General features: G+C 42.1%; 1 protein-coding gene and 1 long non-coding RNA gene across 3 annotated transcripts; both read right to left on the bottom strand.

The window, feature by feature from the left end:
* Positions 1 to 29,218: 29,218 nt before the first annotated feature.
* RAB28 (RAB28, member RAS oncogene family) lies at positions 29,219 to 131,142 on the bottom strand. Of its 2 annotated transcripts, XM_053255044.1 has the most exons (8): positions 130,680 to 131,142; positions 111,025 to 111,121; positions 101,204 to 101,292; positions 98,306 to 98,435; positions 39,007 to 39,110; positions 38,024 to 38,101; positions 32,088 to 32,188; positions 29,219 to 29,698 (listed from the first exon to the last, which is right to left on the bottom strand). In XM_053255044.1, the coding sequence occupies exons 1-7, from the start codon at positions 130,755 to 130,757 to the stop codon at positions 32,093 to 32,095; spliced, it is 672 nt and encodes a 223-aa protein (XP_053111019.1). In that variant the 5' UTR covers positions 130,758 to 131,142; the 3' UTR covers positions 29,219 to 29,698; positions 32,088 to 32,092. The 2 variants fall into 2 exon arrangements, with proteins under 2 accessions (XP_053111019.1, XP_053111020.1); XM_053255045.1 differs by lacking the exon at positions 32,088 to 32,188 and having other exon boundaries at positions 130,680 to 131,135.
* On the bottom strand, positions 45,455 to 91,595 carry LOC128327004 (uncharacterized). Its single transcript, XR_008308399.1, has 2 exons — positions 91,554 to 91,595; positions 45,455 to 47,159 (listed from the first exon to the last, which is right to left on the bottom strand). It is a non-coding gene; the product is annotated as an uncharacterized LOC128327004 (long non-coding RNA).
* Positions 131,143 to 144,179: the final 13,037 nt, after the last annotated feature.

The raw sequence follows: 144,179 nt of genomic DNA, 5'->3' as shown, positions 1-144,179 counted from the left end.
CTTCAGGGAAACAATTCTCTGTTTCTGAAACTTTACACCATTGAATGATGGCGTTTGAGTATGGGCCCTAGGCCAGGGATTCATCCAGCTGCAATACAAATACAAAAGCAACTTTGATCTGGAGCCCATTCTAATAATGGAAAAGCCTCAGGACAAAATTATCCTCTTACTTGTTCAAATTGGATTGGGATATAGTCTAGTTCCACTGCTCAGGCAGATGCTCACATTGTTAACTTCAGTGTTTCTGCACATCAGTGGAACTTAGCTGGGTCTAACTATGTGCAAACCTGAAGCCCGAGGGTAGAATATGTCAGTGGAATGTCTATGCAGGTGTAAGGTGAGATAGTTTGTGTCTGCCTGATGACCTCAACAGCCAACTCAAAACATGTTGCTGAAGGAGGGTTGCACTCTCCAGTAGCTGAGAGGATGGTGGTTTTGGACCTGCGGGATGCAGGCTTGATTGGTCATGATTAAGGTAGCTGAATGATAAGTCTGAAGAGGAGCTCCATATCGGTTTTTGGTAGAGATGGACTTTAAATAGATCACAGCAAGATCCAAAGGCTTGCTCTTGTATCTCCTCAACACAGAAACCAGATGAGAAGCCACAATCCAGTAATACCTTCACTCAGACCAACCAATGACACAAAGTGGTGAGCAGCAAACTTTCTCCAGAACTCTTCATCAGACTGGCATGTAAAGCAAAGGGAAAGAACTGAGGTGAAAGGGATACTGGGCATGTTACAGGCGCCAAGAGCCTGTAGTTTAGCCACCTGAAGAGAGTATACCAGAGGTGTTATGCAGACTTCCTTAGATCAGCTTCACAAGGTGCTGGACATTGATTTCAGGATGCCGTGTGGGCGTCTGGGACAAAACAATATAGGCTATTCCCCCATGTTTCAAAAACACAAAACCTAGCAGCAGTGCCAGCTTAAGTGTTGGCACCACTGTTGGCCATGCCCCTTACACTGGCCGCACCTTTCTCACACTGCGTGTAGCTTTTCAGCACACTGGAATGGATGGGGTTTGAAGTCCATCCATCCTGGCGACGCTACAGTGGCGGGAGAAGGCAGCATGTGAGGCTCCGTCTCCCAAGACAGATGAGTTTTAACCCTATCCATCCCAGAACACTGAGAAGCTACAGCAGCATGAGCAGCAAAGTTACGGCAGGTGAGGCACCCCCTCTCCCTTCCTATGCTGCTGTAGCTTTTCAGTGCGCTAGGATGGACAGAGTTAAAACTCTTTCTTGGGTGCACTGAGAACTGCAATGGTGTGAGTAAGGAAAAGTGGTGGACAGCATGGGAAGTGGCAGGCAGGTGAGGCAACACTCATCAGCAGTGGGGATTGGACTGGATGCTGCATTTGCTGCTCCGAAACACAGGCACTGTCTGATGCCATCGCCATACCCTCCCCATTAGTGAGCTGCTTCCTGAGGTTGTTCTCACAAGCAGCCAAGCCCGGGCTTGGCAACCCATGAGAACTGCCAGGATCCACACAGATCCCGGCAGTGCTGCAGTGCCAAACCCAGCAATGAAGCATGGCTCTTTGCTGAGGTTAAGGGCGCAAACATGCCCCTAACCCAGCTGCCAGGATCGTGTGTCAGCACGAGCTGCTGACACAGGGACAGGTGCTGTAACCATCAAGCAGTAACAGCCTTTCCTGTAAAGAGTTAACCGGAAGTGTACCCTGTCCTGACTGACAGGATAGGGATCAGCCACTCAACACACAGTGGGTGGGACCTAGAGGGCCATGAGGCAGGAAGAGAGGCATGTCTTTGTTCAGGAGGAGCTTGGCGGAGGTGAGGGAAGCACGGGCAAAAAGGCTTAGTGAGGAGCAATAGAATTTTGTTCCCTCATGGTCAAAAGCTAGCCTGGAGATTTTTCTGAAGAAGAAGGATCTGGCTGGAGGGCAGGAGATGTGGCCATGAGGTCTGGCTGCAGGGAAATCTGGGAAAGTAGGAGGGAAGGAAACTTGAATCATCTACCATGGTTTTGGTGAGTTCAAGACAAAGGAAGCCAGGGCTTCGGGCTTCAGGGAGAGTTTAGACTAGGGAACAGTTTGTTAGTCAGATGTGGTGTTAGAAACTTATCTTTCTTTCGTGTGCATTGTGCATCCCTGCTATTGTTCTAAGTTTGTCTATCTGTTACGCAACTAAGCTAAGAAAAAATGGGCTGGCACAATTCCAGCAGAGCATTGCAAATGTCTCTGTAAACTCTTAAAAGGGGCCTTTTGTATTTCCTTACATCTATGCTCTTTGCAACTGGGTAACCACAATTTTTAAAGTGTGTCACCCCAATACCATCTGAGGGTGCTTTTTGAAGTATTCGTGTAGTTACTGAGTGTTCCTTTTACCTTTAACTAAAAGCTGAGAGAGCCTCAGACTGAAGCAGTCTGAGTATTTTGAATAAAGTATACTTTGAATTAAGTATTTTGAATAAAGTTTATTTTTCTTTCTTTTTGTTCTTTGCAAATCTTAACCATCCTTTTTGAGTGGATTTTTAACTCAGGAAAGGAGGGCTGGGAGAAAGGCTTGCTCTGGTGCAACACACGTCTCAAGTTTGATTGCTCTGCAACTCTACCAAGTTTTCTCACCATGTGTATGCTGCCCGTAGAAGGGTTTTTTTTTTACTTTTCCATTGGTAAAGAGGAGGAGAGTTCCCTGGAATTTCACCCACGCCAGGGGGGGATTAAACTCTGTTAAAAAGTGGGTGTGGTAGCAGCGATTAAGCTACTGAGGAAACAGTTTAAATTTAAAGGAACAGCCTTTGTGAGTGAAAGCAAGAGAGAGGATGATTCAGCATTTTTCTTATTCTCACGTAAGTTTGCTTTGAGACAAAGGCTGGATTAAATCCACTACACGTGCCTAGAGCACCCATCCCCTGGGTGAATCTCCCAGTGCACTGTGCTTGGTGCGCAGCGCACTGTGAGATACCTGGAGGTCTGGATAACAAGTCCCGACCTCAGAGCAATCTGCCCTCCTCTGTGCTGCACGGAGTAGCACATATTGTGTGGGAGCATGGAGGACGATCCCATCAAGGACTGGATAATCATTTGGGGGGAAGGCAAGGTTTGCAAAACCTTTCCCTCTTCCCACCCCCAGCCCACCTGTCTGCCTGCCCACCTGGTAGGTCATGTGAATGCTCCCCCTGTCTAGCAGTTACTTGGTTCAGTCTCCAGTACTAATTAAAGCACATGGTTACCCTTGCAAGGCAGAGAAGAGAAATAAAATAAACATCTCAGTCTTTTCCCCCCTATACTTTTTATTTTTAATTTGAGAAATATCCCAGGCTTTATATTAGCAAAACTGGGCATTAATTTTAGGTGGTTCACTAGGTACAGAATCCATAGAAGTGGGTTCTGAGTGGCTGGAGGGAATTCAACCCCTGCCCCAAAGGAAGCTCCATCTTCAGGTGGTAGAAAATCATTTTTTCCATTCAAACTTTCTTATGTATGGCTAAATGCTGTATTTTCCAAAGCACACAAAAATGGTAGCTAGCCATGTTGGCCCATTAGAAACAACCCAGAAGCCACAGTCTGGTAATACTGTGCAGTAAGTTTTCAAGTTTTCCAAAACTCTTCATCAAACCAGACGTTGAGGAAAGCAAAGCGGGGCGGGGGGACCTTTTGGTTATGTTTGGAAAGGATTGGGAATGGAATAACAATTTAACTCTATTTTACAGGGTTGCACCACTGTTACCCATGTGGGGTCTTTGGAATGAAATGGCATAACCATCCCAACAAATAAAGCCTTCACTTCCCTCTTTAGAGAAAGGCAGATATATAATTTCAAGAGCAGACAGGGCTGGTTCTTCATATGCAGGTTGACCTCATCACATGCCAGAAACATGCTAGACAAATGTACACAGCAGCAGATCTCACACTGGTCAGCCACCAGTCCCCTTTCCCTTGGTTTCTGATTCATTAGCCAGCTCTTATGGGAACACAGTCCACTGGGAAGATCTCCTGCACAACCTTCACCATACAGCTTCCATTCATTTCACTAGGTTTCTTGTTACATTGAACAGGGAAGTGCCTAACTCAGTTGATCAGAACTCTAAAACAGTTGGGGAGCATTTATCATGTTTATTGGGTGAGGGAGTAGGGAGTCTAACCTGCCTTTAGTCTAACCTGCCTCATCATAGGGTTATTTATGGGCATAAACTGAGATAGCCTAACCTGGAGTGTTTGAAGGAAGAATGAGATACAAATGTAATAGGTAACATATAATTAACCTTTTAGTGTAAAGGCAGATCCCAGCCCCCCTTCCTCTGATGGATTGTATTCTGATAGATACTACCCAAATATAGTAAATGATCCCGAGTTTGCTGAATAGGGGAATCTGAGGTCTGCCACATTACATGATTTGAGTAATGGGTGCCATTAGGGATAACAGACTTGGACAGAAAGTGGGAAAGTCTGTGCTGTGATCACATAAAGAGAAAAAAGACTAGATTTACATATAGACTGACCATGCAGTAAACACTGAAAGCTGCCGTTGGCTGTGATTGGCTGCGGATATCACCTGATATTGCTCTAACTCTTGACAACTCTGTGGTGAAAACCCTATATAAGTTGTATTAGAGGTTAGAGTGCGGGGGAAAGCTGTAGAAGTGCTGGAAGTGCCAGCAAGAACTGATTGCTCTAGTGTCTTTACGAACGTGAGAATAGCCCAGCTGGATCAGGCCCAAGGCCTATCTAGTCCAGCATCCTGTTTCACATAGTGGCCCACCAGATGCCTTTGGGAAGCCCACAGCCCACAGGTTTTCTATCTCTGTGGTTAAGATAATGTAAATTGAGAGATCATGCCTGCATAATCCAATTATAAGACATTAGAATTGGCAGCCATTGGAGAATTGCAACACTTCCATCCCAGCAAAAACACCAGCAAGGGAAAGTCAGCCTGGCCGAAACCATGGGTGGTTTAAATGCCGGTTAACAACTTGACTCTTCTGGCATTGTCAGACTCCTTCCTCTGTCTTTCCCCCTTACCTTCAGTTTCTTCTTCCCTCCCTCCTGTGCCTAGCTTTTGAGACTGCAAGTCTGAGGGCAGGGCCTGCATTTGATTTATTTCCAGTTCTCAGCAGCTGTAGGCACTCCAGAATAATAACAAATAGCAGCAACTCTGGTCAAACCCTCCAGAATCTCAGAAGTATACAGAAAACCAGAAACTTACCAAAACAATTATTGCTGCATGTTAGCTAGGATAAATAAGTCCTGCAGAATATTATGTGGAAGCTAAGCAACAAACACCCTCCTTATCACAAATTATACACTAACCCTTTCACTGAAATGTGTCTAAAGTTATGTTTCTAATTGTTATGTCAGGACACTTATTAATGACTCATCTGGTTAGTATTCCTCTTCTTGGACAACTTTAATCAGGGCAATTATCTGTTTGACAGCTAAACAGGTAGTTAGACAAGGAAAGACCCTTCAACAAGATGTAACTCCTATGAACTAATTAATCTTTCTGTAAATTTGTGTATTCTAACAGATGGAACAAACTCAAAGAAAGCATTTGACCAAAGGCATAAATCAGGTTGTGACATTGTTTTCTTTCAAGCAGTAGCCAGAGACATTAATACCCTTTTTACAAGTCAGCCAAAAGAATTATAAACTCAGAGTTGTGATTGCACTAAGTGACCCATGGATTTCAGAAATTACCCATGCACAACTCTTATCCATGGTATTAAAAAAAAGGGAGCGGGGGTGCAGGAGCCTCTTTGGTTTTAGGAGAATAGGATTTCATATGTGTAACATTTTCTTCTCCTCAAAACTGATGTGATACTCACGTACCACTGTATGTTCTGAGAGCTTTCTAATGGGACAGGAGTTAAACTATAGACAACCATTTCCCAGTTGTAACTGATCACTGTGTGCACTCAGTAGCTGATTGGCTGAGCTGATATGATGTTACAGAATGTCCACATTTTAATTACAGGAAGCAAAGTCCTCTGCTTGCCCCACACACCTCTTTGCTTCCTGCAATTAAAATGTGAACATTCTGTAACATCATATCAGCTCGGCCAATCACTTCCCAGAAGATAGGGATTCCAGGGAACCCAAAGCCATGAATTCTCCTCTCTTAATCCCAGTTGATATTTTGTTCTCATGGGCCTCAAGAGTGGTGGCAAGAGGGGCCTGGAGCCCTCCCAAAGATTGACCAGGAGGGGCTGAAGCATACCCCGACAATGCAGATTGTTCAGGCAAAAAACACTTCTGCACTAGGCAAGGTTGATTGACAAAGATCTGGCCTAGAACCCAACAGATGACTATATGCTTGCTGTGCCTTCAGAGCAGAGTGTAGCTGTGGATGGAGAAACTGAGCAGAGCAGAGTTAATGTGTGAGTGGAGGAGAGGGAGAGAGAGTAGGGGAAGTGTGAGGCGCGCACTGAGGTTGACAGGCTAAGTCCTGAACAATGAGGTTCTGATTCTTCTACCATTCTACCATAATATTAATGAGCAGTATGTTTTCAATAGGGATTGCTAGAATTTAATTATCTTTAATATTTACTTAACATTTTATATTTAAAACAATATTTTATATTTTACTTAAATATTAGACCTATTGACAACTTGCTCTCACATTTTTAAATGCAGCAAACTGATAATCAAACTGGTGCCCAACACATGGTGCCCAACAACATGGCCTCATTCACACGTAACGCGGAACCTGTGGTTCCGCTCCCCACCCCCTTCCCCTGCTCTCCCATCTGAATTTGGACATCTCAGAGAGCTTCCTCTCTGCAGTCAGCAAAACTGTAGAGAGGAGGAGAAACTGTCTGCCAGGGCCTCCTTCTTGACTGAAGGACAGCCCCAGCAGCCAATAGCAGCTGGAGCAAGGGAGGAGCTTCCTCCCTTAGTTCCAATTGCAGAACAGGATGTCTGCGGTGCCACATTCAGATAAGGCCAATACGACGAATATTTATATACCACATTTCAACAAAAGTTCCTAAAGCAGTTTACATAGATATAAATAGATAAATAAAAGGGCTCCCTGTCCCTAAAGGACTCACAATCTAAAAAAGAAACATAGGACAGTCACCAGCACCAGCCACTGGAGAGATGCTCTGCTGGGGATGGATAGGGCCAGTTGTTTTCCCCCTGCTCAATAAAGAGAATCACCAGTATAAAAGATGCCTCTTTTAGGGATGTGCTCGAACCTGTTCAGAGGCTCTTTTACCAGCCTCCGAACAGTTTCATATACAGGGCCAGTTTGAAGTTTGAAGGCCCCGGGGGTTGGTGCTTTAAGGGTGGGAGAGGGTGCACTCACCCCTCCCACCACTTTTCCCCTGCCGATGTCGTTTGTTCCTAAAAACCTTCAGGGTGGCAGAGTACCTCCCTGCCACCCCGTTGCCCTCATAGGCCAGAAGTGGCCAGAATTACTGGGCGCACATGCGCACGGACTAAGATGAAATGCCAGCACCACTAAACTGGAGGTCCAGGCGGCGAACCTTACTACAAATCAAAGGTAAAAATCAAAGTCTGGGAAGGGAAAACGCAGGTCCATTTTCTTTCGTAACTGCAGTTGCCCGCAAGATGTACACAAATTGAAACTGGAGGCCCCTTCACCTCCAATTTGGTGTTACATGTGAATGTGGCCCATGCATGTTTACTCAGAAGTCTGTCCCACTGAGCTCAGTAAGGCTTTATCCCAATCCCAGGTAAATTTGCATCAACACACTAAGTAAACAGTTGTGTTGGCCTCAGCCAGTGCATGGCAAACTTTTGCTACAGATCACAAGAAAGCAAGGTAAGTCCCAATGTGTGCATGTACCTGTACATGTGTACACACGTTACCAACCCCTCCTGAATGGAATTTTCAACCCTACCTGAATGGGTGCAGCTTATGCAAGTGGTGGGGGGGGGGAGAAGCATGTGTTTTCTCACCCTGTCTTGTGATGGGGACTTAGTCCACTACCTTTTTTCATACCTCTGCTATGTGCTGTAATCAGCCAGTGAGAAGAGGCACCTCTCTCAGCCTTTTCAGTAACTTGCCAGAGCTGTGCTCTCTGGTGAATTTGCATGAGGTCTTGGCTTGGAGACGCAAGGAAGTTCAGTAAGTGCAAAAGTTCCAATCTAATAAAGTTTGAGTTTGATTCCATCTTTAAGAGGACACTAGCAAAGTCAAGGCCCCGCAGTATCCACTTTCAAAATAGTGACTACAACTGTAATAGGCCTTTGGAGATCCAGCACATTCTGAAATCATCCAACCTTTTTATGGGCTGCAAGCTCAAGGTTGTGGTGTTCTTGTTTATTATTAATGTATTTTATGGTAACATTTGTTCAAACCTGTCTTAGATTTTTGCTGGAGGGATGAGGAAGTTTTGGATTGGGGGCAAACTTTTTTTTAATGCAATTGAAGGGCCAGGCCAGTTCATTGAGTTTTGATAAGTTGGCATGCACATCATGGCATATGGTGGGATGTCATGCTCCCAACTGTTCTGCAGTAGTTTTGCGATCACCTCCCTCCAGACATTTTGCTGATCGACTAGGGAGAAAATGATTTGAGCAAGGTTAATGAAAAAACATTGAGCTTGGGAACATCAAGACTTCAGTAGCATGGAATCCTCACTGGATGGGCAAAAAACTTGCACTGGAGGTCTGTGAGTCACTCCCTCCAGCTACCCTAGGCAGCTAGCCCTCTGGGGGGGGGGGCCTCAGGTGATGGCATCACAGCTGCAGAGGGGATGTTATTCCACCTTTCCCCCCTTCTCCCAGTTGCCATTCACCTGGCCCGCTCCAGCTCCCAGGGCACTCCTCACCAGTCGACATCTTCAGAGTTCTGGCCCTCATCATTGGCCAGAACTTATATAGTTCTGCAGCCCCTTATATAGGTGCTACAGCCTACACAACTCTCATGAGAGCTAGGATCACACTGGCCTCCTGTTCCTGGGTCTCACAAGAGTGGTGAGACCTGCTGCACTTACTCCTCTCCCCCTGCAAGAGCACCAGAGGCCTCTGTGGGCAGCCAGGCGGCCACAGTGTCACACCTGCCCTAATCCCCATCTCTGGGAAAGGAGATGGCATGCAAGTGTGTGTCGTCTTTGGTGGGCCAGATGGCCGATTGGGGCATGTGGTGACACATCTTTCTCCTCCAGCCCACTTGTGTCCCAGTAAGGTCTCAGGGATCTCCGGTGTTTCAATAGGCCAGCAGGAAAATTAACAAGGCAATGGGGTGCTGATCTGAGGCTTCATTGAACCCCGCCCCCTCCAAGAACTGTATACCTCATCCAACTTTATAAGGGTGATCATATCTACCTGTTAGGCAGGGGATATGACGTATTCTTGAAGGATCTGCAACAGAGTCTTGAGGATTTTTTCCAAGACTGGTGGGAGGAATGGAACAAATCACCAGCTAGTCCATCCTGTAGAGGCTTGATGTGAGTGCAGGATTTATGGAATCAAAGGAAATGGTAGGCACCCTCAGGCACTGTTTGACATATGGGTTTTCCCAGAGGCCCTTAGACTTGGGGTGGCGGGGGGAGAGTCCCTTGAGGAAGGGCCAACTTTCTTAAGGGAATTCCTCAGTCACTCAAGCCGCCTTAGGAGGTGTGCCTAGAAAGTGTCTATTTCAGGGCAGATACTGACTACAGGCATGGCGGTGGCCTTGGGCTAGAAATGGCAAGAAAAATTTCTACCACCCCAAAGCAGGGAATTTCCTTGCTTTGGGTAGATTAAGTAGCTTAGTTCATTGTTGCATATCATTTGTTTGAGAATTGTGGCCTTAAATCCAATATCTCATTTTCACCACTTTATTGTTGAATCGGGAAACACACAGAGAAACAGTGGGGGGAATGCCTCTTTCGGAAGCCAAACAAGAGATTTGTATCTAACAGCAGGGGTGGGGAGAGAAGGCAAAACCCATACAGTCTGCTCTCTCCCTCCCTGGCTGCCTGCTCAAAAAAATAAAATAAAGCTCACTTCTAGAGCCACTAATTTTTTTTATATATATATACCCTCTAAATGATTGAAAATTAGGGTAGGTTAAGTGGTGGCTCAAAGTTATGTTTCCTTTAAAGATTAAACTGATAAAACCTTCAAACATTCCAAAATAATGAATAAACCACTATTTCAGAGACTTAATAATCCTCTATATAGCTATCCAAAGTAAAACCTACTACTTAATACAGGAATGGGTTTTTAAAAAAATAAAAAATAAAATGGGAATCCTGCCCCAAATTATTTGGCTGCTTTTTGCACTAGCAAAATCATTTACTTCTCAGTTAGTAATTTCTAAGTGACTTTTACATAGGAAGAGACTTTCAAAATATATATATATATTTGGCAGAATTTTTTTTTATCCAAGCCAGCTGAATAAATGTTCTCCAAAGCTCTTGGGATTTAATATGCTTAGTTGAAATAAACCAAAAACTGGTTATTTTGTTGTCAACATAACACTAAAGGAAAAAGTTAAAATTTCTGATGGGAGGAAAAGAGAGAAATTGAACACACATCTTCCTCACTGCCATTTCTTTCAAGCTCTATATGGCTTAGTCTGCCTAGGTTTCCTCAAGGATGCAAGATAACAGAGGATGTATTATTACCTGACTACATATGGAAGAACTTTGTGGGAAAGTGGTATATAAATAGTCATAATAGTAACACAAGAATTCACCAACTATGTGCTCACCCATTTCTGAATAGCAATGGCGGCTTCCTCAGGTAAACCTCACAGCAAGTGCCTGAAAGTGAGAGCAGGAGCCCTTAGGAAACAAGGCCAAGGGGATGCAACACCCAGCAGCCAAAGTGCAAGTTACAGCCAAACAACTCTAATTCCCCCAATTTTTTTTGGGGGGGGATCACAATTTGCTTTGTCTGTAAGTGCGACGGATGCTCTTTCCTGAATGTACTTCCACTGTGGGCACTTGCTTTCATGGCTGCTGTGTGGCATGAACGCTGCAAAACAGAAAGAGACGTTCTAGGATTCGGCTAAATATGCATAATCTGCATCTACCTCCTCTTCCCAGGGTCTATTGTTCTCTATAGTGTTCTATATATTGTACTTAGCGAATGAGTCAAAGCTGCTCAGATTGTGCAGAGGCTGGTACACATGTGGTTCCTGTGATGCAGGACTGAAGCCATTATGTCAAACAAGGAGCACCATAGACCAGTGGTGATGTATGTACCCCCATAAAACAATTAACAATTAAAACATTCAACACAGTTTAAAAACCCTGGAAAACCAGGTTGCACAAGTTGTTATTACCAGGTGGTTATTGCACTAGGAACTTTTGTTTTTGATGTCATTGGGGGTATTGGCAGTTGCCTGAGGTCTCAGGTCAGGAGGCATCCGGTATCTAAAATAACATCTAAGCAGCACTCCACATGGAGGCCCAATTGAACAGAGTCTCTGTTTGTACAATTCTTCGCTCCTTTCTTGAGGGGCAGATCACAAAAATCCCACCTAGATGCATGTGCTACACATGTCACCTTAGGCTCATGAAAGGTGGGGACAGCTACCCCTCACTTCCGTACAAAAGGTTGCTGGCCAGATAAGTGTGTGGCCATCTCTTTGTGCTATAGATGAGAGCCAGCGTGGTGTAGTGGTTAGAGTGCTGGACTAGGACCGGGGAGACCCGAGTTCAAATCCCCATTCAGCCATGAGACTAGCTGGGTGACTCTGGGCCAGTCACTTCTCTCTCAGCCTAACCTACTTCACAGGGTTGTTGTGAGGAGAAACTCAAGTATGTAGTACACCACTCTGGGCTCCTTGGAGGAAGAGCGGGATATAAATGTAGAAATAATAATAAATAATAATAGGGAGATAAAAGTGAAAACCCCTTGAAAGTGAAAAGAGTACGATTTCAACAACTGAAGCGCATGCCTTCATTTGTTGTTCTTCTTGTTCAGGCAGTGGAATTCCACCACAGAAATAAATAAGGTGAATTTAAGTTGCAGTGGAGTGGATAAGGTGCATTTATTTCATGGTTAATGAAAGTTCTCTTTCTCTGGAAACGTTATCAGATGAAATGGTGAGTACAAACCAACTTAAAATGACTTTAAGTCATTCATTTTACTTGTAATTCATCTGAATATTAATTACAGATGAAGTGAAGATTCTCCCATTTTGAACTGTGATTAAAAACTAGACTTTTTGGTGATTCTTCACCACATTAAGAGGCAAATATTCATTTTAAAAAAAATATGGTGTTTGGCTGCTTTCCCTGACTGCTTCTTTCCACTCTTTCTAGATTTGCCACAAGGGTGATCCAGCCCAACCAGGTTCATGGAGTGAGTAGAATGAGTCACAATGCCACATAGCTGATTAGAGTTTGGCTATATGATAATGACATTCAGGATGTGATCAGAATGAATGAATGAATCAATCAATCAATCAATCAATCACCAAAAAGGTGTTTTTCGGGTATTGCTGAAAATGCTCACAAAAACCTGAGTCGCGTTGGCTCACCTCTGTCAATATCAGCAAAGGGAATCAACTCCAGACAAAACATTTCCCACATAACCACTATTATATTTCCCAAGCCCAGTTTCTTTTTGTTTCATCTTTGTAAATAGAGGCTGGAAATATGAAGCATATCACTTGTCTGGCCAGAATTCAAAATCCGGCCTAGTAGTATTCAAACTCAGAATAGTTAATCACAGCTTCTCATTGACAAGGGGGAAAGAGACTGAACCCCCTCCTATAAAACTGCCAAACATAGCTCTAGGCATGAACACTAACAAAACATTTCACTGTCCCTCTTTAGTCTTCCTCACTGCACTTGATTTCACCTCCTCTCCCCAAAAGGCTCCCCAAATGTGTCCAAGAGGCCCCTGCAGAATAGGGTCAAACTATACATTACTGTAAGTATGTGCTGCTTAAGGCTAACGGACTTGTTTTTGGACTTTAAAATTTTCAGTGGCTGACATGACAAGGAAAATTACTCAAAGTGGTCCCATTGAAATGAAAAGGTCAAATTAGGCCTTCTAACTCGTCCTTTCCATTTCATTTCAATGGGACTACTTTGAATAATTTTCCTCGTCATGTCAGCCACTGACATGTTTAAAGACCAAAAACAAGCCTGTTTGCCTTAAGCACCTACTTACAGTAGTATGTATTTGGCCCAATGTAGGAACCTCTGGGACACCTGCCTCCAGGTTTGGGGCAAACCAACCAACCGAAGAAGCCACCTCTAGGCCACATTTCCATACAAATCTCCACTGTATCCCAGACTTCTTGCTAGCTGGAAAGCATGGCAGAAACACCTTCACTTGGAGTTAAGGAAGAAATGACATGATGAGCAGCAGACTCGAGTCTCAGGACTCAGATCTCTGCCAACCCTCTGCAAAGCAGTCAGGTGAGAGGATAATTTGCAGCAAAGAAGCAACTGGGCATTTGGGGCTCAAACAAGTCAATTATGTTTCCAAAGTTGAGTTTTAAAAGGGCACAGTTCTATTTTCTCCCTGCATTTTATTAGCTTTCAGGGAAAGCTGACTCACAAGGCCCAAGAAGGAAAAAATACAAAGTAATAGCAGGAGTCATTTCAGCATAATAACCTTTGTGCCACTTCCATGCTCAGTGGACTGGATTTGGTTTCTGGAACCCAGGAGGGTAATTTTTCTGTGACTGAGGTTGTTGGCAAGCTCCTGCTGCCCTCCCCCAAGAAACCAGATCTGGCCTTCAGTGACTAAGCCTTCCCACATGATACACTGGCAGGTTTGCTTGCAGTAGCTTGGGAGGAATTGTGAAGTGTTGACCTTGCATCATCAAACGCCACGTTGGCGAAATGATACTTGGCAAATCTTTGGCCCAGATCTGCTGTTCATATGGGAACAAGAATCACAGAAGAAGAAGAAGAAGATCTCTGGAGTCAGTGTGTGCCATCATTATGGAGTCAATGTTTCTGCGTGCCATCACTGGGCTGGCATTTGTCAAGGCCCAAATAATATCTACAGAGCTCACCGCTGATCCCCACTGCCACCCTCCCTACGGCTGCACATATGTGTGCTGCGATCATCATGAGAGACATCTTACTTCTCTTTTACATCTGATTCAGGTGAGGTGGTGGAAGTGCTAAGTCGGCCTCTGGGATAAGTAATGCACTGGATGTGGGATAATAATAAGTTAAATAATAACCCTAACAAAATGGAGGTACTGTTGGTGGGTGGTTTGCTTGTTCAAGATGTTCAACCTGCTCTGGTTGGGGCTGCCAGGATTGGCTACCTGAGGCAAAGGAAAAGAAGGCCCCATATTCCATATACAGAGGGATTTTTGTCATAAAGGGCAGAAAACCTACACCGTCAAAGCAAGGTCAGCAGAAGAGAAATGATGGAGGAGGCCTAAGCCTTGGAGTAGATATGTGGGTAGAGAGCAGTGGGTTGGAGAATCTAAAAAAGGAAAGGAATCTAAAAAGGAAAGGAATCTAAAAGGAAAGCACACACAAAAGGGTGGAGAGGAATGAACAATGCAGCTGCAGTCTTGACAAAGGGACAATCCCTTCTTTGGGGCCACTCTCAGGCATGCACAAATTACCTACTAACGAGGGAACAAGCAATGGGAGAGTAGGCCTGTGTCTTCTTGCAGATTTTCATCTAATTCAGGAAGTTCTAAACATCTAAAATTCCAAATAACAAATATTTCTGATCTGCATATGAAACAGCATTTTCCCCTTTGTGGTGAATAATCAGAACAATGCTTCCCATGCCTTATTGGCTGTAGAGATACAAACTGCTTCCTTGAGGTCCATGGTCTGGGCATGTTCTGTGGATATGGTTGCAAAGCCCTCTAGCCTTTCCTGCATCCTTGTCGAGGTCAGTCCTGCGTCCTTGTAGACAGACCTATTTTCATGAGCTTCCAAAATGGCACTCTCCACTGTCAACTGTTGCAGGGGACATTAGAAGTATGTGCAGATCAGGAAAGACTCCTGGAAAGAAGATGGTCATCTCATTGGTGCAGATATCCCCCAGCATATCCTTTGGAGCTGAATCTGCAGACACGTATCTGGAGAGCTCTTTCCGTTCATCATATCAATCAGCTGTATCACTGTCATGCAATTCACTATGTGCCCAGACTTTGAGGCTGTTCTCACATGCGGCCAAGATCGGCCCTGGCTGCGTGGGAGAACCCGTGGGAGCTGACCAGCTGCTAGCAGTGCCGCAGCTGCAAACCCACCCATGGAGCCCGCTGCTTAAATGGGGTTAAGGGAGCAAGCACTCTACCCATTTCCCTGACCTTGTGCCACGCCAGCTGCTTTTAGCCAGTGCTGTAGCAGTGATGAGCACCCACACGTCGCAGCAGGAATCCCCTCAATGCACTGCGCACTCACGTGGTGCATTGTGGGATTTCTGTGGGGGCTGGGACAATGCGTCCCAGCCCACAAACCTCCGTGCTGCCAGAGGCAGCTGGTGACCATCTGGGTATGCGAACCCGTTCCCGGTCGTCTGCAGGGAAGGTAAGTTTAAGCATCCTTCGCCGCCGCCCACCCGGTAGCCCTCTCATGTAATCATGAGAAAGGACTCTTTGTCTAATTCCCCATACTGCTGGTATGGGGCTTCTCGTGTAGTTTCCTTGCATTTTGCAATAAGAACATAAGAACAGCCCTGCTGGATCAGGCCCAAGGCCTATCTTGTCCAGCATCCTATTTCGCACAGTGGCCCACAAGGGGCCACTGGAAGCCACAGGCAGGAGTTGAGGGCATGCCCTCTCTCCTGCTGTTACTCTCCTGCATCCTGCCTTTGAGGCTGGAGGTGGCCCACATCCCTCCGACTAGTAACCGTTGCTAGACCTCTCCTACATGAAGTTATCCAAACCCTTCTTAAAGCCATCCAGGTTCTGTCACCACATCTCATGGCAGAGAATTCCACAAGTGGATTATGTGTTGTATGAAAAAGTACTTCCGTTTGTTGGTCCTAGATTTCCCGGCAATCAATTTCATGGGATGACCCCTGGTTCTAGTGTTATGTGAGAGGGAGAAGAATTTCTCTCTATCCACTTTCTCCACACCATGCATGATTTTATATTGTAGGACACTCCAACTATTGCTGCATTAATTGAACTAGCTGAACACTCTTCAGATTACCAAATTACACTGCCTAGAATGAGGTTAAAGAACAAATCAACTTGGAACTGTTATTTGGGTGTGATCATCACATGCTTCATAATCAAACTGTGGTGTTATGTGGCAAGACCTAACTTATTGTTCTTAATGCTTTTATAATTTTGCTTTTATTGTTTTATTACTTTTTTTGCTTCTTGTAATTTTTAACCTGGTTTTTTTTTCCAGTTTTATTATTTTATGCCCTCCTTTTGTTTATTTCCTCTGTTATAATGTTATAATAGAAATAGTATTTTTAGCTCTTTTACTTCTTTTAGTATTCATATTGATATCATTTTATCCATTTTAATTTGTCTCTTTTATACACAATTATTCTTAATTTTAGATGCTTTACAACTCGTATTTACTATCAGTCCCTTTAGTGCTAGTATGTATATGATATTTTATGCTGGTCTCTGACCATAATAAAGGTTGATTGATTGATTGAACTTCTTTCGCAAGTGGGAAAGCAGCATCAGTGTCAAGTCCTCTTCTAACTTTCATGCACTTTTCAGAATGTTTTCAAGGTCTGATCTGACTATCAGAGGAATGATTTTGCTTTCTCAAGTTGTTGTCCGTCCCTTGGAGACTTTTGCTTGTGACATTTATTGCAAGAAATTCAAGTCACACCACCAAACCACACAGAAATTTTAAGTGGTGTATATTTCTGATGGACCCCTTGTGTTCTCTCTTGGTTTTGCCACAAGCAGCCATTCTCAAAGCACCACCCTCCATAACTGCAGTAATGGCATCACCCACTTTTCCAACTTTTTAGACAGACTTTACCACCTCCACATCTTTCCCACTGTGTGGCACTCAGTACAATGGAATGTTCCCAGATGCTGTGTTAGAACTTGTCATCAGTGAGTGGATGCCGAGAAAAACACACCAATACTTTGAATGACATTAAAGAACTCAGAAGTTTCAATACAAGCAGAGGCTGCATCATTGACCACTAAGTTCAATGAATGGGACAAAAAAAATTTTTTTTAAGGTCAGGGATTTAACTCCTGTAGCCATGTCCATATACCATTGTCTTTCCCTTCATATTGGCTTCATTAGTATAGCCCAGCCTGCCTTCACAATGTCAGCCCCTATTTCACCCCACATTTGTCATCTCAACTCCTGTAATATCTATGCCAATATAACAAGGTAATGATCCCTAGCATTCATTATAGCAGGTACTCTTGTACTAGATTTTGTTACTCTTACAAAATGCATCATTAAAGTCATTTGCTCAATATGGCTGAAGTCAGGTGTACAGTCCAGAATGGCAGAGTAATGTTTTACAGACTTCAGGAGTGCCAAAGTCTTCTGCTTGATTTGTGTTGCCAGTAATCGGATGATCTCATTTTGAATTATTTTTCCCAGGTAATGAGTGGGGATTTCTTGGGTGGTTAGTCTTAGATGCTCCTTAAGCACTGAACTAACCTTTCCCATCACCTCCACAAATTTAACCAAGTTACCATTGTTTGGAAGAAACAGCTGATCTGAAGACCCAACAGCTCTAGGTTTGGAGAAGCAAGTACTTTAACAATTGTGTGGTTTTTAAAAAAACTTTTCAGAATATTTGGAAAGTGCTGTGTCTCAGTTGATATTTATCATCTATCGTTGCTTTTAACCATAGTCTCATCTCCAGATTTTTTCCAGCTGGATGGTGATATGGTGCTGCCTTCTGACTCGCTGAATATCTAGTTTTTTCAGTCCTTTGTTCCACTAGAAAATAATGCAAACACAGTGTTGTCAGGCTGGAAGAATTTACAGCAAAAACAGTATGAAACATTCTGGCTCTTTCAGTGCATGAGTCATGGTCTCTCCACTTTCTCCCCATTGAGTAGTTCACGCCAATAATCCATGCAATGGAAATTTCTTCTGTCTACAGGGTCTTTTGGAAACCTGAACACTTTCACTTGCTGTGGACCATGTAGTACAAGGAAGTGTCTCAGGTTACTGCTCACATTCATCCAGTTCTTGGATCTTTTAGAAACGAAGGACTGATCTCATAGGCAATTGTGGCGAGCTGTTCCTCCATGCTCACATCTGTTGTGCTTTCTTCTTCAGGAACATGCATAGCTACATCCATTTGGGATGCTGATGTGGATGCAGTTCCTGTCAGCTCACCTGAAATCTGACTACCCTGAAGAACAGTTGTCCCTCATAGCCACAACTTGCAAGCTTCTGTGCTCCTCAGAAGATTCACTCTGAGTATCTCCCAATTCTGGTGTAACACATTTCCGAAAAGCTCCTTTCTGGTTAAACAGAGCCTCCTTGGTTTCCCCTTCTATCAGACACAGCTGCTGCAGACTATATTGGTGGATCTGAAAGAAGGCATTGAAGATTTGGCAGTAATTTGATTGTGTGTCTGGTGGCGGGGATTATAAAACCAGACTGCTAAAGACATTTCACAACACATCAATCTGCTCACAAGAAAGTGCAAATAAATTCAAAGCACACCTTCCTCCTTTAACTACACCCCAATGTTATCTTGCAAAAAAGTCATCCAAAAAGGGACACAACTGCAAGCTATTTGATTTCATGCCAGAGGTTGTGCAATTAGGCAAAGCTCCGCAACTTTGTATTCATAAACTGTATATCTATCACCACCAAGCTTATTTTAAGCCGGACACAATATGGCAATAAAGGTAAAGGTAAAGTGTGCTCTTGAGTCGATGTCGACTCCTGCAACCCACAGAGCCCTGTGGTTTTCTTTTGGTAGAATACAGGAGAGGTTTACCATTGCCTCCTCCCACACAGTGTGAGATTATGCCTTTCAGCATCTTCCTATATTGCTGCTGCCCAATATAGGTGTTTCACCAGCGGGGATTCAAACTGGCAACCTCTGGCTTGCTAGTCAAGTCGTTTCCCCGCTACGCCATTGTGTCAATGCACATGCCCAATTCCTCTGCTGGCGGTGGCTATGATGGATCATCCAGGAGGACAAGTCACAGCAGCCACCAGCAGAGGCATTGGGGCATGTGGCATGGCCTCGCTCATGAGCAGCTGCCTGCCACCTCCTATGGCACCATTGTGACTGGCCGTGGACTGTCACCAGGCATGCTTGGGAAGGCAGATGAAGATTGCTCACAGAAAACAAGCACAGGACTCCATTTGGATATTCTACCGCCTCCATTGGGTACTCAATGTGCATGCCACTTGCAGTGCCCCCAGCAAACATTCACACAGGGTTTGCTGCTGACAGTGTGTCTGTGTTGGAGGAGGCTGGGCAGCACACATAGGAAGGTTGGAGGCCATATAATCCCACTTTAGCCACTCTGAATGCCAAGCCAACAGACTGGGCAGTGCAACCGGCAGACCAGGGCTGTCAGGTGGTGGCAGGGCAGCAGCAGGGAGCCCCAAACCTGAAGTCACCCTCAGAAGAACTGCCACCTGAGGCAACTGCCTCACCTCATTAAGAGGTTGGCCCTGAGGGCTGCTCTCCCCTCATAGGGCCAAGCTTACCTTGCTCTTAGATCCAGCTTTGTCATTGGAAATCCAAGTTCACCAGCTATGCCCCCTCTGGGGAAGATAGGCCACTTTCGAGCATAGTGTGAAACCACAGATTGGTGAACCAGAGCTTAATGCTTGAACCTGGGAATCGAACTGCAGACATTCACCCAACTGTGATTTGGCAACCTCCCTCTTCCTGATCTACCAAGGCTGGATCCCAGCAAGCTGTGGGCCTCTCGCATTGCCAGGCTGCAGACAAGGCATCAGCACACCAGTAGGGCTGCAGCCACAGGCCACCATTTTCAAGGGGGACGTTCTGAGCGTGACCGTGCCTTTTCAGCATCAATCAGATGCCCTCGGGAGGGAAAGGGCATTTCAAGCCCTTCATCAGTCCTTGCATAGGCCCAGAAGTCGCAATGTCTCCCCACAAGCAGAACCACTGGTATCAAGGGCCAGTCGCCAGGACAGGGGAAAGTGTTGTTGGGGTACCCTTTCCTAGGGCTTACAGGGAGCTAGCGGCTGGGCTGGGCGGCAACAGCCCTCTAACCAACATGTGTGCCTCCATGGCCTTTCACTCTCATGATAGAGCAGTTGGCTCCAGAGCACCATTCATCCTCATTACACAGGAAGGATCTCTCCTGGAATTGGATTGAATAATGCTCCAGATGGATGGTTCTTCTCATGAGTTATGCCAGAGACGGCATGCTTGCACCCAAGGAGAAGGGGCTGGTCCCCCTTTCCCAGGCAAACTTGTACAAAAAATAGAGCAGCACCACTCAAGAATTCCAAGGGCCATCTTTATACCCTTTTCAGCAGGCATCGCTCCCGTGGCATGTGTTATCTTTGTTGGGGAACAACTGAGCTGCCTGGTTCCTGGTGTCACCGCAACTCCATGTGCTTATACAAATAGTTCTGCAGCCCTTGCTTTGTGAAGACTCACACACACACACACACCCTGCTGTGCCCGTCTTGTCATCCCACCCCTTTTTTGTGCAGATTGGAAAAGAAGGGACCATAAGAACACAGTGGGAATTGCCGCGGCATGTGGGTCTCTCCCTTTACATGCATTGAAGCTTGAGATGCAGCAATGCCGCATCGCTGTTGCCGGGCAACGACAGGAGGAGTGTCAGGACGCCAGATGACAGGGCAACTGATCTGAGAGGTGGCCAGCGAGGAGCATGGCAGGTATAGAGCTGATGCATTTCTGGGCTTGTCTGAGCTGCTCTCTATGGTTTCGGAAGCAGCCACATCACAAAACCCACGTTACAGCAGCAGCGGCAAAATTAGGATTACACAATGCCACCTTCAGCCCTGAGGTTTGGGCAGTGAAACTCACTACAAGCCCAAGGATCAGATTTCCGTTTGGGATTGCAAACCTCAGGTCACTTTTGGATGAAACCATGGTTTCACCCATTCCGACAAACACCAAATCAAACCTCCAGCTGGTTCACCTCTGGTTTGGCATTATGTGCAAAGGCGGCCATAGTCTGGTCACAGTTATCCTGACAGTACTCCATAAACTTTCAGTGTTCAGTTTGAGCACTACAGTCAGTTGACTTTTTGTTTTTAATGCTGGCAAAGGATAGCATTAGGAGTCATGAAAGATTCTGGGTGGTGCTGGGAAGTTTATTTTGTTATTTTCCAACTCTTTGCCAAGATCATATCTTTGGGAATTATCTAAATAGGCATGTTTTTCATAAGGACACAAGTTTCCCCAAAGGTAAATTAACATTGAGACAGAGCTAATTGTCCAAGCTGGAATAATCTCAACATGGAAGTAAAACAACGATTTGCTTGATTTCAGTTAATGATTGAAGTTTTGGTAACCCTTTAGTTTTACTGGGGCTTTGCTCCAGCTCTGAAAATGGAGTCTATACCACTGTAAAGTCTCAGACCATAGATACAAAACACATAACCTACAAAATGCAGATTCAGCATATACATTATAACATCCAATAAATCCCTTTTTACTGTTTGATTTATTTGTGATTGAGTTCCCTGCTGAGTCAAACTTAGATGGCATGCAGCTGCAGCTTCTTTAAAACCAGCATCAATATTGTTCAGAAGAGATTTGTGTACTCTTAGAGGTCATACACACAATCAAAAACTGTGTTCTACCCAGGTTTGGGAGCTGTTTGTAGTCCCAATTTTTGGTTGCATGGAAGCAAGGTAGGAGGAAAACCTGGGTAGAAGTGATAGTGTGGAAGCAAGGTAGGAGGAAAAGCTACCCAGGCTTTCATCTTACCTTGCTCCCACACCATAAAAAATTGGGAGCACACACAGCTCCCAAACCTGGGTAGAACACAGTTTTTGATTGTGTGAATGACCTCTTAGTCTTAACTGTGACTAGGAACATGCACCCCAATCCAGATATGCCATTCCATTCATGCACCTCTTGCTGCAGGAGCTCTGTGCATAAATGGATGCTGCCCTCACAATTCCCATCATTAAAAAGCTTCATCCAATAGCTGTGTTGCATGTGACACCATTGTCTATCCTTTGCAGGACAGGAGGGGTATCAGGGCTCTGGCTCCAGCTCCCTGTTGCTGCCTGCAAACCAGATTCACAATCTGAAAAGCAATTGTTAAATTCTGAATTTAATAGGCACTCCTCTCTTTATTGTTCCCTGGGGAACAGCTATCAGTGATGTCATTACCCACTAGGTGATTCCCGCCCCCTTTTTCAACTTCATGTACAGTGCAAGCAGTGCCTCAATTCCTGGATCCTGGCCACATATTAAGCTGCCTAATAGTGAATCGGAACACTGGTCTATCCAGACTAGTTTTGTCTACTCCAACTGGCAGTGACACTCTCAAGTGTCATCCAAGCCTTTGTCAGCCCTGCTACTCAAGATCCCTTTATTTGGATATCCTGATGACTGAGCTTAGGCTCCCTTGCATGTAAACATATATGCTCTACTACTGAGATATGTGCCTTCCCCTTAAGAGTTTGAAAACAAAATGTGTAGGCATTTTAACAGATCTGGAAAATGTATCCATTAAAGTTGTAGTGTATAATGGACCTGAAGCTAACTTCTGGGTGTGAAACATGGAACAAGCAAACTAAGTCTAGACAGGAGTCTTCCATTTCCTTCCTTATATCAGTAAGTGGCTCTTTGTGGGGTTATGCTTAGCTCTCTTCAGTTTATTCTGTGCTGAAGGACTTTCACAGCAAGAAATGAGTCATCTGTCTCATTGTTACCAATTACGTGGAAAGCACTGCTAAGTGGCACAGGCAACCCATTTCTGCCAATGTTGGTTTACACTTTGCTCTTTTTCTCAAGACTATGGAGAGATAAAAACACACACACAAAGCAAACGGATTGAGTAAAGGGATGTCAAAATGGCTCTAGAATGTTTCCATTAAGCAGCTTAAAACATTGCCTCATCTTCTTTGACAAACGCAAGAATATATCCAGAAATCGCTTCATTTTTTCCTAGATGGAGATCAAATACCTCCCGAAATCCCACCGAGATGACCAAGCTCATGTTTTTACTCCATGTCAGGGCTCTGATCCAGACAATACAAATGAAGGCTTCATATGTTTTACTTTGCTGTCTGGTATTCTACTCTCAGCACACTTGGCCTACACCCATTGGCTTCACTTAACTCATCTCTCCTTCTTTGCTTCTCTAAGGGTCACCTTATTGTTAGTTCCAAGAGCAGTGACTCATCCAATGATCAAATTTATATATATTTAAAAACCTTTACAACAATACACATGAATTCTGCTTCTCTTCAGCAATTGGGATGCTAACATAAAGCTCTCTTAATCCATTCCTATTGAGGGCAATAATATTGGGATGTATGTCAAAACTGGAGTTGAAGCCAAGTAAGAATCTTAAATGTGGTAATCCTGTATTCATATTAGTGGTATTTTAACCAGCTTAGGGGATTCTGTGAAATATCTAAAGCTAAAACCCTGAATTGGCACCTTAACAGCATGATCCTATCCATGTCTACTCAGAAGGACATCCTATTAAGTTCAGTGGGACTTACGCCCAAGCCAGCAGGCATAAAACTGCAGCCTATGTTTGGGTTCTGGGGGACCTTTGAAATGAAATAGCTTTTGAGTTAGCTGGTTATTTCAGACCGGTCACTTTCCACCCTTTATATGCACCTTTATACACATAGAGCCAATTGGTTAGCTGGAAACATTCCTGTTTGAAAACCCAATCAGTGTCAGAGTGAATGATGAAATGGGGTAGGGAATACAAATTAGCTGCAAAGGCTGCTCTCTCTAGGAAGCTTAAAAAAAAAAAAGAAGACCATGAAAATATAACTGTTGCTATCTTCTATATGAAGAAAACCTCAGTTAAATATATAAAGGGAAGCAGGTTAGAAGAAATGCTTTATATACTCCAAATATTTTGAGAGGACAAAAGGTCTACTGACATCTTATTTATTTATTATTTCTCTGTGTAAACTGCCCTAAGTTGTTTTTGGAAGGGCGGTATAGAAATCGAATTAATAATAAATATTATTTATTTATTTATTTATTTATTTATTTATTCTCTGTGTAAACTGCCCTGAGCCATTTTTGGAAGTGCGGTATAGAAATCGAATTAATAATAAATAAAATAATAATAATAATAACAACAACAACCCCCAGTGAGGCACTACCTTGGCGTGGTTGTGGGGCTTGTGTGCTCTGAGGAAGGTGAGAGCTATGCCAGACGTCAAACCATACTGGACAGGTCTCACCAGAGGAGCCAGACAAAGAGTGCCTCTCCCATCAACAATATGGTGAGTAATAACTTTAATAAATCTATACCGGATCGGTCGTCGCCCGGGTCAACAAGGACCGCGCCAGGTGCTATAGTCCCTGGACATCTGCTGACAAGTGGGCAACAGGACTCAGGATCTTCAGTTGAGCAACCAGGGCTGGAGACTGCAAGGTTACTGGAAGAAACGTCGCTTAACCGGAAAAAAATACAAAAAATGCCAACAAGGAAATAATGATCTGCTATTACAAGTCTAGTCCAACTAGAAGAGGTTATTTAAAAAGAATGTACCAAATTTGGAAAGAGAAGCATCCAGATACAGAAATAACAGAACAAAGGCTAGCAGACCAGAGATGATTCATAATAAGAAATAAAATATTCACAGGAGTTGAGCTGGAAGAGCAACACAGGCTCAAGATATGGAAGAAGAATTACCACCAATTGAAGAAGTTGCTCAGGCACAGGTGAAGGAGGTGTTGGAAATCGAGGATGCCACTGTTGCTGAACTGTTTCAAAATCAAAACCAGACAACCGCCCCTTTGCCTTCACCTCAAAAACCCAAATGCCGTTTAACAGAAAAGTAACAAGAACTAAAGCAAAAAATAACTGAGCACATGAACCAAACCACCACCAGGGTTCGACTTCCAGCTCTAAAAACAGTTGCCAAAAAACAACTTGCTCAGGCATCAAAAGGTGTCAATGCTGCACTTGCAGAAATAACAACCAATAATTTGCAAGAAACAAACCAACTAATGTACAGTGCAGCAACAATAACAACACAAGAGATCGGATATAAAATCAGTGGACCTGTCAAAAAAGAAAGCAGTACATCACCTAAATGGAAGATTAGATTAGAAAATAAAATCGCCAGGCTTAGGTCAGATGCTAGTAAATTGAAAGATATGAAAGACAAGAAGCTGAAGAATGAAAACACCAAACACTATCTGATCCAAAAATACCACCTAGATTCAAGGAAAATTAGAGAAGTCCTGGAAATAATAAAGCAGCAAATAACAGCAGTGTCAAAGAAGATTAGCAGATATGAAGCCAGAATCACACAACACAGGCAGAATCTCCAATTCCAGTCAAATCAGAGACGTTTCTACCAAAGCATAGAAGGAGAAACTGCAAGAAACGTAGAAACACCAAATAAAGAAGAAAGTGCAATTCTGGGGGAAATTATGGGACAATCCAATAGATTATAATAAAAAAGAAGTCTGGATGAAAGAGGTCAAAAAATGTAACCAACAAATGCAAGATCTAATAATAACACCAGAATTAATAAGTGAAAGAGCAAAGAAAATTAAAAATTGGACTGTGCCAGGCGACGATGAACTGCATGGCTTTTGGCTTAAACACCTAACAAGCCTTCATAAACAACTATCAAAACAGTTCAATCACATTTTGCAAGGCGGTGATATTGAACAATGGCTAACAACTGGGAAAACTCATCTCATCATGAAAGACCCAGCAAAAGGTGCAGTTCCAAGTAATTATAGACTGATAACCTGCCTGCCAACCATGTTCAAATTATTAACTGGAATAATAGCAGATGAAGTGATGCAACACTTATTAACTAACAAACAGCTTCCAGTTGAACAGAAAGGAAATTGCCCGAACACCAGAGGCACAAAAGACCAGCTGCTGATTGACAAAATGATTTTAGAAAACTGCAAGACAAGAAAAACCAATCTAAGTGTTGCATGGACTGACTACAAGAAAGCCTTTGATTCATTGCCTCACACATGGATACTAAAATGTTTAGAAACAACTGGTGTTGGCAAAAACATTCAGATATTTATTTAAAAAGCAATGAGCATGTGGAGTACACAGTTAACAATCAATGGCGAGACACTTGGACAGGTTAGCATTAGAAGAGGCATTTTCCAAGGGGACTCACTATCCCCTCTGTTGTTTGTAATCGCCATGACCCCACTTTCACAAATACTAAACAAAACAGGCCTCGGATACCAAACATCTAAAACATCAAGTAAAATCAACCATCTGCTGTACATGGACAATCTGAAGTTGTATGGAAAGTCCCAGTCAGAAATCGAATCACTGCTAAACACTGTCCGTATATTCATTAGCGATATAGCAATGGAGTTTGGACTAGACAAGTGTGCTGCATTAATAATGAACAGAGGGAAAATAAGAAAAACAGAAGGAATAGAACTGCCCAATGAAAGCAAGATCAAGAACCTGGAAGAGAAAGAACATTACAAATACTTGGGCATTCTCCAGGCTGATAGCATCGCACACACTGAAGTTAAAAGAAAAATTGGAAGTCAGGAGAGTTAGAAAAATCCTAAAGTCCAAACTCAATGGCAGGAACACCATACAAGCCATAAACACCTGGGCTATACCTGTTATCAGATACACTGCAGGAATAATAGACTGGACCCAGGCAGAGCTAGAGACGCTGGATCGTAAGACCAGGAAAATCATGACCATCAATCATGCTCTGCACCCCCGCAGTGATGTCGATAGGCTATACCTCCCTTGCAGCTCAGGTGGAAGAAGAATGCTGCAAGTCCATCAAACAGCAGAGGAGGAGAAAAGAGGTCTTGAAGAATATATCAAGGATAATGAAGAAGATCCACTTCAAATGGTCAATAATGCGAAATTATTCAACACCAATGAAACAAAGCAGGCCTACAAGAAAGAACAAGTCAAGAACCGAGCAGAAAAATGGAAAAATAAGCCACTGCATGGTCAATATTTGCACAATATAAGTGGAAAATCAGACATCACCAAGACCTGGCAATGGCTTAAGAATGGTTACTTGAAGAAAGAAACAGAGGGTTTAATACTGGCTGCACAAGAACAGGCACTAAGAACAAATGCAATCAGAGCAAAAGTCGAAAAATCCACAACAAACAGCAAGTGCCGCCTTTGTAAAGAAGCAGATGAAACAGTGGACCACCTAATCAACTGTTGTAAAAGGATCGCACAGACTGACTACAAACAAAGGCATGGCAAAGTAGCAGGGATGATCCACTGGAACATCAGCAAAAAATACAAGCTACCTGTAGCCAAGAATTGGTGGGACCATAAAATTGAAAAAGTTGAAGAAAATGAAGATATAAAAATATTATGAGACATCCAACTACAAACAGACAAACATCTGTCACACAATACACCAGATATAACTGTAGTCGAGAAGAAAGAAAAACAAGTTAAAATAATCGACATAGCAATACCAGGGGATAGCAGAATAGAAGAAAAAGAAATAGAAAAAATCACCAAATACAAAGATCTACAAATTGAAAGGCTGTGGCAGAAAAAGACCCAAATAATCCCAGTGGTAATTGGCGCCCTGGGTGCAGTTCCAAAAGACCTTGAAGAGCACCTCAACACCATAGGGGTCACAGAAATCACCATCAGCCAATTACAAAAAGCAGCTTTCCTGGGAACAGCCTATATTCTGCGACGATATCTATAACAATTGACAATAAAATTCAGCCATCCCAGGTCCTTGGGAAGGACTCGATGTCTGGATAAAACAAACCAGTCAATAACACCTGTCTGACTGTGTAAACAAGAAATCATCATCATCATCATCATCATCATCCACTGGTATGTTATGCTGGATTCCAAACACCAGCTTTGTTTCATAAAGGAATGGTTTGTTCTTCATAGTGTTAACAGTTGTTGAAGTGCAACCACTGATTTGGCCCGTAGCAATATTTTGTTTCTTTCAACCATCTGTTGTACTATAGGGTAAAGTGTGCCATCAAGTTGGTGTCGGCTCCTGGCGACCACAGAGCCCTGTAGTTGTCTTTTGTAGAATACAGGAGGGGCTTACCTTTGCCATCTCCCGCGCAGCATGAGATTATGCCTTTCAGCATCTTCCTATATAAGTACAGGTAACAAAAACCTCATCTGGCCTAGGGAAACACTGCTATGGTGTTTCTGGTCCTTCCTAACTGGGTGGCTTTAGAACATAATGCTGCAGGACATCTTGGCCTTTGACATCTCAGAGGGTTCTATTTTGTCTCCATGCTGTCTAACATGTACTTGAAACTACTAGAAGTGCCCTGAGGCAGAGAATACGGGCAACCTGGGGGCATTGCCTCAACTTGCCGCTCCCTGCCACCCTGTTTGTTCCCCTAATGCTGCCCAGCTCACATTTCCCAGCTAGTGGACTAGCTGCCTGGATAGTTTCCTCCCTTGGTCTCTTGGAGTTGGGGAGAGAGAGAGAGAGAGAGAAAGGAACCATCCAGGTGGCTAGAGAGCCACCTACAAACTGGGTGATGCTGATGGGCAGTGTGTGCCCAGCTGTCAGCCCATCTCTTGTGGCTCTCTTACTGCAATAGCTACACTGGCTTTCCATTAGTCCTAGGCAGTTTGGGAACAGGATACCAAAGGACTGCTATCGCATATATATGCCAATTTATTAAGATATCCCAAAGAGCTTCCTTCTTTACATTCCACCAAGTAGGGTTGTTTTTTCAGTGACTGAGCCCAGCTATGGAATTCCGTGCCTTGGAAGGCCCACCTCAACTCTCCCACCCTGCTGGCTTCCTGTCATCAAATGAAGAAATTCCATTTTAGATAGGCTTTTAGTTTGTAGAACTTTTAATTTCTTGGCTTTTAATTGATTTACTATCTTTTTTAAAAAAAAAATGATTTACTGTCAGGTGCTTCTATCTGCTCTCCCAATTTCTGTTTTGTAATTTATTTTATTTATTTATACTTTTATATTCCGCTCTTCCTCCAAGGAGCCCAGAGTGATGTGCATGGTTATGTTTATCCTCACAACAAGCCTGTGAGGTAGGTTAGGATGAGAGATACATGACTGGCCCAGAGTCACACAGTGAGCTTCATGTCTGAAGGGTTTGAACTTGGGACTTCCCGGTCTTAGTCCAACACTTTAACCACTACGCCATGTTAGCTGCCTTGAACATTTTAGTGGAAAAATTGAATATAAATCTCTTTAATAAATAAATTAAAACTGAGAATCTCCTCTATTGGATTTAACAAGAAAAAAGACAAATGGGAAAACAAGCATGAAAGCAAACACATTTTCACTGCTTTATTTCAAGCAAGTTTCATTCAGTATATTTTATACATTTTGCATTTTTTTTCTCAAATATTCGGACAATCTCTGTAAAAGGACATCTGTATACATAGTTACACTGCTTTATTGAAATATAATTCACAAGAATATAGATATATATCATAATTTTTCAAAGTGTGTGGTCCCAACATTTGAATCTTGGCTAGCCAAAGGAACTGCCTGCTGCTTTTCAACACACAAATGGGTAGTAAGCTTTTGAAACTTCTAAATGCACTACAGAAATGTTCACTGTTAAAATAACATTCCTGGCAACCCCTGTGCCTGTGCAAAGGTAATATGGCTGCCAAAGGAGATCAATACAAAAAAGGAAAAAAAGTTCACTGAATTGTACACATTGAACTTCTAGGAGAGTTAACTGTTCTTGTCACGGGCTCCTGACTGTAGTTTACAATATCTGCCTTCACCACCCTCTGTCATAAAAGAAAAAGAAACACAGAAGTGGTTATAGCAAGAGAATCTGAAGGAAACACTGTCCAAAGTGCTAGTAAAATATTTCACAAGTTAATAATCTGATTTGGAAGACAGAGGCTAGATTATGTAATATGGAGAATTAAAAAGAAGGAACCAGATTTGTCAGAACAAATACATGTTTCAGTCATCTTTTCCCAGAAATCATGGCACAGAGCCTAGTCCAGATTAGGCACATTTATAAACAATGAATGTTTATCATGGTGGTACATACCAATTCTAATTCTAAATTTTGGTTCAAAAAGAAGGGGAAATGGGTTCTAATTTGCAAGATGTTCTGTCAGTTTATCTAGGCTGAGATATACTTACACTGAGTTGTCAAAATTTGGGGGAAGTGGGCTTTGAAGCAGTGCAGAATGCCCCTCATAAAACTTCTGCCTTAATGATCTTTTGTGGTTCTCTCCCCCTCCACCCCTCACATTTAAAGCCCTTAAATGCTGCTGTTCTGAAGCAGTTTCTTTCTTTATAACTGGATTAAGGCAATCAGGTATCATTTAGTGAACATCAATACATAATGGTTTCATGCAGCCAAAGCTGGCTATGTGATGACATTATTGGGGGGCACCAAAGCCTTCTGATTCTGGAATGCAGGGGGAGAAGAGAAAACACACACCCCACATTGCCCAGGGAACCAGCTGATGCTTCCTGTCTTGCCATGTGCTGCTCACAATTTCATTGCCTGTCAGTGCTATATGGCAAGACCTTCACTCTGATCTCGCTCTAATTCAGGCGTACACAACTTCAGCCCTCCAGCTGTTTCTGGACTACAATTTCCATAATCCCCAGACACAGCAGCCAATCGTCAGGAATTATGGGAACTGTAGGAGCAGGAGGGCCCAAATTGTGCAGCCTGCTCTAAATAAATGTACTTATGCACAGCTCACTGGGGCAGAACATAGATGGGGATGTGCTTCCAGACACACATCCCCATCTACATTCTGCCCCAACTAATCAGATATGCAGGACTGGATTGGGAGTGAGAGTTGGTCAATTTTCCTTAGCAATAGGGACATGTCTTCTTTTCTCCCCAAAATTTGGCCCCTTGCAACTGTTTTGTACCATTTTGCCAAGAAATGTGAAAAATCACCAACGCGGGGGGTGTGTGTGTGTGTGTGTTAGGTTTTGTAGGAGCCAGTAATATTCATGAAATGTACACATTAACACACGTGGCTTTTGAAAACACAGAATAAATTCTTCAATATGAGAGTTTTCATTTGTATTAAAGGTCAATCAATGCTAGAGAACAAAGTATTCATATCTAGGAATACTTGAAGTACACAAGTTTTGAAGGACAGTCTAAAGAAGGCAAGAAGCACCTGGATTCAAGTTGATTTTGAAAATTATCTCCAAAAGTACTGAAACAGGAATTGTAAAGTCTGGAAACTCCTCAGAGAATCACTTAAGTGTTCTTTTATATCTCAGTGAGACAGCACTTTAAAAACCCTATATAAGCAACCACTCATTTACAGGAATAAAAACACTAACTGTCCAATCCTATCCTCTACTTCAGTGGCTATGGCAAAAGCACAGACCTGCAGCTCAACACCTCACTGGAGCATCCCATTTGAGGTGATCTGGGCAGAACAGTGCCATCTCCCTTGCCACTAAAGGTAAGGGAGAAATCCTTGTGATACAGCCCCTTACTGGTGCAGGGTTGTGCCAGCGTTAGAAGAACTTAAGAAAGAAAGAAAGATGTGAACTTGCCTCATTGCCTCTCAAGGCCCAAGAGCAAAAATCCCTTGTGCACAACCTAAGGGCTCCTTCCCTTTGCCTCCTTTGCTAAGCAGCTATGACAATGGGCTACTACTCAATGAAAATGTTATCACCTTGCTTTGGAGGCTTCAGCTAAGGACTCAGTTCAAAAGGCCAAGGCAACAACCTCCCCATATGCCGTAGGGCTCCGTAGGTTCTTCCTTCTAAAATTGGTCCCTCACGCCCTCTGAGAAGCCATACCTCAGATGTCAGCCATACCTGACATTCAGGGGAGCTTCAACAGCAGCTTCTAATCTAGCACAGGAAGAATGAATGTGTGTGCCTGTGCACGTGCACGCGAATAGCTAACAGGATACTCTGGTTTGTGAACTATTTGTAATTGCTGTCCGAGTGTTAATCACATCTATGACCCACTGGAATTAATTGGGCCAGCTAGTTATGGATTTCAATGGAACATTTGTGCCTACCTTTCTCTAGCCTGGGGTCAGAATATTTGATTGTTTTATCGCTGCAAACATACAAATCAGAATGACACACAATATCATCACAGTTACTATTTCATTTGGAAGCAATAGTAACATTTATGCTTCAAAGCGCTAAGGCTTTGGACTATACTACCTGAACTATTGCACTGAACAGACTTTACTCTGACAGCTGGCAGTGCTGTGCTGTTGGTTATCTTCTTCAGGATACTTCACTAGTTCTGCCCTGACAACATGCTGAAGCCATGTGTCAAAACAAAAGACAGAAAGCAAGGAGGGGAGTGAAAAGGCAGAGGGGGAAAAGACAGATCAGTGTTAGAAAAAGGAGACATATTGACACAAACAAGTAGGAGCAACAAACAAAAGCCACTGCGTTCCAGACACCATGCGGGATAGGCAGTATGTCCACCTGGCACAAAGCCAGGTGGACTTTGTGCAATTATTGTTTTAGAGTGCGGATTAACTGCTTTAGAACATGGGGACATTCTTTTAAAGAAGTGACTCTTTCCCCCCACTTTCACAGTAGAAGCTGGTTAGGCAGACTTCCCCACTGACACCAATCATGGCCAAATCCCCTTCTCCAGTGTAGAGTGCTAGGGGTATATGGGGATCACCACAGCAGCAGCGTGTGTGCATGTAGGGGCATGCATTTAAGCCACAGTGTTCTAGAATCTATTAGATGCATTTCAGACTCTTCATGCAGATGCATTTAAAGGAAATCTTAACTCACAATGGCCAAGCCAGTCAAAGCAACCAATGAACATTAAGTAATTCAACCAAAGCAAGAAAATATTCTGAAACTGAAAAAATGAGAAAATTAAAAGGAGGGGAAATGTGAGAATGGTACTTAACTGGTCTTCCCAGTTTAAAGTCATGACTATCTCTGAACATAAGTTCACAACCAGATGTGTTAAATATGTATGTGTATGTGTGTGTATATATATGTATATGCATATATCTCACACACACACACACACACACACACACACACACACACACACATGCAGCAGCAGCAGCAACACAATCCAGCCACACAATATCCACTGTATGGTTGGATTTCAAGCAGTCTAACTTTGTGAAGAGGAATAAGGACAATTCCACACTATAATGCTTTGTAAATTCTTTGCCACAGATGCCATAGTTAAATTGTAGTTTGTTTTTTTAAAAGATCTTGTACAAGTCTAGAACAAAAACACATCCAATAGGGAAATAGTGTTCTGTTACAGAAGAGTCTATTTGGAAAGTGTTTGGAACCACATAATTTTCTTTCAATATGGTAGTCACAACGTTAGTTAGTATTTCTTTCCTGGGGTGAAAATTTCCTTGAAATTTTTCTCTTTTTGCTTTCTTCACTTTTGCACAAGCTGACTTTTTTGGAAATATGCTATGGTCTTGATCTAGCTAAAGTTGACCTCTTGGAAATCTAGCTGGTTTCAGTTGGAGATCATTTGAATTATTTTAAGTTTCTCCCACTTTCACTCACATGTGTCCAACTTGGCCAAATCAGAAATTCAATTTCCTGGCTGCAGATATTTTATTTTATTTTAGTAGAGCTTTCTAGTATACACCAGCCTCCATACAGAATATAGGAAGTTGCAATCTCTGCCATAGACATTTTGCAGGCAGCCAACCATAGAGGTGCTCGAGTGGTGACAGCTAAGTAATGGAGATGAAGGTAGGCGGAAAGTCAGATAGCTATTGGAGGTGCAGCAAAATGAGGCTACATTGGTTCATGAAAGATTTTGCTAGAATGTGTACATCATTATGGGGCCATAGCCATTGGGAGAGGACATTTTGCTCTCGGGGATATTTCAGGTCCCTAAGAGTTCAGCTTCTTTCTTGTTCATTTTCTTTCTTTTTTAAAGAAAAAGTTAAGCCCATGGGAATACACTGACAAAAAAGGATACATAATAAATCTAGGACAACTACAAAAAAGCTCCAAAGGTAAGTAAAATATTTTGAGTTCATTCAAGAGAGTAAATATTTCATTTTCAAAATCAAATGCAAGAAATACAATATCAAAATACAAATATACCAAAAAAGACTAAAGAATTAATCCATCTCAAAAATAGCTCTTCTGTTATCACAATAAATATAATTCCAGCTGATTCAGATTATAATGGGTCATTCAGAAAGATATAAAGAGCCCAAACTACATTAAAAGGTATTTTTAAACTACAGTGTTCCCTCTACTTACGAAATTAATCCGTTCCGAATGCACATTTGTAAGTCGAAAAATTCGTAAGTCGAAAAGCGGTTTCCCATAGGAATGCATTGGGAACGGATTAATGCGTTCCGGAGCCTAGAAAAAAGACCCAGACCCCCAGTAAGACTTGCAAACTGCACAGGAACATTTCTTTTCAAGAATAAACAGGCAGTAAACAGGCAGGCAAGTCAAGGAAACCGCATGTAAAATTTGTAAGTTGAGGAAACCCCATCTAAAAATTTGTAAGTCGAGGAAACCCCATCTAAAAATTTGTAAGTCGAAAAAACCGCATCTAAAACCGGCTCTAAAACTGCCGTTTGTAAATCGAAAAATACTTATGTCGAGTAGTTTGTAAGTCGAGGGACCACTGTATTCCCACAGTCTGGCATACGTTGTTTTTTCTAACTTTGCTACATACCATATATTTCACAACCATTGTGTAATGAAGGGCACAATGGAAGTCAACCATACAGAAGCAACTTTATTTACTTACATAACAGATCTATATCTTCCCTTTCCTGAATAAAGTCACCTCAAAGTGGCACTGATTAAAATTTGTGCTGCCAATATACAGGTTTTCAAGGTGCTTTGGACATATGGCCAACATTTAAACACATTTTAATTCAATTCATGCACAAATTTCACCTGTCATCCAGTTCAAAATGTATTCATCCCAGAATAAAACACATACATATACAAAACACAACTAAATGGAGTCATCCAGCTAAAATGCTTTAGGGGTGCAATTCTATGCATGTACCTCAGAAGTCAATCACTATGTTCAATGGATCCAGATAAACATGCATTGGATTACATCTTAAGGCCTACCGGTCAACATCCAAAAGAACATTGACACAACAGTTTTTTCCGTTGTGTGTGGTGGGGAGGGGCGGGGAGCAATTTTTGGCAACCCCCCTTTGCCTCTGCGGTCCTATGTACATCTCAGAAATATGTCCCTGAGCATTCATTGCGTGACCCCAGGATCATATTTCCAGGAGGCAGAGGCAGCTGAAGAGTAAAGGGGAGAAGCCAACAAAAATCCCTTCTTCCTCACAGGATGAGAAATGCTGTTGCATTGGCACAGCAGTAGTCTGGATGTCAGCTAATGATTTTAAATACCTCTGAAAAAGTGCTCAACTTTTGCTGGATCATGTCTTAGATATTTTTAAAAGAAAAACATCACTACAGATTGCCTGATTACACAAATATTTCTTGTGGAAGATAACCTCTTTATATTCTAAACAAGAAATGATAAGGGACGTCTGAATTTATGACCTTCTGATGTTCTGTGCTTGAGTTTTGACTGATCAGCATCGTATTATCTTATCTGGTAGCCAAGAGTTAGGGTTCACTGGCCTCCAGGCCTCATGGTATCACAAAAAAGAAGAGCACAATTCCATGAAGATGTTAGCAAAAGAACAACATTAAACAGTGTTATCTGACCTCACCGGACCTAATTTCTGGGCAGCACACTCACCGCTATAGCTCAGAGAGAATTCTTAGTCTTGCTGAGCAATTAATTTTTCCTTAAAATGCTAGTTTAAATCCTGCCTTGTATACAGGAGCCAGGTGAGTCACCCATGTTTAAGCCACTGGATGACAGAAGACTGATTTTGACTTCTTAGCTTGACTAACAGAAGAGAGAGAACACTAGCATGCTGTTATACTCATCTCTATGCAAAGATATCCCTGATCAGATTCTGGAGCTGGTTGATTTGACTGAGCAGTTTATTTTATTTATGTTGCCTATTAATGGTTTGGAAGTCTGATTAAGGTGTTCAACATAGTACTATCAAACTGTTTTGTGAGGTGGCATCGGGGGTGGAAAGGGCCTGCTGCTCAAAGGGGAAACGTCAAAAATTCCACTGGGCACTCCTATGGTAGCTCTTTGGATCCTAGCCTATGTTTACGTTACAGTGAATGTCTGAAATTTGGTGACTGAAAACATCAATTTGTAACAATCCCAGGCAAGTGTTGTGAATGGTCAAAACTTCAAAGATGCACTGGCAAATTTTGGACATTCACTAAAGCAGCGTTAAAAAAACCCCACATAGAGGAGAATTCAATAGTGTGATCCTTTACTTGCAAACCAAAATTGTGCAATCCACTCTACCACCTGTCATTTCAGCTGCTTGTTTTGATCCGACCTGTGTCATACGTACAAATGAGATGCCTTCCAAATAATGGAAATGTGCATTGCAGTCTTGCTGCTCACTTTAATTTGCTCTTTTTTCATGTCTTGCAGCAGCCTCTCATTTCTCTTTTGCTCTTTCTTCTTAGTACACCCACACGTTTTCCTAATAAATTTCCTAGCAGTAAAGGATGTTAGGATAATACATGTGAAAAGGAAGAGGGGAACAATCTTCATCTTCCAATTGTTGCTGGACTACAACTCCCATCCAGTGTTCCCTCTAACAGGGATTCCCAGATGTTGTTGACCACAACTCCCCAAATCCCCAGCTTCAATGGCTTTTGCATGGGGAATCTGGGAGTTGTAGTCAGCAACATCAGGGAATCCCTGTTAGAGAGAACACTGCTCCCATCATCCCTAGCTACACATCTTCACCTTCTAGTTGTCGTTGGACTACAACTCCCACCATCCCAAGCCAGCATAAGGGATGATGGGAGTTATAGTTCAACAATAGCTGGAGGGCTGAAATTGTGCAGCCCTGGTCTATTCCATTTTGCTGATGGGACTCTGGAACGTGCTTCCTAATGAGATTAGAGTTTCCCCTTCTCTGAATATTTTAAAGAAGGACCTAAAAACGTACATGTTTAGTCAGGGTTTATAGTTTTAAAGCTTTGGGTTTTAGAGTTTGTATTGTATTTTAAATTGTTTTAATTACGATAATGTTTTAATGGTTTTATATTGTGAACCACCCAGGGACGGTTTGTATGAGGCGGTATATAAATGTACTAAATAAATAAATAAAGGCACTGGCTGGCATCCCTTACGGAGCATGCCCATAAACAACAGTTTTGGGCACGCAACAGGGCCACCCTGAGGGTCTGTGTGTTTCCTGAAGCGCATGTTTCTGCGCAATTTAATGAGCAGGCACTCTGCCCAGAACTCTCTCCTGCACTCCCAAAGCCCTCTGTCACAGTGGAAATACATTGCTGCCCTCAGACTTTCAAACATGGAACAGAACAGAGATAGAAACAACACTTTCCTGGCTTCCGTGATTTGGCCAAGTCAGGCACATACGAGAGAGAAATGCAAGAAGACAAAAGCGATATTGAGGAGTGGGGGAAGCATTGTACTCATCAAAGATGGGGGCAAAATCCTCTCCCAACCTTGACCATTCCACTCTCTGCGATGAAGATGGAGTTGCAATGCTATCTCTTATGCTGCACAGATCTCAGTGGTTTAATGTCACACCATTGACTTACCTGCTTACAATTTTTAAAAGGAGGCCAAAATGATGTGATCTGAAGAATGTAAGAGTTCAGCACTCTTCTGTAATAGTCAGACTGCTGCTGTCCAGGATAAAGGGGAATGCCAGGGAAATTTCAATTACAGCTTGAGGGTTGGCTTGAGGGTCTGTTGTCTCAAGGACGAAAAAGTCCTGCAAGGCTACACACAAGGCCTCGAAAATAACTCTCGATTATGACCAAGAGGTTGGAGAGCTGGGGGCATTTGTGGATATGCAGTGCTTTGGGAAGAAAATGAATTCTAAAGCTTTAACAACAATCCAGAGTAGGATTTTATAATAATTTAATGACCACAAGAATGTAAAAAGGTTTGCCTATGTATGCAAAGAACACATAACACAGTTGCCACACCTTGGAGTTAAAATATATTATTAATTCACACTTTAAAAAGTAAATACATCAGCTAGTAAAAGCAATATACTCAGGAATATCACCTGTGATTGCTCTATTTCCGCTCTGTTTAATTTGACGTCAAGGAGGTCAGCAGCGATTCTTTGAAAACACAGGAAGACCTATATAAAAAGAAAAGGTTTACGTGATTAGAAACAGACATCCTCAAGTTACTTCAAATACAGCAAACATTTCCTGAAATATAAACAGTGAGATATGAGGAGGAGGAGTAGAAGAAGAAAAAGAAGAAGAAAAAGAAATACAACCTGTGCTAATGATCTCTAAAATATTCCTTTGGTAAATTTCATGCCAGTAACCATAGCAATATTTTCTTATACAGTAATTCCATTATTTTAGAACGGACACTATGCTGGTTTCTTAAGACATCTCTTTTAGTTAGGGTTCCAGAAGATTCAGTCAAAAATCAATTATCTTATGAAACTCCTCTTCTAAAAAGATACCTAGCACAATATTATAAATTCATTAGAGTAGTTTTCTTTTCAATGCTTTTACAGATCATCAAGGAATTTAGTCTGCAAAATTCAGCTTTATAACTCTGGCAGACCAATTTATAGAGCACATATGCCAGACTACTTGCATTTAATACTATTAATTCCTACTTGCAACTGAAACTGCATGCCATATTGCTCAAATGATCATAGTAAGAAAATAGTTTGTGTCTAAGAAAAAAAAATCTGATAAAGACCTGCAGCTAAAACAATCCAGTATTCCTTCAAAGGAAACATACATTGAATAAGCTTTGTTAGTTTCAGAAACCAACACATCTTTGGCAGAAAGAAAATGAGAATATCAGAACCAAAAATCAAACACTGTACATCTTCAAAAAGAAAAAATAAATTTTAACACCCCCTACAAAAAATGTTTTAAGCCCCTTTGATAAACAAGTCCATTGACAGAAGTGGTATAAATTAATGAAGTACTCTGTGTTCAGCTTTAGAAATAGGTAAGAACATATACATTGGTAACACAAATGTAATAAGTGCTTAATCTTATCCATATTACTCACAGAATCACCCGTCTTGGCAGATACAAAATGGCCACTAGAACGATTTTCCTGGCAAAATCGAAGATGTTTATCAACTTTTACTGCCCGCAGATGCTCCAAATCAACTGTTAACAGTTTCAAAGAAAAGAAAAGAAAAGAAAAGAATTGTGATGAAGATGCTTGCTTAGGTACATTCTAAAACTATACAGAGACCTGGTTTGCATGATTACTGTGCTCATCACGCAATTAGGGCAGATATGAATATACCTTTCTACCTATCTGTATTCCAAGGTGGCTGGTACTCTATTCAGTTTTATTATACAGATTCCAATAGATTGCCTGTCCTTTGTGAAGAGATTATACCTGGCATTTCTCTTGAATTTCTACAGAAAAATAACCATCTATCAAATTTAGATGAACTGTTTCATAAAGACCTTTGTGTGGCTAAACCTTTAGACAAATTAAGGTCTGTTAAATTAAGGCCCAGCTCATACGTAATGCCAAACCGGAGTTAAACGTGGCAGAGATTGGAATTCCAGCACGTTCAAACACATAAAATTGCAGTTTTGTGGCAAAAGCAACCCCCAGTTTGTCTCAACAAACTCCAGTTTCTACCTTCGTTTTGCACAAAGGTTTGTGGTCAAGACTTCCAGTTTGGCTGCCAAAGCGTTGCATCCAACACCGGATGCCACCATAACCGTGGTTTTGCACCAATTTTCAAACCACAATCATAGAAGTGGCAGCACAGACCCGCCCAGGGATGTGGCAGCTCTATGCAAGCAACGCGTCTTGCTGGCCGCCTCTTGGAGAAACAGCTCCACCCATCCTGTCACCTATGCAGCTATGGAGTTGCCCAGCAACAGGGATGCCACCACGTCCCATTACAGGATCGTCATCCTCTCAAAGGGCATTCCCTCTTCCCATTATGTCCCTTGTGTCTGTCCCCCACCCCCCCACACACACACCCAGCTTGGCAAGCAGTAGGAAAAGGGGACAGAATGACAAGACGAGCATGGAGTGCTTTGCTCCCTGTGAAGGAAGTAATGCTGTATGTCCACACTAACATAAGCAGGGCACCCCATCACAGTGCTAGGAGGAGAACGATTAGAAGGGGTGGGTGTCCAGGCTTGGGTCCAAAAGGCAATTCCAAGCAGAGTCACGGAGCAACCAAGTTCTATTTTTTTTTTCACGGAAAGGTTGGGGAAGTGGGGCTGAGCCCCTTCCTCTTTTTGGTTAATGGTCCCTAGGCTTGCTCATGAAAAGAACCACCTGTGAGGAATAGGGACGGACACCTCAGTGAGTGTTGTCCCAGTCCTGGCAACTGCTGCCGAGTAGCTATCGGAGAGTGCCCCCTTCCAGCCCGCTTGCCCACCCAGGTGGACATGTTCACCCTTGCCTTTGCCCCCAGAAGGAAACCCCGCTGTCCTGGGGTAGTGAGGAACCGGGGCTCCTCTTTTCTGCAGATCTCCGCACCGGCAGATGAGCAAATGGAACTGGATCAGACCCAGGAGTTTTGAAAGGGTTTAAAGGTCCATCACAGAACACAGTGTGTTCTCCACCAGCACAAATGCTTGGCAGGGGGGAGGGGGTTCTCCTGGCTGGGTGAAAAGGGCAGCCCTGAGCAGGGATTCTTGAGCAGCAAAGTTCTAGTTTTTCAATTAAAGGCTGGGGAAGGGGGACCAGCTCCTTCCCCTTTTGGGGGTTTGCACTCCCTAGGCTTTCTCATGAGGTTAAAAATGTACAGGGTGGTACTCAAGTGCTCACCATCCATTAATCCACGGACTGCACTCTAATGCGAGAGTGCCAGGCAACCATGGGCTAGAGATCGAGCAAGGATGCGCCAGGTACCCCAGAGCCTGCTTTCCTCGTCTTGACGATCGTCACCAAGTAGCTGTCAGAGCATGCCCCCTGCCAGCCCATCTGCCCATGTGGAAATGTGCACCCTTGCCAGTGCCCCTGGAGGACAACCCCACTGTCCAGGGACAATGGGGAACCAGGGCTCCCCTCTCCCGCAAATTGAAACACCGATAGATCTGCATATGGCACAAAACCAGGCTGGACATGGGAATTTTGAATATGTTTAAAGGTCTCTCACAGAACCTAGTGTATTCCCCCATCAGCACAAATACTTTGTGTGGGGGTAGGGGCAGGGGCAGCTCTTGGGAGGGTATAAAGTGCAGCCCCAAGCAGGAAACCTGGAGCAGCCAAGTTCTATTTTTCTTACTGAAAGGTTGAGGAAGTAGGAGTCTGCACTCCTAGGCTTTCTCATGAGCAAGGCCAGATGCCAGGGTCAGTGGTGCTCAAGTATTTCAGAAGTGCACTACTGCTGAAAATATAAGATTCACCCTACCCAGGGTGCACTGCTTACTTAATATGAGAGGGAAAAGCGATGGGGACACCCCTTACAACTCATGAGAAGCACCATCAGAGGGGAGGAGAGAGAATTGCTGAGCAAATTCAGTCATGATGCCCGACAGCAAAACATCCCCTTCTCCCACCAATAGCTCCCTCATGAGAGCAACAGGCCATTGGAGCTCTATACTGAGCAAAGATGTTGTGTGGAGAAAATATGTGGGGAAGTGTACCCCGGAGACTGCTTTCCTTGTCTTGGTGACTGCCTCCGAGTAGCTGCTGGAGCATACCCCCTCTCAAAGAACTGAAAGATCAAAACCAAAATCCACATGGCCAGCTCCTCTGCCCATGTGGATATATGCACCCTTGCCAGTGCCTCAAAACAGTGACCCCGTTATCCTGGGGTCACTTGAAAATGGGGGCTCCCCTCTCCCACAATTCCACACACTGGCAGATCTGCATACGCCATGACATCAGATTGGGCCCTTGAATTCTGAATGGGTTTAAAGGTCTGCCCCTGTGTCCCCTCCTCTCCACCCATACACATGGCCAGGCTATGGCACATGGAGCATCTAGCTCTCCTTTGGGTGCATGCAAGTCTTCACAGGGAATGGCGGTAAGGAGACTGCAGAGAATCTGTTCTATTTTTTACAATGGAGAGTTGGGGGCCCCACACAAGCAGGATTTCCTTTGGGTTTGCATGGACTGCCTTTCCAGGATTACCTCTCGCAACAGTGTCCCAGGTTACGGTGGGTCAGACCCACCCACCCCAGCATCCTTTGCCCTCCCCCATCTACATATTTCCTCCTAAGTAGTATCAATGCCCCCCTCCCCAAGGGACAGGGAAATATCACACCCCCCATACAACATTATCAGATTGCAGGGATCTTTGGGAGCCGCTGGTGCCAGAACAAGCATTGCCATGGTATGGCAGAGCAGGGCATGGCATTTAAAGGGATTTAAATGCCTTTTCACTGCTGAGAGTGAGTGGTGCACTCTGAAAATGCACGATCACACCTGGCATACCATGTGTGTATCCCTTCTTCAAGAGATGCAACTAACCTTGAGAGCTGAAGTGTATTGGCTCAAAGTGTAAGATGGAAAGTTCTTGGATCAAGTCCCACCGCAGATACTATTCTCTCAACCTCAGCTCCAGCTTCTGCAATCCTGAGTGTAGACCAGCAATAGCACTGGTCTACATCCAAGAGCTGTTGTACAATAATAGATCAATGAAGTTGTAGATTGAGAAAATGTGTGCACAGTGCTTAAACACATGAAATGTACTCCAGGGTATTCATATTTTAATAATGTAACAGTAAATAGGTTATTATTTTAATCAGAGCAGTAGGTTCCAAGCGGGGGGCCTCCAGATGTTGCAGAACTACAACTCCCATCAAGCCCAGCTACAATTTATGTGGCTGGGGGTGATGGGAGTTGTAGTTCTGCAACATCTGGAGGCCCCCAGGTTGGGAACCACTGCAGCAGAGCATCTATCTGGCAACCTTTAGAAATGACTCCAATGCCTACCTCTTCAGGAGAGCATTTGGTAGCAGATTTTCTTGGAACTTGTATAGGGAATTAGCTGCTGCTAATCTGTAAAGTTTTTACTGTTTGTTTTTATGTAGTGTTTGAAGTTTGCTGTTTTAAGTACTGTTGCAAGCGACAAATGTATTGTATTTAATTTAAAAAAAATCCTATTTTGTGTTATTTATGCAATGGCCTTTGGCCAAAGCAAGTCATCTTTCTTGTATTTGACAATTACTAGGACAAGCATAAAAATATCATGCCTACAAATGCATATTTCAGAATCTGATATTATACTATCGAAATGCACTCCCAGTATTTTCATTTTGCATTATTATATGCCCACTGAGGGTAGAAAAAAAGGTTTTCAGAAACAACCACATTTCACTGGAAACTCCAAGTCCTTAGTGCACAACATGGAACTCAAACCTTGTATGGGTTTTATTGTGCACATTCCAGTCCCTTCAAATCTAATCCTAAAGTAACTGGAAGCTATATTGAACAGCTTCTGTTTTTATTGCATTACAGTCCCTATAAGGGTGTTGATTCAATGCTGTCAAATTATAAGGCAGATACATTCACAAGGATTTAAGGACAACCAAGCTCTTTATGTCAACACAAGGAGAAAAAACTTCAAGTGATTTCCTGAGGAAGGGACCCAGCTGACTTGTGAAAACTTGTAAATTTGCAAATCTAGTAAGTCTGCATAATAGTGTCATTTGATTATCAACTGAAAAAATGCCACATAAAATGCTTTATTTAAAAATGATACTGGAGGTCTTTAATTTGCAGGCTCTGGAGAGTTGGTCGGAGAGCGTTTTGGTCTAACAGGATTCCAACAGCATTTATATGGCATACCTTGGATAGTGTGGGGCGTTCAGCCATTTTTGCTTTAAAAACAAAGGTACTTATATACTAAGCTAGTAACACTAATACTTAACAGTACAGAAATATCAGCATAGTGATGCCAGGATTACTTTAAAAGAAAGATGAAGAATCAAATACAACAGCTAATAGGAGTCCTTCCAATAGATGCTCTCTCTGGTGCCCAGGATGCAGTGGAAGTAGTTTTCAGAAAGTCTTCAACCTCTCCGCTTATAGATGGCATCCCGACCTTCAATGTGGTAATAAGCCATCATCAGAAGCAACTTTGTAAATGCAAGTCCTGTGTCACTGAAGGGGTCCCTTGTGTGAGCAGAACTCTCTCTCTCAAATTAAAAAATAATATCTTTTGAATAAGGTATTATTCAAGAGGAAAATGGATCTCAAATGAATATATATCCTACCACATGATAGGATATATAGACTGTAGCACAGGCTAATTAAAAAATGAGGGCTATAGTGAAGTCTTCATCAGACGAGGCTTTCTGCTGAGGATAAGTCCCAATCTTGCAAGAGACAAAAGCCATGTTTTCTAAGGTGTGTGCACATACACACACTCACGTCTGCTCAGTAGGGATGTGCACGGAAATGCAGCAGGGGAGTTCGAAGGTGGTGGGAGTCTCCCTTTAAGAGTGGGAGGAAGGTGCACTTACCCCTCCCGCCGGCATCAGGTTTTAAAAAAAAAAAAGCCCATCGGGGCGGCAGCATACCTCCCTGCCATCCCATTGCCCTCGTCTTCAGGATATGACTGGAAGTCATGGGAGCACACATGTCATGCACGTATGCGTGCCCGTGCTGGCGCATGCAGGCACATTGGTGACTTCTGGTCATATCCGGAAGACAAGGGCAATGGGGTGGCACGGAGGTATGCTGCTGCCCCAATGGGCTTTTAAAAAAAACTGATGCCAGCATGGGGAAAGCAGCAGGAGGAATAAGTGTACCCTCTCCCCGCTCTTAAAGGGAGACCCCTGCCGCCTTTGAACCGGGAGAACTGCCAGTTCTTCAAACCCGTTTGATGGCCCATAAAGGGCCTCTGAACCGGTTCTGTGCACATCCCTACCACTCAGTTAATTTTAGATTCCACTCAAGTTCAGTCAGGAAGGTCCTACTCTGAATGCACATGCACACACTGCCTTGATACTGCTGCCCAGAACAAAACTCATTCCGCACAGAGATGAAAAAAATTAGAGGGACCGTTGGTCACAAGCCCCAACCTCTGTACTGCAAAGAGCAAGTAGTGAAAGGAGGAAAGGAATTCCAAAGTCAAGCCATGCCTAAGCAAAACCTTACAGCAATTGCTTCCTCCCTTCCAGAGAACAACAGATGGCCTCTTGAGAAAGGAATTTCTCCAGGTAACCTAAATTTTGGATAGCCCAAATGTAAGAACCTGTATGCAGAAGTAAATATCCCCAGTTTAAGAGGATTTGCTTACTGATTAGTATTTGTATGATGGCAGATGAATTAGAACGTTGCTACTCTTAGCAAAAGCTGTACTTCTAATGAGAGGTTTTCATCACAGGCAATGTATACAGCCATTTATATCGCCCTGAGCCAATTTTGGAAGGGCGGTATAAAAACTGAATGAATGAATGAATGAATGAATACCATACTCTTAAAGAAGCACCCCATATATTTATAGCTGAGACACTAAATAATTTTGCACCAAGCAAGAAAAAGCAAAAATAAATGATGAAAACCCAGCAAAAATAAATGAAGAGCAACATATGAACATTTACTCAGATTTAGAACATAAGAAAAATTACTGCTGATCAGCTGCAAGAATCACTAAGCAAATGAACTAGCCATAGCAACAACACTCTCACTAAAATAGCACTTCATCATCTGTCTTTGGAAATCATCCAAAAGCTACTTCCTTGAGTACTGAACAAATGAAGTTGCAATGGCACTCGCATGTTTTCTGAGCCGTAGAATGCATGGATATAATGTTTTTGGCACAGCTTGCTCTATCAGCTCTCCCACTTAAGTGTTATGCCACCCAAGAATCCTGAACAAAACAATGCATGCTAGTGCCAAACTATTTCCAGCATTGTTCTAGCTGCTTGTCTTGGATACGAGGCAAGTAAAAGATCACCATAGTCTGGGACTTTGCTATCACTGAGGTTTAACGTACTCCGTGGATATTTTGCAGGTCCATTTATAGCCACAGAGGAAAGTTTCCTTTGATCCAAAGAGCACAAGAAACAATTACTGCCTGACCTTAATAAACATAAAAATGTGTTTTATAAAAAGGTAAAAACTATTTTTTTTAAAAAATAGTTAATCCCTCCTCATTTTTTTAAAAAAGTTTAAGTTTCATTTGCAGATTTTGGCCTGAATATATTCTGAATGGGTGGGTTATTCTCCACAATTTTTAACATTCTCTCTCTATATATATTGTTCAGCATATGGTCTGAAGACATGAGGCAGCAACCATTTGGAAGCATGGTCTTTGTCTGATCAGTGCCCAGATGGGAACACCATGTATGCCATTGGAACCCCACGTATGCTGCCTTGAATTCCATGAAAGAAAAATTTATTTACACTTCTATAACCAGTAAAACATTCCTCAACATTAATGTTTTCATGGTGATTAGTTTCAGCATCACTACACAAGCAGTGTTTGATAGCTACCTTGAATATTTGGAAAGGCAGTCTATATGTTTTGAAAATAAATAAGTCATTAGGATCAATTACATTTTCAGAAATACAACACAGTCCCAGGAAAGCATGGAAAACCAGTGTCACCTTTCTAATCCATATACAGCTGCCAAGTGCTATGACAAGGTTGATCACCCATATGTGGAAGTTACATGACTATTCTTAGAACAAAAAAAATACACAGGTGTAGCCATTCTCATGTTACAAAAGTATACAGATTGCCATAGAGGGCTGTCAATTTATATGCATAGAGGTGCAAGATGGGAACTGGGCTTCTTGCCAACTAGCTTTGCTCTCCAACATTCAATTTGCAACCATGGAACACTTTCCAGTTCTGTTCCCATTTCTCCAAACAGCTAAGAATGCTAAATGAAGGGCAAATTCACAATTATGGTCTTATAGAGCTGTTAAGTGCTATGAAACATCACATGGACTCATCCCGAGAAGAAACAATTTGATTGCAAAACTGTGTTGCAAAGGCAAATCTACACCTGATGACTGTTTATGGACAGCGGCCCCAAACAACATAAAGCCATATAATTTGTAAGTCTCTCAAATCTTCGTGGGAACATCCAAGCCTATCAAAACATGATGTTGGAGATGAGAAATAGTTTTGAAACGATATCTATATTGCTTCTTCACTCCCTGGATTCAGAGGTATGTGGTTTCCCCAGCCACTCTGCATGGTCCACCTGCATTTGAGATTCTGTCACTGATGAGAATTGATGAGCGAGTGAAAGCCTTGTGTGCTGGTGCTGCTGAATTCGGCAAGGGAATAAAGTCAAGAGGTGGCACAGAAATAGATGGGGGAAATGAAGGAAGGAAGGAAAAGGAGGAGATTTTATTAATTGACTAAATGGTACCCTCATTAATTGGGCAGCAGATTTTTAAAAAATATATTATGATAAAACTTACAAAGAGGAGCAGAGCCAGGATGGCGGCGGCGGCCCGTGTGTGGCCACGTCAGACGTGGGGGCGTTGTCACCCTTCCAAACGGGGCCACACAGCCCCATTTGGAGCCAAAATCAGTCCACACTGCGTTGGCAGCGCGGCCGGAGTGACACTCCCTGCCTTAAAGGCAGGGAGAGCCGTTCTGGCCATGCTGCCAATACAGTGCAGGCCGACCTCTCTCCTAAATGGGACCGCGCAACCCCATTTCTGAGGGAAATCTATCGGCCCTGCTGCATTGGCAGTGGGACTAGGAGCAACTCTCCCTGCCTTTAAGGCAGGGAGAATTGCTCCAGCCTTGCTGCCAATGCAGCGCGGGCTGATTTCAGCTCCAAATGGGGCCGCGCGGCCCTGTTTGGGACTGAAATAATACCACCGCATCAGACATCAGGAGCGGGGGGAGTGCGGGGGGCGTGCGGGGGGCGTGTCTGGGACTGCACTCACGACCCCTGATTGGCAGGCCCCGATTCTTTGAACCCGTTTGCCCAATAGTGGCTCCGCCCCTGCTTACAAAAGCTGAAGGAAGCAAGTTAGAGGAAGCATTCTCTACTCTCTCAATCAAGGGGGGGGGAGATACCTCTTTTAAGATGATGCCTGCTACAACAGCAGGACTACAGCAAGATAATACATGTGAAGAACCTTTAAACACTTGGAAGTGCTACACAAATGTGCAGTATTATAAGAGTTTCATATTCATATGCCTTCATGGGCAGTCTTTATTTTATTAGTACATATTCAACTATAAATAAAAGTATATGCTTTTCTAAAACGTGTTGTGCAAAACTATAAATAATCTCTCAGCAAAGCATTTGCAGCTGTTCATACAAGTTATAAAATTACATAATGCTTAAATAATGAGCTATTACGATTAGCCCACACCGATCTGACAAGTAAAATACTCTCAACATTTATTAAATTGGTTTACATGTGCTTAAAATTATATACATATTAGTCTTCTAAAAATACGCTTGGGTCACAATTAAAAAAAACAGAACACAATGTTTCTTTCAACTTGTTGGTTTACTATGGTGTCAAAGGAGATTTTATGTCAACCAATTTGCCAAACGTAGGGCTGCACAGCTTGCAATCCACCTAGCCATGCATGACACCCACTAGGTGTATGTACGACCCAGCTAGTCATGTATGACCACCCACCAGGTGTTCAATACATCTCTTGTTTTTGCTGCCAGCCTGAGATGCAAAAAAAGGGTAGGAAAAGGATTGAGCACTTGGCAGGTCACAAGACACACCTGGTGAACTGCATTCAAGCTTGGTGGTTGTGCCTAATACAAACATCCAGAATCCACAAACACACAAGCATGGTTTTTATGGAAAATCAAAACTGCTGGACAAATACAGCATCTTTAAATTTAATATTATAGCTAATATTACAGTTTAATGTAAAGATGTGCAAATCGATTAGAGTCGAATCAATTTTAGTTTGAATCAGGCTATTTTGAGTTATTAAAACTCGAATCAAGTTGTCCTTAGAGTAAAGGACCTGATTTGAGTTTGAATTGAATCGTCCCTGATTCAAGCTCAAATTCATTTGAGTGATTTGAGTGCCATTTTATCTCCGCATTCTTCCCTTGCTGGTTGGTTTTCTGGCACTGGCTTCCGACTGGCTTGAGATTTCCTTGCTTCTTGGTTGGATCATCATCATACAAATAAAGTGTTGTGATGGGCAACTGTGTCCCCATTGGCTGGGGGGAGGCAGGGGGTAGCAAAAGGAGGGATTTTCAAAATATATTTAAAGGTGACTGATTAAAGGCAGAGAGAAAGAGAGCCATTTTGTGCCTCAGGATAGGAAAAGGGTCAAATAGACTGAAGCAGCTCAGCACTGGTGGTAGCCTGTGGCTTATCTGTTTTCAATTTTTCTTTCCTTGCAAACCCAACTGCTTTTTCTTTTTTTATTGTGCCAGCAGCCCCCGTGCCTTTAACTGGGTGCTGCTGCTTCGCATTTTCTTTTTCTTCTTGCTTTTAGCCAGCCCCCAGTGGATTTAACAACGGGGGTGCTGTGCTGATTTTTTCTTTTTCTTTTTCTTTTACAGAGATAGCCTGGCAGGCTGGGCAGTTTTGTCTTGTGCCCAGCCTGCCAGGCTCTCTCTGTTTCCCTCCCCTCCCACCATTTTTGTTTTGCTTTTGCTTTGCTTTTGCGGATGGGTGAGTGCCTGACTGGTGCTCACCAATCCAAAGATGCCAGAAGCCCCCAGCAAAAGATGCCAAAAGGTGAGCCCCCACCCACCCCAATCAGCTTATAGGACCTAGAGACCTTTAAATAAGGCCTAGTTTGGCAGAGGGAGGGATTAAGTACTAGGAGGATTGTAGAACAAGAGGGTTAAAGCCTTCTTTATTGGGGGGGATTTAATTTTCAAGCTTCTGTGTGTGTACTACAGTGTTATAGATAGCACTGTGTGTGGCACACCCAGCATAAATAGACTACCCCCAACCCCACACACCCCTTTTAAAAATACCTGCATTAAAGGCGCTTCTTCTCCCCAATCCTATCAGAGTTAGGGCTTGAATTTTAAAAACCCTAAGATATCTGGAGGGGTGCAAGGCAGATCCAGGAGCAGAGGGAGGGGTGGTCATTGTTGGTGACGGCAAAAGCGGCCTAGTCCCCAAGTCATCCCTGCCGATGTGGACATGCTCACAGGCAGTTTAGAAGTTAGCCCACTTGAGCCTCAAGCAGTCATGCATCCGCCATCTTGAATCAGGGTGGCTAACATCATTACAAATTACACCATTGAGGTGTCTCTATGTGTCACTCACTACAACTGTACCAAATTTGGCTCAAATTGGTTAGACAGTCAACAAGTTCACCCACTTGTGCCTCAGACATTTACACATCTACCAGCTTGAACTGGGGTGGATAGCATCATCACAAACCATGCTATTTAGGCATCCCTATGTGTCTCTAAGTTGTAGCAAATTTGGTTCAAATTGGTTAGGCCGTTGACAAATTAGCCCAATTGCACCTCAAACGTTCATGGATCTGCCATCTTGAATTGGGGTGGATGACATCATCAGAAACTACGCTGTTGAAGTGTCCCCGATTTAGTACATACTGGTCCATGCATTGCAAAGTTGAGGGGGCGGGGGGACACACATGAAATGCTGGGTGATCTCATAAGCCTGCTAGAAAGTAGGCTAAAAACAACTACACTTAAAAAAGAATTCCTTCCCCTATTCAAATCTGGAGTCATATCTTGCTGCAAAACTGTGTGACATTATTAAGAAAATAGCTTATTTCTGAGCAACTATGTTCAAGATCAAGTTTATTTCCAATTTCACACTCTGTAAAAACCAGCTGTGAACATGACATTCCTCTATGCAGAGGTTTCATATACAGTATACAAAAGCAATGGGTGTGTTCATCTGGGGATTTAGGCTGGCATTGTCATCAATATGCTGATGATAATCCGCTCTCTCACTCTCTCTCATTTTCATCTACTCCCAGGAAAGAAGAGGTGGTTCTGAACTGTTGCCAGGAGCATTGATGGACTAGATGTGGGTGAAAAAACAGGAATTCCATCCAGACAAGAGGGAGGCACTATCAGTCAAGGGTCCTGCTGATTTGGATTTAGGTGTTCTACCTGCTTTGGATGTGGTTGCACTTCAGAATCATGTACACAAAGGGGAAGACTTTTGGATCCAATACTGCTTCTGGATGGCCAGGTGGTGGCTGTGGCCAGGAGCCCTTTTCAACAGTTTCAGCTGGTGCACTAATTGGATGTGTTCATAGAATAACTGGACGTGGTCATCCTTAATTCATGCCCTAGTTACACCCAGATTAGATTATGAAAACTCACTGTACAGGGGGTTGCCTCTGAAAAACATTTGTAAATTTCAGCTGGTCCGGAATGCAGCGGCCAGACTGCTGTCTGGTGTGAGAGGTTAAGACTGTGTAATTCCAGTGTTATTTCAGCTTCACTGTTTACTAGTTTGTTTCTGGGCCCAACTCAAAAGGCCTTCACCTTTAAGGCCCTAAACAGTCTACAACTAGGATACCTCAAAGACCGCCTCCTTTCATAGAGACCTGTTCCAGCACTCAGTTCAATGTGTGAAATCCTGCTGACTGACCTGCCCCTGCCTCCAAAGCAGAACAGGTGGAGTACAAGCCATGAACCTGTTTGGCTGTGACACCTGGGTTGCAGAATGCCCTCCCCAGGGACCCCTGCCTGTCCATCTCATGTTCACCTTTCTATAAGCAGCACACACAAAAAAGCAGCTTTTTAAAAATGTGTTTACAGTGAAAATGACTTGTTTTTACTGAAATTGGCTGTTACAAGTTTGGGCCGATTGCTGACAGTTGTGTTATTGTTTAAATTGTTTTTACTATGATTGTTGTCATAATCGATGTTAGTTATCCTGAGAATCGTTCACTGGAAAAGCCGGATATAAACGTTTAATTTAATTCCTGGGCTCTTAAAACATTGTGTGGGATGAAAGGAGAAAAAGATAACCTTGAAATAATTTGCACTTTGGCTAATTAGCGTGCACTTATTCCCAAGTAATCATTTTCATTTAGTAGAAAGCATAAACAACAACACTTCTGGTTGCTTGATGTGTAACAGATCCTCACAAGACCTAGACAACTAGAGACTACAAACAGAACATTTAGGGAGTTGGAAGGATCTCAGCAAGAGTAATAGTATGAGCCAAAATGATATACTGTTGCTCTGGAGAACGTTCTTTCAACTTAACTATTTCACACTTGGTTTCATTTGCAACACAGAAATATAAGATTGGCAGGAGTCAAGCTCACAACCAATTCTGAATCTAGTACCTGAATGCTTTCAGGTAGACACTGAGCTTGTGCAACACCTATCTGATTCTAGCCAAAGGGCGGTACTACAGGGAAACCAGCAAGAGCAGTAAGAAACGCTCAAGAGAAATTGATCAGAATAACCCATGTGGCATTCTTTGGTTTCCATACAGAGACAGCCCAAGGTATTTGAGCACCTGAGACTAGGCACAGAACACCCACCCACCCCTCAAAGCATTTAAAAGAAGGTATAGTTGAAGAAATGAGTCCACTTGCTAGCTTGAAAGAGGGCAAGGAGAAGAAAGCAAGAAGCCTCCTGGATAACTTTCTACTGCTAGAGTTTCCCAGCTCTCAGTCAACAGGCAGTGAGTAGGATACACCAAGGAGAGAGAAAAGGACAATGGTGGAGGCTGGTGCACTGTAAGGAAACACGTTTTGGGCAGCAGTGGGGAGTCCAAACATGGCAAGCAGTAGGTTTTGGGAGGCAGCCAATCCACAACCTGCACCAATCTACCACTGTGGGTAACCACCTCACTTTACCTAATTAGAAGGGTGCCCCTGCTGAGGTCAACAGCAGTTTTCATGTCAGGGTTACTCAACGGGGATTCTACTATGGCTCATACCTGTTACAGACATAGGAAGCTGCCATATACCGAGTCAGACCATTGGTCTATGTAGCTCAGTACTTTCTACTCTACACCGACTAGCAGTGGCGTCTCCGAGGTTGCAGGAAGGAATCTCTCTCAGCCCTATCTTGGAGAAGCCAAGGAGGGAACTTGAAACCTTCTGCTCTTCCCAGAGTGGCTCCATCCCCTGAGGGGAATATGTTACAGTGCTCACATGTGCTCTCCCATTCAAATGCAACCAGGGTGGGCCATGCTTAGCTAATGGATCATGTCATGCTTGCTACCACAAGACCAACATCACCCCTGCTTCATGTCAATCTTAAACTTGCATGCATGCGTACACACACACAGTTCGCACTTTGGCAGTGCTGGTACAGACAAAGATATAGAGTTGCCTTCACAAGCACTCAGCAAATTACAATAATTACAGAATATTTTCTCTTGCAATAACAAAAAATGTAAAGAATTAACTTCAAAAGTGCAGCCTTTTGTATTGCAATCTCTATTAATCCCTGCAAACCTCCCTCCACATTGACACACTTTCAGACAAGTCCTAACACACACAACAGTGTAAGGAAATGAAAAATCAGAAACAAGTACAGTTCCAGGACAGATTTATGCTATAATTTTAGGTTATCAGGAAAGCATCTACAGTGATGATCTGGTTATACTCATGTCAGCTAAACTATGTGTCACATTAACAACCTCCAGGAAGTTATTTCAAATACAAAATAAATTGCTTGTGCCTCTGCTCAGATAGATAGCATGACAGTTATTAGGTGAAGACAGACAAAACTAATCTGATTGCAAGCTATTTTCTGTCATACAGTAATGTTCATGCTACCTCAATGCAAGCATGCGAAAATAATTTGAAATGGTGGGGGGCGGGATCTAGCTTTTTATACAATTTTTAAAAAATGCATAAGGAATAACAGGCTATAAAAATCAGTACCCAGCAAAAACCATGCCCAAAGAGTTGTGGAAAAGTAGGACCAGGCAAATGGTCATATCAGATCCTGCTTTGGGCCTGAAGCCCAATGTAGACAAATACAAGGCAAATGTGTTGTGCTTGAAATAGTCAAAGCAATTGAGTAAATGCAATTCAAAGTATCTGACTACTTTCTACTGATTCCACTGTCTAGAACTGCCTTTCAGTAGATCCATCAAGACTTGGAGTATGTTCTGACCTATGAAGATTTCTTCCACTGCTCTCAATTATACACTTCCAAAAATGTCAAACACAACTCCTTTCAATGAACATTCCACAGCTCATTTGATCACCAGCCGAGGTAATTAAGATTTTGAGAGCTTAGCCATTTTCCCCCCCTCCGCTACATCTCTCTGGGGACCTTTTGGGTAGCAAAGGCCACCAAACTATTCTCACAAGAGGCAGAATAATATATTAAAACGTTCAGGTCAAAATAGTATTATTGCCATAACAAACTGTTACCATTAAGTCATTTTAAATAACAGAAAAATCTTGGATGACTAATCGTTATTAAGAGACATGAAAATAAGGAGAGCCCTGCTCAATTATAAAGGTCCATCAAATCTACCTTTCTCTTCCAACAAGATGCCAACTAGGTCATGAAACAAGGCATAAAGGCAGCAGCCCAGTACTTGATATACAGGCATTTCTGGTACACCATGAGGTCTAAGCTTCTGAATATAGGGAACAATCATGGAAAATAGGCTGAGTATATAGAACAGATGATGATTGATATTGATGATGATGATGATGATGATGATGATGATGATGATGATGGCAAGAGTTTTAAAATCCTGGAAGTGTTTTAATGTTTTATACCTTTTATTTATTAAGAGATCTATTTTTAATAAATAAAAAAATCCATATTGGCTTAAAATATTAAACAAAACATTTTTTTAAAAGTAGAAAATAAAACTAAGGGACAGACATTACACAAGCCTGCCCAAACTGTTCTGCTCTTTGGATGTTTTTAAATAAGTCAAGATATAAAACTATACCTGGTCCAAAACATAAGACTGTGCTGTACTTAGAAGTATAAATGGTTTTTCTGTCTGTAAGCAACAGAAAATTTGTACAGATGTTCTATTATAAATAACACATTATTTTGCAAAGGTTTCATATACAAAACAGGGCCCAGAGAGAGATAAAGTTTAAGGGATGGGGGATCTGAACTTAAATGTTTTTTTTAAAAAAACACTGCCCTAGGGCATCTAGTCACATGACCATTTTCACCTCATTTTTAACAAAGTTCGGAGACAGGTTGAAACATGGGCTCATTAAATGCTGATTCAGCTTGGACAGATGTTCACACCTCAAAAACTGTATGTCTGTTAGCAGATTACTGACTGCTAACAGAGCATGTAGATAGGCACAAAGCCTCCACAAGCTGCTCCTGTTAAAAGGGGGAACTTGGAGGTACTGGGAGCGACAACAAGGCATGCCAAAAAATATTAGTTTGAGGGAAAGTCCCACAGAACCAAAACTACCCTCAAAGCCCTCCAGAACCAAAAAACACACGCAAAAGGATCAGAAAGTAGATATGCTTTGCAGCCACAGAATGTTTGAATGAATCATTGAATGAATGAAAGAAGGTTCTCCTCGTCCTGTCAATCAACAAGGCACACAAGGGGAAAAGGGGGGGGGGATGCCAAACACAAGAAGAGGACATCCTAAAAACAAACATTAACAAATAGAAAAGAATAAAAATCACAACAGCAGAATATATTATACCAAACAGAAAAGAAAATCATTCTAACTAGACTCTCATAACAACAGCGCTACTGGATCAGCCACAAGGAGCATCTAAACCGGCATCCTGTTTCACATACTGGCCCACCAGATGCCACTCGGGAGCCCACAGGCAAGAGTTATGTGCATGCCCTCTCTCCTGCTGTTGCTCCCTTGCAACTGGTATTGAGAGGCATCATGCCTCTGAGGCTGGAAGTGGCACACACCCACTGATAGACCTGTCCACCATGAATTTATCTAAGCTCCTTTTAAAGACATCCAAACTGGTGGCCACCACCATGGCAAAGAATTCCATAGATTAATTATGCACTATGTGAAAAAGTACTTCATCTTGTCAGTCCTAGATTTCCCAACCTTCAGTTTCATGGGGTGACCCCTGGTTCTAGTGTTGTGCGTGTGAGAGAGAGAAAGTTCTCTCTGTCCACCCTCTCTACTCCACGCATAATTTTATACACCTCGATCATGTCTCCCTTTAGTCGTCTCTTTTCCAAGGTAAAGAGCCCCAGATGCTGTAGCGTAGCCTCAAAAGGAAGGTGCTCCAGGCCCCTGATCATTTTGGTTGCCCTCTTCTGCCTCTTTTTCAGTTCTACAATATCCTTCTTAAGATTCGGTGACCAAAGCTGTACACAGTATTCCAGATGTGGCCGCACCATAGATTTGTATAAGGGTATTATAATATTAGCATTTTTATTTTCAATCCCCTTCCTAATGATTCCTAGCATGGAATTAGCCTTTTTCACAGCTGCCGAAATTTTCAATGAGCTGTCCACCATGACCCCAAAATCCCTCTTCTGGTCAGTCACCGACAGCTCAGATCCTATCAGCATATATATGAAGTAGTTCCTTTTTGCCCCAATGTGCATCACTTTACACTTGCTTACATTGAACCGCATTTGCCATTTTGTCGCCCACTCACCCAGTTTGGAGAGATCTTTTTGGAGCTCCTCACAATCTGTTGTGGATTTCACTACCCTAAATAGTTTAATGTCATCTGCAAATTTGGCCACTTCGCTGCTTACCCCAACTTCTAGATCATATATGAACACGTTAAAGCGCACTGGTCCCAGTACTAACCCTGGGGGACCCCACTTCTTTCTTTACTACATTTAGAGAACTATCCATTTATTCCTACCCTGTTTCCTGTCCTTCAACCAGTTACTAATCCACACATGAACCTGTCCCCTTATCCCATGACTGCTAAGTTTACTCAAGAGCCACTGGTGGGGGACTTTCTCAAAAGTCCAAGTGTACTATGTCAGCTGGATCACCTTTATCCACATTCCTGTTGACACTCTCAAAGAACTCCAAAAAGGTTAGTAAGGCAAGACTCCCTACATTAAATCCCCTTCTGGCTGCCCTGCCAGCTCTTTGACCTTGGAAAGCAATGCTAACCACCCACAGAGGCTCGTCTTGCTCCTTTGTAACACCTGGTCAGTCCAGAATAAACCTGAAATCATTCATGATTTGATTCTGGATGAAGGGACCGATCTGATATGTGTTACGGAGACTTGGTTGGGGGAGGCTGGTGGCCCAGTCTGGTCCCAGCTTCTTCCTCCAGGGTACTCTGTTGAGGAGCAGGGGAGGGGGAGTGGATGAGGAGAGGAGAGGCTGTGGTCTACAAGAACAATATCTCCCTTACCCTGTTGAAGTGTCTGACCATATTGAATGTGTGTACCTAAGCTTGGGGACCAGGGATAGACTGGGACTTCTGTTGGTGTACCGATCGCCCTGCTGCCCGACAAAGTCCCTAACTGAGCTGAAAGACTTGGGCTTGGTGTTGAAGTTTCCCAGGCTTGTGGTGCTGGGAGACTTCAATGTTCACTTTGGGACCAATTAGTCTGGGGCAGCTCAGGAGTTCATAGCAGCCATGATTACTATGGGCCTATCCCAGGTGGTCTCGGGACTGGTCACATGCTTGATCTGGTCTTTCACTCTGAACAGGGTGGGGTCTCCTGTGATTTCCCCTTTGTCAAGGACGGATCACCATCTTGTTAAGGTTGGACTCACGACCACATTCAACCTCCACAGGGGCAGGGGGCCCATTAGGATGGTCCGCCTGAGAAGGTTACAGGATCCAATAGGATTCCAAGAAGCCTTGGAGGAATTTAGTGTTGTCTCCGCTGGTGACCCTGTCGACACTCTGGTGGAGAACTGAAATTATCAACTCATCAGGGCAGTGAACACGATTGCTCCTAAGCGTCTTCTCCAACCCGCTTTGAAACTGGCCCCTTGGTATACGGAAGAACTACGAGGGCTGAAGCAGCTAGGTAGACGACTAGAGCACAAGTGGAGGAAGACTTGGCTCGAATCCAACAGATTATTACATAGAGAGCATTTGAAGATCTATGCTCAGGCGATACGTGTGGCAAAGAAGCAATTATTTTCCTCCCGTATCGCCTCAGCAAGTTTACATCCAGCGGAGTTGTTCAGGGTCGTGAAGGGGTTAATTCAATTCAATTCAGTTTATTACAATCGAAGATCAGGAGCTAATGTGCACCCCTTCCCCCTTGAATCAGTACTTAGAACCAACAATTACTCACTGTGACATTTTAAATGAGTTCTTTGTGGACAAAATCTCTCATATTTGGGCTGACTTGGATTCAAACTCCACAATTGTTACAGAGTCTGATGTTGAGGTGTCCAGCAGCTCCTCTTGTGTGATGACCCTGGATCAGTTTCAGTCTGTGACTCCTGCGGATGTGGACAAGTTGCTTGGAATGGTGCGGCCTACAACCTGCCCTCTTGATTCTTGCCCGACGTGGTTTATACTATCTGGCAGGGAGGCTGTTGTAGCAGGCCTGGTAGAGATGATAAATGCTTCTCTGAGGGAGGGCAGAATGCCTCGTTTTAAGGAGACAATCATTAGACCTCTTCTGAAGAAGCCTGCCTTGGATCCCTCAGAGTTAATTACAGGCCTGTCTCCAACCTTCCATGGTTGGGCAAGGTGATTGAGAAGGTGGTTGCCTCCCAGCTCCAGGGAGATGATTATCTAGACCCATTTCAAACTGGCTTTCAGGTGGGCCTGATGGATGATCTCCAATTGGGAATTGACAGAGAGAGTGTGACTCTGTTGGATCTCGGCGGCTTTTGATGTTATTGACCACAGTATCCTTCTGGAACGTCTGAGGAAATTGGGGGTAGAGGCACTGCTTTGCAGTGGTTCCACTTGAACCTCACGGGCAGATTCCAGATTGTGTCTCTTGGAGACTGTTCTTCAAAATCTGAACTTTTGTGTGGTGTCCCTCAGGGCTCCGTATTGTCTCCAATGTTTAATATCTACATGAAACCACTGGGATAGATCATCAGGGGATTTGGTGCAGGGTGTTATCAATATGCTGATGACACCCAAATCTATTTATCCATGTCTACATCATCAGGAGAGGACATAACCTCCTTAAACACCTGCCTGAAGGCAGTAATGGGCTGGATGAGAGATAAGAAACAGGTTGAATCCATACAAGATGGTGGTAGTTATTGTGCAGGGTCGAGACGATTTTGATCTGCCAGTTCTGGATGGGGTCACGTTCCCCCAGAAGGAACAGGTGTGCAGTCTGGGGGTGCGTCTGGATCTGAACCTCTCCCTGGTGTCCCAGGTTGAGGCGGTGGCCAGAGGTGATTTTTATCAGCTCTGACTGATATGCCAGCTGCATTCGTTTCTTGAGACGAACAACCTCAAAACAGTGGTACATCTGCTGGTAACCTCTAGGCTGGATTACTGCAATGTGCTCTATGTGGGGCTGCCTTTGTACGTAGTCCGGAAACTGCAGTTGGTTCAGAATGCGGCAGCCAGGTTGGTCTCTGGGTCATCTAGGAGAGACCATATTACTTCTGTATTGAAGGAGTTACACTGGCTGCTGATACGTTTCCGGGCAAAATACAAGGTGTTGGTTATAACCTATAAAGCCCTAAACAGCTTGGGCCCTGGGTATTTAAGAGAACGTCTTCTTCGTTAGGAACCCGACCTCCCATTGAGATCATTAGGAGCGGTCCGTCAGCATTTGCCACCGGCTTGTCTGGTGGCTACTCAGGGACAAGCATTCTCCGTTGCTGCCCCGAGGCTTTGGAATGCACTCCCTAGTGAAATAAGAGCCTCCACATCTCTGACAATTTTTTAAAAGCCTTTAAAGACGCATCTGTTCACCCAGGCTTTTAACTGATACTGTTTTGATTGTTTTAATGTTGTTTTAGAATATTGTTTTAACATTTTTAAATTGTTGTGTTTTAAATTTCTTGTTTTTGTTTCTAACTAATGTTTTAATATTTTTTTAATCTTGTTGTAAACCGCCCAGAGACATAAGTTTTGGGCAGTATAAAGATATGTTAAATAAAATAAAATAAATAAATATTACTACTGTGTTGAAGGATTTGAACTGGCTACCGATAAGTTTCCAGACAAAATACAAGGTGCTGGTTATTACCTTTGAAACCCTGAATAGCAATAGCAATAGCACTTACATTTATATACCGCTCTATAGCCGGAGCTCTCTAAGCGGTTTACAATGATTTAGCATATTGCCCCCAACATTTCTGGGTACTCATTTTACCGACCTCGGAAGGATGGAAGGCTGAGTCAACCTTGAGCCCCTGGTCAGGATCGAACTTGTAACCTTCTGGTTACAGGGCGGCAGTTTTACCACTGCGCCACCAGGAGCTCCTTAGGCTCCTTCAAATAGCTTAGGCCATGGGTATTTAAGAGAACATCTTCTTCACCATGAGCCCCACCACCTGCTAAGATCATCTGGAGAGGTTTGCCTGTGGCTGCCGCCAACTCATTTGGCAGCTACTTGGGAACGGGCCTTCTCCATTGCAGCCACTGGACTTTGAAATGCTCTCCCTCTTGAAATAAGAGCCTCCCCTTCTCTGGCAACTTTTTAAAAGGCATTGAAGATCCACTTATTCACCCAGGCTTTTAATTAGATTTATAGTTTTAAATCATTTTAATACTGGGTTTTAAATGTTTTTAATCTTTTAAATGATTTTGTTAATTGATTTAATGTTTTAAATGATTTTAATTGTAAACCATCCAGAGATGCAAGTTTTGGGCAGTATAGAAATATAATTAATTAATTAATCCCTACATTAAAAGATTAGTGAGGCAAGACTCCCTACATTACACCTTCCTGCTGTCCGGGAATTTTTTTCTATAATTCACACAATTTTTTTCTATAGTAAATAAATAAGAAGCTTTTAAGGGCCAGCACTTCCACCGCTCTTTTCCAAATGCTAATACATCCGCAGTCAAGGAACACAAAAGTTGAAACCAAGCAAGTGTAGAAAAATGCCTTGGCAACAGTCAGAATAATGGCAATACTCCTTGAAGTGTAAGCCAAAATACAAAATACAGGCTTAATAAAACTTTGTTTTACAGATTAAAGTACTCCAAAGGTCTTGACCAGATGACAAGTTCTGGGGCAAGGGTGGGGGGAATCCATTGGTATCTTTAAGATAGCAAGTATATTAAGGAAAGTGAGGTTAAGTACTATTAGCTCAGAAAAGAGCAAGATAGCCTAGTAAAACTACATAGCAATAATCTGGAACATATCCAAAATCCTCATCTTTCTCTGAAACATCAATCGTACATACTTCTATTTTCCCACTTGAATGGGTCAGCAACGCTTGACTCAATTAAGGCTGCAGCCTTCTTACGAGGAAGTAATTAAACAGGCTTCCTGAGTACACATGCTTGGGACCAAGTTGCAAGAAAGTGCAATTATAATATATAGGTTTTAGTAACACAAGTCAACAGGATATAGATTGCACCCTAAATATAGGCAGTAGAACACATGATGCATAAGGAAATATGGGCACTCTCACATGCCTGGAAGCCAGCTCCAGCAGTGCTGTGGAAGAGTATAGTTGTTCAGCTACTTAAAACAACACACTCAATCTTGCACAGCACTACATACATTGGAAATGGTGGCACTGCCTTGCTCATCATTTGGGTCAGCATGCATAGAATTACATATTCAGCACATCTGCATCTGGAAACCTAGATCTACTGCTTTCCCCAAAAATTCCCTCAGTCTCTTTTTCTACAGTGCAGCAAACACATCTGGAACACATCAGGGGGCAGGGAGGACATGAGGGCTGCAGGGGGAAAGCAGCAAGCAGACAAAGGGTCAAGCACCCCTCCTACCCACTTGTTTCTCTACTTTGAAACCACGTCCTTTCACTTAATACTTGGCAGCTGCTCAGTGGACACCCAGATTCCCACAACCAAGTCTCCTTCTAATCCCATTCTGTGGCTTTTGGTCTCTTTTACCTTCTTGGCATGCTCTTATACCCAGCAAATGACCTGCACAAATTTAAGATTAAATACTTGCAGAAAGCAACAAGTGAAGAAAATGTAAATCCAAAAAGAAATGAAAACTGACTTATATAAGCCTAGTGCATTTTGGAAATCTTGAAAATACCTTGGAAATATTACAGACATCTCCTTCAAGTATTGGCAAAATGAACATCTGAATGCTTATTTATTTCATACTTCTTCCAAGGAACCCATGGCATACATGGTCCCCCGTCCCATTTTATCCTCACAATAACCTTCTAAGATAGGTTATGCTCAGAGAGCACAACTCGCCCAAAGATACCCAGTGAGTTTCATGGCCAAGTGGGGATATGAACCTGGGTCTCCCAAGTCTTAGTCTGACACTATACCACACTGGATCTCAGTAAATTATAGATGGTTCCTTTAAGAGTACATAATGCCAGTTTCAAAGAAGAGGTCTACCTTGGTCCCGCACATTTAAAAAATAAGATTTTCTTCCAAAAGTTCTGATACTATATGAATGCTTGTTTCTTTTTCTTTTAAAGAAAAAGAGAAAAGAAAAGTTTCATGAACTCGGTATTCCTTCACCCCCTTCGCACCCCCCACCCCTGTTCCTCTGGAGTGCTACTCTCCTTGTTTTACTCTCAGAAAAGTAAGTAGCAGAGCAAAAGGTCCCGACGTTCCTACTATATGAATGCTTGTTTGTTTTTCCTTCTCCAAAAAGAAAGAAAAGGAAAAACAAAAAGTTAAATCAGCTGCCCAAAGCCAAAGAGCTTTGAATAGGTGAGTGTAGGTGGAAATTTTACTTTTAAAAACTCCTTCCTTTTTTACAAGTAATTTTTTGCTTGTGGCTCTGAAACAGCTGTTCACTTACCTCTGGGCTAGATGTGAAGTTTTATTTTCCCAACGCTAAGCTAGAAGCTTTAAAAAGCATTTGATTTAAGGTTTTCTTAATTAAAAGTAGAGGTTAAAAGGGGAATGGCAACGGGTGATGCAGCTGTACCAATGCCAGTAGAGAGAAGTCCAGAGAAAAAAGTGAGGTAAAAACACATAAAACAGTTCCACAAAAATTAAGTGGGTGCCTTAAACAGCTGTTTTGTTTTAATTAATGGAAAGTTAACGTTGTGTAAATATTCGTAACTATTTCAAAAGCAATGTTCACTTCAGATTTTCCTAAATCCTGGCATGTACCTTCACTGACTGACCAATATCAGCTCAAGTATAAACGGTTCTCAGGATGGCAACAGAAATAAAGGATACACCATGCTAACCTTATATGTGTTCTCTTAGAGATAAGTTAGATTTACCAAGAAGTATTTCATCTGATTAAAGTAAGCCATATTCTATTGTCATACAACAATGTATTGTGACCAAAATCACATCCAAGTGCCTAAGACCTGCCCAACTAGGGCAATCAAACACCTACATAATTTTGGCTGAAAAGATATATCCATTCAACATAGTTGCATCTGAGACTCTAAATCTAATTACCTCAAAGGGTGTTGATTTGGTCAAGTGCCCTAATTACTTTGCCACTGAATTTAACCAAAGGACAATCTTCTGTAATATATGTACACTTATGAGTTTAGAAGTAATTTCCAAAAAATTCAGAGGAACTAAACCATAGTAGGCTTCGTGTTACTGAACGCTGACTCAAAACAAGAAGCAAATTTCAAGAGTAGGATAAGATTTAAATTAAGAGCACATCACATCTCCTCTCTCCTGCATTTTAACACACACCCACACCCAAAGGAACAAGACGACTAACCCAAAACACCACAATTAAAAACCTCATTTCCTACAATAAGCCAGGGTCATATTTTGTATGGGGTGGGGGGGTGTTCAAATGAGCAATCATAAATGAAGGTGCTCCATCGTTTCTTCAGCATGTGGGTAACAAGGTGAACTTTATGTAAAACATCATAATTGGGCACTGTAGCAAAGACAGACAGAGCTGATGGAAGGGAACGTCCCAGCAAGGTGTCTTCAGACAAGGCTTCAGCTAACTGACATGTCTCTTCCATAAGACATCATTGGTAAGTCGCACCAAGGAAGAGGCCCTATTGCATGCAGAAATCATTGTAGGCACCCAGTTTACTCCACCACTATCGCTTCAAGCTCAGACTAAAAACACAACTTGAAACAAATAGTAACTTGTTGCACATGAGTCTGCCTACACAAAGAATGACATCAGGATGTAAAAAGCCCCAAGCAAGTCCACAATGGCCTGTATATTTCCATTGGGAACAGAGGCTACAGGCCTTTGAATACCAGGTGCTAGGGAATGTTCATGCCTCCACCATCTTGGATCAGGGTGCATGACATTACAAACTATACCACTGAGGTGTCCCTATGTGTCACTCCCTACAACTATACCAAATTTGGTTCAAATCAATTAGTTGACCCACACGTTAGCCCGCTTGCACCTTAAACATTTACACATCCACCATCTTGAACTGTGGTAAATGACATCATCACAAACTACAACATTAAAGTGTCCCTAAAGCTGTACCAAATTTAGTTCATATGGGTCCCGGCACTGCAAAGTTGAAAAGGGGACATGCACACATGGACAGACACACACACACAGAGAATGTCAGGTGATCTCATAAGCCTACTGGAAAGTAGGCTAACAAAATGCCTATCATACAGATAGGTATGAAACTTCCATAGTTCATAAATAATGCTCAGGGCGTCCTGTTAGAGTTGTATATAGTACCTCTCAGCAGAGTTCATGAAGCAAAAGCAAGTGGTTTCTCTTTTCTATCAGGAAAAATGTAAGAGCGTGCAGCACCCACTCTGTACAGGGAACCACGGCAGCTCAGTTACAAAAGAAGAGAGCAAGCAAAATGCATTAAAATGATGATTAAAGCCAAAAGTAGTTTTGCCTCCCAAATACTCTCATATATTCCTTCATCTATTTTCATTTTGCCTTTGCAAAATGAAAGAGTGCCAAAATAGCTAGATTTGGTATGCTTTTACTGTAATAAGTCAAGAAGTCCTAAGAAGAAATACAGTTGTGAAAAACTCTCATCCTGTTCTTATGACCATGTAATCTTAGTTAAAGGGTTAAATAGAATTGCTGATCCAGGCACATTCCCATGGACCACAGTAAAAGAACCTGCACTGTGCCAACAATTGGAGTCCTGCCACCACAATGAACTAGGATTAAACTACAATCAGCAGATATATATGGATGCCAACTCAAGGTCCAAATTCCATTTCAATGTAAAGATAGTGTACATTTCCCACCACTAAGGAGAGCAAACAAGTCTTCAGTTTGAGGTAGCAAGTACTGAGCAGCACAGAAAACTGGGTTCAGAGTCACTTTAAAATCCCTACATATTATGCTATCCTTGGAAACCAGAGGCACAATGGTTGTTGCCCAGTCACTGTGAGAAAGCAAGCATATCATAACCTTGTAAATAAGCTCCAAAAGATGAGGTTGCAAGTCACTGAGCAGAGCAGCAGGCTGCTGCAAGTGTCCATTCTTAAGAACATAACATAAGAACAGCCCTGCTGGATCAGGCCCAAGGCCCATCTAGACCAGCATCCTGTTTCACAGTGGCCAACCAGATGCCACTGGAAGCCTACAGGCAAGGCATGCCCTCTCTCCTGCTGTTACTCCCCTGCAACTGGTACTCAGAGGCACCCTGCTTTTGAGGCTGGAGGTGGCCTATAGCCTAGTATACGACTAGCCTAGAAAACGACTAGTAGCCGTTGATAGACCTCTCCTCCATGAAGTTATCCAAACCCCTCTTAAAGCTATCCAGGTTGTTGGCTGTCACCAGATCTTGTGGCAGATAATTCCACAAGTTGATTATGCATTGTAAAAAAGTGTCGACTCAATGTGCGACAGCTGTGAAAAAGGCCAATTCCATGCTAGGGATCATTAGGAAGGGGATTGAAAATAAAACTGCTAATATTATAATGCCCTTATACAAAGTTATGGTGTGGCCACACTTGGAGTACTGTGTACGATTCTGGTCACCACATCTAAAAAAGGACATTGTAGAACTGGAATAGGTGCAGAAGAGGGCAACCAAGATGATCAGGGGCCTAGAGCACCTTCCTTATGAGACAAGGCTACGACACCTGGGGCAATTTAGTTTAGAAAAAAGATGACTGTGGGGAGAAATGATGGAGGTTTATAAAATCATGCATGGTGTGGAGAAAGTGGATAGACAGAAATTCTTCTCCCTCTCACATAACACTAGAACAAGGGGTCATCCCATGAAATTGATTGCCAGGAAATTTAGGACCAGCAAACAGAGCAGCGAGGTGGCCACATTTGCAGATGATACCAAACTCCTTCTGGTAGTGAAATCCCAAATGGATTGTGAGGAACTCCAAAAGGATCTCTCTAAACTAGGTGAGTGGGCAAGAAAATGGCAAATGCGGTTCAGTGTTGGCATGTGTAAAGTGATGCACATTGGGACAAAAAGCCTGAACTTCAAGTATACGTTGGTGGGATCTGAGCTGTCAGTGACTCACCAGGAGAGGGATTTCGTGGTTGTGGTGTACAGCTCGTTGAAAGTGTTGACTCAATGTGCAGCAGCTGTGAAAAAGGCCAATTCTACACTAGGGAGCATTAGGAAGGGGACTGACAGCTCAAATCCCATCAATGTACACTTGAAGTTCGGGCTTTTTGTCCCAATGTGCATCACTTTACACTTGCCAACAGTGAACCTCATTTGCCATTTTCTCACCCACTCACCCAGTTTAGAGAGATCCTTTTGGAGCTCCTCACAATCCATTTGGGATTTCACTACCCGAAAGAGTTTGGTATCATCTGCAAATCTGGCCACCTCGCTGCTTACCCCTACTTCTAGATCATTTATGAATAAATTAAAAAGCACGAGTCCCAGTACAGATCCCCGGGGGACCCCACTTCTTACTTCCCTCCATTGTGAAAACTCTCCATTTATCCATACCCTCTGTTTCCTGTCCTTCAACCAGTTAGCAATCCCTACATGTACTTCTCCCCTTATCCCATGACTGCTAAGTTTCCTCAGGAGTGTTTGATGAGGAACTTTGTCAAAAGCTTTTTGGAGGTCCAGGTAGACTATGTCAACTGGATCAACTTGATCCACACACTTGTTGACACTCTCAGAGAACTCCAAAAGGTTTGAGAGGCAAGATTTACCATTGCAGAAGCCATGCTGGTTCTCTCTCAGCAGAGCCTGTTCTTCTATGTGCTTTGCAATTTTATCCTTGAGGATGCTTTCCATTAATTTTCCTGGAACAGATGTTAAGCTAACCGGCCTGTAATTTCCCGGATCACCCCAGAATCCCTTTTTGAAAATCAGTGTTACATTGGCTACTTTCCAGTCCTCTGGTACAGAGCCTGATTGCAGGGATAAGTTATATATTTTAGCAAGTAATTTCACATTTGAGTTCTCTGAGTGCTCATGGATGGATGCCAGATAACTTGCATTTTGGGCAGTATAAATGTATGTTAAATAAATAAAATAAAATAAATCTGTCCTGGGCGATTTGCTAGTTTTCCGTTTTTCCAGACAGTTTAGAACATGCCACTTCTATCTCACTCAGATCTTTAGCCTCCATCCCCGAAACGCCTGTTTAAGGAACAGGTATATGCTCAGTACACTCTGCCATGAAGACGGACACAAAGAACTCATTTAGCTTTTCTGCAGCCTCCATACCCTCCTTAATAATCCCTTTCACTCCCTCATTGTCTAATGGTCCAACCACCTCCCTGGCAGATTACCTGCATCTGGTTATTTAAATAAGTTTTTGTTATTCCCCTTGATGCTTTCAGCTAAATGTTCCTCAAACTCTCTTTTCGCCTCCCTTATTGCATTAGTTGCAAATCAGTTGCCAAGCCCAGCAACCTCTTCACCACTGATGTTTCTTTCATTTGTATTTCTCTTCTGATTTTGTCTTGCACTGCCAAAAAGTGTCAAGCCTGTATAACTATAAGGGCAATTCATGCACTATACCTACCGTTGTGGGACGAACGAGGAGATAATTTCATGGCAGGAAGCAGAACTGGAAGAGCATTTCTGAAGAACTACAGTTCTACCTTAAGTGGTTCAGCAGGGAAATGCTTGACTAACAAGCAGAAGGTTGCCGGTTCGAATCCCCGCTGGTACTATATCGGGCAGCAGCGATATAGGAAGATGCTGAAAGGCATCGTCTCATACTGAATGGGAGGAGACAATGGTAAACCCCTCCTGTATTCTACCAAAAAATCCCAGAGGGCTCTGTGGGTGCCAGGAGTCGAAATTGACTTGACAGCACACTTTACCTTTACCTTACAGTTCTCAGGGTAAGAGACAGCCCTCTCTAATGATACAGATTTCAGGTACAAGGCAATAGTATCAAGTAACAATGGAATTTAAATGGAAAGGGATGGGGCAACTTAATAGCTTAGTACCTTGACTCATGACTTGCAATCTGTTGCCTATATAGTGTTAAGCCTATCCTAACATTTATATGAACCAGAAACTTTAAAGGAAAGCTCATTTTCTCATGAAGTCCAATTCTGCAGCCAATATCATACTCTGAGGTTTTTCAGCACCTCTGAAAACACAGCATATGTGCAGCCCTGTCAATAGCCAGTCTCCATTGTTATTTCAGTACATGTGCCATTCAACGGCACAAAATATATATTCAGAGCTCAGGCACTGCTCAGCATATCAACTTTTTGTCAAGTGGAGAGAAGCATACCACCACACCACGCCCCGGACGCTGCGATAAGACTTGCTTTCTGACAAACAACCAAGTAATTATTTTAACAAGTGTGTTAAGGGGAAAAAACCTGCTCGTGTAAGGTCAAATAAGAGGTTTATGAACTGCAGAAAAGCACGATTAATATGGCAGAAGGAGAGAAACACATTTCACACTTTTATTGTAAAAAGTGTGAGTATCACACAGAAACTGCCAAAACAGATGGTCATAAATTTAGCCCTTAATCTAGAACACTTCCCAGATTTTACTTTTAAACTTTATCCACTGGAATGCAGAAATTACGCCTTACTTTTTAATATAATTCTTCTGTTTAGATTTTTAATAAATACGTTTATTACTTTAGTAGTGGGGCCAGCTGCTCAGTTGTGATTTACTATCTGGGCCTGCTTTAATATAGAGTGGCTTTTGTGGCTTACCCATACAGATTACATTTTAAGCTTCAAGATATCACTATAAAGCAGCTGGAAAAAGTACTGGCTGTGCTCAGAAACCTACATTATTGCCCAAGTGATCAACCTCCTGAAACATGCAGCTACTCGAACTTCCCTCAAAAATCTTTGGCTTGGCTTTGTTCTCAAACTGGAAGTTATAAACACCAAAGGGAGTCCACTGACTTTTCAGTTTATGCTTTTTACCAGAAAGACAGCTTAAGAAAATTATTAATTTTTAAATGAGAAAACGACCTGGTCATTTAAAAGTTCCGTTTGAAAAGAATATTTTTAACACACATTTCATTCCCTTAAAACAAGGGGAAAGTAGTATTTAGATTTCTGCCCAGCTTGCTATTCCCAATATTCATCAGGTCCCAAAATTCTCTTGATAGCATACCCAGATTTTACTATCCCTCAGGAAAGTGGAGGTTATGAAAAATGCATACCTGCCAACATGTCCCTATTTTCCCATTCAGGTGAATGAGCAAATAGGGACATGCTGGCAAGTATGAAAACTTATTGACAACAGGGACAAGTCTATATGACTATATCTGCCTTATACCTAGTCAGACCATTAGTCCATTTAGTTCAGTATTGTCTATAATGACTGGCAGCAGCACTCCAAAGTTCCAGACAGGAGTCTTCCCCAGTTCTACCTGGAAACTGCTATTATTTAGAACATTTATATAATAATCATTTTTTTAAAAAAAACTCACAGTGGTTTATATAGTAAAAGGGATAAGAAAATGGTACCGTGCCGCAAAGGGGCTCACAATCGAAAGAGAAACACAAGGGATACACTGGCAACAATCATGAGGAATGAACACAAGCTTCAAGACAAAAAGGTGCTTACTGCTAAAGCAGGATGCTGATTTCTTGAATGGAGAGCTATCTCTCTCTCCACTGAAATTTGTTACTAGCTAAGGAAAGACACACCAATTAATTAAGACAAAATGCTTTGTCATTAGTATACATACTTTCAGTGCAGCTTTGGAAATCATGCAAGTACAGCAGAAACAGAAAGTGCCTTCTTACTCTTCCTTCACACCCCCATTAATGAAACTGCTCCAGGGTGATTGGTAAACACCCCTAAATCTATGTTCGGGCTTGTGTGGGGAAATTAGCTCAGAAAGGACAGTTTCACATCAGATTAAATTTACACAAAGTTGTGGACTCAGGAAATTACTGGACAGAGACAAGATTTAAGTTTCAAAATCAAAAGCAAGTATTTATTGTAGGGAGGGGTGCAGCAGAAAGAAATGTGTGGTTAAAGCAATAAAAAAAAATACATTTAACTGCAATGAGGCATTTTAGCTTAAAGTCCTAATTGTATGAGTTCCCAGGCGGGGAAGAGAAAGAGGCTTCTTAGAGAGGGAGGCAGTTGAATTTAAGAAATGGGAATTGAGATAGAACTCGGCCCAGTAAGGGACAAACGCTCATAACACCTGATCTGGATGAAGGAATCTCAAGGCTTCTGGAATCACCGAGGGACCTCATTCCTCCACGACAGCTTGAGCAAAAGCGGGTGTAAGAAGGTTGGAGGAATTAGTCGACAGAGATGAATCCACAAGGTTGCTTCCTCTGTGGAACCAGCTTCCTATGTTAACAAGGAAGACTAGGCAGATCGGGCTGGGCAAGAAAGCCGATCTGAAGGATGGCATGAAGAACTGAGCCCGCTCTGGTGTAGCCTGTGGACAGTAAATTGCCCAAGCAAGTTTCCAAAGTGAATGGCACACAAAGAGCACACTGAATCATGAAATTGGATAATGAATAAGAAATACTTCTTATACCCAAACACATATCCTGGGGGCACATTCCAACTGACCTTTCCTGTTGGACAGGTGTGTTGGGTGGAACCAGCAAGGATTCCATCATTGCTAGTCTCTCTTCCTAAGTGTAACAATGTGGGAACTGCCAGGGTATGCCAGGGCTTTTGTCATGAAAACAGAGTGCATAGATGTGAGGAGAAGAAATCTGCATGGGCAGAAGATCCAATAATCCAAGCAGTACTTTTAATGGTGCATCTCTTAGGTCTTTAACGCTGACTCAACCTTTTTTGAGAGGGAGGAGATATACCTTCAAAAGCCTTATCTGTGTTCTTCCTGCTAAGTTAATTGGTGCATTAGCTGGCAGCTATCATTTGTGAAAGGAGAAGACGGGGAGGAGGCTCACTGAGTGCAGAGTGACCTTGGCAGAGAGTTAACCTGCTTTTAGTTAACTTCTGGGGTCTACTTAGGATATCCCAGCATAGGGAGAGTGTGCATCTGCTCCCCTTTCCAATTTGCTTTTTAGGAGCCAAATCTAGGGGTGACTGGCCCACTGTTGCTAAGTGACCTGTCCCCATGTGCCATCAAACTGAGAGCTTATGATGCTGTGAGGCTCCTGAGAATGTCAGGAGTGAGATCTCCAAGCCTAGAGACTCAAACACAAACGAGGGGACTCCTGGGAGCCAGAAGAAGACCATTGCTAGCAATACCCCCAAGCCCCCGTATCCACATTATCTCTTAATCTTAGATTCTGATTCACTTCGAATCAAAGTAACAAGAAGTTGTTCTAGTAAGAACTATTCTGCCTATTTTCCTTTCACTATCCCCACAACTGGACTAAATTTGGTCCAAATCAGTTAGGCAGTTCACACGTTAGCCCATTTGCGCCCCAAACATCCAAGAGTCTGTCATCTTGAATTAGGGTGGTTGACATAATCACAAACTATGTATATTTGTGGTGTCCCTACAACGGTACCAAATTTGGTCCAAATTGGTTCCCACTTGTACCTCAAACATTAACATGTCCGCTATCTTGAATCAGGGTCATCTTGGATCAGGGTGGATGAGATCATCACATTCTATGCCATTGAGGTGTCCCTATGTGTCCCCAGCAACTGTACCCAATTTGGTTCATTTTGATCTAGGCATTGCCAAGTTGACAGACAGATAGACACACACAAACAGACAATGCCAGGTAATTTAATTTATTTTATTTGTTTTTACACTTATATCCCGCTCTTCTTCTGAGGAGCTCAGAGTGGTGTACATGCTTATTTTTATCCTCACAACAACCCTGTGAGGTAGATTAGGCTGAGAGATACATGACAGTCCCAGAGTCACCCAGCGAGTTTCATGGCTGAATGAGGATTCAAACTCAGGTCTTCCCAATACTCTAGTCCAATACTCTAACCATTACACTATGCTAGCTCTCCACTACATAGGAAGCTGTCATATACTGAGTCAGACCATTGGTCTATCTAGCTCAGTATTGTCTTCACAGACTGGCAGCGGCTTCTCCAAGATTGCAGGCAGGAAGCTTTCTCAGCCCTATCTTGGAGAAGTCAGGGAGGGAACTTGAAACCTTCTGCTCTTCCTAGAGTGCTTCCATCCTGAGGAGAATATCTTACAGTGCTCACACTTCAGAGTCTCCCATTCATATGCAACCAGGGTAGAACCTGCCTAGCTAAGGGGACAAGTCATGCTTGCTACCACAAGACCAGCTATGCTGGCTCTCATAAGCCTACTGGAAAGTAGGCTAAAAATTGTCCATGATGCATTAGGACATCCTCACTTCTGCATCCAACTCCTTGAGATCAATTCCCTTTATCATATACAATGCACAAGACACACCTCCAGTTATAATACACTTGATTTGATTTGATTTGTATACCACCCTTCCAAAATGGCTCAGGGCAGTTTACAATTAAAACACACCAGTAAAACAGTAAAGAGCTAAAACAAATTAAAAAACAATATAACAATTAACAATTTAAAAACATTTTAAAACAACAATTAAACAATACAGTGATTAAAAAACCCAAAATCGGGTTTTGAATTTTAAAATAAACCAGAAATTTAAGCCCCCACAATTTAGGAAGCTGAGAAAGCTTGGGTGAAAAGAAGGGTTTTCAGGTGTTTTGTGAAAATTGCCAGAGATGGGGAGGATCGTATCTCAGCAGGGAGCGCATTCCACAATCTCGGGGCAGCGACCGAGAAGGCCCGTCTCTGTGTAGCTACCAAACGAGTTGGCAGTAACTGGAGACGGACCTCCTCAGACGACCTCAATGGGCGGTGGGGCTCATAACAAAGAAGACGTTCTCTTAGGTACCCAGGGCCTAAGCTGTTTAGGGCTTTGTAAGTTATAACCAGCACTTTGTATTTTGTTCGGGAACCTATTGGCAGCCAGTGTAACTCCATCAGTAAAGGAGCAACGTGGTCTCTCCGAAATGACCCAGAGACCAACCTGGCTGCCGCGTTCTGGACCAACTGAAGTTTCCGGACTACGTACAAAGGAGTGCATTACAAAAATAGAGTGTATTACAAAAGTCAAGTCTGGAGGTTACCAGCAAATGTACCACAGTTTTGAGGTCACTGATCTCAAGAAACGGGCGCTGCTGGCGTATCAGCCGGAGCTGATAGAAAGCCCCCCCGGCCACCGCCTCAACCTGAGAAACCAGGGAGAGGTGTGAATCCAGAAGTACTCCCAGACTGTGAACCTGTTCCTTTTGGGGAAGTGTGACCCCATCTAGAACAGGCAGATCAAAATTGTCTCTAGAGTTCTGACCCCGCACAATAAGTACCTCCGTCTTATCTGGATTCAGCTTCAGTTTATTCTCCCTCATCCAGCCCATTACTGCTTCCAGACAAGCATTTAGGGAGGATATGCCAGCTCCTGAAGAATTTGACATGGAGGAGTAGATCTGGGTGTCATCAGCGTACTGGTAACACCCAGCTCCAAATCCCCTGATGATCTCTCCCAGCGGTTTCATGGAGATGTTAAAAAGCATCGGAGAAAGTACGGAGCCTTGAGGGACACCGTACTTAAGCTCAGATTTTAAAGAGCAACAGTCTCCAATCAACGCCATCTGGAATCTATCCGAGAGGTAGGAGCGGAACCACTGTAAAACAGTGTTCCCGCCCCCAACACCCCCAAACGTTCCAAAAGGATACTATGGTCAATAGTATCAAAAGCCACCGAGAGATCCAAAAGGGCCAACAGAGTCACACTTCCTCTGTCAATTGCCAATTGGAGGTTATCCATCAAGCCGACCAAGGCAATCTCCACCCCATAGCCCACCCGAAAACCAGTTTGAAATGGGTCTAGATAATCAGTTTCCTCCAAGACCACCTGGAGCTGAGAGGCCACCACCCTCTCAATTACCTTGCCCAGCCATGGGAGATTGGAAACAGGCCTATAATTGCTCAACTCCGAGGGATCTAATGCAGGCTTCTTTAGAAGAGGTCTAATGATTGCCTCCTTAAGACAAGGAGGCATCCTGCCCTCCCTCAGAGAAGCATTTATGATATCCACCAGGCTGTTTACAACAACCTCCCTGCTAGATCGAACAAGCCATGTTGGACAAGGTCAAGAGAAAAAGTGGTAGGCCTCACCAATCCAAGCAGCTTGTCCATATCCTCAGGAGTCACAAACTGAAACCGATCCAGTCGAATCACATAAGAGGAGTCGTTGTTCAGCTCAGACATCAAATTAATTGTGGGCTCTCCCTCTAGGTCGGCCCGAATCGGAGAGATTTTATCTGTGAAAAGCTCTTTAAACACATCACAGCGGGTAACTGATGACTCCAAATTCTGGTTCAAGGGAGTGGGGGCAGATACTAATCCCCTCACAACCCTGAACAACTCCGCTGGACATGAATTCGCAGAGGCAATACGGGCAGAAAAGAACCGCTTCTTTGCCGCACGTATTGCCTGAGCATAGATCTTTAAATGTGCTCTATGTCATATCTGTCAGATTCGAGTCGAGTCTTCCTCCACTTGCACTCCAGTTGCCTACCTTGCTGTTTCAGCCCCCGTAGATCTTCCGTATACCAAGGGGCCAATTCTGAAGCGGGTCGGAGGGACGCTTGGGAGCAATCGTGTCTACTGCCCTGGTGAGCAAGTTGTTCCAATTCTCAACCAGGGCGTCAACAGCATCACCAGCAAAACCAACATTAAATCCCTCCAAGGCTTCTTGGAATCTTAATGGATCCAATAACCTCTTCGGGCGGACCATTCTAATGGGCCCCTCACCCCTGCAGAGGTGGAAAGTGGTTGTAAGTCCAACCTTAACCAGATGGTGGTCCGTCCATGACAATGGGGAAATCACAGAAGTCCCCATCCACGGAACACTACCCTGATCAGAGTAAAATACCAAATCAAGCGTGTGACCTGCAATATGCGTCGGTCCAGAGACCACTTGGGATAGGCCCATAGTTGTCATGGCCGCTATGAACTCCTGAGCTGCCCCGGACAGATTGGTTCCGAAATGAACATTGAAGTCCCCCAGCACCAAAAGTCTGGGAGACTCCAACACGAGTTCCGCGACAAAGTCCGTGAGCTCAGTAAGGGATTCCGCTGGGCTGCAGGGCGATCGGTACACCAACACAAGTGCCAATCTATCCCCAGTCCCCAAACTCAAGTACACACATTCAATGTGGTCCGATACCCTGACAGGGACCCTGGTAAGGGAGATGTTATCCTTATAGACCACAGTCAGCCCACCTCCCCGCCCACGTCCCCTTACCTGCTCCTCTACAGAATATCCTGGAGGAAGAAGCTGGGGCCAAACTGGACTACTAGCCTCCCCCAACCAAGTCTTGGTAATGCATACCAGGTCAGCCCCTTCATCCATGATCAAATCATGGATGAGTTTAGATTTATTTTGGACTGACCTGGCAATACAGAGGAGCAGGGGAAAGCTATGTGGGTTGTTGGCAGTGCTCCCTGAGGTCAAAGAGCTGGCAGGACAGACAGAAGAGGAGACCGCTATTAAATTTCTGACTACCCTTCCCCTGGAATGGCCTGCTGACCTGCCAACATTACTTCTTCTATTACCCACCACCACCAGGATGGCTGTCCCATAGTCAACGAAGAAACCCCCTGTCCCCCCAGCTTCAGATGAACCCAAACACATTACAGCAATTTCAACCCTAGTCTAAAGCAGCTTAAAACTAATTAAACAGAAGCCCTCTAGTCCTTGCCCTCGTTCTCCCCCGAAGTGGCTCCCACAAAGGGGCGACCCCCTTTGGTGTCACCCCTTCGGTGGTGGGCCTGCCACCACAAGGAGCCTTCCTATAAAGCCCAAAACTGAGCAGGTGACCCGAGGAACAGCTGAGTCACTCAGGGGCTGGTCCCAGTCCTCCCCACACTTCCCACAGATGTTACCCTGAGGCTGCAGCCCCACAGGGGAAGCAAGAGCAGGCAGGCAACAGCAGAAAGGAACCCCAGCACCGACCTGGTCTCTCACTCCAGGCAGCACTGGGTGGGAGCTAGATGGACTCTCTCTCTCTGCTGGGCTTCTAACTGATTGATTGATTGATTGAGTGCCGTCAAGTTGGTGTCGACTCTTAGCGACCACATACAGGTGAAACTCGAAAAATTAGAATATCTTGCAAAAGTTCATTAATTTCAGTAATGCAAATTAAAAGGTGAAACTGATATATGAGATAGACGCATTACATGCAAAGCGAGATAAGTCAAGCCTTAATTTGTTATAATTGTGATGATCATGGCGTACAGCTCATGAGAACCCCAAATCCACAATCCCAGAAAATTAGAATATTGTGAAAAGGTTCAACAGTAGGCTCCAGGTGTCCCACTCCAATCAGCTAATCAATCCATAACACCTGCAAAGGGTTCCTGAGCCTTTAAATGGTCTCTCAGTCTGGTTCATTAGGAATCACAATCATGGGAAAGACTGCTGACTTGACAGTTGTGCAGAAAACCATCATTGACACCCTCCATAAGGAGGGAAAGCCTCAAAAGGTAATTGCAAAAGAAGTTGGATGTTCCCAAAGTGCTGTATCAAAGCACATTAATAGAAAGTTATGTGGAAGGGGAAAGTGTGGAAGAAAAAGGTGCACAAGCAGCAGGGATGACCGCAGCCTGGAGAAGATTGTCAGGAAAAGGCCATTCAAAAGTGTTGGGGACTTTCACAAGGAGTGGACTGAGGCTGGAGTTAGTGCATCAAGAGCCACCACACACAGACGGATCCTGGACATGGGCTTCAAATGTCGTATTCCTCTTGTCAAGCCGCTCCTGAACAACAAACAACGTCAGAAGCGTCTTACCTGGGCTCAAGAAAAAAAGAACTGGTCTGTTGCTCAGTGGTCCAAAGTCCTCTTTTCTGATGAGAGCAACTTTTGCATCTCATTTGGAAACCAAGGACCCAGAGTCTGGAGGAAGAATGGAGAGGCACACAATGCAAGATGCTTGAAGGTCCAGTGTGAAGTTTCCACAGTCTGTGTTGATTTGGGGAGCCATGTCATCTGCTGGTGTTGATCCACTGTGATTCATTAAGTCCAGGGTCAACACAGCCGTCTATCAGGAGATTTTGGAGCACTTCATGCTTCCTTCTGCAGACGAGCTGTATGGGGATGCTGACTTCATTTTCCAGCAGGACTTGGCACCTGCCCACACTGCCAAAAGTATCAAAACCTGGTTCAATGACCATGGGATTACTGTGCTTGATTGGCCAGCAAACTCGCCTGACCTGAACCCCATTGAGAATCTATGGGGCATTGCCAAGAGAAGGATGAGAGACATGAGACCAAACAATGCAGAAGAGCTGAAGGCCGCTATTGAAGCATCCTGGTCTTCCATAACACCTCAGCAGTGCCACAGGCTGATAGCATCCATGCCACGCCGCATTGAGGCAGTAATTGCTGCAAAAGGGGCCCAAACCAAGTACTGAATACATATTCATGCTTATACTTTTCAGAGGTCCAATATTGTTCTATTTACAATCCTTGTTTTATTGGTTTCATGTAATATTCTAATTTTCTGGGATTGTGGATTTGGGGTTCTCATGAGCTGTACGCCATGATCATCACAATTATAACAAATTAAGGCTTGACTTATCTCGCTTTGCATGTAATGCGTCTATCTCATATATCAGTTTCACCTTTTAATTTGCATTACTGAAATTAATGGACTTTTGCACTATATTCTAATTTTTCAAGTTTCACCTGTAGATAGATTCTCTCCAGGATGATCTGTCTTCAATTTGGCCTTTAAGGTCTCTCAGTGGTGCATTCATTGCTGCCTTAATTGAGTCCATCCACCTTGCTGACAGTCATCCTCTTCTTTTTCCTTGAACTTTTCCTAGCATTATAGACTTCAAGGGAGCTGGGTCTTTGTATACTGTGTCCAAAGTATGATAGTTTGAGCCTGGTCATTTGTGCCTCAAGTAAAAATTCTGGATTGATATGTTCTATGATCCATTTGTTTGTTTTCCTGGCTGCCCATGGTATCCTCAAAAGTATTATCTAGCACCAAAGCTCAAAAGCATCAATACTTCTTCTGTCCTGCTTCTTCAAAGTCCAGCTTTTGCATCCATAGAGTGTCATGGGAAAACCATTGTCCGAACGATTCTAATCTTTGTAGGAATAGACACGTCATGGCATCTAAATATCCTTTCCAAGGCCTTCATTGCAACCCTACCAAGTGCTAGTCTGTGGCATATTTCTTGACTGCTGGATCCTTTACTGTTGATGGTCGATCCTAAAAAGGCAGAAACTATCCACCACTTCAATGTCTTCATTTTCAACACTGAGGCTGGTTGCTGTACCCGTTGTTATTAGTTTAGTCTTCTTTACATTTAGTCACAGTCCCATTTTTTCACTGTGCTCCTTGACTTTCATTACTAGAGCTTGCAGATCATCCACATTTTCAGCTATCAGAGTGGTGTCATCAGCGTAGCGCAGGTTATGTACCTCAAACATTAACGTGTCCGCCATCTTGAATCAGGGTCATCTTGGATCGGGGTGGATGACATTATCACAATCTATGCTCATCTTCTTCCAATCCAGCTCCTCTCAGTATATGTTCAGCATCTAAGTTGAATAAATAAGGAGAAAGTATACATCCTTGTCTTACTCCTTTGCTGATTTGGAACCAGTCTGTTTCACCATATTCCGTATGGACTGTGGCTTCCTGTCCTGTGTATAGGTTTCTTATGAGAACAATGAGAAGTTCTGGGATGCACATTTTCCTAAGAGTATTCCACAACTTGACATGGTCGACGCAATCAAGGGCTTTTCTGTAGTCAATAAAGCACATATTGACTTCTTTTTGGTGTTCTTTGGCTTTCTCAATTATCCAGCGTGCATCAGCAATGATGTCTCTTGTTCCTCGGCCTTTTCTGAAACCAGCTTGAACATCTGGCATTTCCTTTTCCACATAGGCCTTTAATCTGCTTTGGATGATCCTGAGCATTATTTTGCTAGCATGGGAAATTAAGGACATTGTGCTATGGTTTGCACAATCTGTTAAGTCTCCTTTCTTTGGAATGGGTATGTATACTGACCTCTTCCAATCTGTTGGCCACTGCATTGTTCTCTAAATTTTCTGACATAGTTTGGTTAGAGCCTTGACTGATTCTTCTTCTGTCACCTGCCATATTTCTGTAGCTATTCCATCAATTCCTATAGCCTTCCAACCAGTGTTCCTTCTAAGGCGTGCGCACACTCACAAGTTTTTTGATGCCCACTTAGTTAATTATAGATCCCGCTCAAGTTGAATCAGGAATGCCCCACTCTGAATGCATGTGCACACACACCGCCTTGATACTGCTGCCCAAAACAAAATTCATTCCCCACACAGATGGGGGGGAAATTAGAGAACACACTGCTTCCAACTTGGTAATGCTGATCTAACTTCATCTTCCCATACTAGAAGTTCTTGCAAGTAGGGAATATCTTCTAGAGTATCTTGGATGTTGACGTCCCTACTGTACAGATTTTCAGTATACTCCCATCTCTGTTTGATCTCTGAATCAGTTACTGTCTGTCCACATGTAAGCACAGTCTTATTGCATTGTTATTCACTCTCCCCACTTCCAGGAGTAGTGAAAAATTCCAGGGACAGTGCTACAAGATTTTCCTCCTTTGGGAGTAGAGAGCACTGAAGACTAATGATGTCTTTGTAGTCTAGTTAATTACATCTTTATTGCACAACCATTGGTAGTATATGCTTTATTTACAGAAATTACAAGCAGAGCACGGAGGAGATAGATACACTCCTACAAGCAATTAGCACAGCTGCTAATCCAATATCAGGTCCACAAGCATAACAAAGGATAGTCTCACAGTATTGTATCCTACCCTTCCTCTTTTCGTACAAATGTAGACTGCAGACCTGTAATCTACAAGTCTGCAATCTAAAAATTAAGATTATAGGTTTTTCTTACTGTAGTATTTTATTAGAATCCAAAGCAGCGAATTTAGACAATGACAAGGGATTGCATGTGCCCAGTTAATTTTTTACTTCTTTAATATAAAAAATACAGGTAGACCTCCCCCCCCCCCCCGCCCACACACACACTCTACCATATCAAACTGGTTTGAAACTGCCCTTTGCTTTTGCCCTTACCTTTTCTATTGCCACCTGAGACTATGGAATGCGCTCCATGCTTAAGTATGAGCCTCCCCATCCCAGACAGCTTTTTAAAAGCCTCTAAAGATACATGTGTTCACTCAAGCTTTTAAACTAAAATTGTGGTTTATTATTCATTCATTCGATTTCTATACTGCCCATCCAAAAATGGCTCAGGGCAGTTTACAGAGAGAAATAATAAATAAATAAGATGGATCCCTGTCCCCAAAGGGCTCACAATCTAAAAGGAAACATCAGATAGACACCAGCAACAGTCACTGGAGGTACTGTGCTGGATTTAAATTCTAAATTGTTTTAATGTTTTAATTTTTGTTTTAATTTGTTTTATGTTGTAAATTGCCCAGATATGTACATTTGGGGCGGTGTACAAATATAATCAATCAATCAATCAATCTAATTTGCCATGTGGCACAGAGGGTTTCTCTTCACCATACACAACCCCAAAGTTGCTTTGGGTGCCTGGAACTAGTTGCATAGATCCTGGCCTATGTAAAGATCCATGCATAGTGCTGTATAACAAACATCATGAATGATCAAGCTGGATCAATGAGAATGACCAATGTTCTTATTTCTTCTTAGAACCAGATGGTGATATAGAATATTTGTATTCATTTTTAATTGCAGAAATCAACTTGAAAAACTGTAATTATTTAAAAACACACAAAAAAACAATGTGCCATGTCTTTGGGACACAGTCACAAAATAAGGCCAAACCTGATACCATATATCATAATATGATATCCGAAGGCAACCACGTGTGTATTATTGCTATGCACATACATATTACAAAATTAGCTGAAACAATATGAATGCTGAGCTCATTTGGGACTTGTAATAGTCCCAAAACATCCCATCAATGAGATTATTACTAAAATAATATTTTATAGTTTGTTGTCCTAGAAATCATATTTCTTCATGGCATCAGTGCTTTTTTTAAAAAGCAAAAGGAGCTTAAGGGCTTTCAAAATGAATGGGTTTTTAAGTGACTGGGGTCAGAAGTCACATAAGGCAGACAAGAATCTATAAAACTAGTGTGATTATGCCATTTAAGCCGTACGCACTAACACATACACACAATAATGACAGTAAAATGTGTTCTAAATTACAATTGTGTCTCTATCCGAATCCTAAAACTACAGACATCACTCAAAAATTGTAAGCCATAATCCTTGAAAATATTCCCAAAGGTTACTTTCAGCACAGAATCAGCCCAAGACTGCAATCGACACAGGAGTTGGAGCTGATCCAAGCAGTCAGTCTCAATGAGCAATACAGTGGTTGCTCATATCAGCACCAAGCAGGCACGCCAGTTAACATATGGCAACCATCCAAGTTGAAGACTGCAGCCTTCGTGCCATTGTCAATGAAAGGCTTGCAGTTAGGACAAAATTAACCTTAAGAGTAACAGTGCAGGCGATTGCTAACATGGGCTGTCTCTGCTTTATGAAGAAGGGCTGAAAGGCTCTACAAAGATACTACCACCCAATTGTAAAACCCTTGACTGCAGAAATGGATATATGTGATGCAAAATCTTCCATGAAAATGACAATGACATTTATCCTACTAAAATCAAAGATTTTGTTAAACCAATACTCTCAAAACAATATTGTATGATAAATTGTGTACTTATTTATCTTAATACATTTGTTTGCTCTGTAGGCAATATGATATGCCAATTGCTAAACCAACAATAAATTAATAATACATTTCTTTAATTATGCACAGGAGAAAGCACAAACTAAAGTCAGATAAACACCTCACACTTTCCCACAAATTAACTTTCATGCTATCAAATGCCTCCCTCAACCCTATGTATAACAAAAGCCTGAAACAAACGTTTCTACAGAAATGTGAACAATCTGTCCAACAAAATGCTTACTGAAAAAGATGTAGAAAATGTATAATTTAAACATTTTGAATACCAGCACTAAGAACTAAATTTGTGGAAAACAGGAGTTCAGTAGTATCACACAGAATGATGTGATAGGTAGCAGGGCAAATCATGCTGATTTACTTAACTTTTGCTTAACCAGATGCTTAACTTTTACCATTTTTGCCCAAGTTATTCTGCCTCTCTCTGATCATATAATTTGCTTATTACTCAACAGGCTAATGCTTAGAGTTCCGTTTTTGACTGTTAGGCTGTTGGAAATGTAACAGAAAACTTTTAGAATGCCAGCGGTATATTCATTCACTAATGAAATAACATTTCTTGAAGTGGGCTAGTGCCACCTAACCCCATTGTGAAACCTGCCTCCTAAACAAGGTTAAGGGAGCTAGCACTTCCTTAGCCTTGTTTTTTTAATCATGTGCCACGCCAGCTGTTTTTAGCCAAGGCTACAGCAGCAACGGGCAGTGGTCCCTCTAATTTTTTTTTCATCTCTGTGCGGAATGAGTTTTGTTCTGGGTGGCAGTATCAAGACAATGTGTGCACACATTCATTCAGAATGGGGCCTTCCTGATTCAACCTGAGCGGGATCTAAAATGAACTCAAAAACTTTTGAGTGCTTGCGCACATGGTGATGGGTGCCCACCCATTGCTTGTGCAGTGTATTATGGGATCTCGGGGAGAGAGGCACCAGTGTTCCCTCTAACATGGATTCCCAGATGTTGTTGACAACTTCCATAATCCCCAAGCAAAGGCTATTGCAGCTGGGGATGCTGGGAGTTGTAGTCAACAACATCTGGGAATCCTTGTTGGGAGGAACACTGCCTCCAACCCTCCGCTCAGAATCTGGTGATAAACAGAATTCCTAAACCCATGTTTGACATCAATGTGCAGAGTGTAGTAGTAGGCATTTGTGGAAAAGCATAGTGGGCAGGAAAGGAGTACTTATCCCTTTCCTGCCCACTATTTATTTTCTTCTGCAACTTCTCTGTCCAGCCACTTTTCCCCACTTCAGTGGCACACACACATCTGAGAGCCCTGGCTGGGAAGAAAATCAGTGGTGAGCAGAGGGCGGAAGAATCCACACTCCACTTGCTGCTTCTTTCCTACAACTCTTTCCCTCCCCGTGTGCTGCTTTGCACGCTGCCACCAAAAATTGGATTAAGAACCCTAGCTGATATCCTGACTACATTTACTCACAGAAGTCCCACTGAAATTAAAAGGACAAATTTTTTTCAGTGGGACTTCTGCCCCAGAACTTGCTGCTGAACAAGTAGCTCCTTCCTAAATATGCAGAGAATCCAGACAAAATTAAACACTTTTCACTCCCACCAATTTCAATAAAAGACAGTTAAGCAGCAGCTTCACTATTATCTCATTCATCCCTGCCAACAGTCTTATAAGGCAGGTCACTACTATCCTTGTTTTACAAGTAGACCCAAAGAGTGACGGAGTGACTCTTGAATGTTGAATTGCAATTTGAATCACAATTACAGAAAAGTTAAATATTAATTATAAGAGCTGTGAATAATGCTTGGTGTCCAGACTAAATATGTGCATGCCAAATAATGTTTTGTGCATGCAATAGGGAAGGGGGAAAATGTTGCTGATCCTCCCTTCTGCAGTCCTCTGTGCCTCCTGAAAATATGTTCAAGAGAGTCCCACAACCCTGAGGAACATATTTACATAAGGCTGAGATGGCCAAAGAGGGAAAAGGAGAGATTGGTAAAAATCACCTCTTCCCCAGCACACACACAAAATGTTTTTGGCACATGCAACATTAATTTAGATCCCAGCCAATGTACCTAGTTTTTCGGGATTCCTATTACTTTTTGTTTAAGCCGGAACAGAAACAATCAAAGGAGCACTAAAAAAAGAAATGCATAATTTTTTTTTCTGCAGTTCAAACTAAACTGAGAAGCCTTATTTTTCCTCTCTGGAACAGAAGATCCCATTCCTTCTCCCCAACCTCACATCCCAACACATGCACAGCCACATGACTAGAGCAGTAAACAAATATTATATTTATTAAGTATACAGATTAGATGAATTTGCAGGATAAGCAGCAACATTGTACATGGGCAGCAAGGTTTTATGACGGTTCCTAATTTGATTCACTCTTCAGTGAAAGAAACAATTGTAAAAAAATACTTAATGGCATATACAGAACAAGATTTATAGAAATTCTTGAACACCTTTTTGCCCCTCTTTTCAAACCCTGTCCAAATGCCCAGTATTAATGTCCCTCTCACAATCGAACATTCGTTATCCTCTATCATCAGCTTCCTTGGGTGAGGATATATTTCCACAGTAGCTAATGGAGACATTCCTACAAATCAATGTGCTGCAGTGATACAGAAATAAAAGCTCATTTCACTGTAATGATGCTTCCAGACTTCCCTCAAGTCAGGTGGTTACTTGCAGTTAATGATCTGTGACATACCACACAAGTAGTCCTAAAAAGACTTATTATCCACTGCATGTGCAACAATATTTGCTTTATGGATGGCTAAATGAATGAAGACATTCAATGTAACTGTAAAAGTAAAAATCAAAAGAAAACTTACAAGTAACATGTTTTCTTTGAGTAAAAGAGCTGTGAACATTTTCCATTAATACTTAACCTTTTGCTGGAGCAGCGCAACCACATATAATGCTTGAATCCATAAAGAAAAAGCACGGCGTGGGGTTAATGCCGATTAGCCACAACCAAGCCAAACGTTATGTGTTCTTCAAAAAGATAATGTATGCCCAAACTCAACTGGTAGCAATTAGCACTCTTATTTATGCCTTGTGATAAGTCCAAACAACAAAATTTATAAGAGGAGAACTATAAAACTTTTTCTTTTAAATTGATGGACAATGTTGCACTATTCTACTTCATTATTACCATACCAAAAGGAAAAACCTGCAAATGTATACTAAGACATATACAGTGCAATCAGATAACACAATATCACTTATAACGGAGAACACGTAGGCAAGTTTTTTGCTTATAGCTTTCTTTAATTTTATTTTTAAACACAACACACCACTTGCCTACCACATATGTCCACTGGAAATTATTTATTATGTATTATAAACATAAATCAAGCAAGTAAGACCTCTAAATTTGTTGTAAGATGACCAAAGTATGAAAGATGCATTCAGAGAGAGAGAGAAAATCTAACATCAAAGCACATTTGTCCTAAACTACGGTTTATGAAGCATATTAATTTATTAGATTTTTGTCTGTCCTAAGGGCACAATCCATCAGGAAGTTTTCCAACACAAGCCCCATTGATATGAATGGGAACTGCATAAGACCTCTTGTGCATTTCCGTGGACCTTGCAAAGGTGAATTTCCCAGGAGATTGTACATTCATAGACAACGTTCTGATCATTGTACCTTCAGCCTCTTGTCTGGCTAACGCAACACTTAATGAATCTAATCTTTATATTCATTCTTCATATTCTGCTTTTCAATTTTAAATCATTGCATGATAAACATCATCATTGCATTGTCATTGCTATTACTCATAACAGCTATATGCAAAATTCTAGTTACATAATGTTTCATCGCCCAATTATTGAGAAAACTATCATTATTTCCTCTAGGAAAGGTTTGGGAGCAACATTTTAGGAACACCCCAAAATGAAAGTGGTTTCTGCACACTTGAGAGACTTCCCAGTATGCAGAGGTATCTTATGTGTATTAATTAAGGGGGGAGGGAGACAAAAATGGCTCAATTCTGTCTCTGCTCAGTGGCTTCCAAGACCTGTGGGATGTTAAGGATGTGAGATTGTCAATTGGAAAATCAAAGAAAAAACGGGTAGGGGAGAATATGCAGCTGAATGAGCTGCCACTGCCGCCGCCTCCCAGTGGTGTTCATATGTTATTGTTATTTAATAAACAATGTATTATTTAATTTGATATTTAGTAACTGTATTCTCCACTTTTCTAGTATCTTATTCTATTACTAGCTGGGCCAGGCGCAGAGCATCTGTGCCTCTAGCCGCCACCACTCCACCCGCCGCTTCTCCACTCGCCCACTGTTTTCTCTCCCCCCACCCCAGGCCATCATCATTTTCTCCCTACCCTGCTCCCCATTATTATTATTATTATTATTATTATTATTATTAATTCAATTTCTATACCACCCTTCCAAAAATGGCTCAGGGCGGTTTACAAAGAGAAATAAAACAAATAGCACCATTTTGTCCATGCAGCGTGCTGCCGGCTTGACCTCCCACCCTCTTGTCCATCCCACATGCCTTAGAGAAATATATATAAAGAACATATTATTCTGTTCTATACATTGCAAATGTATAGAATACGTTCCCTTCCCCCACCCACCATTACCGCCATTTTGCCCACGCAGCCCGTCACTGGTTTGACCTCCCACCAGCTCGTCCATCCCACTGCCATTTTCTTTCCTCCACCCATCCCATGGCTGTCTGGCAGCTCTCCGAACTCTCGCAAGAGATGCCACACATGGGATCAGCCACGGGTATGCCATATATATATACATACACATATATACATAGAGAGAGAGAGAGAGAGAGAGAGAGAGAGAGAGAGAGAGAGAGAGAGAGAGAGAAGAGAGAATTATTCTGTTCTGTACATTGCAAATGTATCATCCACCTTTCAGCCTTACTGCTTCATGAAGCAAATGATAAAAAGCAAATAGAACCACAAAACAGAATAATACACAACAATATAAAATAGAATGAGGAAACTTCAGCAGTTAGAAAGCTCAGTCTTAAAACACATAATGAGAGCCATACAGGGAGAGATAAAACAGTCAATTAAAAGCTTTCCCAAAGAGAAAATGTGTGTTTTCCCTTTCATCAATCACCCCACAGTGGCAGGAGGCTACCAGGGAAGCACCTCACCAGCTGCTGCTGGAAACAGACCAAGAAAAAAGACACCTTATGTCTTGGGCTTCTTTTAAGAAGAGAGCAATTCCCAAGTAATCTATTCCTTACTACCTCTATCGCAGGGGAGGAAACTTGGCTCTCCAGCTGTTGTTGAACTACAACTCCCCAACAAACTGTGGCTGGGGATGGTAGGAGTCACAGCTTAACAACAGCTGAAGAGCCAAGGTTGCCTACCCCTGCTCTATAGCAGAGATTCTCAACGTTGGGTCCCCAGATGTTATTGGACTTCAGCTCTCATAATCCCCAGCCAAAGGCCACTGGGCCTGGGGATTATGGGAGTTGAAGTCCAATAACATCTGGGGACCCAACGCTGAGAATCCCTGCTCTATAGGATGCTGGGATAGTAACACTGATTAATAAAAATGATAACATCAACATGTGAAACAGCCAGCAGCTTCGGAAGAGTTCTTGGAAGTGGAGAGCTTTCTTCACGTTTTAGGCCATTTATCTCTATTTACCACTTGCCGCCCAATTTCACAAGCTCATATTGCCTCACAACAATGATCCAGAGTAGATCTGCCCTTTTCCAGGTTTGGGACACAAGTGGGCACAACCTCACACAAATGCCACATTCACACTGAACCGGAGCTGGAGGGATCAGAGTTTACTGGTCTGTTATGTCTGAATACAGGCCAGCCCCTCAGAACTCTGGTAGTATAAACATTATCTATGTTCTTATCAATTTAGTTTGATCTATCCAAATGCAGGAATCTTTTGCACTATATGGCCGCATTCACACATAATGTGAAACCACAGTTAAATGGGGCCGAGGTTTGAATATGTGAATGTCCGAATAAGTGCAACCGCAGTTTCGCGGGGAAAGTGACCTGAGGTTTGCTTCACCAAACTCCAACACAAACCTTCAGTTTGCAGTGAGATTTGCCGCTACAACCTGAGATTTTTTCAAAGCAGCATTACATCCAAACGCAGACATTTCCATAACTGCAGTTTCTAGGACTGCAATCACAGAGACAGCAGTGCAGACCTACCAAGGATCGTGCCCACTCCATGCCTAAATCACTCCTCACTGGTGCCTCTCTGAGCACTTGCCCCGCCCCACCCCCTCTTTGATCCAACAAAGCAGTTGCCTGGCAACAGGAAAGCAACCACATCCCATCCCAAGTTTGTCAGCCTGTCAAACAGGAAGGTCACACAGGGACATTCCCTCTTCCCACACTGTCCCTTGTTCCCCACTCATGGAAATCAGGAGAGAAAGGGGACAGGACGGCAAGACAGGCACTACATGCTTTTCTCTCAGAAAATGAAGCAATAAAGATGTATATAAAAACACACATGCACACATTGGGATGAAAATCCCGAACTTCAAGTATACGTTGATGGGATCTGAGTTGTTGGTGACTGAGCAGGAGAGGGATCTTGGGGTCGTGGTGGACAGCTCGTTGAAAGTGTCGACTCAGTGTGCAGCAGCAGTAAAAGAGGCCAATTCCATGCTAGGAATCATTAGGAAGGGGATTGGAAAGTAAATGGCTATTATTATAACACCCTTATATAAAACTATGGTGTGGCCACACCTGGTGTACTGTGTACAATTCTGGTCACCACATCTAAAAAAGGACATTGTAGAACTGGAAAAGGTGCAGAAGAGGGCAACCAAGATGATCAGGGACCTAGAGCACCTTTCTTATGAGGCAAGGCTACAACACCTGGAACCTCTTAATTTAGAAAAAAAGACGACTATGGGGAAACACGATAGAGTTCTATAAAATCATGCATGGTGTGGAGAAAGTGGAGAGAGAGAAATTCTTCTCCCTCTCACATAACACTAGAACAAGGGGTCATCCCATGAAACTGATTGCCGGGAAATCTAGGACCAACAAACAGAAGTATTTTTTTCATACAACACATAATCCACTTGTGGAATTCTCTGCCACAAGATGTAGTGACAGCCAATGACCTGGAAGGCTTTAAGAGGGGTTTGGATAACTTCACGGAGAAGAGCTCTATCAATGGCTTCTAGTCATAGGGCTATCGCCACCTCCAGCCTCAGAGGCAGGATGCCTCTGAATACCAGTTTCAGGGGAGTAACAGCAGGAGAGAGGGCCTGCCCTCAACTCCTGCCTGTAGGCTTCCAGCGGCATCTGGTGGGCCACTGTGTGAATCGGGATGCTGGACTAGATGGGCCTTGGGCTTGATACAGCAGGGCTGTTCTTATGAATACCCTTTAACAACTCATGAGAAGAACCTTCTGTGTGGGCAGGGGTGTCAGGCTTAATCGTGCAATGACATCCACGGACTACTCTCTCACAAGATTGTCAGGCCATGGAGGCATGCATGTGGGTCGGACAGCAGATGCTACCCACCCAGGTTGCTCCATTCAAGCAAGCCACGGGGATGGGTACACCAGCATTAGCTCTCCCTGTCTTGGCAACTGCTTTGAAGAAGCAGCCAAAGTGTGCCCTCCGCCAACTCATCCATCCACTAGAATATGTCCATCTTTATTTTTGCCTAGAACAGCAACCCCACTTTCCTGGGGTCACTGGAAATCGGGGCTCCCCCTCCCATGATTTCCCACAGCAACAGATCTGTATACGCCTCAAGGCCAGTTCCAAGCTGGGAAATTTGAATGAGAGTAAAGATCTCTCCCTGGTCCCAGTGTTTCTCCAGTCTGCTCACCTGGACACATGGATCATCAAAATCTCTTTTGGGTGCATGAAAGACTTCCCTGGAGAGGAGGGGGTTGCAATGCAAAAGTTCTATCAATAACCAGAGCATGGGGGCCCCATGCAAGTGGGGGCCCGTTTCTTTGGATAGCTCAACTCATGAGCGCACAGTCCAATGGAAGATCTAGGTTGGTGAACCTAAGGTCTTTCCCCAGTAGACTGGCCCTCTCATGAGAATGCTAGTCCCAAAGTGGCAAGCCACCATGGGGGCAGAAGTGTGGTTTTCTGGGCTGCGCCATTGCAAAAGCATCCTTGGTCACAGTGGGCCAGACCCCAGAATCCTTTGCCCTCCCTCATATATATATCCCCTCCTAGGAATTCATTATGTTATCTTCCCTTTCCCAAGTAATAGGAAAATAGAGCCCCCCAAGATTCCCACCCACCCAGAAATTATGCCTGTGCAAGCCAGTTTTGTTTCGGCACTCTTATGAGGGCAGTGGTACAATCACCGTCAGAAGAAGGGCTTTCACTGCATGGCATTTAAAGGGATTTAAATGCCCTTTGCCTGCCAAGGTGGGCAGACCATTCCAAAAAGGCACAATCACACTTGGTACACCCCCTTGAAGATTGTGGCCAATAGCTGCTGCCCTGGAGACACACCGATTCCTTGCCCACAGTCTGGTGATGTGAGTGCTATGGCGCTTGCTGGGATGCAGCCTCCACGGACCAGGAAGATGGAGAGGCTCCTCTGCCCTGAAAACGGAGGTTACCAGACTGTGGTTGGATGACTGTCTATGATAAGATCCACAGTTTGAAAAATTAACTGAGGGTTTGACAACCTCGTTTCATGTTACGTGTGAATGCGGCTTATATTACAATTGTGAAGGTACTTGCTGAAATAATCTAATACTACTATGCACTGTGGTCATCTTGTTCACATCTGAGCAGGCAATCTCAACACACACACTCTAACAAATTCATCTAGTATGCTGCAAGAATCTCTTCCAGGCAACTAGGAAGAGCAACTTGTGCAAAAATGGACAAGAATGAAGATTCCTCACCCCTACCCCTTTATGCTTTCAATGTTCCACATATGACTGAAATTGATAGATGTGGAAGATGGACTAATATAAAACCTTTGGTGGGCGCTTCTTCTTTTTTTTTAAATGGACTTTTCTTTAAGCTGTTTTACTACTAAAAGCAGTTAAATGTTGCATCTCTCTTTGACTGCATTGACTGAACTGGATCCCCCCCCCCACCCCCTTCCTCTTGAATAAATCTCCACACTGAAGGATTTTTTTTCCTTATTGTTCTGAGGGAATCTTCTCCTGTCTATTAAATAGTTTGTATGGGGAGCATTAAGTAAATGTGATTTCTATATGTTCTGCAGTGCTTTCCATGTAACAAAAACCAATTACATATTTTTAAAACACAGTTTTAACAATCACCAGTTGTTGATAGTTTGTTAGTGAACCAAGGAGTAATCTTTAAGACATAATGATCAAGAAACAAATTTAGCACCAAGTGCCCAGACTTGAACTTCTCACAACAATTACCTTGTCAGTTTCCCAAAAGCGGTAACTTTGCAGTCACGCTAGAATGGCTCCATACGTGACATAACTGGGGTCCTGCCCATTTATATGCAGGAAAAGAGAAGGCAGATGATGGGACTAAGAGAGGAACAGGCAGTGAAAGCCACAGCTATCTCATCTCCCACTTCACTGGGGAAGTTAAAGGTATAGGGCAGATCTCCTGTCCTGTATGATGTAGGAATAGGGCTGCTGCCTCTTCTGGTCCTGCTCCTGTGCCTTTAACTGCAACCCCATCCAGCACAGGAAGATCTAACTCACCCCTCAGATTCTGAGCCCCCACAATGAGCACCTCCGTCTTGCTTGGTTTCAGCTTCAATTGTTCTCCCTCAGCCAGCCCATTACTGCCTGTAGGCAGGCATTTAGAGAATGAGTGCCATTTCCTGAAAATGAAAAGGAGAATTGAGTGTCATCAGCATACTGATAACACCCAGCACCAAATCTCCTGATGACCTTACCCAGAGGTTTCTTGTAGATATTAAAAAGCATTGGTGACAGAATGGAGCCCTGGGGAACTCCATATAATCGCTCCCGTTTTGAGGAGCAACTGTCACCAAGCTCCACCATCTGGAATCTACCCAAGAGATAGGAGCGGAACCACTGCAAAGCAGTGTCCCCTATCCCCAACTCCCCCAGGCGATCCAGAAATGGTCGATGGTATTGAATGCCGACGCGAGATCCAAAAGAACCAGCAGAGTCACACTCCCTCTGTCAGTTCCCCAATAAAGGTTATCCATCAGGCCGGCCAAGGCTGTCTCAACCCCATTGCCAGCTCTAAAGCCAGTTTGAATGGGTCTAGATAAATTAGTTTCCTACAAGACTGCCTGGAGCTGGTCGGCCACCACCCTCTCAATCACCTTGCCCAATCAAGAGAGATTAAAGATTGGCCTGTAACTGTCCATTACTATGGGGTCCAGGGAAGGCTTATTTAGGAGTGGTCTAACCAATGCCTTCTTCAGACAAGGGGGTACCCTACCCTTCCTCAGAGATACATTTATGATATTAACTAGGCCATCTCCAACAATCTCCGTGCTAGATAGAAGCAGCCAAATTGGGCAAGGATCCAGAGAACAGGTGGTAGGCTGCACTGCCCCAAGCAGCTTGTCCACATCCTCAGGAGTCACAGATTGAAACTGATCCAATCTAATACTGCAAGAGGGATTGCTGGACACCTCCTCCATAGACCCTGCAAAAATAGTGGAGTCCGTCAGCCCAAATATCTTGTTCGCAAAAAAACAATTTCTATCTGCTTTGGCTGATTCGACAGCTGCACCCATTCCTTGAAGAGGATGACCTCAAAACAGTGATGCATCAGCTGGTAACCTCCCAGCTCAACTTCTGCAATGCGCTCTACGTGGGGTTGCCTTTGTACATAGTCCAGAAACTTCATTTAGTTCAGAACGCGGCAGCCATATTGGTCTCTGGGGCAACCCAGAGAGACCATACTATACCTCTTTTGAAACAGTTACACTGGCTGCCAATATGTTTCCAGGCAAAATACAAAGTGCTGGTTATTTCCTTTAAAGCCTGAATGACTTAGGTCCGAGTTATCTAAGAGAGTGCCTTCTTCTACATGATCCCCACCGCATGTTAAGGTCATCTGAGGAGGTCCGTCTACAGTTGTCCCTGGTTCGTCTGGTGGCGATGCAGAGGCGGGCCTTCTTTGTAGCTGCTCCTGGGCTGTGGAATGCACTCCCGGCAGAAATCCGTAATTTGAGATCATTACTGTCCTTAGGAGAGCCATTAAAACCTGTGTTTGGCCTGGCCTTCCACGGTTTTTAAATGATAGACACACTGTTTTAAATTGTTGCCCTGATTTTCCAGGGTTTTTTTTAACTGTTTGAAACATTTTAATGGTTTTATTCTGTTTTATAGTTTGATTTTAACTGTTAACTTGTTTTAATTGTTTTTATCATGCTGTAAACCGCTCTGAGCCATTTTGGAAGGGCAGTATATAAATCTAATTAAAACAAAAAACAAAAAACAAGCCACACAACAAGCGAAGCTTTTCCTGGCATGGAGATAAGCAGTAGGAAAACTTTCTTCTGCTAAATATTTGAGGGGCAGATTGCTGTGAAAAAGGAGAAGAGCAGGGCCAGTAGAAAAGGTGGCAATTCTACATAGCAGTAATAGTATGCAAGACAGCCTAAAAGGTGGGAGCACAAAGATGTCAGGGCCAGGGATGACCCACTTAGTATTCCACCCTTAAACTCATGGATGGCTTTTAGAATTTCGGAGATGGTTGGCACAACTCAGCAGCAACCTCAGCTCAAAATAAAAGCTGCTTTTATTCCAAGTGGGTTTTATCTGCCCCATTTGTGGGACTGGACTTTATGGCTATGCTCCTCTCCAATGCTGCTACGTTCAACTTTCTAAAAACAGCTTGAACCTTTATGTAGTAATTAGCAAAATGTCCACCAAGTTATGGGAAGGAATCTGCAGCATGATTAGTTTTTATTTCAAAAGCAAATAGGAGAAGGGGCAATACTGGTATACTATCTGCTGCTGCCACAATGTGCCTTAACTCTGTATTGAAGGAGCCTTTTTCTTACTACTATTCCCAGAGGAAGGGAGCATTTGCAGGGTTGTCTCTAAGCCAAAAAGTCACAGGCTCTTCAAACACAGTCCATTACCTTTCCCTCCCTCTCAGCTTTTCTCTCCTGCCCAAGAGGTGGTGATAGACAGACTAATTCATGGACATCTCTGTTTTAGATATAGTATACATATAATACATTGTTCTAATTAGTTTTCTCCTTTTAATGAAGATGCAGGGGATTGTAAGCTATATTTTATTATGCAACTTGTTTTATATTTGTCTGAAAATTTCTAAGCCCACATTACTAAAAGTTGTAGATCTGCGTATTTAGAAACAATGAAAATCTACAGTTTCAAGTGCAATGTTGCCACCACAGGTCGGACAGCTCAATGCATTAACGTTACAAGTTGCATTAAAATGTAACCTTTCAACTTCACACTACAACAGTACAACATTTCCGGCTCAGGGACAGCACTCCAGCATCAATTAATCATCACTCAGGCAAATCTACCGTCAACATTTTTAATTAGCACTGATGCACTCTCTTCTTGGTCCCATCTGTCACAATGGCTGTTTAAAAACCTGACTTATTGGACTCTGCTTGGGAAAGGATCTGGTTAATATCTGTGAGATAAGATATCTTTCATCCATCCACCCTGCACTGCTGCCTGATAATTCCTACGCCTTCTGTAAGTTGTTGATAACCACTGCCCTTGGGCCAACCATCCAGCTGTAAATTGAGTAACAGCAGCTCCTATGCAGCCTGGGTTAATTTTAGGTCACAATTTATCCACTAGGAATGTTGACTTGACACTTACAGGTTTTGCTTATAAGTGATAAAAGGGGGAATACTGATTGAGCTCATCAGGAACAAGGGAGTGTAGGACAGCAGCAATATATCTAACGAGAAAAAATTGCACACACACAGTAGTCAGTGTGAATAAAATAACTTTTAGCCGATATTAAGATAATTTTGTAACTTATTTTCCCTTGGTAAACAAAGACAGAAAGCCTGAACTGAATAGGAATGAAAGGAAGGAAACTTCTTAAGAGTAATTTTGTATTCACTGGCTAATGATGAGCATGCCACTATGTTACCTCCTAAGTGCCATAACATAATGATTGAATGCAACTAAAATAAAATATGTATGGAACTGGTTCATTAGAATAACCTGTCCGTAGCATATCCAGACACCCATTTTCTCAGTAACCATCTCAGCCAGTTGGCCTCCAAAATGTTGTTCATGAAAAGAAAAGCTTCAGTTCATCACAAATGCTCAGTTATCTAGCCAAATCACTTATCTGACAGTAATAAAAATGGCAACTTTGAGACAGTTTTCATTTTTCAGCGGGGACCTAATGTTCCCAGCTGTCCCATTATTAGCATATGATTTGAGAACACTCAGTAGGCGAGCAGAACAGAATTTTAATGACATATAAAAATGATCTACCAGAGGACCTGTCAATTCTTTAGGAAGCCATTTGAGAGACTAACAGTACAATCCTATGCATATTTACATGGAAGCAAATAGCACTGTGTTCAACAGGACTTACTCCTGGGAAAGCATTACAGCTTTAGGTTGCACAGCTGTGCACACTTTCTTGAGAATAATCCAAACAGAATTCAATGGGACTTAACTTCTGGAGAAACATGCATAGAATTGATATGTTCATTAAAATATTATTATTATTATTATTATTATTATTATTACTACTACTACTACTACTACTGCGTTAGTCATTTTGTCTTTTTGTCCCCATGGCACACAGCCTAAGCAAAACAAAATTAACACATCTGCTTCTACCTCCCCATATAAAATGCAGTGGGGGTGATGGAGAAGAAGGAGGGGGCCACCCACATCCTCATATTTCAGGCCTTCCTCCCACTTAGTTACCGTATTTTATGGACTATAAGACTCACTTTTTTCCTCAAAAAATATCCGCCAAAATTCAGGAGCGTCTTATATGTTTTAACAGTTTAATATGTTAAAACTCTGAAAAACTGGATTAAAATTAAGGTGCGTCTTATAGTCCGTAGCGTCTTATAGTCCGTAAAATACGGTAAATTCTGTAATGTCAATGTACTACTGTCAAAGGCTTCTAGGTACGCAGCCCAGATATGGGTCAAGTGTCAGCTCTACAGCAACAGAATATCAAGCACTCACAGATGAACAGCATGTTACCCTGACAAAATCTGAATTTTCTTGCTGAAGATTTTGGATTGCCGATTGCACTTCAAAGTTTTTATTTTTATTTATTAAAAAGTATAACTCACTAAAAGGGGCCTAAACATGGCTAAAATAAAATAAGTACCAGTAAAGCAGTCTCATAATCAAAATCACACAATTAAAATAATTAAAAGCATTTTAATACAATATATCACAACACAGAAGTTGAACCAGATGAAAAATGCAGCCCAATCTCAGAATTTTTTTAATTTAAAAAAGCACATGGACATAAGCACCTTTGTTGAGAAGCAAAATAAGGCATATATAGCACTGCAAGCACCCCTCATCTTCAGCCTAACAAGAATGTAAGCACAAAAACCAGCAGTACTGTGGCATCTTAATGACTAGGTGATTTATTGTGGTAAGAATATTCATAGGCAACAGTCTGCTTCATCAAATATGGTGCTCCGCAAAGATGGCAGGGAGGCACACACACAAACAAATCAACCAAAATAGATTAGCAGATAGAACAAGGTGAAGGAGAGGATGACAGGCATAGAAAAACAGTCTGCTTAGGCAACCACAGAAGATTTTTATACATACATAATATATAATTTATTTTTGTTGTGCAATAATCATTTTCTTTCTTTAAGCCTCAAACCATACAGTCTAATTTGTTAATCAATTCCAATCCAGATATCACATGATCTATCCACTCTAAAGCTAATAAGGCAAAGTCTCTGAAACTATACCCAAGCGGGGAGGTGGGGTTGGACAGTCCCATTTCAAAGTTCAATTTATATCAGAATTACAGGTGGCAATAGAAATTGTGAGATCTGAAGATCTACTCTAAAACTAGTATCAATATTCTGCACTCACCCTAAACATTTAAGGCATAGTGCCAGAGTTCAATGTACACTCATGGTGTCTATGCAGAACAAGATGTGCAGGTAATCTAAAATCACTCACACACTCACCCCAGCTTTTACTTCTAAACCAGCAGAATACTCAGGTACCACTTTCCTTTTTACATCTTAGAACCAAAAGTTGTTTTTTAAAACTTACAGTGTCAACACTTTCTGGTACATGTATCAATACTTAGGAAAAAATATTACCATTAACTGATGTGTTTGCTTTTTGTAATAATGTAGAATTAACATTAACTCTGTACAGAGGTGACCATATAAATGCCACTTTGGCAGGAGGTTTATTTCACGTCCATAAAGTGATTAAACCAAACATCATTTGATAAAGATAGAAGAATTAAAAGCTAGCATGCAGTATAGTAATCGACAGGCTTTGCACAGGATTGCAAGACAGCATGCTGGAACAAAAACTGCAAACATTAATAATATTCACATATTTCTTATAACCATGAGGAAATTCACGAACTTTATCTGCACATTTACACTATGCTGCAGTTAGAAGGGATGCAGATAGCTGGGCATTCTGCCCCTTCTGTAGCCTCTCTCATACCATGTGTGAAATTGGAGGGGAAGAGAAACCTAAACAAGCACTACTTTCTAATAGGTTTCCAATGATGAACACAGACAGTGCTCATTTTCCAACACGTGAACATATAGATATCATTTGAAGGAGTTGTTGAATTAGTTGTGAAGAAACTGGGCTCCTGCTGGTGGCTTTTATAAGAAAAACATGCAACAGTATTTGTACATATCCACCCCATTATCCTTACCTCTCTCTTCCACCCCCGACTCTGACACTGTTGACATTTTTACTGTAGCCTTCTTGAGGCAGGGGCCTCTCTTCTTTGCTTATATTACTCTAATATGCTATGCAGTAATAGTGCAAACAAGCAGTCACCTGGATGGTGACCATAAACAGCCTTTTAATGATTGGGGGGGGGGGAGGCTGTGTGTTGATGATCAAGCATGATTTAAGAAAAGGGAATATAAATAATGATGCAGCCATTTTGTATAAGAAAAATAAGGAAAACACACTGGCAAAATTTCCCAAGTTTAACGGGCAATGTCATGCTGCTAATCACTGAAGCAGGTTATTTCCATGAAGTGATATCCCCCAGCAGACTAAACACTGTGATTGCTGTCACAATATAGCACCCCCCATTTGGTCTAATGCATGAAATATTACATTCTACAGGCCAGAGCCTGCCAAAATCAATGCACAATGGTGCCAGTAAAATGAAAGGGACCACACATGTACCAACGTCTGCAAGATTAGGACTCTCACAGTTGTACTGTAGAGCTGTGAATATGGAATATCCTGCTGATCTGCATTTTAGCTAGATCACCAAAACATTCCAACTAAATAACAATTTAACAACTTACTTTTATTGCCTACCAGTGCCACATGTGGCTGAGTTTCTGACTCTTCGCTGACCTTCTTCACAACATTATACCAATCTTCTAGGTTTTCAAAGCTCTGCTGGTTAGTGATATCATACACCAGAAGGACAGCCTAAGAAAAGGCATTTATGAAAGTCATGATGTTAAAGGTGCATTAATTTATGTTAAGCCTAACCTCCTTCTGTATATATGCTAACTGTAGCACAAAACAGAGTTCCATAAGGCAGAATCACACAGAACTATCAGCATGGTAGGCTCTACACTTGGGCAGGACCTCAGAACAGAGTCTCAGGCTCACACATCCCTGCCCCACATGTAAAGTGTCAAATGCAGGGTACATGCATACATGTTCTGGTAGAGAGAACTTCAAAACTAACATTTACAAAAATGGGACTCCTTTCACTCCGGACTGTTTTAGCTGAAAGTACATTTCAGCAATGTAGTAGATCAATTATCCGACTTTAGGTGTCTCCACTGAGCTGCTCACATGGAAGCCAAAGTCTGTTATGGTGATCCCTGAAGACTATTTTATTATTCAGAATATTTATATTCCACTCTTCAACAACAACAAAAGTTCTCAAAATCATTTCAGCAGCAAAAAGAATAAGAAACTGGTTCCCTGTCCCAATGGAACCATCTAAAAATGAAATGCAGGGGAGACACCAACAGCAGCCACTGGCAGGGATGCTATTCTGGGCTGAACAGGGACAATTTTTCATCCCCTGCTAAATATGAGGGAACTGCCAGTTTAAAAGGTACCTCTTTGCACAGTTAGTAGGGGTTTACTAGAGACTGGCTACACAATTTTGTCTCTTTGAGACCCGCCTATCATCTACGAATCTTTTTCTCAGATACAAATCCCAGCATCCAGGTTCCTAGCACCATGGAGCTCCCATAATTCTTTGACATGTTTTGGTTAAGAATCACTAGCTTTGAGAAAATCATGAAAGTGGGAACAATGGTCTAGGTATTTTAGAAACAGATTAGGGCTACAATATTGTGCATACCAACCTGGGAATAAGCCCCACTGAACACAGTGGTACATACTTTCAAGTAAACATACATAGGATTACACTGAAAATTAATTACGGATAATAGTTGTATGGAATATATCAAAGTGATATGGCGGTGGAAAGGATTTCAGAGCAAAGCCCATCCCTCATTGTGTCTTACATTTGACAATTAAACATCCTAGCTAACACAAAGAACACAATACTATAGGTCACATTTAAAAATGACACAGAATGCAGATGCCCACAAATTACCAGCAATTTTTCAGTCATCAAAATCATGTCTGTATTTTTGTGTTTTTAGAGCAAGTTCTGTTGTAGTACAGCAAGCATGAAACAGTGTGGCCCCAGATCACAGGGAATGAAGGAAGAAGTGAGTTTGGCTGTACTTCCCACTGAAATTAGCATCTTAATAGAGTTAGTGTAGCATAGTGGCTAAAACTGAAATCAGGAAGTCTGTGGCTCAAATCTTGCCACTGTCATGAACTCACCAGGTGGCCTTAGACAAGCCACAACCTTCCAGACTCAGCCCCTTATTTGCAATAAGAGGATAATTATGATGACCTACAGGGGCTGTTGTAAAGATTCCTAAAGTAATGTACTGGAGGTCCCCTGGACACTTACAAGATATTATATAACTGCTAGCCATTATTATATACATTCAGTTGGAGGTAAATTCCATCAAAATCCATTGGAGCCTTTTCCAAATAAGTATTTTTAGAACTATCTTTACGGCCAACATATTTTCTATTCCTTCACATCTCTAATTGTTTTTTAACTGTGTACATATAATTTGTTTCCATATTGTGAAATGCCCATATTATTTTGAGCTTTAATTTCATCTCATTTTACAGTGTTTCCTTGCCTTATATAGGAAAACATTATTTGGCTCCACAGATGCGGCAAGGTTGACTCAGAGTTGGGTAAGATGTGTTAAACATCTGTTAACTACGGTTTTGAAAATGACTAGCTGTAAAATTTAACAAGTTGGCCCATTTTTCTTATACTAATGTACAATTCCAGTCTCTCTTCAATTAACAGTTCCTCTTCTATATTTACACATTACCACACCTCAGGCCTCACAGCCTATTTTCTTCTTTACTATGGGAAGAAGCAGCAAAAAGTAACAAAAATAGGTGCTTCTACATTTTAAAAAAATATATACGTTTATTATCTGTTCATATTTATAACCCAAGCTCTATAAAAAGCGCACTTCTAAAAATCAAATGTTATTTTTGTGGTTCATTTCTAAAACAGAGGGTGGACTGTCATTTTTTCTTTTCTTTTTTAAAAAAAGGAATGAATGTAGAGGTATTTATCTGCTCTGTTACCATTAATTGAAAAATTTGCTGACTTGTAAAACGCAGTTCATTTTCTCTGTTCTGCAAAAATATTTCACTACCTACTTGCCTTCTTTTGTTTGCCCTCCTAGAACCTCAGCTGGTTGAATGAATTTAATGGCATAGGATTGCTCTTAATTTCCTCCTTCTACCTTAGCTCCCCAGGAAGCATCTGCACTCAAAACAGCCACTATGCTTGCCATACCATGGGGATATCTAAATAACCTGGAAGAAAACTGCTATTTTCAACTTAAGCCACAATGCAGAGCAATGAACATCTGTTTCAGAGAGCTGTTAGGAATATACAAACTAGCACCTTTGCTTCATAAAGGAAATACTGTTCAAGCAATCCTGTACCAAAAAAATTAAGCCAGTCTACAAAACCAATGTTCAAAAACAGTTTCACTTAAGCAGATGTTTACATTTTACTAGTCTCTTAAAATTCCCCTGCAAGCTATCATTTTTACAGTAAAAGTTTTTGGAAAACCAATAAGTAAGTACAGTAATCTCTAATATTTTTTTAACCATACCTGTGCACCGTAGATATATTTATCCAACATTTTGCCTCCTATTGTTTGGCCTCCTATATCCCATACTTGCAGAGTCACATTTATATTTCCTGCAAAGGGGGGAAAAAATCAGAATGCTGATGGATCTGACAGAACTAGTTTACAGATGCTGAATATAAATAAGCTTTACAATGAAATATTGAAATAGCACACCATGAACTCTATTATACCAGGTGTGTTTCTGCAGATGTTTTTGTCTTGTTTAAGGAGATGAAGAGCATCTACAATAAGCTTTGCCACTGCCTATATCAAGTGGTGATCCACTGCATTTCTTTGAGCAGGATCCAAAAAGCCATGCAACCTGTTCCAGGTGTTGGGGGTTATGTATTTCTCCAACAGCAGCCCCAAATACCACCCAGCACGCAAATTGTGTGCTTTTTTAAAATTAAGGGTTTCAAAAGCTGAAACCTCCTATCCTTCATTTTAAATAATCTCAGCCTGTTATAGTGATAATTTGCTAAATTGGTCTGCTGGGCAATGAAAACAAAGTCAAAATCTCATGAGAGTCACACAGGCCCCTGGACACAGCTCAGTAGCTCTTTGGATCCCAGCCTTTGACTGGTATATGCAGCCATCCATGGTGAGCACACAAGACGGCTGGGACCCAAAAAGCTTGCATGAGCTTATTAGAATTTTTGAATTTATTCTTAAACAGTAATACACGAACCCCAAGCCATATCACAAACTGCTTTGAAACATTCCCTCAGTTTACAGAAGTGGTTTGTCATGTAACCTGAAGGACTGGTGTTCAAGAAGGACTGGTGTTCAAGCCCAAAGCCTCTTTGGGATATGTGTAACTAGTTGAGCGCTTCTTTGGATCCTTGCCTGCAAGCAGAGCATACTGTAGTTTTGTGCAATGTATTTTGTGCCCAATTTTGTATTTTGCAAGACCAAAACATACATCATTTGTGGTTTGTGATATATTGTGCTGCTGCAATTGTTTATCCTTTTCTTTTCTCTCTGGGGGGTGGGTGGTCAGGTCATAATGAATTTACTGACTATATCATTTGTTAATAAAGTGGGAAATACCAATTTATACTATCGTCCCATAAAAGTACTCTTTGCAGACAGAACACTTTTGCTTTGCGTAGAAATGCAAACTAAGATCCAAGAAGGGATAGGTGTGAATGGCATACAACACCAAGTTCTCTTTTCACTTTCCTCTGCATCACTTTCAATAGCTAAACAAACACTTACTATTTATTTATGTGATTTATATCCCACTTTTCCTCATTAAGCAATACTCAAAGAGGCTTACAATTCTTAAAAATAATAACCCATTAAAACGATCCAAACAATAAAAACCAAAATATACTGTATAAAGAGAGTTATAAAAGTATCAACAGAGTAAATGAACATTTAAAGGAGCCTGATCTTAAAGATGTCCACTGAAACGAAAGAGTTTTTTAGTTGTCTAAAGCAGGACAAAGAGGGCAAACCTGGCCAGGGTATATCTCTCTCAAGATGATGTTGCATGATCTGGGTGCATGACCAAGAACCTGCTATCACACATGCTCTAGGACCACCCAATTTCCAACAGTGAGGGTCAGTGAGAAGGGCCTCCAGAGTAAAGTAAAGTTCGTGGTCAGGTTCATAAAGAATGAGACAATGAAATACCCTGGTCCCAGACTATTTCCATGTCATCTCCTCCCACCCACCCCACCCACCACACACACACCTTTAACTGCAAAGCATTTCTTCTGTTCAGAAAAGGGAACAACTCTTCTGGCTGAGCACATGGTTCTGAGCACATGGTTCACCAGGGAATAGCACATGGCTGAGCACATGGTTCACCAGAGGCATATGATGGGCAACTGTATGAAACAGGATGCTGGACCAGATAGGCCTTAGGCCTGATCCAGCAGGGCTTTTCTTATGTTCCTTAAACATGCATAATCACTCATGGGATTCTGGCTGTCATTTGATAATGCAGCTAGTGGGGGAAAGGCTCAAAAACAATAAGAAGTTGTACTCTGTAGCAACTGTAACTGGCCCTCATTTTAAATCACATTAGTCTAGTCAAGTCTCTGATATTATTCAACTTCATAAAGTGTGGGATAAATTGAATAGGTGTGTGTGCTGGACAATGTACTCAATATATTGTGGATGCTAAACCAGCACTGCCATTATATTCCTTTAGTAAATATTCTAAAAGCAAAACTCTATCAACCTGACTTCAATTGTCTCACACATTGAGAATATTGCTTTAAAACATCAATTTTTCTGTTTTGCAGCAGAACACTCAGTTATTTTAATTTCAACTTTTTATAGTACTTTAATGTGAACACAATCTGGTCAAATTTAAGCATTTTCCATTTCCACTGATTTTAAAAGGAAAATCTCACAGACTGAAATCAAGGGGAATAAACTTTGACTGGAGCAAGCACTACATTTTTAGAACTGTAAGGGGTGAAATATACCCATTAAAGAGCATCTCCTACTTTGGAGTATCAATTCAAATTAAATAATGATGTCTACTCTGAAGCTATGTTGTTTGAAGCTACTTTGTTAATCTGTCATATCCAACAAAATACTAAAAATAAATGTGAGAAAATGCAATATGCCTATCTTGTAACACAGTTTAGATATTTGTACAGATACAAGTCACATGATTTATTTTTGCCAACTGTTCTAACCAGAACAACATTTCCAACACAAAATATACTGTCAGGAGACATTACATTTTAGCACTCTGTTCAGTAAAGTGTCTGAACAGCACAGCCTACATAACAAAAATCACTATGTTATGCTGAGGATCTCTGAATTGCTAACACAATTTTATTCCTACACAAAAATCCCCAAAGGGATGCTTTAATGTCAAGATCCAAACAGCTAAGTGTTGCCACTTTTTCTTGGCCGAAACTCTGCACTGGACAGTATGGCAGAAAATCAGTAGGCATGGTTTTCTTCCAAACAGCACAGCCATGAGAGGGAAAGCAACATATGTCAAGTTTTTGCCTGTCACACAGCTGTTAAAGGTGTAGTCTCTCAGTCAGGAAAAAAGATGTCAAAACCTTGAACAGTCCATAAACTCAAGAGTAATATATTATTATATTCCCATCAACAGATGTCATGCTGAGAGGAAGGGGAAGGGGTACGTAGGAGCACCGAGAAAGGAAGGTAGGACTTCTGTTGCAATTTTAACCTTTATATTGTGGATAGGTGACAGGTTTTGCTTTTAGATTTTTTTGTTACATCACAGTACTAACCATTAGTAGAGTCCTTCATATTCATAATAAAAATATATCAAACCTCTTTGCAGTTCTACACAGCATATTTTTATTATATATGAGAGAAAGCTTATGTTGTTCAGTATTATTTATAAGATATAAACATGTCTCATTTATAAGATATAAATAAGACATCAACATTTTAATTATGATGATCATCCTTTTTAGCTAAATCAGTGTAAATTGCTAACTATAATTGTAATCCTGAACTCATTTATACATACATAATCGCACTGAGGTGACATGCAACTGGGAGAAATAAGCTGTTCTTTTATAATATACCACCTTGTTTGAACATCTTTTTTAAAATCTCTTTTTAAAGCTGCTGCATTTTTAGTGGCAGACGTTAGTGCTTTTTACACACACACACACACACACACACACACACACCCCACAAATATAGCACGTGCCAGCTTTCAGTTGCATGTGAAACTCATCCAGTGTGGAAAATGTATTTTTCTGTTTTTAAAAGATCCTTGCAGTGAATATATTCAAAGTTTGGATGATCTTCCTATATAATACAACTAACATGAATGGCTATTTCAGCAGCTCTTCTACTATGTAAACATATGAAGCGAAGATACAATCCAGGAGTTCCTTCTGCACAAGCCACACCCCAATAAATGGAGGCTCCCATTCATTTCAATGAACTTCCCTATGGATCACACTTGAAGCACAAAATAAACAGAGCTGCTGAGACTCAAAACTAAATTGTAATCACAATACAGGGTGTCTAAATTATGACCAAAACATTGTATTAATATTCTAAACTTCAAAAACATATGCATGGGGCTGTGTCCCCCACCCCGCCTCAGATTTTTCTTACTTTGTTTCCTGCTATATTTTTGTAGAATCCTGATCTACAAAAATCCATCTAGCCCATTTGTACTTTCCATTGAAATCAATGGAATTTACTGCCAAGTATTTTGGTTTAGGGTGCTGATTGGGAAGTAATCACACACATAGACATGTACATTTTCCAGATTAAGCCAGAATGTTTTCAGTTATGTCCAAGAGATTTCCAAAGGTATAATTAAAACTGGGGATACTGAAGACTATCAATGTTGGCAACACAGAATGCTAAATATTTTTCATTAACTATATACAACTGAATAGGTTTTACAGAAATCCATACAATCTTTCATAGAAACTGATAGCAAAAACAACCACAAGCGTGCTATGCATTTAAAATTTGCTTATCAACTTTATATTAAGAATTCTACAGAAATTTTGTTGCTTTTTTTTTTTACCTTACAGGAAATAGTGTTCAACTGAAAGCAAAGCTGAGCTTATTAGGGAATACATGGCAGGTATCCAAGCTCTTTTGGTCTGAATTGAAGCCACTAGCAGGATTCAACAGCAACCTTCCAAAAGTATACTTGGGGCACTGGTTAACCTTACTTAAAAGTTCTACAGAGTCAAAATGGAAGTAAAAACACATGTCTATCCACCTCTTTTACCAAGGACTTTTAAAAGCCTTTTCACAGTGAAACCCTGTTTACTGGACTATACCCACAACCTTCCTGAAAGTATTTTGACTATGACTCTTAAGGAGCTCTATCTGCAAATCCTCCAACTATTTTAAGCACTGAAATCTGCACAGTGGTTGTATGCAGACTATACAGCACATTGGATCATGAAATATAATGAAATAGGGCACTATTGGGGACAAAATTACTTTAGCAGAGAAAACCAGATTAGTGTGTGTGTATATATATATGCACAGTTAACTTCATCTACTATGTTGCAATAGATCTGCATCCCAGAGGCATACCACTTACAAAACTTTGTAAGTTAGTGATTCTGCAGCTTTACCCTTAAGAGATTGTCACCAGCACTTGGTTACACACCATCTCTAAAGTATAGCCAGATATCATTTACCATTTATTTTCTGTGAATAAAAATACACGCTTGTGTAGAAGTGTGCCCCAAACAATAAATGGGATAAATTCATATCCCAAGATTTAAGTAATTTGGGTACAAAATGACACCAACTAATTTTCAAAGTTTTATTGCAAACTGATATGGCAGTGAAAGCTGCTTACAATGCCCTCATGACCATCACAACAGGCTTTTTGAGGAAATTTCAATTCAGCCCTTCCATCTGGGGACAAATCAACCACAAGTCACAGCTAGTGCTCTGACAGAAGTCTACTATAAAGCTATTCAATGATATTTGGTGCTGTACACTGAAAGAGACATGCCTCAATCCTAAATACAGGGGCGTAGCAAGGTTGGAGTGGGCCCAGAGATGAGATTTTAAAATGCCCCCCCGCACACACTCAAAGTCCAGGGCCTCCGCACACCCCAGGCCCCCAAGGATTTAAGTCTGATATTTCAAAATAAGTATGCTGCCTGGAAATACATTTCACTGAATACACACACACACACTTCACAATATATAGTGATATACACTGAGTACTATACATTTGTGCTACTTTTAATGCCTAGAACACACTAGAAACACTAATGATTAAAATGGGCCCCTCGCTGCAGATTAGCAAAGGAGACTTTCAACCATGCAGGGTGAGATTATGTTTGTTTTCTCAGAATTCTGAACAAATTCAGTCAAGTTCGATTCCAGGAGGTTTTTCACAGGAGGCTTTTAAAGCCCTTTAACACACATCTCCTCTGGAATGGAGGTGCTGCATTCACATGTTGGCCAGATTTACCCTGAAGTCCCTGCAAGTTATTGGGGAGCAGTTCACACACAAGAAAAATAAAATAAAAGCACCACACATGCTTCACAGTTCTCACTCAGACCTTCTGGGTTGCAAAACAACTTGAACATAAGTGCATTTATAAATGAATGAATAAAATAAATATAATACTGTTTCTTCCAGAAGTTTTTGCAATTTTCTGCCATGAAACAAGGTACTTAAAGGACTTTTTAGATAGTTTTTTTTTAAGCCAGCAAAAATAAATATTCAGAGACTTCTCAGTCCCTCCCCACCCCATATCAAAGCCCTATGGCAAGAAGATCCCTCTATATCCGTGGGGGGGGGGGCGGGGAAGGTAACCACAAAAAGGAGTTTATATTCTACCTGGCAAATGCTGGGCTGGGCAGGGCAGCAAGGGGTCTGCTGCAGTGGTGGCCACTCTGGCTGCCTCCTCCTTCCTGGCTTGCTTGGATCCTACTCGAGTTCAGGCTTCACGGAGGCCTACACGGAGGCCTCCGTGGAAGCCCCGCCCACCCGTCAATCAGCTGAGAGGCGGGAGAAAAGGAGCTCTTTGCAGCATGTCTGCTACTTCCATTTCGGGACAGGAGAGCAAGCAGGAGAGAGGGCGAACAGGGCAAGTGGCTGAGGGGCCTTGGGGCTGGGCAGGGGGCAATGGGGAGTAACGTGAGGTGCCTCTGGGGGGCCCCTCCAGGCAGTGGGGCCCCCAGACAACTGCCTCCCCTTGCCCGATCGTAGTTACGCGCATGCCTAAATACAATGGCTCTAATGCAAGGAGACTTGTGTGCAGCAATGGGCCTGCCAAACAGTTTTACTGTCAGCTTTGACAGCACTAATTACCTATTGAGTGAGGAAGGGGTGGCTGGAATCAGCCCACCCCACAATGCAAACAAAGGATGTGTGGTTTTACTTCCCGCCTTTTGCACATGCAGACCCAATCCAGAAATGCACAGAACTGGAGAAAAGCCATTTCAAAGCATGGAACGGCCTTACTGGATCACAGCAGCTACATAGAGTCTTCTCAAAAATTTCAGCCAAACTTGCATAAATGAACTTGGAACCACCAGTCATTACTAAACTTGTATTCAACTTGTATTATGGAGATATCAGATGCAAGCCTGCCATATATAAGGCTACCAAATATGGACTAGACTTAATATTGTTCTTGATAAAACGGCAGAGGTTTATGAACAGGGAAGCTGAACGAGCACTGAAATTTAAAATAATACTTCCAAGCATTAGCATCTATATCTATATCTATATCCTGCTTGAACAGCAGATGGAGGCGGCGGCCAGAAGTGCTTTTGCCTAGCTTCATCTGATTCGCCAATTACGCCCTTACCTTGATCGGAAAGCATTAATGACAGTGACCCATGCCCTTGTTATCTCCCGCATAGATTATTGTAATGCTCTTTATCTAGGGTTACCTTTGAGGATGATTGGGAAGCTACAATGGGTCACCTACTCATGGGTGCCAGAAAATATGACAGGGTAACACCCCTCCTGCAGTCATTGCACTGGTTGCTTATTCGCTTCCGAGTTCAATTTAAGGTCCTGGTTTTGACCTTCAAAGCCTTGTGGGGTTTGGCGCCTATCTACCTACAGACCCGCCTCTCCCATCCAGTTACATCCCATCCGGTCAGATCATCTCCGATGGCCCTTTTGTCGGTCCCTGATTTCCGAGAGGTTTGGGGCACTAGAACCCGTGAAAGGGCCCTTTCGGTTGCTGCCCCACTTCTCTGGAACTCCCTTCCCCTTCAGATTTGTTTAGCCCCTTCCTTACTGATTTTTAAACCTCTACTGAAGACTTGTCTTTTTCGCCAGGCTTTTGCCCTGTAGTTTACCTATTTGGTTTTTTTCTTTTTTGTTAGTTACTTTAGTTTTTAATTTAGAATGTAATTTTAATGTTGTCTTGCTTTGCATGTTTTTGTACACCGTCCAGAGTCTTCGGAGTGGGCGGTATATTAAATGTCTCTAATAAAATAAAGAGGGGGGGGAGGGAGAGAGAAACATGCACCCCCAAATCCCACAGCTCTTGAGAAGCTGTAATTTATTATGTATCCTCTAATAAATCCACAACTTGTAGAATAATTAATAGTTACTTGGGGCATTTGCAGCATTGGTTTTTCTACTTTTAAGAACCACCAATGCTGTTATTCAAATTATAATTCAATTCATCTCTATGCCATGGAGATACATGCTAAAAACAAACATTTTAACCATAAAATGTTCCCATTATCCAACAAAAATTATATAGCCGGGCTTTCATTCATGAAAGAATTTGTGAATAATTCTGGGGGCATAAATATTCTACATCCTTCACCAACACATAAACCAAGTCTGCTTATAAATACAGACACAAAAAATATGTAGATGTTCTGAGGAAACTGGATAGAACCTTTGTTAGAATCTGCAAGAAATAGAATTGTAAAATGTGACTGGAAATGGAGCAAGAGATAGGTTTTTTCCAAGCATTGCATCCTATTTCATAATTCAGTAATGAACTACTATGTTACACATGCTTAGAAGTACTTATAGATTTGCGGGGAGGAAAAAGAATATGTTGAAATGCATGTTCTCAGAATACAAATCCTCACATTATATTCACTAGTACAAGTGTAAATATTATACATACTCTGACTTCTAGAAGACCAAGAGGCGCAATGCAAGATTAGTCTCTCCATTCATAGGAGAAGCAGGCATTCAAACTTGGAATTCAATACAACATTGAAAAAATCTATGCAATTTAAATATTATTGGCAGAGCTGGAAAAATCCTGAAGACCTGGACAAATTGATGTTGGCGCCTAAGTATTTGAACTATTTTGCACATCTGTGTAAGGCTGGCACCTATAAATTTAATATTGGCTCTTCAGAGTTTGATCCTGGCTCCTCAAGCTAAAATGTTTTGGAGACCTAACTACTGGCACTATAATTCAACATAATGTTTAGGAAAGAACATTGGGGGTAAACACTCTGCACACCATTCAGTTAAACTATGCTCTCTTTGTATTCTCCTGAAACATCCCAGGAATAATAAAAGTTCAGTCTTGCAGCACCATTATCAATTCTCCTTGCAGACTCTTAGTGAAAATACTCTCTCCAGCTTTGGTTTGTTAAGCACACCAGGGGAAAAATGTATTTAATGGAATATTTTTATGCTTACAAATTGAATTACGATAAAATTAATGCATGGCTCAGTTTAGACCCCCAATTGTTCAGAAATAAACTTTAGGATCCTGCCATTCTTTTTTAATTATTTCTTTATGTTTTCCATGCAGTGTGCTACAACTGGCATCTAAATAGTTTCTTTGCATCATGAAGTGAAACATCTTGAATGCTCAAACTGTATTTTTATGAGTGCCTGGGGACCCTGAATTTTAGTGGTCTATTAAATGCCAGCAATTTCATGCTGCCTTGCATAAGACAGCATTCACATATCACAACCTAGCAATTCCATATATATATATATATATATATATATATATATATATAATTTTTTTCCCTCCCCCTCAAACTAAGTAGGTGGGGAATATTTTATCTAAAAATCATATTCATTTCAAGAGAAGCTTTTTTCCCCATTACTAAATTTAGTTTTCCTTTTCTTCTGTTTTGTATACTGTATCACCTACTTAAACATCCTAGATATGGGGAGCTAAGACTAATGAATTCAAGAACCTAATACTTCATATACAGCACAAAATGATACAACTGAAAATACATAAACTTTCATAAGTGAAGATCCTGCAACAGAAATTGAAGGTTCTTCTATTCAAACATTCTTAAAGGGCCACAATAAATTTTAAGTACTTAAGGCAAAACCCCTTTGTCCTTACTCCCACCTTTTTGTATTGTGCATATTAATGTCTTCTTACCTGGCAGCGTTATTCTTTTCAAAAAGAAGTCAAGTCCTACGGTTTGTTTGTACTGCTTCCCAAAAGCTTCTTGAGCAAAACGTGTGGCTAAGGAGGTCTAAAAACAGAATCACATCAAATCCACTTGGTATCTCAACAGTCACAGCTGTAACACAATAAAATAAAAACTAGGCAAATTCTTTTATCAGTAACTGCCAACCCTTCAGTTATTTGCATAGAAATGTAGAAAAGCATCTCAGTCAGCTTCAATAGGTAAAAAAAATGGAGAACAAAAAAAATAGCAAGAAAGAATTAAAACAAACACATAGTCATGCTGTCCAAGTTTATGCATGTTTACTAGGAAGTAAATTCCTAAATCCCACTGCTTTCAGTGCCCAAATAAGTGGCGTAGGATTCAAGTCTTACTTAATATATCATATTATTTATGAATATAAAGTATTTGGTTAACTTGCTCTCTCTATACTGTAGGAACACACAGATTACTATTTCTAAAACAGCAGCAAAGCCATTTCTAGCCTTTTGTATGACTGGCAGGATAGTTTTTTTATTACTATTTAATGTTTTTAAACATTTTATAACATTTTCTATTTTGCAACAACATGCCCAAATTGCCCCCCCGCCCCCATATCCCCCCCCCCAAGAAAGAAGAGGAAGGGGAAAGGAAGGAAGGAAGGAAAAGGGAGAGAAGAAGGGAGAATCACCATTGCACTAGAAGATATGGATAGGTCAGGATAGTTTTTTTTAGAATTAAATACCATTAAATAAAAATGCACATACCACCAATATCATACCAAAGGCCTATGGTGCTCCAGCAGATAGCATTAGAACATATCCTCACTTCCAAGATCCTCTGCTGATTACTTATCATTGTAACACACAAAGCACTTCAGAATGTTTGCCTCGTTTTCACACAGCACTGGCCAAGATTGAAATAACTACATGCGCTGGCAAGGAGGGCACTTTGGGCATATTTCTTGAGCACCCCCTTCCCCCCAGACAATTTTGGTAACTGAGAGGAGTTGCAAGATCAGTTTATAACATGGACAGGAGCAGAGGCATTACTGGGTATTCAAAAGGTCCAGGGCCCAGGCCCATAGCCCCACACACACCCCATTCTGATAATCAAACTCAATCGTGACTTCCCAAGAAAAATCAGGTATTTTCTAAAAAGCATGCTTATGAACCATTCTGAAATTATCAAACAATACTAATATTAAATAATAACACACAATAATCATAACAATACAATTTTGCAAAATTAATGTCCTTTGATTCAGGATACCAATATGCAATATTTGGGCATCAAGACTTGTGAAACACCTGATCTATCTGCACTAAGGGTGCTGATAGGATTCTATAAGGATTGCACCCCTGGCCCACAGTACTTGCTTTATTTTCAATTTTAGGAACAAAGAAAGTTGCCTTATACAGAGTCAGACTATTGGTCCATCTAACTCAAAACTGTCTACACTGGCCGGCAGCAGCTCTCCATTCAGACAGGAGTCTTTCCCAGACCTACCTGGAGATGCTGCCAGGGATTGAACCTGTGACCTCCTGCATGCAAAGCAACTGCTCTAACCACTGAGCTATGGCCCTGTTCCCTAACAGAAATATCTTACAGCAGACAGTGCTCACATATATTTTTATTTTTATTTTATTATTATTATTATTATTATTATTATTAATTCAGTTTCTATACCACGCTTCCAAAAATGGCTCAGGGTGGTTTACACAGAGAAATAAACAAATGAGATGGATCCCTGACCCCAAAGGGCTCACAATCTAAAAGAAACATAAGATGGACACCAGCAAATGTCACTGGAGGTACTGTGCTGGGGGTGAATAGGGCCAGTTACTCTCCCCCTGCTGAATAAAGAGAATCACCATGTTAAAAGGTGCCTCTTTGCCAAGTTAGCAGGGGGTTGTAACCATCCAAATGCAAACCAGGGCAAAGCCTGCTTAGCAAAGGGTCAATTCATGCTTGGTACTGCAAGACCAGCTCTCTTCTGGTTTGTTGGGTTGGCTTGCTTGTTAAATAATTGTGCATTTGTTATCTCACCTATCAGCCACTGTGCAATTTTTTTAAAAACTGAGTGGGTAGCGCATTTAACAGTACTTTGTGGGGTGGAGGGGGTTACCTACCTCTTTCTTCTGGGCTGCTGCTGCTGCTGCCGCCACCACCCACCTCCATTGAGCCCAGCATCTGTCTTGCTGCTGAGCATGAAGACAGAGGGTCACATGCCACACAGCAAAAGAGCCAGCCCCCAACCGCCTCCCCTTTTCCATTACAAGCACATGGAAAAGGAAGAAACCAGAGTCAACAGAGGAGGTCATGATAGAGAGCACCTGCTGGGCTGGCATTTTCCAGCCCAGCGCCTACCTCCTCACCACTTACTCCTACTTCCTCCAAACAATGGTGGGGACCAAGCAAGAGATCCAGGTCACCCAGCCGAACACTTGGGGCACACACCTCTAGTGCTAGGAATGCTGGTGGTCAGGAGATGTGCAGAGCAAAGAAAGACATGCTTAAAACAACCCACTGGGCTAACACCAGCACCCAGGCACGCCTCTAATAGCATCTGGAATCCTAAACATGACGAGGGAGGCAGTTATTATTGTTCATATAGAGAGAATTGATGTACAGAAAGTGACTTGAACAAAGCCTCAGAACATGGAGGGGCTGAAATATGAACCCAGAACTCCTAGATGCAAGTCCAAAACTGCGCACTGGACCGTTGTCTCTCTCTTTACAAGGACTAAGCTAATCCTGTAAGTGTTAATATATTTTAACAGGGCTCAGTAATACCAAATGTATTAATATATGAAAATGTCCAGAGGATATGACTAGAAAATAAGAAGCAGTTCTAAAATTACATTGGTCTCCAATTCTACATACACTACTTAGAAATGTAATATGTGCTTTGTATTACTTGAAATACTTGAAATACAGCCTGCTGAGTTAAATAGAAAGCATTTCCTAAAAAAAGATCGCAACTACTGGAAGTCCCCAACTTGTTTGTATGTTTGCACATACAAACAAATAGTATAGCACATACAAACAAGTTTTTAAAATAGAGGTTATTTTAAGTTGGAGTCTTCCTTAATGTTATATATTATGGTGCTTTGTATGTACAGATGTTTGTAACTTTGGGAGTGCCTGTACTCTGAGAGTTTAAACTAAAGTTTTCTGGAAAAAGGAAAAGAGGATTTTAGATTCAAGCTACACATTATTTGTTCTCAAGATAATCAGTCTATATTATGGAGATCCACCACTATTTGCAGTAGTTCCATTATTTTCCATAAGAGGTTATTTGGACCCAATTTTGACTGGAATACTCTATTCCAAACAAAATAGGAATATTTGAAAATGACATTACCAAAGGCATTTACAACAACATATAAATAATTACAAAAAGGATGATAAATCATGGAAATGGAAGAAACCAGCAAAACTCTTCATCCTACAAACTAATTCCTACCTTAAATACTACTTCTTTATAATAAGAAGTTAAATATCTAACTACATATTTAGATATATACTTTAAATATAAATTTTGAAAGAACAGAAACCTACAGTAAGTTATATACTTTATCCCTTCGTCCTTGATTTAAGGACATTGTAAATATTAACTTTATCACTCTGCGACACTCAATATTCCCTAAAGGTTTCCAAAGACGTTAATAAAAACACGCTTTGGGTTAACAGCTGCCAATAAGAGCAAGAAGTTATCAACAGTACAGCAAAGTTTTTAGTCAACTTGCCCTGTGTCCTCCCCTTAATGCAAATTAATGAATAACTGAAAATCCGTGGCTAGGTCCCTTTTTATTTTGCTATTAATGAACGTAATGATACATAGAAAAGTCTACACAGAGAACTATGAACAAACAAGATTTCTAGCCAAATATGTAATCTCAAGAACAATGGCATCAGAAATTCATCCCCCATTCAGCAATCAGCTTTCTTCAAAGCAAAGCTAAGTAAGACATCAAAAATATCTAGAAAACTTTTTTTTAAAAAAATGTTTAAACAGACTCTCACATTTGTAGGCCCCTTGATAGCTACTTTGTGATTGACGACAGCTGTGACCCTAAACATTTGAGATTCGGGACCAGTAATATGAAAGCGCTACATGCCAGTCTAGTATCATATATGCCAAGCTGCTAATTATGCAACCCCAAGGCCCCATACTAGGCCCAGCTTTATGATTAAGGAACACTAATTTGGGGGTCAAAACAAGTACTCAGAATTGGGAGAGGAGAGCTAGTCTTGTGGTAGCAAGCATGACTTGTCCCCTTAGCTAAGCAGGGTCTGCCCTGGTTGCATATAAAAGGGAGACTTGATGTGTGAGCACTGCAAGATCTTCTCCTCAGGGGATGGAGCCGCTCTGGGAAGAGCAGAAGGTTCCAAGTTCCCTCCCTGGCTTCTCCAAGATAGGGATGAGAGAGATTCCTGCCTGCAACCTTGGAGAAGCCGCTGCCAGTCTGTGAAGACAATACTGAGCTAGATAGAACAATGTTGCTCTGAATCAGTATATGGCAGCTGCCTATGTATGTAATTGTTCGACAACTCTAAAAGGTATCAGAATACCAGTGGAAAATACTTCTGAAACTTTGAAGCTGTTCTCACAAGCAGCCAAGAGCAGGCTAAGGCAGCCAGGCCCGCTCTCGGCTGCTTATGAGAAGCAGCGGGAGGCAAGCGGCTGCTGCCACTGCCGCAGCAAACTCGCCTGCAGAGCCCTCCTTCAAAATGAGATTAAGAGAGCAAGTACTCTCCTAACCTCATTTTTTTTTGGTCATCTGCCAGCCCCGGCTGCTTGCAGCCAGGGCTGGGAGCCTGCAGGGCTCCCAGCCGACATTGGGGGAATCCCCATAATGCCCCACAAACTCACATGGGGCATTATGGGAGTTCCGGGGGCGGGGAGACACTCCTAGCCCCCCCAACCCTCCACACTGCCTGAGGAGGCAGCTGCATGTCTGGGCATGCAATCTCCACACCCAGACTCTTCAAGCGGATCGTCTGAGGGGGAGGTAAGCTTTTGAAGGCTTCCTCCCCTCGCCCTTTTTGAGCCCTTTCTCCGATTGTGAGAAAGGGCTCCCTGTTTCCATCAGGAGCAGCCGAATTACAGGATTAACACCTCAACTGTCCAACATGAGGTCTGAGCGCTTTATTGAACCTTTGGCCCCATACTATCTCCAATTTCCTTCATGAAACTGTAGATCCTAAGATTGAAGAGGGAGTAAGACAGTGACATTCAATTCTTTTAAAATTCCTTCCATATGGAGAGTAGATGCCTACTTTAATCCCAATCCTGTTCATTTCATTAGTGGTTATTAAAAGGGGCATTCATTAATTCTCTAACAACCGCTTTGCTATATCACTTAGAATAATTTTCCCAGCCTGACTTTCAGTCAATACACTTCTTCATTCCTCTCCCCTTGGTCTCCCTCAATGAAACAAGCAGGGAGACAGCTGGAATTTAAGCAGAGGAAAACCCGGTGCGAGTCTGAGTGAATATAGGTTAGAGCTCATTATCGAGCCTATTCTGGGGCAGTGATGGAACAGAAGAAAAGTTTTTTGGTACACCACTGCATCCTCTCAACATCATCCAGTGGGGCCTCTTGAAATCTGGCCCTGGGCAAGCTGTGTTAGAGCCCTGAGTAGCACACTGTAACGCATTTGCACAGCACTTTGAGGGTAAAGTCATCCACATTCGCCATGAGTCAGACTCTTCAACTGATGCAGTGTCACTGGGAGAGGTGTCCAGAGTACCACCTGGTCCAGTTTTGCTGGAAGAGTCTCAGTTATTGATGCCCAAGGATGTGGACAAGGTGTTCAGTCGAGTTCAGCCAATCGCGTGCATGCTTGGCCCTTGCCATTCATGGCTTATTAAATCTAATAAAAAGGGAATTTTTACTGGGTCCAGCAGGTTCTAAATGCCTCATTGAGAGAGGGAATGGTCCCAGCGCCATTGAATTATTATTCTCTATTATTATTTCTTGTTTACACAGTCAGGCAGGTGTTATTGACTCGTTTCTTTTATCCAGACAGAGTCCTTCCCAAGGATCTGAGATGGCTGAATTTTATTATCAATATCGTTGTTATTATAGATATCGTCACAGAATATAAGCTGTTACCAGTAAAGTTGCTTTTTGTAATTGGCTGATGGTGATATCTGTGGCCCATATGGTGTTGAGGTGCTCTTCAAGTTGTTTTGGAATTGCACCTAGGGCGCCGATTACCACTGGGATTATTTTGGTCTTTTTCTGCCACAGCCTTTCAATTTCAGTTTGCAGATCTTTGTATTTTGTGATTTTTTTTCCTATTTCTTTTTCTTCTATTCTGCTATCCCCTGGTATTGCTATGTCAATTATTTTAACTTGTTTTTCTTTCTTCTCGACTACAGTTATACCTGGTGTATTGTGTGGCAGATGTTTGTCTGTTTGTAGTCGGAAGTCCCATAATATTTTTGCATCTTCGTTTTCTACAACTTTTTCAATTTTATGGTCCCACCAATTTTTGGCAACAGGTAGCTTGTATTTTTTGCAGATGTTCCAGTGTATCATCCTTGCTACATTGTCATGCCTTTGTTTGTAGTCAGTCTGTGCGATCTTTTTACAACAGCTGAGTAGGTGGTCCACTGTTTCATCTGCTTCTTTACAAAGGCGGCACTTGCTGTTTGTTGTGGATTTTTCGACTTTGGCTCTTATTGCGTTTGTTCTTAGTGCTTGTTCTTGTGCAGCCAGTATTAAACCCTCTGTTTCTTTCTTCAGGTTGCCATTCTTAAGCCATTGCCAGGTCTTGGTGATGTCTGATTTTCCATTTATATTGTGCAAATATTGACCATGCAGGGGCTTATTTTTCAATTTTTCTGCTCAGTTCTTGACTTGTTCTTTATTTTAGGCCTGCTTTGTTTCATTGGTGTTTAGTAGTTTCTCGTTATTGATCTTTTAGGTGCATCTTCTTCACTGTCCTTGATATATTCTTCCAGGCCTCTTTTCTCCTCCTCTACTGTTTGATGGACTTGCAGCATTCCTCTTCCCCCTGAGCTGCGAGGGAGGTATAGCATATCGACATCACTGCGGGGGTGCAGAGCATGATTGATGGTCATGATTTTCCTGGTCTTACGATCTAGCGTCTCTAGCTCTGCCTGGGTCCAGTCTATTATTCCTACACTGTATCTGATAACAGGTATAGCCCAGGTGTTTATGGCTTGTATGGTGTTCCAGCCATTGACTTTGGACTTGAGGATTTTTCTAACTCTCCTGATGTATTCACTTCCAATTTTTCTTTTAACCTCAGTGTGTGCGATGTTATCTGCCTGAAGAATGCCCAAGTATTTGTAATGTTCTTTCTCTTCCAGGTTCTTGATCTTGCTTCCATTGGGCAGTTCTATTCCTTCTGTTTTTCTTATTTTTCCTCTGTTCATTATTAATGCAGCACACTTGTCTAGTCCAGACTCCATTGCTATATCGCTACTGAATATACGGACACTGTTTAACAATGATTCGATTTCTGATTGGAACTTTCCATACAACTTCAGATTGTCCATGTACAGCAGATGGTTGATTTGACTTGATGTTTTAGATGTTTGGTATCCGAGGCCTGTTTTGTTTAGTATTTGTGAAAGTGGGGTCATGGCAATTACAAACAACAGAGGAGATAGTGAGTCCCTCTGGAAAACACCTCTTCTAAAGCTAACCTGTCCAAGTGTCTCGCCATTGATTGTTAACTGTGTACTCCACATGCTCATTGCTTTTTTTATAAATATCTGAATGTTTTTGCTGACACCAGTTGTTTCTAAACATTTGACTATCCATGCATGAGGCAATGAGTCGAAGGCCTTCTTGTAGTCAATCCATGCAAAACTTAGATTTTTTTTTCTTCTCTTGCAATTTTCTAAAATCATTTTGTCAATCAGCAGCTGGTCTTTTGTGCCTCTGGTGTTCGGGCAGTTTCCTTTCTGTTCAGCTGGAAGCTGCTTATTAGTTAATAAGTGTTGCATGACTTCATCTGCTGTTATTCCAGTTAATAATTTGAACATGGTTGGCAGGCAGGTGATCGGTCTATAATTACTTGGAACTGCACCTTTTGCTGGGTCTTTCATTATGCGATGAGTTTTCCCAGTTGTTAGCCATTGTTCACTATCACCTCCTTGCCAAATGTGATTGAACTGTTTTGATAGTTGTTTATGAAGGCTTGTTAGGTGTTTAAGCCAAAAGCCATGCAGTTCGTCACCTGGTGCAGTCCAATTTTTAATTTTCTTTGCTCTTTCACTTATTAATTCTGGTGTTATTAGATCTTGCATTTGTTGGTTACATTTTTCGACCTCTTTCACCCAGCCTGCTTTTTTATTATAATCTATTGCACTGTCCCAAAATTTCCTCCAGAATTGCACTGTCTCTTTTTTATTTGGTGTTTCTTCCAGTTTTTCCTTTTGTTCTTTGGTAGAAATGTCTCTGATTCGACTGGAATTGGAGATTCTTCCTGTGTTGTGTGATTCTGGCTTCGTATATCTAATCTCTTTGACACTGCTGTTATTTGCTGCTTTATTATTTCCAGGACTTCTCTAATTTTCCTTGAATCTAGATGGTATTTTTGGATCAGATACTGTTTGGTGTTTTCATTCTTCAGCTTCTTGTCTTTCATATCTTTCAATTTACTAGCATCTGATCTAAGCCTGGAGATTTTATTTTCTAATCTAATCTTCCATTTAGGTGATGTACTACTTTCTTTTTTTACAGGTCCACTGATCTTATATCTGAGCTCTAGTGTTGTTATTGTTGCTGCAGTGTACATTAGTTGGTCTGTTTCTTGCAAATTATTGGTTGTTATTTCTGCAAGTGCAGCATTGACATCTTTTAATGCCTGAGCAAGTTGTTTTTTGGCAACTGTTTTTAGAGCTGGAAGTCCAACCCCGGTGGTTGTTTGGTTCATGTGCTCAGTTATTTTTTGCTTTAGTTCTTGTTGCTTTTCTGTTAAACGGCATTCAGGTTTTTGAGCTGAAGGCAAAGGGTAGGTTGCCTGGCTTTGGTTTTTAAACAGTTCAGCAACGGTGGCATCCTCTATTTCCAACATCTCCTCCACCTGCACCTGAGCAACTGCTTCAGTTGGTGGTAATTCTTCTACCATATCTTGAGCCGTGTTGCTCTTTGCAGTTCTTCCAGCTCAACTTCTGTGAATACTTTATTTCTTATTATGAATCTTCTCTGGTCTGCTAGCCTTTGTTCTGTTATTTCTGTATCTGGATGCTTCTCTTTCCAAATTTGGTACATTCTTTTTAAATAACCTCTTCTAGTTGGACTAGACTTGTAATAGCAGCTCATTATTTCCTTGTTGGCATTTTTTGTATATTTTTTTCAGTTAAGAGACATTTCTTCCAGTAACCTGGTCCAGTCTCCAGCCCTGGTTGCTCAACTGAAGATCCGGAGTCCTGTAGCCCACTTGCCACCAGACATCCAGGGACTCCAGCACCTGGCACGGTCCTTGTTGACCCGGACGACAACAGATTCGGTATAGATTTATTAAAGTTACGTCTCACCATACTGTCGATGGGAGAGGCACTCTTTGTCTGGCTCCTCTGGTGAGACCTGTCCAGTATGGTTGGACCTCTGACATAGCTCTCACCTTCCTCAGAGCACGCAAGCCCCACAACCACACCAAGGTAGTGCTATTATAATAATAATAATATTATTATTATTATTATTAGTTTTTGCCTGATTCCAGGGCAGATTCACTTAGTTTGTGTTTTATTCCCCGTCAACTATGGCAAGATTTACTTCTGGAGATTACAATTCTTGACTGCTTATATGAGGTACCTGAAATGAAGCTTTGAGATAGAACTTCAGCACTTGCTTAAAAAAAGTTGAAATCCCCTGCACTAAACCATGGTTTAATATCAATGCCCAGGTTAAGATGTAGTCCAATTGCTCAGTCAACTCGTTGCTCTTCTGACATGCCTAAAAATACTATCATAACCTATAAACAATGTTGCTTCTGCAATTAAACTGACCATGGTTGGCTGACAACGAAAGACTTCCATGCATCACAGCTTTCCATCTTCTGTGCACTGGAATATACAACAAGAAGGGTGGAAGAGAAGAGGGCAGACAATCCCTCCCATCACGAAAGCTACCCGGGATTCCATCTAGTAGTTACAGAGGTCTTGTGTAAGCAACTCCCCCTGCTCTCGTCAATGAAATCGCCTGCTCCATGGTCGGTGGGGGGGGGGGAGGTTCTTTTTATTTTAAAAAAACCTTTTTTCCACAGCAGCAGCTCTATACCTAGAATTACTGAGAAAGATCATCGCAACTCTGTGCTGCCAGCTGCCTTTAAAAAAAACCTTGAATGAGGTAGGCTCATTAAAGACTAACAAAAATTGGGAAATCAGCAGCACCAGGCTGCCATAATCATTCTTCTCAACATTTCAGGTACTCTTTGAAACTGCTAAAATAAGATAAACCTCCCCCACCACACCACTTGTCCCCCCAAAATTCCGGGTCACCAATGGACAATGAGGAGAGGAGAGCTGGTCTTGTGGTAGCAAGCATGACTTGTCCCCATAGCTAAGCAGGATCTGCCCTGGTTGCATATGAATGGGAGACTTGATGTGTGAGCACTGCAAGATATTCCCCCTCAGGGGATGAAGCCGCTCTGGGAAGGTTTCAAGTTCCCTCCCTGGCTTCTCCAAGATAGGGCTGAGAGAGATTCCTGCCTGCAACCTTGGAGAAGCCACTGCCAGTCTGTGAAGACAATACTGAGCTAGATAGACCAATGGTCTGACTCAGTATATGGCAGTTTCCTATGTTCCTATGTTTCCTGTGTTTGACAGAGTGACCTGGATTACAAAGTGCAGATGCTGGGTAATGACAATAGTGTCTGCTCTCCAGACGCTGAGGGCAGAGAAAGGTCATCACCTTCCTGCCCTTCTTGTGAGTTTCACAGAGAGATCTGGCAGGCTACAGTTAGAAACAACATGCTGGCCTCGATGGACCCATGCTCTGACTCAGCAGGACAACTCCAATGTTCTCCTGTGCTTTTACCAGTAGCCTGGCATGCAATTGAAGCTTACTATATGTTTTATTTCCTTCACCTGCTTAATTTCCATACACCCAGGTTGCTCAGGACCAAGGCCAGTTTTTTAAAAAAGCTGTCTCCCCTCATGCATCCCCCAGCAGTGATAGCTGCTCTAGCAATCAACCAAATATTCCCAGAATGTTTTCAGGCCCAGTTCAGAGTTCTGTCACCCTTTAAACCGCTTATCCCATGTTTAGAGCCCCTGAAGGAATGCCTCCCTTCCTATCATTGCTCCTTGAGCCTTAAGGAAATCATGCTTTGTGTTCCCTCAGAAGATCTAGAGTGCAGGTCTTTTATAGCAGCATCTCATCTCTGGACCTTCCTCCTCATAAATCCCATCTGGTAAGCTTCCTCCTGACCTTCAGATTAGCCAAGACCTCATTCAGAAAGGCTTTTAGGGCACTGGAGGGAGAGTGAGGCTGGTTTCTTATACATTCTTCTTGTTTTGTGGATCTGGCACATTGGTTTATTGTTTTAATTTATTATTGTTGACATTTACCGTGGTTTTGTTTTTTATATTCCATAAGCCACTTTAGGAGCCTATTTGGGCTTGTAATATGTGAGATATAAGTTATAGAAATATAGGTAAAACAATCCTAAATCTCATAGGCCTATTAATAACGTAAAGCCACACTTTTAAAGGATGTTTCAAAGATCTCTTTCTTGCCTCATTGTGCCCATGCTTACCAATGCCAATCTCTCCTCAACTTTGCCACGACCTCTGTCAATGCAAGATAGCTTTTGTAGATGGCATGAAAGCAAGGGAAGGCCAGACAAACCTCACAGATTGAGCCATTGAAGGAGCATGAAAAAGAATAGCACATTTTCCAGTTTTATCACAGGGTGGCTTCCATTTTCTGGATCCTGCCTTTTGTTGGGCTTATTTTGCCTTTTAGTGAGATTTCGGAAATGTCCTTTTCAAAATATTAGAAAGTCACATTTCTAACATGAATCTCACAAAACACAGAAGTATTGCAACTCTTCAGACCATTCTCCAGTTCTACAGAAGTTGAATCTCCAAGCATATAAGAATGGCAGACGCATTTTGTATCTAATGTTGAATATAAGGGTATGTGCACAAAGGTATAATGTAGTGTGATGCCTGACATTTCTAATGCTGCAGCCAATGAGGTCCATTTTAAATGGCTTTTATGTATTATGCATTCAGCCATCGTTGCCAATGATGACTGGCCAGAGACTTTAACAAAATCATCTTAATGGTCTTTACTCAGGAATATTTTTTTCTGATGGTCTGGACACCTCTTGGAGCTATAGTGAGAAGCAGAGAAACAATTTTAAGCCAGATTTGCAGTTTTAATTTGAGAGAGAAAGCTAGGAGTGTCTAGGTGAAGCTAGAGAAGTTCCTTTCTGAGAACCTGTTGCAGAGGTCAGCAGATTTACTGACTGTAGCAAGAGTTACCATTTGCTTCTGCTAAACTCCACTTTTATCTATTTCTTTCATTTATATACTGCCAAATCTGGATAGCTCAAGGAGATTCACAACAAAAGCAGACAAGATAATTAAACAATTAAAAGTTAGAAGTTTAAATTAAAACTGAAATAGTTTTTAAAACAATTTAAATGCAGCTAAAATGAGGCTTTAAAAGTGTGCCCTTACAGTTCTCTTAGAAGCTGCTAAAGATGTCAAACTCATATGTATTTTGCACAATAAGTCTCCAGTATAAAACCAAACCCCGTAAAACTGCCCCTGGAATTTCCCACTACAGTAAGTAACAGTATTCCAGGACAATTTTATTATTATATTAGACCTTTATTCTGTTGCTTTTTAAAAAATAGTGTTCCTGAAGAGTAAGTGAATACAACAGACAGCAGGTAAAGAAAAGCTTTCTCCCATGTATAAATAGGCCTAGTCCTAACTTAAGCAGTAAAACTGGGTCTGCACTGTTCAGATTCATAGAAGATCAAACAGAGAGAAAAGGTGTATACTGAAAATCCGTTCAGCAGGGATGTCAACATCCAAGATACTCTGGAAAAGTGGCTCCCAATCTGGAAGGCTCCAGTTGTTGCTGAACTACAACTCCCATCAGCCCCAACTACAATTTATTGTGGCTGGGGATGATGGGAGCTGTAGTTCAACATCATCTGAAGCCTCCCAGTTTGGGAACCACTGCTCTAGAAGATATTCCCTGCTTGCAAGAACCTCTAGTTCAGGAAGATAAAGTTGGAAGGCTTCAGGAATTGATGGAATAGCTATAGAAATATGGCAGGCAACAGAAGAAGAAACAGTCAAGGCTCTAACCAAACTATGCCAGCAAATCTGGCGAATGACACAGTGGCCAACAGATTGGAAGAGGTCAGTATAGATACCAATACCAAAGAAAGACTGAACACATTGCACAAACCATCACACAATATCCTTAATTTCATATGCTAGGAAAATAATACTCAGGATCATCTAATGCAGATTAGAGCCCTACGTAGAAAGGGAAATGCCAGATGCCAAAAATGTCAAAAGCCAGAAACTGGTTTTAGAAAGGCCAAGGAATAAGAGACATTATTGCTGATGCACAATGGATAATTGAGAAAGCAAAAAAACACTAAGAAGAAGTCAATATGTGCTTTATTGACTACATAAAAGTCTTCAATTGTGTCAACTATGTCAAGCTGTGGAATATCCTTAGGAAACTGGGTGTCCCAGACCATCTCACTGTTCTCATAAGAAACCTATACACAGGACAGGAAGCTGCTGTCCAGATGGAACATCAAACTGGTTCCAAATCCAAAGTTATATACACTGGTTACATTCCAAAGTAAAATAAATAATAAACTAATCAATCAATCAATCTTATTACAGCCATAGGCCATACAAAGACATTAAAAAGCATTAAAACAAAATATTATATAGTAAACAAACAGAATAAAACTATGAATTAGACCTTAATCAAGATCTTAATCCAATAGCAACAAAATAATTTCGCCACCACTTTAGTGACCTCTTTATTTTGGTCCTCAAGACAGAAGTTTAAATAGAAGGGGTTGGCTCTTCCTGGTTCCAAATCGGCAAAGGAGTAAGACAAGAACATAAGAACAGCCCTGCTGGATCAGGCCCACGGCCCATCTAGTCCAGCATCCTGTTTCACACAGTGGCCCACCAGATGCCGCTGGAAGCCACAGACAGGAGTTGAGGGTGTGCCCTCTCTCCTGCCATTACTCCCCTGCAACTGATACTCAGAGGCACCCTGCCCTTGAGGCTGGAGGTGGCCCACAGCCCTCTGACTAGTAGCCATTGATAGACCTCTCCTCCATGAAGTCATCCAAACCCCTCTTAAAGCCATCCAGGTTGTTGGCTGTCACCACATCCTGTGGCAGAGAGTTCCACAAGTGGATCACGCGTTGTGTGAAAAAGTACTTCCGTTTGTTGGTCCTAGACCTCCTGGCAATCAATTTCATGGAGTGACCCCTGGTTCTAGTGTTGTGTGAGAGGGAAAAGAATCTCTCTCTCTCCACTTTCTCCATGCCATTCATGATTTTATAGACCTCTATCATGTCTCCCTGCAGACGTCTTTTTTCTAAACTAAAAAGCCCCAGGTGTTGTAGTCTTGTCTCATAAGAAAGGTGCTCTAGGCCCCTGATCATCTTGGTTGCCCTCTTCTGTACCTTCTCCAGTTCAACAATGTCCTTTTTAAGATGTGGTGACCAGAATTGTACGCAGTACTCCAAGTGTGGTCGCACCATAGTTTTGTATAAGGGCATTATAATGTTAGCCGTTTTATTTTCAATCCCCTTTCTAATGATCCCTAGCATGGAATTTGCCTTTTTCACAGCTGCTGCACATTGAGTCGACACTTTCAACGAGCTGTCCACCACAACCCCAAGATCCCTCTCCTGGTCCGTCACCGACAGCTCGGATCCCATCAGCGTATACTTGAAGTTGGGGTTTTTTGTCCCAATGTGCATCACTTTACACTTGCTAACATTGAACCGCATTTGCCATTTTGTCGCCCACTCCCCCAGTTTGGAGAGATCCTTTTGGAGCTGCTCACAATCCGTTTGGGATTTCACTACCCGGAAGAGTTTGGTATCATCTGCAAATTTGGCCACATCGCTGCTTACCCCTGCTTCTAGATCATTTATGAATAAATTAAAAAGCACCAGTCCCAGTACAGATCCCCGGGGGACCCCACTTCTTACTTCCCTCCATTGTAAAAACTCTCCATTTATCCATACCCTCTGTTTCCTGTCCTTCAACCAGTTAGCAATCCCTACATGTACTTCTCCCCTTATCCCATGACTGCTAAGTTTCCTCAGGAGTGTTTGATGAGGAACTTTGTCAAAAGCTTTTTGGAAGTCCAGGTATACTATGTCAACTGGATCACCTTGATCCACACACTCGTTGACACTCTCAAAGAAGTCCAAAAGGTTGGTGAGGCAAGATTTACCTTTGCAGAAGCCATGCTGGCTCACTCCCAGCAGGGCCTGTTCTTCTAGGTGCTTTGCAATTTTATCCTTGAGGATGCTTTCCATCAATTTGCCTGGAATGGACGTTAGGCTAACCGGCCTGTAATTTCCCAGATCGCCCCTGGATCCCTTCTTGAAAATTGGTGTTACATTTGCTACTCTCCAGTCCTCTGGTACAGAGCCTGATTTCAGGGATAAGTTAAATATTTTAGCAAGGAGGTCGGCAATTTCACATTTGAGTTCTTTGAGGACTCTTGGATGGATGCCATCCGGCCCTGGTGATTTGTTAGCTTTCAGTTTTTCCAGACAGTTTAGAACATCATCCCTTGTCACTTCTATCTGACTCAGCTCTCTAGCCTGTACACTCTAGGCTGTATACTTTCTCATTTATTCAATTTATATGCTGAACATATACTGAGGGAAGCTGGATTGGAAGAAGATGAGCATAGTTTTAAAGTTGGAGGAAGAAACATCAATAACTTGCGCTATGCTAATGACACCACTCTGATAACTGAGAATGTGGATGATCTGCAAGTTCTAGTAATGAAAGTCAAGAAGCACAGTGAAAAAATGGGACTATGACTAAATGTAAAGAAGACTAAACTAATGACAACGGGAACAGCAGCCTCAGAATTGATAATGAAAACACTGAAGTGGTGGATAGCTTCTGCCTTTTCGGATCGACCATCAACCATAAAAGATCCAGCAGTCAAGAAATACGCCGCAGACTAGCACTTGGTAGAGTTGCAATGAAGACCTTGGAAAGGATATTTAGATGCTGTGGTGTGTCTATACCTACAAAGATTAGAATAGTTCGGACAATGTTTTTTCCTGTGACACTATGAATGTGAAAGCTGCACTTTGAAGAAGCAAGATAGAAAAAGTATTGATACTTTTGAACTTTGGTGCTGGAGAAGACTTGAGGATACCATGGACAGCCAGGAAAACAAACAAATGGATCACAGAACAAATCAATCCAGAATTTTCACTTGAGGCACAAATGACCAGGCTCAAACAATCATACTTTGGTCACATTATGCAAAGACTCAGCAACTTTGAGAAGTCCATAATGCTGGGAAAAGTTGAAGGAAAGAGAAGAGGACGACCAGCAGCAAGCAGTGTTTCCTCTAGCAAGGATTTCCAAATGTTGTTGACTGCAACTCCCAGCATCCTCTGCTGCAGTGGCCTTTGACTGGGGATTATGGGAGTTGTAGTCCACAACCTCTGGGAATTCCTGTTACAGGGAACACTGGCAGCAAGGTGGATGGACTTGATTACGTCAGCAATGAATGCACCACTGAGAGACCTAAAAGGCCAAGTTGAAGACAGATCATCCTGGAGAGAATCTATCTATGTGATCGCTAAGAGTCAACATCGACTTGTCGGCACTTAATGAATCAATCAATCAGTGTTTAGATTGCACGCAAGGACTCGCATGACACAATGTCCCTCCATATTATACTACCACCACCTAAAAAAAGTCATTTTATTTTACCTTGTGCTCCCTACCACAATCCATACACCTCCAACTTACTGCTCAAAGCAGTTTACAATAATCTGATTTTGATTTAGAGACAGATTACATTGCCTCAAAATGACAAGAGCTGGAATACAAGGTACTACTGATGGTATAGAAAATAGGATAATATGGCTTCTGACTCTGCATCCTTGAAAAGTTATTACAAAATGGGGTACTGAGGAAGCAGTTATTCTTCAGCATCCTTTACAGTGTTCCCTCCAAGGCGTGTGCATGTGCATGCACTCACAAGTTTCCTGATGTCCGCTCAGTTAATTTTAGATCCCGCTCAGATTGAATCAAGAAGGCCCCATTCTGAATGCACATGCGCACACACTGCCTTGACACCTGGAACCAAACGCATTTTGCACACAAATGAAAAAGATTAGAGAACATTGGTCCTTTCCCCAGTCCAGCAAGTGTTCTTGCTACCATTATTACTACTTCCACTGCTGTTCTGAACAGACAGGATCACCCATTCCCAGTTTTTAGAACCCTCAGAAGCAATGGCTGTTAGAGGCACTGGTGGGGATGGGAAATTATGTACAAGCCTTCTCTCTCATTCTCCTGATGTTGTGCTTAGAAAACCGAAGAAACTCCATCTTTGCCCAGAAGACCTCATTCTAACTTAAAGTAACCTAGCCCAAACTCAGGGACATCATTGCCTGTCATGATTAACATCATTATCTCTCTGCAGCAAAATTGTATCTATGAAACTTGTTAACATAGTCAAGGTTCTCACTGTTTTTCGCTGACAGTCAAGAAAACAGGATCTAACCAAATAAAGAATAATAACCCAATGAACAATGAATCATTTGCATGCGTACTAGATACTTGGGCCATGTATTCTATGTCTAGGGTGTCAACATCATTTAGATTGTTTGTATAAATGTAAGATGCACCTGTAACCAAACTGTAATCGGTTTGAGAGCATGAGCCTTATTTGATTACCTATTGCTGACTGTAGAGCAATAAAGCCTCAATTAATAAATCCCAGACCTTGTGTCTGACTGATTGGTTAAGCGGACCCAGGAACAAGCCCCATCCACATCAACAGGATCTGCAAGAGTGGTCATGAGGGAACTAGGCCCACACCAAAGAATTATGCTTAGCAGCCAGCCATTTTCTATGTACTGAATTTGTGGGTGGAGCTTCCTCACTCAGGTTGATATCCAGCAGCTGAGGCTCCTGGCTGTGCTCCCTTGAAAGGCAGATCAAATGTCCATCAGGAGTTCTGCCACTACTAGCATCTTCCCATTTTTTTCTTTAATCAATTTACACACTTTTTAAATGTTAATCCCACATTTAACAATACTTGTTCATAAAATCCTTATGGGGTTGACACCTGGTTGTGACTGACAACACAATTCTGTAGGCATGTACTCAGAAGTACGTCCCATTTTATGCAAAGAGAGTTATTCTCACAAGAGTGTGTATGTAGAATTGCAGCCCAGCCTTTGCTGGCATTTGCAAAATTTGGAGGGGGGGAAAAACACCCACAATTTTTTTTAGAAGATCTAAATCCATGCTCATAATATACAGAGCATTCCTATGTATGTTTTATAACTAAGTCCCATTGGGTTCAAAAGAGAATAGGTAAAGGTAAAGTGTGACATCAAGTCGATTTCGACTCCTGGTGACCGCAGAGCTAGGTGGCCAGATTTGGCTTTTTAAAAGCCAAATTCTGGCTTATGGCCCATTTGACCCACAAGTATACCCCTTAGGTTCTGGCAACTCTGCCGCAGAGGCCTGTGGTTTTCTTTTCTTAATTTATCATTAAGCATGCCCTTATCGGCTGTGTGAAACCGATAAGGATTTATCATTGCCTACTCCTGCACAGTATGAGATGATGCCTTTCAGCATTTTCCTATATCACTGCTGCCCGATATAGCACCAGTGGGGATTCAAACCGGCAACCTTCTGCTTGTTAGTCAAGCATTTCCCCACTGCACCATTAGGTGGTCTAGATTTCACAGAGGAGTTTAACCTGTGTCTGGGCTCTGCCATTTTAGGCTGCAGGACCCAATGTTTTTCCATATCCCACCCCCACCCCAAAAAATCCTTCCACTTGGAAAACTAGGTAACACTGAGATGGGTTCTAGTAGACCAGCCTTCTCCCATGCATACTAGTTTGCTACATATATGAACGTTTTGAATGAGTTTTCCATAAGCATGCCCTTATCGGCTGTGTGAAACCCAGGCAGAGGTTTATCCTTACTACTGACAAGACACAGAGGCTCATGCAGCGTTCCTTGGAGTAAGAATGAGGGTGCCATCAAATGAGGCGTGGGGTCCCTTTTAATACTAGGCATTTAAACCGCTTCGTTCAGATTGCTCAAAACATTTGACGGCCAACATCTTGGGGTCCCTGCAAGAGAAATCAGTATTATTATCCCCCACTGGTGGAGGGTGGATACGCTTGTGGCTGGGCACGAGAGAGAGAGAGCCTGCGTGCGTGTGCGTGCGGCTTGCTTAAGGCCATCTAAGGAGCTCATGACAGAGGCAAAACTCAGAACTTCCCGATTCAGTGGCTAAGACACCGGGCTGCCTGGTACGCCGTTTGCATCGCCGGCTGAGGAGCTGCGGATATCGCGATACATGGCGAGACGGGCGCGAGGAGGCGACGATTACTCGGGACTAACTGACCTTGCCGGAGGTGCCGTCGCCCAACACCACGAACTTGAGCTGCCGGTCAGGGCACTCCTCCTCCTCAGAGTCCGACATAGCCCTACTGTCCAGCGGCGAGGAAGAGCCGGCCGCACATTTACTCACGGCGGCAACGGAAGCAAAAGTGCCGCTGCCGCCATCTTTCTACCCGCAGCGCTTGCGGCTAAGGCCGGCACGGGACGAGACCATCCAGTAGGAAAGTGGGGTGGTGGCAGATTGGAAACGATGAAGACAATTGCAGGGGGGTGGTGGAGGAGCAGGAAGAAAGAAGTGGAAACGTAAAGAAGCGGTGCGCAAATGACAGGACCGAGAACCGCCTGAGACTATAATCTTGATTCCTTTCCACCCTCTAAGTGAATGGTTTACTCCGAAACCCTTCTACAAGCAGCCGCAATGGCTTGGTCTCATAGTAACGCCCGGCGCGGTAACTAAGGCCCGTGAAATGTGACAGGAAGGCATTGTGTAACGCCCCCTTTTACCTGCCAGAATGGGCGGAGCACGCGCAGCGTCTGCCAATAACAGAGAGGAATCGTTGAGCAGCGGAGAGCATGCGTGTTGCTTTGTTTGTGTTTTCAAATAGGACACGAATTACTACAAAGGTGTTGCCCAGGCCGCCTATTGACTGGCCAGATGGAGAGCACAAGAGTTGGAGCCTGAGCACAAGAAGATCAAACTTATTTGAGCTCTTGTGTTTTGGTTTTTTTAGATCGATCATCCCCCGATGCTGCCCTACGAAAGCAAATAATAAATAAAGCTGTGACATAACATGTTTCCTTAATATTTGTGTGGAAGAAGAAATACTGAGGTGTACAGCTTTTTCACCCCTACATGCTAAGCTGCACTTGCCAAAAATTCTTCTCTGCAATTAAAATAACTTTGTCTCTATTGCTCTCTCTCCTCCCCTCCCCCTCACTGTGTGCCTAGCTCCTCTTTAAAAAGGATGCCGAACAAATAGAAAAAGAAGAAATACTGACTTTTTAATAAATAAGTAGAAATGGGCTTTGTGTTAACAGTTTGGGATTAAATACTTGAAGACTGCAGGTCCAAACCTTTGGGAGTGTCAAACTTCTCAGCAGTGAGAGAAGTGCCTGAAAACAAATTTAATATGAAAGTGACTGCTGTAGGTGCCAGTGTGTGTTTAACAGAAATAGATGGTGCTATAGAAAAAGGGGCACTTTACATCAAATGCTCAGTATTGCTTTATATGGCTTATTTACTTGTACATTATACCAGCCTGTTAAACCCACAATCTGCTTTGTTCGGAAAGCAGATTTTTTTTTTTCGCCTTTCTGTCACTTACTTATAGGTGATGCAGAATTTCAAATAAATATTATGGAGAGTGAATACAGAAATGGAGATGTTAGTCCAGATTAATACATTAATATATACAAGTACGTGTAGTTTGGTAAATGCAAATTTACACATCCTGAACAGAAGGATGTGATGTCTTTAAGAGACAAAATAAATTACATTTGGTAGCCATCTCTTTGAAACAGGAGTCTTAATAATAATAATAATAATAATAATAATAATAATAAACAACTTTGTTAGCCACCCCAAACTGCATAACAAATTGTTCTCTAGACGGCTTACAACACATATTAAAACATGCAATAAAAGCACACAGCACATTAAATCATAACAGACCAAAAAAGGAGGGGTGGGGATACAAAATACAATACAGGGAGATAATGAAGAAAATAGGGTGGGTTGGAGCTGGGCCCCCCTCAAGAGCTGGGGGGCTGGGTCAAAATCAGATCAAAATTTTAAAGTTTAAAGTAATAGTCAACAAGAAATCACCTCTAACAAATATATATATATTTTTTAAAATGATTTTTTTAAAATGTCTTTTAAATGTTGTATTGTATTTTGTATCCCCACCCCCACCCCTTTTTTGGTCTGTTATGGTTTAATGTTCAGACATGAATCTTTATATATATATATATATATATATATATATATATATATATATATATGATTCATATACTGCCCCATCCAAACGTCTCTGGGCGGTGCATAACAGTCAAAATAATGATGTATGACAGTCATCTTTTACAGCTGTATGTATTTAAACAGAATCATCTGCTTTTTCTGGTTCTATCAATTGTAATCAATGTATCACATAAGCATCTTCCACCTTTGTAGGCCAAGATGGCATGAAGATCACACTGCTTTTCACCTTCCTTGATAATGTGGTCAACTTTTCTTTGGTTCTGATATCTTCTTCAGTTACCTTCTCCATGTTTCTACCCTCATTTTTTGAAGATGCACAAACAAGATGTTTTCCTATACTTCATGTAATTTTAATGTCATCCTCAAAGCCATTTTAATTCTCTCTAGCAAGCAAAGATATTTCTGTTCTTCATATATCTTTACAATAGATTAATATGTTCACCATTTGGTAGATGTACCAGCCTACATCTGTTCCTGATGGGACATTTTCAGATAAAGGGGTGTAGCTATAATTGAGCTGATGGATTCAAAGAACCCAGCCCCCCAGCTCTTGAGGGGGGCCCAGCTCCAACCCTCCCTATTTTCTTCATTATCTCCCTTACTCTGAGAGGCCATCAGGGAGAGGGGCGAACATGGGCCCCCTCTCCCCTAGCTACAACCCTGTTCAGATACAAAAGGGAGATGAGAGAGGGGCACATGAATGGTCATAGCCATGACTTTTCAACATGACAGAAGTTGTTTTAGTAAATTAAAAGAATGGTGCACAAAATGTTCTGCATTTAACTACATTTTTGCCAATAATGCTGGCTCCCAAGAGGACAACTACAGGTTTTATGAGCATTGCATTTACTATGTGGAAAGGAAATTATATTTGTAGGCAGAGCCTTGCAGATCAAAGCAGCAAAGTCCTCACCATCATATCTTAGTTTAGTACAGATTTTCCAGGAAACTGAACACCAACAACTGAGGTTGGATTTTCAAAGTAATCTTTCAGTTAAACAAATATACCATCTTCCTTTCACTTCTACCACATTTTCTTCAAACTCTGGTATTCAGGTATTCTGGAGATTTTTATTTGAGGAATAGAGCTAGCAAAGAACTGATATCCTTGGCTAACAGGTTTAGGGGGGACTGTGTTCCTATGGGGTTTCCCCTTTTGACCTGAAGAGGATGGGACCTTATTTGTCCTAGATAGGCATAAAGTTGTCACTGGTGATGGGGAAAAGCTCCATTCACAAGTGCAATGTGCCTCTTATGTCAAGGACTTAGAGAGCCTCTCTAAGAGAGGAGAAAGCAGATGCCCTTCATCATATCCCATCTGTGTTATGTGTTCTATGTATATGGTGCCAGTTGTACTCAGTGGTGGAGGAGGCAACTTCAAAAGATGGCATAATAACCATGGCTTTGTGACTATTAAAGCCAAGGCAAATAGCACCTGATCAAAGACACAGTTTGTCCTTCCATTGAAATGGTTTTATCAAGTGAGCCTTCAAGAAAGCTAATTATCCCTCCGCAACCCTTTCTCTCTCATATATACATACAAGTTCTTGGCAAAGAAACAATAATTACCTAGAATATTGTACACAGATGAAAGGTCAGGACCATCCACAGAGTGGATTGTTCAATCAGTTGATATTTAATGGTTTTTTAAAAAAAACTTCAAACAAGACAAAGTCCTATAAGTAGGGGCATAACTACCTTTGGGCAAGGGAAGACATTTGTCTTTGGGCCCACTGCCTTGAGGAGCCCCCCAGAGGCAAATCACATGATCATTGTCCCAGCTCCCCATCTATCTAGCTCATGATATCTTAGCATCTATCAAGCTAAGCAGCATAAATACTTTTACCTCTAGTGTTTCTAGTGTGTTCTAGGCATTAAAAGTAGCACAAATATATAGCATTCAATGTATATCACTATATATTGTGAAGTGTGTGTGTATTTTGTGAAATGTATTTCCAGGCAGCATACTTATTTTGAAATATCATACTTAAATCCTTACATTAGTTGGTTCTGCTGTTATTTACACCTTCTAACTAGTTGGGATAGTTAGCAGAGACATCGGGCCAGGAAGAGAGGAAAGCAAGGGGGGGCACATTTAAAAATCTCATCTCTGGGCCCACTCCAAGCTTGCTATGCTCCTGCCTATAAGTGACTTGTTTCATGGCAGAAAATTACAAAATCTTCTGGAACCGAATCCCCTTGGACCATCAATGCACCCCCACGAGAAAGAATCTTCGCTTTGCCTTCAAAGAAAGTGCAACGTGCCCCACTTTGCCCAACCCTTTACATTTCCAGAATGTCTGGGCTTACAGTTCTGAAACTGGGCACACATGTAGTCCAAGATGGCAAGACTGTGTGTATTTTTGTTTGAAGGAATCTAGTCAATCCTGTGATTTTTAAGGATTTTTTTCCTACTGCAGTAAAGCTGCCAGAAAGAGGTCTTTCTATCCATAGAGTACTTCACATCTAGTGAAAGTGGAATTGTTACATCTGAATAAACAACTTTTTTAAAACAAATGCTCTATGCTCAAGTTGCTTTGTGATCCACTTTTCTCAGTGCCGGGAGGACACTTTAAGAGAGATAGAGCCCTCTCCTAAGGGCTCTACCCAGTGAGAATGGTTGCCTCCTCATGGTGCCAGTGGGACTGTGCAGAGTATTCAGCTTTGGCCAAAGCTTCACACAAGCCCAATAAGCAAATAGCCAAGGGGACACATTTAAGGTTGATGGGAGCTGCCACTGACCCCCGGCCTTATGGTGAAGAACACTGTACTAAGGAATGCATAGCAGCATCAAATATACATGGTTTGAGTCCAAGAGAGCCTATGCTTCATATACGAAAGGCCTTGATTTCATTCTTTGGCACTCTAGGGCCACTGGAGCAAATTTATATGTACTGCCTACACTCTTTTTTAAGAGCCAGAAAAATACAAGGCTGTCATCTGTACATGTGATATGAGACATGCATATCTGGGCCCTACAAAGGATATTACATGAGTGAGTGTAAATAATGAAGCTTTTAAAAGCCCCATTTTAAGAAAGCTGCCTGGCCCTGGCCCTGTGCTTGTACAAGCTGTAATTTAAAAGACTCAAGCCACTAAAATTCAAAGTGACAGAAACCTACAAATTTTTATAGCTGTGCATTTAATAAAATTTACATTTACAAGCTGTCAGTTTGTAATGCTGGATAACTGGTAGTTTAGAATGCTGAATAGCAGCCTGGGGTGTGCTCCAGGTTCATTACTACCTACTTCTGATGTTTTTCAGATACACAGAATAATCCTTCAGTCCAAGGAGGGTTTCGTTTTTTGGTGTTTTTTGTGGGGTTTGTTTTTTGTTATCTCTTATTAATTCAACACTGGCACAAACACATCCATTGACATTGCAGAGAGGCCAGGAAAAGGAATGTATCATGCCCCCATAAAACAAGGTGTAATTAAGAACTCCCCTTCTGCTTGTTTAACGTGCTAATATGAGAACATTAGGGCCAATGTCCCACCTAGGGCTCAGTTTCTGCAGCTGTCTGGCTGTTTGTTAATTTACAGACTCAATTATGTGGAGTCCCTTAAATCCACAGCAGTGGTGGGTGGTAAGGTGGATGGCTAATGAAGAAACACAAGGTAGAAAACCACTTTAATGCCTGTTTTATACGCATCTTGGGTACCAGTTTCTTGAGAACAAAGATCAAAGATTGTAACTTTAGGAATTCTCCAGGTGGGAATAAATGTACACAGTATTAAGGCACACCTAAAAATTACAAGATGGCCAATATCCTTCGGATTCTGTGGTTTGTCCTGAAACAAAATGTTACGCCAAATGTTTGGCCTTAAATAATAAAACCATGAAGCATGATCCAAGCAGAGTCACCGCTTTTGAATTCAATTTATTTCTATAGGAAAGTTAAGAACATGCTCAGAACTCTCCCATTAAAAGAAATGAGACTTTTGCGTTCTTAATTCTGGTTGGATTGTGTTAATGTTTTGTAATGGTTTTCAAAAGAGGAAATGTTAGAATTCAGGAGGGCTTCTTCTGTTCTACCAAAGAAAACCACAGGGCTCTGTGGGCACCAGGAGTTGGAATTGACTTGACGGCACACTTTACTTTACTTTACTCTTGATAAGTGGGTGTGATCCACCCAAAGTTCAGCACTTTTCAATTCAATTGATTTCATGGGAGAGACTGAAACATGAATTCAGCTTTCCGATCCACATCAGTGGAACCCACCAATGTTTAAACTGGACTGGGTTTCAAAAGACCATTGTTTAAATAACACCATGATTGTAACATACATGCAAAGCAAAGAGATGTAAAATCAACATTGGCTTGCCATCTTTCACAAACACGTTAAGCCTTTCATTGAGTAGAAAGTTATGTTGTTATTTTTATGTAAGAATGCTGCCCATAACTTTGCTTCCCTATTCCCGACAGGCAGGTTTAGCCAAGCCTCACATCTGTTTTAAGAAAATATACTGCACGCATGCACCCAAAACCTATGCATGTTTACAGATAAGTAAACCCTACTAAATTCAATAGAACCAGGGGCGTAACTACTGTTAGGCAAGGGGAGACAGTGGTCTTGGGGCCCCACTGCCTCAAGGGGGCCCCCAGAGGCATGTCACATGACTCCCCACCCACCTGTGTTGCATCCCCTATGAATTATGTTGAGTCTCTTGGAGATCGGCAGTAGCAGAGAGTTAAAAAAACAGATTCAATGTGAACTAGCTATTCACCATATTCATAATGGGGATGTGAGTGTGAGTGCACTATATATTGTGAAATGTGTTAGTGTGTGTGTATATCAGCGAGGGGCCCATTTTAAAATCTTGTCTCTGGGCCCACTCCAACCTTGCTACGCCCCTGAATAGAACTACTTTTCATTCCAGACATAGACTTTCAGGCCACTGAGTGTTCTTTAAAATGTTTCCTTTCAGCTGATCCTATCCATCTCTATGGATTCTTCTTGGTTTTCTTTCAGCAATTGTTTCAAGGAATTCAGAGTAGTTTGTATAGACTGGACCCAGTCCAGCATGTCAGGCACTTTTAGGTCTTATTTATTTCAGTGGGATAGTTCAGCAGGTTCTTACCTCTTTCCCATCCTCTCCTCTAATAGCCCATTTCCACAATTGCTTTAATCATGAGTAGATGCCTGAATCATTAATATATAACTATAAAGTCTTAAAACAATATTGATAAAATGTACATACCAATGGAACAAAGGATACTCATCAACATGAGTGTGATACCTTCCAGAAATCTCTTGTGATATCTGCAATAGGATCCTGTAATTTACTCAACAAAGTCTACAAATTTCAGCTGGCCCATGACAGAATCTTTGCCTGAAAAGCACTCTGTTCAGTATGGTTTTAGAGCAATGAAAATACAGAATCAATTGGTGGGGTTTTAAAAACAAACTGTATTTACATTTTAAAAAACCAGATTTAATTGTGTTTAAAATATCAGATTATATTAGATGGGATTTTGTTTTTCTGTTCTGCTTAACATGCATCACCACAAAATTCTAAATAAGGGATTGGAGAGAAGCAAGCCTCATCTTCTAGTATCAGACCTGATCTAGCTCATTTTTTCAGCAATGCCCCTCTGATGATGACAGTTTCCAGCCTTATTAATTTGTTGCAGCAAAGACTTCTTGGTACCTAAAAGACTAAAAAATGTATTGTAGCATACACATTTATGTATGCCATAATATATGTGTTATAGCACACATTTTTGCACTAGAATCCACTTCATCAGATGCATAAAGTGCTATCCTCAATTAGCAAGTAGGAGCTGTAACTCAGTGGCAGAGTTCATGCTCTGCAAACAGGTTTTAGGTTCAGTCCTTGACATTTCCAGGGAGAGCTGGTGAAAGAAACCCTAGGGAGCCAATGTCTATCATTGTAGATAATTCTCAGCTAGATGGATCAATGGTCTTCATAGTTCCTCTAAGCATGATCCATGTTCCTCCAGCACACAAAATTAGGTGAGGCCCATTGTTGACCAGGCAAAGTCATTTTTGCATAATTACACTTCTAGAAAAATTCAAGAAATCAAATATATGTAATATAATTTTTATTAATGTGTTTGCAAAAGGGAAGTAAAAGAACAGTTTGAAATTTGTAGGATTTCAACCTAGAGTGGCAGACTAGGACCGGGGAGACCTGAGTTCAAATCCCCATTCAGCCATGAGACTTGCTGGGTGACTCTGGGCCAGTCACTTCTCTCTCAGCCTAACCTAATTCACAGGGTTGTTGTGATGAGAAACTTCAGTATGTAGTACACCACTCTGGGCTCCTTGGAGGAAGAGTGGGATATAAAATGTGTGTGTGTGTGTGTGTGTTCATTTTATTGTATAATGACAATATACATGGTAAATTTGAATCATAATAAATTTGAATCTGATAAATCTCTTCTGCTTTTCTTGAGCATAATTTTGGAATTATTGATCTGATTATTGTTAAAAGTGTGTTGAGAACAATAACTGTTAAAATTTGATTATTATGTTCAGAATTTATTCTAAAGAATTTTTTAAAAGCATTCAAATGTATCCCCAAGCATCCAGTTAATTTAAGCATCAGGATTGTTCATGCAAATGTTGGTATCTGTAAGAAAGTATGGTGTCCAGAATTCTTCATTTACATTTTCCCAAGCATATTCTGGTGTAATAAGTAGTACATTCAGCTAATTACAATGGCAAGATTATGTATGCAAAATTTGGTGTCTGTAGGTCTTCAGGAAGTATGACTTTATTTTGCACAAACTGCAAAACAAACATAAATACGTGTGTGTGTGCATAAGTTATACTTCCCAATCACCTACATATACTATATTTTGCACACATAATCCTGCCTTTCAAATTAGCTGAATACACCATGTTTTATACCAGAATATGCTGGGTAAAATGTTTAAATTTTATATTTTTTATTCTTCTTCATCATCATCAGAAATACTGGCTGTAATTAACATATTTTAACTGTTCTTGCTCTCAACAGATTTTTAACACTCAATAATCAGATCAATAATTCAAAAATGTCATAATGCCCAAGAGAAGCAGATCTTTCTCATTCAAATTTACTATGTATAGTATTTATTCCATAAAATGAATAATGTTTGAAGATGAAATCCTATAAATTTCAAACTGTTTTTACTTCCCCTTTGCAAGCACATAAATAAAGGAATTATAGTAAATATATTTAATTTCTTGATCTTTCCTATATGTGTAATTATGCAAAATGACTTTGCCTGGTCAACAATAGGCCTCACTTAATGGTATGTGTATATGTATATGTATAACACTTGAGCACTGCAGCTTCATGTATCAGATATATTGTGTGGGTATAGTGGGAGAATTATGAAGTGTGGGTCCTAAGAACTATGAAATACAAGAGGTACAATTTGTGACCATTCTTATAGAAAGGTATGCCTACCATGATTGTTCTTTAAAAAAAATCAGAAATAGTATCTTTATTTTCCTTTATCAACAATATTTAACAGTTTTCCTATCTAAGACATTCAGTACATAGCATCACTTACTAGAACACAAAGCCCTGCACATAGCAGATGACAGCTAGACCAACCCTCCATCTGCAGACACCCCTATGAACAGAAGGAGCAGCACTGTGCTTGCAGAAGACCACTTCCACAGAGTGTTAGTCTTCCCTGAAAACCACTTCTGCTCATGGAGGGTTAGTCTGGATGCCACCCACCATGAAGATTTGTTAACACTTTTTTTTTTTAAAGGACTCATTTGTTTTCCATTTTCTCATTTCTCCATCTCCTCCTCCATCGTCTTCTCCTTCTCCATCTTCTACTTCTCCTCCTCCATCTTCTTCTCCTCCTCCTCCTCCCTCCTTCTCCATCTTCTCCTTCTCCCCCTCCTCCTGCTCCTCCTCCATCATCTTCATCGTCCATCTTCATCTCCTCCTCCTCCTCCCACACTCCTTATATAAAGGACATCATTGCAGTTATCAGAACTTCACCAAGATGTCCCAGATAGTGCACCATCAATCATATTCTTCTGTATTTGCAAGCTGCACGTTCATACAGCCATCGACAGAGACAAGGTAGCCCTCGTATTCCATCCCCCACCCAGTTCAACTTCACCATCACTGGCTTCCTGGTCAGCCGGGCCGTTTCGGAAGGCCTTTGGATTGAGAAGCAAACTCATGGCAACCAGACCAAACCAGGGGCATCTGCAACAACCCAAAATTACTGCCAGAGCTCCAATCCGGGGGTGGGGGTGGGCGGGTGCGGAGTACGGAAGAAACTTGATTATTTTTGGCGGGCTGATGGGGTTGGGATGTGGAGGAGACACTTCTGCGGGACAGAAAATATGTTTGGGGGACTGAAGAGCTCGGTTATTCGGTGTGAGGCGGCGTTCAGGAAAATGAGGGGGGCAGGAGGTCTCCTCAGATGCTTGGAGGGGGATTCGGACCCCTGACATTCTTAATAGTAAGAGATGATAATACGATCATTATCATCTATGCTGAGTTAATTAAATCATGTAATGGGATAGGAAAACATGGTCCTTATTCAAGGGATAGTTGCGAGTGTGGGCCAGGAGAAGGCAACGGAAGAGGCACCGTCTGTGTCCTGTTGTTGTGATGCAGCCCTTCTGTGATCGCAGCCCCAAGCGCCCCACTCCACCTAGGAAGTGAGCGCCACCGGCCAAAAATGGCGCTTGATTGCTTGTCCTGAGAGAATGAGGGGTAGGGTCGCGTTCTGAAAGCCCCAGGAAGGCAACTCGCCACCGAGATGGCGCTGCTGCCGCTGCTGCCGCCCATCCCGCTTCAGAGGCTTTTCTCGCGCGGCGGCGGCGGCGGCGGCGGCGGGTCCGGCCTCTGCGGGACCCTGGGCACCTCTCAAGCCAGGAAGGAATGCGCCCCACGTGACGGGAAGGAATGTGAAAACAGAGCGAAGGAGCTGGAGAAACAAACGATAAATCCCGTTTGTCAGCATGTCGGAGCTGGCACACTCTGGGGGCTGCCGGGAGGCTGCCGATCGCAGGGGGGGCGGGGCCTTGGAACAAGGCGCTTCTCTTTGGCAGCCCTGCCCTCCGCCCGGCGGCTTGAGTCCCCCTGATCGAAAGGGGGATGCTTGCTGCGGGGAACACCGACGTGCCGCGGCTGCCGCTTTCTCCGCTGGCTGCTCTCTGTTCTTTCCTCCCTTCCCTCCCAAGGACATTTCCGTCGGACTATTTACAGAGAGATCTTCCACTCCGAATCTTCAATATATCCACTTAAGTTGTAGGAAAAGAAGGGAGAATAATTGACACCGCAGATAGAGCAGAAAGAGAGCGCGTCGCGTGTCTTTTGTGGCGGCCACTTTTCTCTCCCCGGTGGAGGGGCAGGTTATCTTATCTCTTCCCCCACCCACTGCAACGTGTGATCCTAACCACGTTTACTCTAAGAGCCTACTGCGTGCAGTCGATTTCCTGCCTGGTAAACATGCTGAAAGGTGCAATCTCGGACAGTTTGATCATTGCAGGCAAGGTTGCCCTGCCCAATCGCTGCAAATCTGGTAATTGACTATTTCTGCTGGGGAAGAGGAACAGTCCCTTACAAAACATCCCTTCCTAGAAGCAAATCTCCCCACCCTGCTTCAGATATCCATATTCCTCGAAATAAGTAATTTTTAAAAAAGAAAAAATTGCCGGGCAAGAAAACAATGACGATCAGTCTCGTTATTAGACCCCAGTACTCCTTCACACCCTTCAATCCCAGTCTGACTCCGGCTGCTGAACTGTTTGCTGTGGTTCCACACAGTATCTGGGGATCAAGTTCGATTTTTTTTTTTTTAAAAAAAAATCTGTCCTCGCGATGACTTCATCAATCGCAATTTAGAGACGCATAAATTCGAAATCTTTCTAGATCAGATATTTCTCGTCCTAGTACGGCGGTTACAATTGTCAGTTTTACTATTAAAGTTAGCACGTTTCACACCACACATTTGTACGGTGGACCCCATAGAGACAAAAAGGCATAATAGAGGCGTTACATTGATTTTTGACTGGGTTGCTTGTTGTGAACCGTCTTGGGGCTTTGTTTTGGAAAAATAAAGAAGGTATATAAGGGTGTTGGGGGAAAAAACGCAAACAATTCGTGTGCATCGCTCTCCAAGCACATGAGAACGGTACAGCACGAATCTACCTACTTACTCAGAAGCAAGTCCCACTGATTTCAGACCTTTATATCCTAGTAAAGGCGTTTAGGATCGCAGCTGGTTTAACATACAGGTACCCATAGGTATAGACATAATACCCGCAAGCCGCACTGAGATGTATTGGAGCAAGAAATTTGTAGGGTGGATTGTTTCCAACGTTGGGCAACTTTCTTTCCTAGGTAGTAAGACCTGATGGTATTCCTCACTTAGCATTATTTCTTTCTCAATGAGAAATTTGCCTTCAAAATGTTAGGTTCTGGATAGTTTCCTGGGTCATGATCACTCATGATGAGGGGATTTTCAGTTAATCCTCATCGGTTATACAATCCTGGTCCATCCTTACATATCTAACTGCTGAAAGTATCGTACCTTTTAACTCCGAAACAAATCCCATTGGTAAAATGGGGCTTCTGCCCTAATCGGCATATTCAGGATCTCAAAGATTCATCCAATCTACAAGGTAGTTAAGCTTCCAATTCCAAGCAGGTTCGCTTAAGAGTAACTTCCACTGAGAACAGCGGGTCTCACTTCCGAGTATACAGGCATAAGGTTGGCCTGCAAGTTATGGAAGTGCCGAGGATCTTGCACTCAGATTTCTTGAGAGTGAACCGAAAAGAAAGCAATGAAATAAGCAATGCATTTAGGATCGGAGCAGCAACGGAGAATGACTTCCGTGTAAACCTTATGAGCTAAGCAGTGGCATCCCTTCTGCATCTTAGTGCATCAAGCAGTTGAATGTGTGAACTGACTCTATGGTAAAGCATTGTGTTTGAGACCATGTGAAAAGCTCCGGCTATGCTTTTTTTAAAACTTAGGCGAGTTTATTCACACGTGCAAGTAATCCCTTGATAGTGCGGTGATCCAGAAGAAATTATGTGTGGACCAGACCCTCCATTTAATCGGGTTGATTTACCTATCGAAATCTGAAACCTGATTATTTCAGACTGGAGGTACTGTGCTGGCCCTATCCACCCCCAGCACAGTACCTCCGGTGACTGTTGCTGGGGTCTATCTTGTTTTTTTTGTTTTTTTTTTAAGAATGTGAGCCCTTTGGGGACAGGGAGCCAACTTATTTATTTATTATTTCTCTGTATAAACCGCTCTGAGCCATTTTTGGAAGGGCGGTATAGAAATTGAATTATTCTTCTAGATTTAAGAGTAATGGATCGGGTTGGCCTCCTTAAAAGGGAGAAATTCGGGCTCCGTTGGCATTTTGGGATAAATTCTCCTGTCCCAAGGCTAGACCTCTTGCGATAATGGATTCCAGTAGAATGTGTTTTCCTCTCGGCTGATCTTTGGAGAGGGACTGGCAATCTGGATCATAAATACATTTTTCCCCCTGGAAGAAAAGCTCCATTTTAGTTAAGTGG

Source organism: Hemicordylus capensis, chromosome 5, assembly GCF_027244095.1.
Source record: "Hemicordylus capensis ecotype Gifberg chromosome 5, rHemCap1.1.pri, whole genome shotgun sequence".
NCBI classification, from domain to species: domain Eukaryota; kingdom Metazoa; phylum Chordata; class Lepidosauria; order Squamata; family Cordylidae; genus Hemicordylus; species Hemicordylus capensis.
The sequence above is the reverse complement of the archived record's forward strand: the minus strand, read 5'-3'. Positions and strand labels throughout refer to the sequence as shown.

Excerpts from the sequence above, each read along its gene's own strand:
- RAB28 (XM_053255044.1), bottom strand. The coding sequence starts at position 130,757 with ATGTCGGACTCTGAGGAGGAGGAGTGCCCTGACCGGCAGCTCAAGTTC. Across the intron at positions 98,436-101,203 it reads AATATATCTACGGTGCACAG|GCTGTCCTTCTGGTGTATGA; the intron begins GTATGGTTAAAA and ends GCCTTTTCTTAG. Across the intron at positions 32,189-38,023 it reads CGGAAATAGAGCAATCACAG|CATGTTGTCAGGGCAGAACT; the intron begins GTGATATTCCTG and ends ACATGGCTTCAG.